General features: G+C 44.0%; 1 protein-coding gene across 6 annotated transcripts; it reads left to right on the top strand.

Moving 5' to 3' along the window:
- The first annotated feature begins 11,906 nt into the window (after nt 1–11,906).
- Nucleotides 11,907–115,147, top strand: KCNC2 (potassium voltage-gated channel subfamily C member 2). 6 transcript variants are annotated; one of them, XM_068164792.1, is made up of 6 exons: nt 11,907–12,095; nt 12,518–12,683; nt 13,524–14,284; nt 104,819–105,749; nt 108,119–108,286; nt 111,986–112,965. In XM_068164792.1, exons 2-6 carry the CDS (start codon nt 12,674–12,676, stop codon nt 112,120–112,122), a joined length of 2,007 nt encoding a protein of 668 aa, XP_068020893.1. In that variant the 5' UTR covers nt 11,907–12,095; nt 12,518–12,673; the 3' UTR covers nt 112,123–112,965. The 6 variants fall into 6 exon arrangements, with proteins under 6 accessions (XP_068020893.1, XP_068020900.1, XP_068020924.1 ...); XM_068164799.1 differs by lacking the exon at nt 11,907–12,095 and adding an exon at nt 114,037–114,122 and having other exon boundaries at nt 12,371–12,683; nt 112,880–112,974; XM_068164823.1 differs by lacking the exons at nt 11,907–12,095; nt 108,119–108,286 and adding an exon at nt 114,037–114,122 and having other exon boundaries at nt 12,371–12,683; nt 112,880–112,974.
- The last annotated feature ends 12,019 nt before the right edge of the window (nt 115,148–127,166 follow it).

Raw genomic sequence — 127,166 nt, 5'->3', positions numbered from 1 at the left:
AATGTAAATGAACCTGATAAGTAGGGCCATTTTTTCCCCCCAAAGATTAGTGTAATACCCACATTAATTATGATATGCTAGGGTTTAAGATAGAGCTTCCTTTTCTGGAGCAGGGGTATCCATCTTGCAGTGACAGCAGTGGGAGAAGCTCAAAGGTACAGTTTAAGATGGCAGCTCTGTTCTCAGCATCTCTTTTTTGGATTTTGATTTCCTCTCTGCTTCTCCTTTTGCTGGGACATATGTCAGTTACTGATTCATTAATATGTTTGCTAGCTTTGGAGCTTCCAAGAACTAGCTGAACTACAGGCTGAACTGGGCACTATCCAAGCAATTATTGTAGTTCCTGCCTCAAAGTGTAAAATCCGAGTTGGAAAAGGTATAAAAGAGGAAAGAGATGAGGATATGAGACAGGGAACAGTATATTAATGATGCAGGCAGATAACATTTAACATTGCCACAAACATCTCAGATTTTCACTTGCTTAACAAATACCAATGATAATGATTTGTAGAATTAAAAGATTATGGAAAAGTCAGAGCAAATCTTCATGTTAGTGTAGGTCAGCAGGAGTGCTAAGGGAGTGCTCTAGAGAGGTAAAGGTTTGAAATACTGTGAGGATTTTTCTTTATCCAGGTAAATCAAAAATAGGACATCTTTAGACTCCATTTTCTTTTAGAAATCTCCCATGTGGTACTTGGCTGCCTAAAGATCTTTAAAAAATAATTAGTACATGATAGGGAAATGCTGGTTCTATTTTGGTAGTCAATGTTTGCTAAAAATTATAATAGGGAGGATTTTGCTGTTGTTTTTCTCTGTCTATTGCCTTTGTTAACATCCATCTTGAGAAAAAGCAGATGAGAACCCAAGTGGAACAAAATGGCACTAAGGGACTCCCTCATTCATGCCTTACCAGTAGCTGTCTTTCATACTTGAATGGTGTTCCTCACTATGGCAGTGGCAGATTGCTGTCTCCCTGCCAGCCCTTCTGACTGCCAAATTGCAGGCTAAGTAGAAGGTTGAAGGGTATAAAACTGACACTCTGAGTTCCCACCAGAGGCTGCCAGGAAGCTTGTACCAACACTGTGACACAAGTCATGCTTTTGAAGTGAAAATAGCTTCTTAAGAGGGGAATAAAACTCAGGTAATTTTAACCTACATACTTTCAAGGTGCAGGAGGATGAAGAGCAACAGCAACCTAGTCTCAAGGTGCAGGAGGATGAAGAATGTGTTACAACAACCCAGTCTCAAGAAACAGAGCCTCAAGTGGTCGTGGCAAGGTCTTGGTTAGTGACTAGCAGGAATGTCCTGCTTAACTTTCAGCAGCTGCTTCAGGCACCTCTGTTGTGCTGCTCAGTCCTTAAGCTGCCTGTTTATTGTGCAGAGAAAGCAGGATCTTCAAGACCTTTAGGGGCATGTGTCTGTTTCTTGTTGAATACGTAAAAGAGTAGGGGAACTACTATAGCTAAGCTGATGAGCAACAGTTAGGAGGGTGTTCACTCTCCCTGCGGGGGAGAGCTGTTAAAAATCTGTCCCTGCTGGAGTTTCTGTAGTTTGGCAGATCAGGACCTAACAGCTGTCTCTGTTCTCTTCTGTTCTGGGTTCTCTGTTCTGTCTCTGTTCTCTACTGCAAGGGTTCTGCAAGGCCTTAGACAAAAATGTAGAGACTCCAAAGGCCTGCTTCCCTCTGGTCCAGACACATCTGCCACCACTCCAGTTCCACCCCATGTACACAGGACAGGTATATGCCTGGGGCTGGAGTCTGGCTGACTGACCTGCTTTCCCTGCCCCAGATGCTGTGCTTAGCAGGAGTGCCCCTTAGCGGCACCTGCAGCAGCCCCTGAGCCCACACCTTCCCTTCCTTGCTCCAGACTAGCCCATTCTTTTCCCTTAAGAAAGGCATTGAACCACTAGAGCACTGCATTTCAAAACAAATGGGGAAAGGACTCGAGACTAGCAGACACTGTTGAAGTGTTTATAAGAATAAGGTGGATGTGGCATGTTACTCTGCAGTACCTGAGCTGTCTTGTTCAAATGCTTGCAGAGAGTCAAGAGATCAATTTGCAGTTTTACAACCTTGTATTATTTTCCTTACAGAGAGATGGGTGACTACCTGAGAGTTAGTAGGCTGCTTCTGCCAAGACTTCTGTACCTCAGCATGACCTTGCACACCTTAAAGACTCCCTGGCAGCTTGCCTCTGAGGAGGGAATGCTGATGGTGCTCCTGTGGTGCATCTGGTGTTTCCCATCTAGCTGTCTCCTGCCAGGTAGGGTAATGGTTTGGTTTACAGGTTATAGCAGAATTCCTTGCCAGCACGTGTGTGCCCTATAGCACCTCTAACTTTTTGTGAGCAGGACTGAAGCACAAGCAGAGGAGATGCAGTGTTTATCTCATAAGAATACTGTTCTGTTTCCATGGCAGTAGACAGCTCAGTCCAGATTTGGGCAATCTTGTCTGCAAAGTAGCATGAAAAAAATTAGGAGAGAAAAACTTGTCTGCATCCAAATGGAGGCAGTCAAAATTAATCAAGCTTGCATACACTGAGGTTGTGTCTCCTGCTCATGCAGTGTATGCAAGCTTTTTTGACTGCAGACACCATGAAGAAACCTCTTTGCTTCCTGCACAGCTAAGGCATCTGATTTAAAATCTGCCTGCCTCACTCAGTGAGAGTCTGTGGGAGATTTCTGCCGCTTGCATTCTGGGTGTTTCCCTTCTGACAGGTTAAACTAGAACTGCACACAATAGGCAGACAAAACCATTGCACAGTATTATCAAACTGAATCAATAGCAGAGAACGAACTATTGCTACAATATTTCTTCTAGATACTGACAGAGTGATCAGGGATGCCTCAAAGACATCAGTGCAAACACCTTCAGAAAATAACCTATTATAAAGCAGATCCCTTGCCTTCTTAGAGTACACATATCACAGTCTCTTACTAAAATTAATTAAAATAATGGAGTTTGCTACTCACAGAAAGGACAAAAGTGACAGGTGAGGTAGTTTCCAGTTAAACTTCGGTGGAACGCAGAAAGTAGGTGGAACAATGCCAGTCATCTGAAACCCTTTCTAGCTCTTTTAGTGTGATTGATTTTGATGGCTTATAAATGTTGTGACTTCCTCAAATAAATCACCATCATATGTGGGTTATGTGTTAGATCTGAACTGCTTTTAGGTGAGTGTCAGTAAAAGCTGGCATGAAGTGAAATGTAAAGCTGCTTCCAAAAAAAGCTGTAGTAAGTGGACATGTTCTGTGAAAACTGCAGGGTAGCTGTTCAATAACAGTTTGAATATTGACTGAGGCACTAGGCTGTGTGCTGGATGACAGAAAATATGATTCAACAAAGTAAAAATGTAAAAATATTTTTTCTCCCTCCCTCAGGAGTCAAATTATGTCCATCTCAATTTGATCATTTCAGAGACTTGGAAACTAGAATTGCTTCAAGTTTTTCTTAAGGTTGTTCAGTGGTAATTGTACAGTACCCCTGTAAGTTGACAGTTTCTTAATACATTCTTTGTCAATAAAATGAAAATGACAGCTATTGCAGAGCAAACTGTTCTAGATCTGGATTTGGGTTTTTTGTTTGGCTTGTGGTTTGGGTTTTTTCCTTCTGTACTGCTAAAATAGATAGTAAGACATTTCATTTTAGACAGGTTTAACTCTTTCAGGGCACACTCTCCTCTAGCTGAAGAAAACTGTCCTGCATCTTGTAGGTGATTGTTAATTATTTATGTTATAGGTATGCTTAAGACTTGCTACAACATGAGGCTCTCATCACGCTAACACAAAGTTTTAGTACTGACGTGTTGCCCTAAGTCTTCAGTCAAAATGAGTGGAGTGGATAAAGAACTGGAAATTGCAGAAATGCTGGGAATAGCATTTCCCAGAACGGTAATGAGGGTTGTATTCCTGTGCCAGGGAGCAGGAGCAAGGGCAGTGGAGGCTAGCTCATTTCTGCGGGATCAGACAGCCATGCTAAAAGAGAAGATAGATGGATGAAGCATTCCCCTATCTTTCCATGTGTTTTCTGATTATAAATGGAAACATTGACCCCTTCCAAATGATGAAGACTCACAGTCGAGAGCTGTATCTAGTCTGGGGGCAGTGCGTTCCTTTCCCTGTGCCTCAGGACCTTGTATGCATGACTAGGTTATTCCAAGACCTTCTTTCTCACTCTGTGTAAGTGTACAGAGTGTCTGGAAGAAGCTCAGTCCATGTACTTACATCCTACTTGAACTAAAGAGTAAACACCTGTTGAGCAGCTCAGTAATGTTCTTACTGTTCGGTCTTTCTTACAAAGCCACTGTCTGGCTGGCAGGTGACAGCCTCAGAAGTATCATAGAATCATAGAATCAACCAGGTTGGAAAAGACCTCAGAGATCATCAAGTCCAACCTATTACCTAATAGCTAACACCTCATGACAACTAAACCCTGGCTCCAAGTCCAAATCCTTTTTTGAACACCTGCAGGGATGGTGACTCCACCACCTCCCTGGGCAGCACATTCCAATGGCCAATCTCTCTGTCTGGGAAGAATTTCTTCCTAACATCCAGCCTAAACCTCCCCTGGCACAGCTTGAGACTGTGTCCTCTTGTTCTGGTGCTGGTTGCCTGGAAGAAGAGACCAACCCCCACCTGGCTACAACCTTCCTTCAGGGAGTTGTAGAGGGCAATAAGGACTCTCCCTGAGCCTCCTCTTCTCCAGGCTAAGCAACCCCAGCTCCCTCAGCCTCTCCTCACAGGGCTTGTGGTCGAGACCTCTCCCCAGCCTCGTTGCCCTTCTCTGAATAGAATAGAATAGAATAGAATAGAATAGAATAGAATAGAATAGAATAGAATAGAATAGAATAGAATAGAATAGACCGTGTTGGAAGAGACCTTAAAGATCATCGTGTCCAACTTATCAACTAATCCAACACCACCTAATCAACTAAACTATGGCACCAAGCACCCTATCAAGTCTCCTCCTGAACACCTTCAGTGATGGTGACTCCACCATGTCCCCTCTGGACACGTTCAAGTGTCTCCATGTCCTTCTTAAATTGAGGAGCCCAGAACTGGACACAGTACTCAAGGTGTGGCCTAACCAGCGCTGAGCACAAGGCAGAATAACTTCCCTGCTCCTGCTGGCCACACTGTTCCTGATGCAGGCCAGGATGCCATTTGCCTTCTTGGCCACCTGGGCACACTGTTGGCTCATGTTCAGCCGCTGTCGACCAGTACCCCCAGGTCCCTTTCTGCCTGGCTGCTCTCTCTCATGTGCTGGCAAGTTAGGAATGAAAAAAGACACATCACTGAACCTTCACTGGGACTGAAGCAAATTTGCAGGGTACGCTAAAAGCTCACTTCAACTATTGCAGCATCAGACACTGAAAAAACTGTAAGTATGGGAAGAGCCTGAGGAAGCACCTCCTGATCAGCGGAATGTAATATCCTGTATCTCTTGAGCAGATGTGCATCCCACAAATGTGACTCAGCACTGACAAAGCTACCTGAATGACAGCAGGAACAGGGGAGTACTCCTCCTTTCCACCATCTTGCATTCTTACCTCTGGCACTAGAAATAGTGGAGAGCCAAAGACACCCTATAGTTATGAACTAAAAATGCAGCAGCTAGAAGAAAATTCTGGGGATGACTGGTGTTTGGACTGAGTTAGAAGAATGGTGGAACTGAAAGCAGAGGGTGACGATTGGTAAGGAATTACTTCTTGCGACAGCAGGTACCTTGGGTCAGAGTTTATGATGCTGGTTGGAGGAGGTGATGGATTGGAATGGTTCCACTTGCATTATATGCGTGTTCCTTTAGCATTGTGGGCAAAATAGTCCTGAGCCAGGGGATTGTTACTTACTTCACAGTATCACAGTACATTAGAGGTGGTAAGGGACCTCAAGAGATCATTATTTATTTTAACCACATGGGGGCAAGCGCCAGGGCTCCTAGCTAGTCAAGCTCTGGAGGACCTGGGGGTTACTCGCAGTAGGACAGAGCCAGCTGACAATGGATGAGAGGTCATAGCTACCTCCCTGCAGGCACCCTGCAGTGCTGCTGCACCCCGTACACATAGTCAGTAACATTACATTTTGAGGGAATGTGTTTTACTACAGAGGCAATGATAGCTGCTGAAGCTGCGCAGGCTACTGAAGCTGGATGTGTCAGTATGAAAGAGAGCTTTGGCAAACAGAGAAAGGTGGAAGGAATTTGGGAGACGAGCAGAAAAGAGATAAGGAAGTTGTGTCTGGAGGGATCTGAGAAGTGGAACAGGACAGGGTTGAGTTCCTCTGTGGGGGCAAATCTGAGAAGATATCCCATGGATGGAAAACAGCTCCACCGCAGCCCCAAAAGAGAATCAGTGGGTTCTGCTCTGGAACTGCCTGAACCTGGCAAAGTCAAAGAAATGGTGTAGACTGTGGCATCAGAAGCTCATGAAGAGGGTTGTTGCTTTGAAATCTGATTTCAAGCCCTGTGGGAGAAGCAAGAAGACAAGAAGAACATACTCCATGGGCTCAACGTACAGCAGAAGGAAACATGAGGACTTCTGTGGCAAAGTGCAACTGTTCAGCTCCCAGCCAAGACAGGAGAGCTACATGTGACACAGGGCTGCAGCTGGAATTAACGGGAGGTAAAACTGGCAAGCCTCATCTCCACAGCTTTGTCACTTCTCACACCCCTGTCCAACATCTCTTGCCTTTGAAAAAAAAAAAAAAGCCTATTTTAATGTATATAAAACTGTACACTTTACTATCCCCATGTCACCTCCAGGGAAAGCAAGGACTTAACCACGTAGGATAGGTTGTGCTGTGGCTTACTAATTAGGCATTGCAATTAGTGCTTAACTGTTTTTTTCTGCTGCGTTGTGTCTTCTCGTGAGACCCCAATCTTGGGCTCACAGAATGTTAGGGGTTGGAAAGGACCTCAAGAGATCATTGAGTCCAACCCCCCTGCCAATGCAGGCTCACCTAGACCAGGAATGCATCTAGGTGGGTTTTGAAAGTCCCCAGAGGAGACTCCACCACCTCTCTGGGCAGCCTGTTCTGGTGCTCCATTACCTTCACTGTACAGGTCTGCTCATTTTGAGGTGGGACCTCCTATGTTCTGGCTTGTACCTGGGCACCACTGGAAAGGACCTGGCACCTTCATCCTGACACTCACCCCTCAGATATTGATAGACATTGATCAGATCCCTCTCAGCCTTCTGTTCTCCAGACTAAACAGCCCCAGGGCTCTCAGTGTCTCTTCGCAGGGGAGATGCTCAAGTCCCACAGTCATTCTCGTAGCTCCCCATTGGACTCTCTCCAGCAGGTCTCTGTCTCTCTTGAACTGGGGAGCCCAGAACTGGACACAGGATTGCAGGTATGGTCTCAGCAGAGTAGAGGGGAAGAAGAACCTCCCTAGCCCTGCTGGCCACAGTTTTCTTGCTGCACCCTAGGATCCCATTGGCTTTCTTGGCCCCAGGGGCAGAACTTGCTGTCCACCAGCACTCCAAGGTCTTTCTCATGGAGCTGCTTTCCAGCAGGACAGCCCCTAGTTGGTACTGGTGCCTGGTGTTGTTTCTCCTCAGGTGCATGGCTCTGCACTTGTCCATATTCTTTCTTTCCTTCATAAATCAAATGTACAAGGAACACTTTCACTTTTTCATTTTTTGGATGAGAGATGCCACATTCCACACAGCATTGAAGATCCGGACTGGAGGAAGGCACGAGAAGCACACCTGTGTGTATGCAGGGCCTTGTACAGAGGACTCCTGCCTGCTGCTGATTTCACAGCAGCTTTCACGTTTTGTCCATTTTTGCTGTCTAATCTTAGTTTTATTTATTTTTCTGCAGTTAGACTTTTTGTTTGTTTGTCCATTTGTTTTTCACCATTATTGATCAAACCAAGTTTATGGATCAACTCCATTAACTGAAAACGCAGTTGTGCTCTGGAATTTAAAACCAACGACAACTTTCTGCTGGCTGTTTCCAGCCTTGTCCAGTTTCACTGCAGCATGGCTCCTCACAGTTGTATTTCACAGACATTTAGTTAAGGTATTATTTCAGTTGCTACAGTTACAGGGTAGGATTCCAGCCAGTCATTGATGTACCTTAGTATAATGTGGCTGTCATGTTCTGCAAGATCCATAATAAATTAGTACATGTAATTGTAAAGAGTAGCAATTATTCTAAATAATAAGACAGAATAGAAAGATACATAAAAGTGGAAACTAAATAAAATGTTAATGACAGTGGATATTTAAAATCATCCATTCATTTAATTAACAATCAACTAAGCTTATATAAATTGATTGTATTTTGGCTTTGTTGCATTGCTTTCCGTTATAATTTTTTATTATAAAATTGATTAATTTTTGGGTTTGTTTCCTAATTACAACATCATAGGAAAAATATGAGATGGTGACCTGCACTACATAAACTTGGTGGCTTCTGCTTCTCATGCTCTCCTTGGAGAGACAGATGGTAGCTGGCCAGGTTAACCTTTCCAGGGATCCCCTAGTTAACTGGGACAGAGCTCCTCCAGGATGTCATTCAGAGCATGACAGTAACTAGGGTATGCTGCATTGTCCTCAAGTCTGGTTTTGTGTAAGTCCTTTCTTCCATTTGCTCTTTCATTGCTAGGCAGCAGGTGACCTGATGATAGAACTCAAGCTTGCAAATGGAATAGAAAGACTAGACTAGACTAGAATAATGTGGTGGTGAGAGAAAGTTCAGTTCTCCCCCACATGCAAAGAACCCACGGCTAACTCAGTCGGAGAAGCAGAGATGAATTAAAGCTATATATACAAGCAGGGTGAAATGCAGATGGATATATATACACAATATACAGTATTTACAATATATATACAGAAATATACAGCAAAGAACATAATACAGAACAAAACTCCCTCCTCCAGCCAGGAGGGCCCCCCCCTCCCCATACTCCTTCTCTCCCCCTACATCCCTTTTTCCCAAAAAGGGTTAGAGAGAGAGAAAAGGTAATTATTAAGGAGGAGATTCTGTGAGCTCAAAGTGTATGCAAGAATTATTCTTATCTATTAGTTCAAGGTTAACTCCATCCAGCAGCTGTTGCTCAGAGAGAGACTGAAAACAGACAGGCTGAAAAGACAGAACAACTGAGACTGGGACTCAAACTAAACTAAAACTTAAAGTTGCATTCTACCAATCTACCAATGAAATTAATTTAGAATATCTTTGTTTTCAAAACATTCAGCCAGAGTCTTCCGGCAACTGTCCCTTTCTTAAAGGCACAGCCTAAAACAGTCACAAATAACCAGGTTGGAAAAGACCTTTGAGATCATCAAGTCCAACACTATCTAATCAACTAAACCATGGTATCAAGTGCCTCGTCCAGGCTCTTCTTAAACACTTCCAGTGATGGTGACTACACCACCTCCCTGGGCAGCACATTCCAATGGCCAATCTCTCTTTCTGGGAAGAACTTCTTCCTAACATCCAGCCTAAACCTCCCCTGGCACAGCTTGGGACTGTGTCCTCTTGTTCTGGTGCTGGGTGCCTGGGAGAAGAGACCAACCCCCACCTGGCTACAACCTCCATTCAGGTAGTTAGAATGGTTGCTAGTAAGTAAACCCTCATTTGCCTTGGGTTTCTGGTAGCAGTCTTCACATCTAATTTTATTGCTTTGCCGATTAAACCAACACAGGACCTTTTATTTCATCATACCTCTCCTGCAGGGAAAATTGGTTGTGCATTGTTCAGTGTCAGCCAGTTCCTCAAAGAAAGTTTCAAATCCTGAGCTACAGAAATGTTTCCACTTCACTTTTGCGTTCATGTTCTTGAGAATATGTATAAATAGGTTTTGGATTTTGTTCCATTTGCAGATATAGTTCATCGTGAGATTCACTCAGGAGGTGCAGTTCTCTCTCTTATGTATGTCTTATGCCTCCACTTTTACTGGAGGCACTAAGGAGTGCAAAAATTCAGGTCTATCTCCTGTAGAGGAGAAATTAATTAATAAAAGTTACTACAATTGACTATGTAGAATATTGTCACAGAATTACAGAACATTAGGGCTTGAAAGGGACCTGAAAAAATCATGTAGTACAAACCCCCTCTGCCAGAGCAGGATCACCTAGGGCAGATCACACAGGAACGCATCCAAGTGGGTTTTTAATGTCTCCAGAGAAGGAGACTCCACAATCCCTCTGGGCAGCATGTTCCAGTGCATTGTCACCCTCACAGTGAAGAAGTTTTTCCTTATGTTTGTTGGGAACTTCCCCTCCTCCAGCTCGCACTACTGTCCTAGTGATTGGGCATCACTGAGCAGAACCTGCCTCCATCATCTCAACCGCTGCCCTTCACATATTTATAAACATGAATGAGGTCACCTCTCAGTTTCCTAACTAAAGAGCCCCAGCTCCCTCAGCCTGTCCTCATAAAGGAGATGTTCCACTCCCCTAATCACCCTTGTGGCTCTGCTCTGGACTTTTTTTTATTTAAGAAAGTGTCAGCTCTGGAAAGTCAATGTCTAATATAATTCTGTCTTTTGTCAAGGAGTCTGCCACATGGTGAAAATACAGGGAAGAGTGACACGCTGGGAAATTAACACTATATTTAGAAACAGACACGTTGTAGAGTATGGACATTTTGACGTGACTGAAGGACTGTTGTATTCTGGAAGAGGCCATTCCTTTTCTTACCAGTTGGAAATATGTGGATCATTCTTCCCCAAGCAATAACAAATTGCATGTGCTTCCAAAGTCTGAGGTGTAAATGCCTTTTTTTGTGGCATTGGCATTGCAGGGAGTGACTGTAAAGTGTTTGCTTATGTGGTGCCGTCCTTGTTAGTCTGAGGTTTCTTGGGCTGTTGGGTGGGTTGTGGGGCTTTTTTTGGAGGGGCAGGGTTTTAGGTGGTGTCACCTTTAGTTCTTTTGATTTGGAATGGTTTTGTTTGGGGTGTTTTCGTGAAGAGGAGTGCATGCCTTGTAACTTGAGCACAGACGAGGGGGTTTGAGCAGACAGTCACAGTCTAGAGGGAAGCCCTGGTACTCTGTGATGATACAGTTTAGTGTTTTGGTAGCTGCTGCCACCCCACGGTTTTCCATAATGGATGAATGCTGCAGAGCTTTAATATTTTGCATTTCTCTAGAAACCTCTCGTAGGGCAGAGAAAAGAGAATGAATATTCATTTTGGCTTACTCCCTCCTTCTCTGTGTCCCCCTTTCAGAAAATTCCTCTCTGCAAAGAAAAGCAAGTATGACATGAGCAATGTTACTTTGGTTTAGGATGAGTGAGTCCTTTCCACTGGATTTGCATCTGTGTAATTGAATATTAATCTTGGCTCCTGGGAGTTTCTGCCTGCTGATTAGATCTACTTTGGCAGGATATATATTGCCTGATTTTTTTTATTTTTATTTTTTTTAAGGACCTTCAAAACATACATGTGGAGAAAGCTTTTGAAGCCTGCTGATTGAAGTTGCTGCTGCTTTGGAAGTCTGTGTTTGCATCATGGATGCTAGATGTAGACATATCTGGGTTAAAGCAATCTGGTCTAAGCATAGTGTCCCTCTGAGAATCGCTTGCAGGAGAGCTTTTCCTTCCCAACGCCAGCAAGTGCCCAGCCAAGGTCTCTGAGATGCAAGGAGGTGTTTCAGATAGCATTATTCCACTCATAATCCTACTTCATGTCAGTGAATGCTGTTGGTGTGGAGGAACTTTTCTTTTGAGGAAGTGGCAAGAGGGAAGATCTCTCACTTTGTGTATCTTCTCTCTGGGTCTGGAAGCCTTTTTTCTCATTGACCAACCCAGCTGAAATCCAGAATAAGAAAAATAGGATTTAGAAAATAACTTGGCTGGTTTGGAGGCAGGCTTTGGCACAGGCATTGGGCTCCATCTATTAGGAGTTCCTCACATTCCCCCACCGCTGTCCCCACCCTCCAACAGATGAAATCTCCAGCGTCCGAAGTGTACGTGCTGCTCTGTATCTGTTTTTCCCAGATGAGATGAAAGTTGCATCTCCTCTCCTTGAGATCATTCTCCCTGTTCGGTCCCCGGGCGAAGGGGCTCTACCGCCTTTTGGCCAGCGCTGGAGCAGGCTTCGGTGGATGCCGGGAGCCGGGGCGCGCCTCGCCGCTGCAGTCACGGTGCGCATCCCCCTCTCCTCACACCGAGCTTGTGGGAGCGGGGCGAGCCGGCGGCTGTAGGTACCGATCTGCCAGGGGCAGGACCCTCTCCTGAGGGGCTGAGCAGCTCCTCTCCGCAGTCACCTGTAGCTAGGCGCTGCTTTTCTTGCATTCCTCTGAAAAATAGCTATTTTCTAGCCTCGATCTCTTCCCGCGTGTTTTCCTTAATCGAACCAAATTTACATGGAGCGGGAGAGGAGGCGGTGCTGCGTTTTTTCAGAGGGCTGTGGTATTTGTTTTTGCTGTCGCCTCCCTGTGCCCCGCAGGCCTGGGAGTGGGGGACTGGAGGGGTACGGAATGACGGCTCCCCTGCCCGCCCCAGGGAGGAGCCTCAGCCTCAGATGAGATGCGTGTTCCACCTTCGGGCTCGTCTTCCCCAACAGGCGCTGGAAATACGGCAGCACCGGTCCCCGAGGTGTCCCGGCTTGCCGCCCATGACTCCGATCGCCGCCTGCGGTGCAGAAAGGCTGCGGCTGTGAAATGAGAGGAGGGGATCTGCGAGCGGGCGGTGGGAGCTTTTGAGCCTTTCGGAGTTGAGCATGGAGAGAGGTAAAACAGCTACCTGAACGCGAAAAAAAAACCCCAACCCACCAACAAGTAGCTCTCGCCTGGCAGGGAGGCACTGAGAGCAGCTGGAACGCGGCGTCTGCCGCCCCGCGCAGCCGAAACCCGCTGGAGAAGAAAAGCAGCTCGCTCTCCTCTGCAAAGGTATTTGGGGGGCGGCGAGGAGGAAGACGGGTTGACGGGGGGCAGCCGGGGGGAACCCGGGACAGCCCGGCGCTGGGACCACCGGCCTTTCCCCGCGATGCACGCTCGTGTTCGTGATTTGTCTGAGAAAGTAGCGAGCCGAGCTCCACTCCGACAGCCTTTCCAAGGGTGTGCCTGCTGTCGGTTTAATGAGGGGCTTGGTATTTCTTCCCCAAAAGCAATCCTCCCCTTCCACATTAGAGATGGGAGGAAAAGAGACAAACCTCTAAACCTTTTCCGCAACCCCTTCTCCCCTCCTCCAAGCTGTTACGATAATAAAAGATAGATGCCCATTAAATAATTAACCACAGACTTTCTATTCCATCCCCCTAGAGGGAGAGCGGGGTGGGAGAGGTGGCGGATCCTCACGCGGGAGAAGCGGCAGTGCTATTTCGGTAGCCTGTTCCCACGGGAAAGGCGGAGAGCGCCCGGAGCACTACCCAGGGCGGGCAGGCGGGAGAGCCCTGCCCGTAGCTGCTGCCCGGCGGTGGGTGGCCGCGGGGCCGAGAGGTGCGCGGCGGCAGGAGGTCTAGGAACGGAGAGCGCTGGGGTAGGCAGGGGCGGCGGGGAGTAGCTTTCCCCTCCGCTCGGCGATGCCTAGTGAGGCTTCTCCTCGATTTCTTGTTTCTGTTTGCTTTTAAGGCAGAAGAAGCTCGTCCACCGCGGACCTGCCGGCGACAGGCTGTGCCCCCGCTCAGCGACCGTTCCCCTATCCCCTCACCCCCTCTGCCGCCTCCCGAGCCTTTCCCAGTCATGTCCGACCCGGAGCGATGGGGAAGCTCGAGGACAACGAGAGGGTGATCCTCAACGTGGGGGGCACGCGGCACGAGACCTACCGCAGCACCCTGAAGACTCTGCCGGGGACCCGCCTGGCCCTGCTCGCCTGCGAGTGCCGGAGCGAGTCCCCGAGCGGCGAGGAGCCGCCGCCTCCCCCGAACCCGCCGCTACCACCGGCGGGCGGGTGCCCGGAGCCTGGCAGCGGCTGCAGTCCCCGGGGCAACGGCGGCGTCAGTGAGTTTTTCTTTGACCGGCACCCGGGGGTCTTTGCCTATGTGCTCAACTATTACCGCACCGGCAAGCTGCACTGCCCTGCCGACGTCTGCGGGCCGCTCTTCGAGGAGGAGCTGGCCTTCTGGGGCATCGACGAGACCGACGTGGAGCCTTGCTGCTGGATGACATACCGCCAGCACCGTGACGCCGAGGAGGCCCTGGACATCTTCGAGGCGCCTGACCTGCTGACGGGAGAGCCACCCCCTGATGGTGACGACGACGACCTGGCTGCCAAGAGGCTGGGCATCGAGGACGTGGGGGCAACCGCCGAGGGCAAGGGCGGGCGTTGGCGGCGGCTGCAGCCCCGCGTCTGGGCACTCTTCGAGGACCCCTACTCCTCACGGGCTGCCAGGGTAAGCGCCGACGGCTGGCGCTCCCTCCCGAGGCAGCTGGGGAGGTTGAGGGGCTGCCAGGGGTGTGCACATCATGGTTCCCTGCATGGGGAGGCAGATGTGTGGGGTGTCGAGGGGAAGCTTGCCTCAGCTGGCTTGGGCATGCAGAGGCTGTGCCTTGGTGGGCCACTGTGTGGGGGTGATGTTGGCCCCTGTGGGGTGGTTGTGTTTGTCCCCTCCACATCTGCCGGTGATGTCAGTCTGTGAGGGGATTCTGCTTTGCCAGTGCCCCCCCCCCAGGGGAGCATACATGAGGTGAGGTGGGATTTGTGCCCTGAGGATCCTCCGAGGGAGCCACACTCACCCTCCTGACCTGGGAGTGTGGAGGTGCATTCCCTGGGGGACCCATTTGTGTGTGTGTGCAGGCAGGAGCAGCCTAGCCCCAAGGTGCCCTTGTCCTTTCTGAGCACCTGCATAGAAGTATGTCTGGGACTGGGGCAGCTGGCCCCACCAGTAGGCTGTCATCTCTCTCCTAGCTGTTGGAGGTCTTGGGTTTGGGGTGACCTGGTGATGGTATTGCTGGAAAGTGACCTCAGCCCTTTCCCAGCTTTGCTCTGTCTGCACTGGGAGGTGATCTGAGTTAACAAAGTAAGTGTGGTTGGGTCACCCTGGCTCCTCCTCCATTGATTTCTCAGGATGACCCTCACTGAGGGCATAGGTAATGTCCATTGTTTGGGTAGGGATTTTAGATTTTGATGCTGACTACTTTCTGGATTTTAGTGCTGTCTTTTAGTTGCTGTTGTCAGTGGTCATGTGGGTTTGCTTTCTAACCTAGGGCTTTGGAACAAATGGTTGTAACTCCTCTGGGAGAAACATACAGCGTTGCCTCAAATTTACAAACAAGAGGAGTAACCACCAGCAAATTCTCCCTGCAATACAAGAAAAAGAACTTGTAATTGGAATTGTTTGATTACAAAATGGTAATAAGTGGTTTGCAGCATATTTACCAGGATTCCTGTGAAGTGTTCAGAGCTAAGCCTCATCCTGCAGAAACTGCAGCTCTGGTGGGTGTTGCCTGCTGATCATTTCAATGATTTCACTGCAAGTCTCACTGATATGACTATGAGTGTGTGGTTAAGTGAATTCCTGAGTAGTACTACGGCCTAGTGCAGTCTCTGTGAAAGCTTAGTGAGGTAAGTTGAACAGGAAGTTAAAATCCTTGTCGTTACTGCTGTCACTTGGCAAGTGAGAGTGGTGTTTATGTTTCTGAAGGTGCCCACCAATACATTTTCCCTTGACAGCTGGCTCCAGCTGATACTTGAAATACGTTTTTAATAAAAGATTGGTTCTGAAGAAAAAGTGCCAGAAGTGTCTATCTCTGCTCATCAATGACACGTTGCTTGCATTTTATAAGCTGTCTGACTCCTTAAGAAAATGTGGCTGTCAGTTACCCGACAAAACAGTGGTGTGCATGGTGCTTGTGCTGCAGGTTGTCTGTCCTTACAATGTTGTGGAGAGTGCCAGTTCTGCAGTTTTCATAGTAGGGAATCTCTCCGCTCAACTTTGCTGGAGAAATGAGGAGTACAGAGTAAAGATTAAATGGAAGGTATCAGGAGAAATAGGAAGGTAGGCATGCTGATTGTAGCTGCCCCCTGGAATTGTAGCTGTCACCGGGGGGTTCAGTTTGCTTCGGTCCACTCTTGGACAGAACCTGTGGGCACTTGCTTTCCAAATTTTCCATCTGTACCAAACCATTCTGAACCAGCAGAGGCTCAGGTAAAAATCTTCTGTGTTTCTAAAATGAATGCTGTAATTTAGACCATAATAGAAAACTGTGATGTGACAATATTAATTTCTTAAAAGATATTTACATTTCCATAACTTACAAGCTGGTTTTAAAGATTGTATTCTGCCTCCAACTCCAGGCATGCAGAACAAGGTGGTGTTAGAACTGCAATGACAATGTTTAAAGTCAGTGTTTTCATTTTCTTCAGGGCTGCTGCTCTGAACCTTGATCTTTCATGTAGGAAGACAACTTCGAGAATTGTCAAGTTTTAAAGCATTAAGTAAATGTGTATGTAAGGACTAAAGACTAAGTGCACTTAGTAAGCACTCTTGAACACAGTAATTGAAGGTTATGGTAACTTCAGTTTGGAACAGAGGTGTTACTTTCACTTCAAGGTTTTCCCACACCTGAAATGAAGACATTATTTTCTGATTATTCTGGCGAATACGCTTTTGTTTTGTATCAGCTGAAATGATGACTAACCCCACTATCACTTGAGTGAAATCCTGGGCTTTCTGAAACCAAGACAGAACTCCGTGAACATCAATCTTTGCCTCACAGCATGAGCTATTGACTCACACAGCACTTAGATTACGATAAGGCTGCTTAGGAGTAAACTTTCTTGATAACTGTGGTAATTTTTTTTCTTTTTAGCATTACTGCCTGATTTAACTTCAGCAATGTCTTTTCTGGGAAGTATGGTGATGATAAAAATGGGATATTTTCTATTAATGAAATTATACTTAATATTTGTGATTTTCTTTATCCTAAAAATGTGATCTCTAAACCCAGAAATTTATAGCAATTCAAATACAAGTTGCCATGGTAACCTATTGGGGGATAGTGCACACACAAGATTATTCTAGCAAGACCATCCAGTGATGTTATATAAACAGTGGAATACTTTGTTGACAAGAAGGTTTACTTCATCTGAGATTCTAAAGGAAAATTTCAGCTTTCAGTGTGTGCAGTTTGGTACTCATACAGTGACATCTCCTAAACATGGGGTTTTAAAGTATAAAACGTAAACCATGTACACACAACTGCTTGGAAATCTGCAACACCTCTCTTTGCTTCTCAAGTTCAGGAGCCGCATCTGAATATTTTGTCTGTTTTCATCTTATCATTTTGAATTTCATAGACTTTAAATTAGAGTACAGTAGTACTCTTTTTACTCCAGGCTTAACAGAGCAATCATTTGCAAACTGCTGTTGGGTGGAATGCTGTTATGTAGAGATGGAAATACTGTCACAGGAGGAGGAGAAGCACCAGGCAACAAAACCTTTCTGTGTGCTGATTTAAGCATCTCTGAAACAGACGCTTACCTGAGCCTTATCTGAATCAAACTTGCGTACTATGGGTTTTGCTGGGTAATACCTGTACAGGATTTTGGTATACTCTGATGGCTTATGAGTGCAAGTAGTCATTATGCTTTAGTTAATTGTAAAGCTATGTCTAAGTAGTTTAAAAGAAAGTGGAAGAAGCACAACTAAGCACTGAGTTTAAAAGTGTCTGGAGCTACCCAGCAGGATCTACAATGGCAGCACTAGTCTCAGCTATTGTATTTCACATTAACTAAGCTTTTAAGGCCTTTTACTTTTGAGTAATAGTTGAAACATGACTCTGCTTAAAAAAGTAATTAGTATTTGTCATTAATTTTACCCAAGGATTATGGATTACTGCTGCACTCAGTGCAGGAACTCAAAATGGCCCTGCGATTCACAAAGATTACAGCACTATATCCTTTATTTTCTGAGAAGGTTGTAAATCTGTTCAAAGGCAACAGGGGAAGTGTCTGCAAAGTTGGGAAGCTCAGCAGCATGGGAGTCAGTGTGGCCCAGGGCACTTGAGTAGACACTGCCTGCAGCACCTTTGCCTTTTTTTAGCAGCTGAAGGCACGTTGGCCAACCCTTTTGCTGTTCAGACTTCATTTGCAGGAAAGATTATAGTTACTTGGTTTACAGGGAAGGTGAAGGACTAATTCACAAGTACTTGCAAAGTTTGCTGTAAGTATTCACTGAACCCTGAATAAAATCACAAAAGCCTTGCAGCCTAAGGCATCAAGATACTTGATCCTTGCTAGTGTACTTACAAATACTGATCTCATGCTGCTTCCTCATGAGGGGAGCTGGATTGGAGTGGGGAGTGCAGTGTTGGGTAGAAATATGAAGTTCCCATCTACTGCTTTCACAGAATCATAGAATGGTATGGGTTGGGAGTGACCTCTTAGTGCAGCCCCCTTGATAAAGCAGGATCACCTAGAATAAATCACACAGGAACATGTCCAGGCAGGTTTTGGATGCCTCCAGAGACAGAAACGCCACAGCCTCTCTGAGCAGCCTGTTCCAGTGCTTTGCCGCCCTTCAAACAAAGAAGCTTTTCCCGTTGTTTACAGGGAACCTCCTGTGTTCCAGTTTGTGTCCATTGCCCCTTGTCCTGTCATTGTACAGCACTGAGAAGAAGTGAAGTTACATTTTTGGAGACTCCATTCTCTTCCCCATAACATCTGTGCCAGCTTTGAACATTTGGAAAGTCAGCTGAAGTGACGGAGATCAGAGAAGGAGAAAATACAGCCTTACATATCCCCTTGGGAGGGTAATTCTACATGAATTTTATTGGAGAAGATTCTTACCAAAGATGACTTCTGTCTTTCTTTTGTTCTTTCTTTGCATTTTCTCCAGATACCTAGATACCTGGTCGTGTGCTGTAGCGAATAACTGGAGTGGCTTAAACTTTTAGGGCTTTGGCTGTGTGATATGCAAGATGTTTTTCTGGTAGAAGAAATGCTGACAAGATGTTCTGAGATGCCATGAATGAAGTGAAGATGTGTTAATTTCAGACTACATGATCCTAGATTTATAGTGAATAGTTCATAAATGAAAATCCTTTCTCTCTCTTTTATTCAACAAAGAGAGCAAGTATTCTGGCATTTCATAATTTTTAAGTTATGCAGACATCCTCTATCTGAAAATGATAGGAAACAGTGAAGAGGGATAAAGAAATTGCAGAGAGGTTATTCCCTTTGCCATATTGCTTACCCTAATCCTGAATTTATTAAGTGGGAAAATAATCCATTAGATGAAACTGGTGAAAGCCAGTCACCCTCCTTGAAGCATTTAGCCTGTGAGGGCTGCTGTTGTTAAAGAAACAGTAAGATTTGTTCCTAATGACAAAAACAATGCATGAGTGTTACAGATATCCACATAACTGTAGCTTCATGCACACCTGGGCTGACTAACTTGCATTTTAAGTAATTGTTGCTAATCTACTTCTGATGTGCTGGCTTTTAAAAGTCCCAGTTGGAAACTGTAGGTTAATACATGAGGTATTCAACATAAATTATCTTGATCTACCTTAAATGTAGATGGCCTTTGATGGCAGTGACATATCAGTGAGGTGAAATCAGCACAATTTCTGCCTCCCGAACTTCTTCCTTTACAGCTGTTCTGCCTGATGCTGCTAAGTGTCTCCATAGAAACAAGCCATCTCTTGGCTTCCTCTTCCCATTGAAAACAGCCTTCTCACTGGCACTTATTCATCTGGGAAAAGCATTCTGTCGTGGCTCTGACATAAATGCTGCAGAGATGATCTGTCCTATCATTTCAGAAATAGATGCTGTTATGTGCACATGCATCAAGCCAGATTCATCTGCCAAAGGCTCTAAAACATTTTGGCTAATGGACTTAGGCTGAATTTGCTTTGGTGTAACCAGGAGTGGAAATTAGCTTAACATACAGAGACCAAGATGATAATGGTGTGAGAAGGACTTGTAGTTGAAAAATCTGGCAGACCACATTCCCTTCCTTTATGTAGTTAACTACCTGTCACATGTGTTTACAGTGGTAAAACTTTCTGAGAGGTTTACTTTGGGGACAAGAATTTATCTTCAAACTGATTAAGATGGTGGTAGAAGGAATAGCTCATGCCTTCTGCTGAATGTTGTTTAAGCTTCAATGCTACTATCAGCTGAGGTATCACAGTGCTACTATCAGATGAGGTATTCTGCATTGTCACAGGATGCAGTCATGATATGAAAAAAAGTGATGTCAGCAAATTGGTAGCTCCAAAGTCCCTGTATTCTTAAACTGCCTGCTACTTCATCCAAGGTAAATGTATCCATCTGTACTTTGTGAACATATTGGCTTTTTTTGGTGAACTTGTGTTAGCCCATCATCAAAGATGTTCAGAACTCAGACTGATCCCAAATCCTTGATTAGTTTCCTTTGCTGTAGGAAATTTAAGATATTTTAAAGGAAGTTTGTATAAAGCTTGATTGTCCTTTGCTCCCTCAGCATCCATTCCCTGATGCAGAAGGGTCAGATGAAAGGAAAGGCATCCCGATATAAATGTTTGCTAGTTGATAGTCTCTTATGGAGTATTATCCACTGATTTTAATACAGAAGAAACAAACTCTTCTTGTTAACAAGTGCTATTTCATCACTCTTCATTTCTCTGAGAGTCCTCCTGCTCATCCTGCTCTTCAGACTTGTGGCTCATCTTGGAGAAACGTAGTTTGCCTTAGCCACAACTGGAAAGAAAAGATTTGTGCTGTCTGCATTTAGCACCCGGTGGGCTTAGTATCTTCTCTTTTAAGTATCTTCTCTTTTAAGTATCTTTACTAAACTCTTCTTTAGGCCTCCTGGCAATGTGATTTACAAACAATTGTTGATTCAGTGGAGAAATTTGTGGGGATTTTCGCAGTTTGTTGGCTTGGGGCTTTGTTTTGATGATTTGTTTGTGTATTTGTTTTGTTGTGAGTAGGCAAATGAAATACAGATATGGTGATGTTGGGAAGATCAAGCTATAGGTTATTGTTCTGCTTAGTTCTTGGTTATTGTTCTGCTTGGGGTCAGAGTGGCTGGAGAGCTCCCAAACAGAGAGGGACCTGGGGGTACTGATTGACAGCTGCCTGAACATGAGCCAGCAGTGTGCCCAGGTGGCCAAGAAGGCCAATGGCATCCTGGCCTGCATTAGGAATAGTGTGGCCAGCAGGAGCAGGGAAGTCATTGTGCCCCTGTACTCTGCATTGGTTAGGCCACACCTTGAGTCCTGTGTCCAGTTCTGGGCCCCTCAGTTTAAGAAGGACATCAAAACACTTGAATGTGTCCAGAGAAGGGCAACAAGGCTGGGGAGAGGCCTTGAACACAAGCCCTATGAGGAGAGGTTGAGGGAGTTGGGATTGTTTAGCCTGGAGAAGAGGAGGCTCAGGGGTGACCTCATTGCCCTCTACCACTACCTGAAAGGTGGTTGTAGCAAGGAAGGGGTTGGTCTCTTCTCCCAGGCAACCAGCACCAGAACAAGGGGACACAGTCTCGAGCTGCTCCAGGGGAGGTTTAGACTTGAGGTGAGGAGAAAGCTCTTCACCGAGCGAGTTGTTCGTCATTGGAACGGGCTGCCCAGGGAGGTGGTTGAGTCACCGTCCCTGGAGGGGTTCAAGAGGAGATTGGATGTGGCACTTGGTGCCATGGTCTAGTCATGAGGTCTGTGTTGATAGGTTGGACTTGATGGTCCTCGAGGTCTCTTCCAACCTTAGTTATATTGTGATACTGTGATACTGTATATTTCTTGTGTTGATATAATTCCTGTACAGAGACTCATTCTTTCACAAGCACACACCCTTTCCAGTGTAAATTGGTAATTGCATAGGAACAAAAATCTGTTTTTAAAGGCAGTGCTGGCAAGGCTATTCAAGAATTGCACGTGGAGAGAAAACAGGGGAGCTACATCCGTTCTTACTTACATGTGCTGTTATTTCCAAAGAGCCTTTCTCCTGGTGCAAGGGCTAAAACATGGAGATATTTCACATGCCAGAAATAACACGAAGTGGTGAACACAATACACAGTTGTGCATGGACATACTAATCTAAACTTTGCGTTGCCACTGTTCATCAACGTGATGAAAGGTTAGGGTTGTAGCAAGGGCCTTTCTCGTCCCTCTCCTGCCATACGCAAGTATATGTTGCTATAACTAAATGGGGGTTTTGTTAGAGTGAGCTGCAGGAACTGCTGCAGCGAACAAACATGAAACCTCACAGTTTGGTTTGTTGCATTGTTGTTCTTTTAGTTATTTATTCTTTAAAACATCCTACAAATGCCCCCATGGCAGGGGGGTTGGAACTAGATGATCCTTGTGGTCCCTTCCAACCCTGAATGATACTATGATACTATGATAATTAACATCTCGGTTGGTAGCTCATGATGACTAAAGCACTTTTGAAGGAAAAAAATCCACTTCCACCTGTTAATCAGTACTGTTAAAAGTGGAGTGCCATCTAATCACATGAAATACAATTTCTTGTGATTTGTGATTTGCTTTACAGAACGTTTGACTGAAGTGTTGGCTTGAAGCTTGAAATCCAAATTATTGAATTTCCCTTTCTGTTCTTGCCTTTAAGCTGGAAATTCTGAGATGTTGCTGTGGTTTTGGGCTTCAGTCTTTTCTCATTACAGATAGCCTTTGGTAGTTTCTCAGGGAACCTTAGATATTAGGTCTTCGATATGCTCCTGCAAAATGTTGTAAATGGAGCAGAATCTCTTGCCCCAGTGCTGCATGGTGTGGTAGAGTTCATTAATATGCATTAAATATACCAGACTATTATTTCTGGAAAAAGTATAGCTACCCAAGTGTTTACCATTTTCATTAATGTATAGCTTACAAAATCACTCTCCTGAAAAAAACTGTGACTAGTCTTTGAAAAAAGGGGAAGTATCCCTTGAAGTTGTGGGTTGGGTTTTGATAATTTGTAGGGTACTACTGTCATAGAAGTAATCTTTGTAACTGTTTAGTCCTTATCCTAAAAGATGTGGGATTTTAGAGCCACAGATACCAAGTGCTGAAACTCAATTCATGCTGAGAAAACTTTTTTTTTCAGTGAATTGCACTGGAGAAGACGAAATTCCACAGAGGGCTGCAGAGCAGTGCTGTGAAATGTTGTGTACATGTTGCTGTAGCAATGAGGAGCACAGGCTGAGTTCCTGATGGCTTCACGAGGGGACATCACTCTGGCACTGCCGCAGCGCTGAGATTGTTCGATCGTCCTCAATGGCAGCCTGCTGGCAGGTGCTCCTCAGTAGAGGGGAGAGTGATGTCTTCTAATCATATTTCTGTTGGCCTGCTCAATTTCTCAGACCATAAATATTCATAAAATATATCAGTCTTTTATATGCTGTCTAATATAACATTGAGAGTAATTGAGTATGTAGTAATTAGTATTTTATATAAAGCTTGTGCAATAGCAGAATTATTTTTTTAAGAAGTAGTGGCAAAAATTATTACTTAATCACTTAATCATAGAATCAACCAGGTTGGAAAAGACCTCAGAGATCATCAAGTCACAGGACAATGTAAATGATATTTTAAAAGTATATGGAGATGTGGATGTAAGCATTCTTTAGTTCTTAGACAACACCAAAGGAAGTCACAGAATTACAAAATTGTAGGGGTTGGAAGGAACATCTGGAGATGCCCAGCCCCTCTGCTAAGACAGGTTTCCCCAGGTCAGGTTGCAAAGGAAAACTTCCAGGCAAGTTGTGAGTGTCCAGAGAAGGAGACTCCACAGCCTTTCTGGGCAGCCTGTTCTAGTGCTCTATTAACCTCAAAGTGAAGAAGTTTGTCCTTACGTTTCAGTGAAGTCTCCCGTGTTCCAGTTTACACTCATTGGCCCTTGTCCTATCACTGGGCACTGCTGAAAAGAGTCTGACCCCATACTCTTGACCTCCACCCTCATTAGGGTGCCCTAATTAGTCCTTATTTTTACATAGATATTCAATAATTTTCTATACCCTTCAAGTGAGCTATTTTATCTTCTGCATTGTCACTTGGTAATACTTTGCCCTTATGAATGGCAATCGTTTTTAATAATTGGTTTCAAGTGTGTCTTAATTTTCACAAGATGATAATTGTTAGGAGCTGAAAAAGAAAAGTTAGTTTTTGTTTTTGTTTTTGATTTTGTTTTTTTAAGTGTTGTGCAAGCTTTTTTCCCAGACAGGAATTCTGCAGTACTCTGAGTTTAATCCAGATGCGGTTTAGGGAAGGACCCTTATTTGTCTTCCTGGTTTCTGGTCATATTTGGGAAGGGAGTTTTCTTGAATTTTCACTTCTAAACCTGATATCTACCTTCAGTTTTCCATTTGAATTTTAGGCTACAGTTGATGTTGAAAAACATCTGCCCCGTATGGGGACAGGCTGCAGGAGCTGGGGGCTGTTCAGCCTTGGAGAAGAGAAAGCTCCATGGAGACCTTATAGCAGCCGTCCAGAATCTGAAGGAAGCTGGGAGCACTTCTTTTACATTTAAGCTGGAGGAGGGTAGAGTTAGACTGGATAATAGAAGTAAATTCTCTGCAGTGAGGGTGGTGAGACACTAGAACAGGTTGCCCTGAGAGGTTATGGATGCTCCCTCTTTGGAGGTATTCAGGGAAGGTGTCCCTGCCCGGGGAGTGGGAGGGTGGTGGGTGGTGGTGGTGGAATTAGGTGATCTCTAAGGTTCCTTTCAACACATATCATTCTGTTATTCTATGATTTGTGCATTAGTCTGGGAAATTATTTCAGCAAATTGTTAAAATACTTGGTGGCAATGGAGTTTTTGCCCTCTACAGCTTCTTGATCAGGGGAAGTGGAGAGGGAGGTACTGATCTCTTCTCTTTGCTATCCAGTGACAGCATACATGAGGATGGTTCAAAGCTGCATCAGCTGCTGCCAGCTGCTTCCTAGCATCCAGTGCAACTGGACATTGGAAGGGACCACCAAAGGTGAAAGCTGTGAATGGTGTAGGGTCTGTGTTGTGATGAACTTACTTGGTCAGGCTAGGAGGAACATGGAGAGTGTAGAGAGATTCAGGTTTATGTCTTTGCTAGACAATAATATCTGCGCTTCACCACACCACTGTGATTTGCCTTGCCTGCAAACTGGAAAGGTAGAAATGCTCTCTTACCTTAGAAAACAGAAAAAATAACTGAAACAAACCAAACCAAACACTATACTGTGCTGAAATACTGCAGGAAAAAAATAAAACAAAGGAGAATTGTATCCTAGTTGGTGACTGTCAAATACAGCAAAGGAGAGCTTAGGTACTTTTTAAAGGAAGTTGGGTATTGTTTTCTGGTTCCTGTGCCCAAAGATTTAGGCATGCATAATCACCCCATGGTCCTTTGTTGTTTGGGTTTTTTTCCATGCAGTGGATCCACGGTGGAGGTTAAACTGGGCCTGTGTAGTCATTTGGGTGTACGCAGTAATGAGAGGAAATCCTCATAATATATCGCTAATTTTGTTTGCAGAGCAGTTGGAAAGTGTATTCAGAGAGGGAAGCATACATCCCACACCTGACCTACATGGAAAGGAGAAAACTATGGAATCAGTAAGCAAATATTGTCCAGGCTGTGAACTGACTGAGGCAGGGTCTACACGGGAGAAGGCTCTTCAGTGATATTAGTAAAGGTTGCTTTGTATCAGGGGAACACAAGGAGATGAATGAAGGTGGGTTTGACACGGATAAGGTTGTCAGTGCTTCTCTGCTGAAACTTAGTAGTAACATTTCTGAAATAAAAGGGTTTCAGAATTTAAAACACCTGAAGCAATGTAATTCTCAGTCTTCCTCGCAGATTGCTGGCGGTTTTCAAAGGCGTTTGGCATTCCATCCCTGCAATTAAATTCTGGCACAATATAGTAGAGGATCTTAAAATAAGAAATATTGGTCAATCTCTACAGCTGACTTTGCTACCAATGAGATCTGCAGTTTGTTAAATATTTTCAGTGATTTCATATTGATTCTTGATTGTGTTCTGTGGCTGCTTTTGAGATGCAGCCAGGTGGTGAGCCTCGGGCACCAGCTATGGCAGGGGTTAAGCTTTCAGGCTGTACTTCTAGGGGGGACATTTTATCAGATTTTTTTAAAAAAGAAGAAGAAGAGGGAAAAAAAAAAAAGGTAGAAGATTCCAAACAAATGTCCAATGTGAATAATACTTATGATAGCACCTGTTTTATATATTTCAGGACTATTTGCATTGGTTAGTGAAGGCTAGTAGCTATTCTTTGCTGCTTTTTAATGTGTTCGTTATCTGTGCTCAGCTGTGTAGGTGATCAGTATTGGCTAAGCACATAGCAGTCTAATAGTTGAGTTCCTGTACATTTTGGCAAGAGATTTTCTCAAAGAAATGGATGATACCTCTTCCTTAATTCTGAAACAACACCCATCTTTGTGTCCTGCTGGAGCGTGTCCAGAGAAGGGCCACGAGGGTGAGCAGAGGGCTGGAGCACCTCTCCTATGAGGACAGACTGAAGGAGTTGGGGCTGTTCAGTCTGGAGAAGAGAAGGCTCTGAGGTGGCCTAATTGTGGCCTTCCAGTATCTGAAGGGGGCCTACAGGAAGGCTGGGGAGGGACTGCTCAGGATCTCAGGTAGTGCTAGGACTAGGGGGAATGGAATGAAGCTGGAGGTGGGGAGATTCAGGCTGGAGGTGAGGAGGAAGTTCTTCCCCATGAGAGTGGTGAAGCCCTGGAATGGGTTGTCCAGGGAGGTGGTTGGGGTGCCGTCCCTGGAGGTGTTTAAGCCCAGGCTGGCTGAGGCTCTGGCCAGCCTGATGTAGTGTGGGGTGTCCCTGCCCATGGCAGGGGGGTGGGAGTTAGATGATCCTTGTGCTCCCTTCCAACCCTGACTGATACTACTACTATGATACTTAAGTTCTTATGTGCAAGAACTTTAGCTGAGAGGTCTTCCTATACAGGCAAACACATTTTCATGAGCAAGATGTTTAACAGTTTGTTGTGAAATAAAGTCAAATATTTTGGACTGGATCAGAAACCTTAATGGTTCTGTAAGACGGAAGCCATGCAGAGCAAGTGCATTGCTGTCAATGTGGTTGGAATGTTTTGAAGATCTATCTTTACAGATGCCTGAGGGACCAGTGATGTTGGTTTGAATATTCTCTCTTCCTCCACAAACACCTGCTCCCAGTTTAGCATTACATTACCTTTACATGCCAGGGAACCTGCACTGAATTACTACAGAAAATTTTGTAAATAGTTTCACTTCTAGCTATGTCTGGCCAAGATTTGAGGATGCCCTTGAAGCATGTGGTTAATGTGACTGAATGACTTCCAAAAGATGGTAGCTGACAAGTGCTAAGTCTGCTGTGATCATGGACAGGCAAATGATCTCATCATTCACTGAATTGCTTTGGAACAGGATGCTCAGTGTCTTTTTCCATTAGGAATCAGCATTGCCTATAGACTTGACAGGAGAAAGCTGCCTTTTTGGCATTTCTTCTGAGATTTGTGAGGTGTTGTTAATAGATGCATGAGGCAGGGCTGAATTTCAGCAGCTTTTCCTTACACAGAGTAATGTCTGATCTTAGCATAAAAGATTTTATTTAGGATTGATGGGAAGTATTTTGTATTTAGCAAGAGAAAAAATATGGAATTATAACTTTGTAAGCCTGCTGCACATGCTTTCTGTCCTGCACATGCACCGTGTTGATGTGCAAGGTTTTGAATTTGACAGAGCTGGATTCTGAATCAGGAGTGTAGTAGGACAGATTGTGTTTCACATTCATTGTGTAGCCTTAAAAAGAAACCTTCTATTACAGGAATTTAGCATGAAAAAAGTAGTTCTATGTGTTCCTGTGATGGAGTGGGTTCAGAGGAGGGCCAGGAAAATGGTCAGAGATTGGAGCACCTCTGCTATGAGGACAGGCTGAGGAAGCTGGAGCTGTTCAGCCTGGGGAAGAGAAGAATCTGGGGAGACCTAAGTGCAGCTTTGCAGCACCTGAAGGGGGCTACAGGAAGGTTGGGGAGAGACTGTTTGCAAAGGCCTGCAAGGACGGGACCAAGGGCAATAGCTTCAAACTAGAGAAGAGCAGATTTAGATTGGATGTTAGGAAGAAGTTCTGCACCATGAGGGTGGTGGAACACTTCAACAAGTTGCCCAGGGAGGTGGTTGAGGCCCCGTCCCTGGACATATTCAAGGTGAGGCTGGACAGGGTTCTGGACAACCTGCTCTAGTGGAGATGTCCCTGCTGACTGCAGGGGATTGGACTGGATGAGCTTTGGAGGTCCCTTCCAGCCTGGACCATTCTCTTATTCTATGAAATCCTTTGCTTGTTATAAAGATGTTAACATGTTAACAGTTTTGTAGGTTGAAAATATTTGAAGTTTGCTGTTGTATTGGTTTGATCTGTGTCTGTGAATCTCTCTGAAGCTGCATCTGAGTGGCAAAAGCCCAGGACACCTCTATAAGCTTCAGTGTGTGATCATGTACTTGCTTTTGATTTTTATTTTGAGTCACTAGGTCACAATCTTGACACTGTGCTCTGAAAAGTGCTGCCTCTTCTGCAATATTTGACACTTTTTGGATAGGACATTTGGAAGTTAAATGCCTGGAGATAAAACACCTATGGCACTGAGGTGTGACTGTGTTAGAACACAGTTAGTTAAGTATGCAAACATATGTACCAATATCATACTGTGGGGATTTCCAAGAAAATTAAACACTGGGTTTTGGTGTTTTGGGTTTTTTTTTGTGTGTGTGGTTTAGTTTTTTTCCCAATTCATAGGAAAGTGAAAATGAGGCCTGTTAAAGTGAAGAGGCTAATAAGATAGATGCTTGATATCTGAGACTCAGGAAACCAACTAAGTAGCACTGAGATTTCTTTTTCTTTTATTTCTAGCTCATTAGATTTTTATGAAATAACCTTGGATAAAGTGATGCTAAGGGAGGCTGCACTGTACATTGTGGACTGGTGTACTCCAATCAAGGTTTTTTTCCCCATTTCAAACCCTTCTTTAGGGCTGCTGTTGTAAGAACACTGGTACTGCAGCAGTAAGAAAGTGTCCTAAAGAGGCTTTGAGGAATCTTAAATATCAGCTGATTCTGCTACTTTTGTAAATGATGATAACATTTTAAAGTGATTGGAGGCTGAGAAGAATAGGTGAGCTGTAGTCTATTGTGGAGTACCCTTCTGCAAAAGTTACACTCAACTTTTAAAGGATGATGTCAATTTTTTCTGCATATCCCAGTGCAGCAGATTCCCCCTTATTTAATAAAGGAAAATATTATTCAATTAGAAGCTTAACAGACAAGTTTCATAAGTCCTGATTCCTCCTTTGATCCAATATCATCTTTGGACAGAAGGCAAAGTCTAGAAGAAACTGATCAACAAAATCTTCATTAAAAATTTTTCCAGTCATTGTCTAGAATACAGGAATGTGATGATCTCTGTAGTCCTAGGCTTGAATTAATACTTGATTTTTAGTGTCTTAAAATCTATTGAAAACTTGGTAGCAGCCTACTGTTTATTAGATCTGTAATTTTATATATATATATATATATATATTTTTTTTTGGTGGTGGAGGGTAAATTTGTATTCTGACAATGAAAATGTGTTTGTGATGTCTAGTGTTATGGTTTACAATGTATTTTCAGGCTCATAACAATGATGTTGGCTTCCTCATTCCCTTAATGTGCCTTTCTGTAACCGATTCTGGATAAAGAAGTCATGCTTGTGAGCAGTCTGCAAGTGAAAATCCTTTGCTTGCCTGCAGCAGTCTGGTATTATTTTTTGGGGGGAAATTTCAGAGTGAAGTATTTCTTTTATGGGTCGATACCATTTAAAAAGCTAAATAATTTTCCTTAGCTGTGTGTCACAGGTTAAGGCTGGGCTGGCCACTAGATGAGTGACAGATGTACTTTATTAACCACTCCCCATCCGAGAAGGGGAAGATAAAGGGATTAAGAGAGAGAGACTTTTGGACTGGGAAAAAAACCCTAAAAAACAACAATAAACACACACACACAAAGACCAAAACAACCTATGAAAATATTTAAATATATGCAAATATACATAAACCCAGTAGCAAAGTCCCTCAGAGTCCAGGCTGAACTCTGTGGCAGGTGGGAACTGGATTCAGGAACTCATGGATTAGGACTGAAGACAGACGCATGAACAGAGTGCTGCTTGGATGCCAGCCACAGAGGAAGCAGGCTTGACTCTTGTTACCCCTCAGCTTTACGTGGAGGATGAGGTACTTGGGATGGAATACTTTGTTGGTTGGTCAGCTTTAGGTCACCTGTCCTGTCCACACCACCCCACAAGTGCAACTTCTTTGCTTATGACTCTCCCTTTGGACACTGCAGTGTCGTACACAGGATTTAGCAGTGACCTGGATCTCCATAGAAGCGAGGACAAGTGAGATCCTTTCTATATGGCAGTCCTTGGTAGTAATACTCAACATCACTTGCTGTCACTTCCAGAAGCAGACACTGCCTGAACAAAAAAAATCAAAGAAAATAATTAACTTCAGAAATTGCAGTCACTTAGATGAGACTGAGCTGAAAACTAAAATCCCTGAACAAACTATTAGCTCGACTCTAGTTCAGAGCAGGACACCAATCTTCTGTCTCCCTCAATGCTATCAGCTAATATTGGTTTGATATGAAGAATTAGAGACAAAAATGAGCAGAAGAATGAGTGACTTGAAGTGACATAAAGTACTTTGTGGTTTCACCTCTAGGATACAGTTTTGTTACTGGGTTTAGGAAACTTACTTTGTATCCATTCCAGTAAGGTGAAGACTCAGAAAGGCAGAAGAGAAGTAAATCTTGCAAATGAAGCCTGGAGATCTGCAGAGCACCTTTTCCTCTCTTATAGATGACAGACACTGAACTGTCAGTCTTGATAACTTGTTTTGCTTTGTCCACAATCAGAGAACTTTATGAAAATTGGAATTACTTTGGAACAAAAAGAAAGAAGCAGAACTACATGAAAATTGCTATGGGTGAACAATGATTTTATGGCAGCTTTCATCAGAGATTCACTTTGGATTCCCAGAATGTTAGTAAATGAATCATCATGCTTGTCTCACAAATTTATTAATCTGTGGAGCAAACTAATTTTCTCTTGGCCATTTCATTTCATTTCTAAGTCACTTGGCTTCCCCTCCCTCCCCCCACCTTTTTTTTATTATTATTATTATTATTATTATTATTATTATTATTATTATTATTATTATTATTATTATTATTATTATTATTATTATTATTATTATTATTATTATTTAATTATCACTTGAGAAATGTCTACATTTAAGTAGAACATTTCTCCTCTGTAGAAAGAAAAGATTCATCAGCAAGGCTCCATTCCATGAGGGTGGCTCTTTGCATCTGTAGAGCAAGTGGTACAACTCTTGAGGGTAGATGTCTGATCATGCAGAACAGCCATGGAATCATAGCATGCAGTGGGTTGGAAGGGACCTTCAGACATGGGCAGAATATGTAGGCAGAGACCATATCCTTTTCATTTTTTCCCCTTTTAGTGGATGATGTTAAAAACAACATTAAAACCCTCTGCAGACTCACAACTCAGCACTGTTAAATAGAATGAACAATATTATTTTCTTTTCAGGCATGGCTACTTAAAACTGCAGGGAGAGCCACCTCTGCTTTTTTTTTTGTACCATTTGCAGACCTATCCTCATTACAGAACCCTCTGCACAATTTCTGCTTGAAAAGTTCTCAAATGTTGTGGTATATATATTTTGGTTTTGTTTTTTTTTTCCCAGCTAGGTGGCCTGGAGGTGCAGTTCAGAGCTCCTGAAATACAGAATCTAATTTCCCCATCTTCTTAACAGTTCAAGGTACAGGCCTAGATGATTAAAAATAGCTTGAGAGATGCATGCATGTGGACAGAGTCAGTCCCCTTTTGAGCGTTCAAAATAGAATCCTGAGTTAGGTACTTGTGCTATTTTTTTGTTCCCATATAAGCTGCACTACTGAGAAATAAGCAACATGTAAAGTAGAAAAAGAGTGAATTGTATTTGTGGCCTAAATACAGAGCTGTCAGATTGTCACTAGCTTAAGTAAATCGTTTGCTGAAGCTGGTTTAGCTAAATCAGTGTAGCAAGCTTGTACGACCACGGTGCAATCAGATTAAGAACACCAAGTGCAGCTTTAGCTTAGTTTGGCTTCCAAACCAATTTTCCCACACTCAACGGAATGCACCAGAGGCAAAATCTGATGGAAATATGTCAATTTGCAAACCAGTTTACCTAAATTGGTGCAATTTCTCTACAGGCCACTTGTGTGTTAAGGTGTTCGAACTCTCATGAGATATTCTAGGAAGCCACCATTGTATGCCTAGAGCAGTTGGTTCTGCTCCTGAGGGCAGGTATGTCTGAATGCACTTGCTTCCAGTTTGCAATGCTTTTCTGGAAATCAAAGTCTGAGGGTGAAATCAGATTGAAGGAGGCTCAGCTATTCATGCACTTTCTTCCAAGCCACTCACTGCTCCCTCTGCTTTGTCTCTTTCCTCTGTAAATCCAATACAAGCAGAGACTGTTGTATCTATGTGTATGTGTGTATCTGACTTGGCATTTTGGACTTTTCTGCAGGAACACTGCTAACAATTAGGGTTTCCCTCATGCTACTCCGCTAGAGATAGGAATGAGTTCCCCACACAATTCTGTAGAGTTTGTGACCTCATGAAAGTCAAGTGTAGGTTTAGAAAGATTGAAAGGGTTGTTTTTTTTAGGAAGTCAGTCAAACCACATCATTTCTATTCTAGTATATCTTATTAATGTTAATGAGGAAGAACTGTGACAGCTGCCAGTATATCTACTGGAATTCATAAGATCACATAAACACCAACTGATTTTTTTTTTTTACCTTTTTTTTTTTTGCATTTATGATGAATTTCCTTCTTGTGTGACATGCCCCTCAAACACACAAGAGAGCTACTGCATGCTTTTGGAACATGCTGTGGCGGCATGAACCCTGCTGAGGGCAGATCTCCAGATCTGTTCCTTCATGGAATCATAGAATGTTAGGGTTTGGAAGAGATATCTAGAAATCATTGAGGCCAGAGCAGGATCACCCAGGGCAGGTCACACAGGAATGATTCCAGAAGGGGTTTGAAAGTCTCCGGAGAAGGACACTCCACAGTCTCTCTGGGCAGCTTGCTCCAGGGCTCCATCATCCTCACTGTAAAGACATTTGTCCTCATGTTGAGGTGGAACCTCCTGTGTTCCAGCTTGTACCCATTGTTCCTTGTCCTATCTCTGGGTGCCACCAAAAAGAGCCTGGCACCTTCATTTTGTCACCCACCCCTCAGGAATTTGTAGACATTGTTCAGATCCCCTCTCAGCCTTCTGAAGACTAAACAGCCCCAGGTCTCTGAGTCTTTCTTCCTAGAAGAGTTGTTCAAGTCCCACAGTCATACTTGTAGCTCTCTGCTGGACTCTCTTCAGCAGGTCCCTGTCTCTCTGGAACTGGGGAGCCTCAAACTGGACACAGTATTCCAGGTGTGGTCTCAGCAGGGCAGAATAGAGGGGGAGGAGAAGCATATCAGTATCAGTGATTGCTATTCCCCCCATAACACCTCAGACTGCCCTTCCAAGCTGGGAAGCATATGCTGAGGTGGCTGTGCTGCACAGGAGGATTGATGTGAGGCTGGGATGCATTCAGAATCCTGTAGTAAAGAGCAGGGTTGTGTTTTGCAGTGGGTCACATGCAGAAGCATCAAAGGGTGAGGTCTGTGTGTGGGGCAGTGAGAGCAGTACTGAAGGAGCAGGCATAGACAGCTTCTTGGATGGAGCTGTGGAGGTCCATGCAGGTGCAGTCTTCTGTTTATCCTTCAGGGCTTTTTTGGTGGTAGAGTAAATGACACACCAGAGCATCAGCAACCTGAAAAGCTGGCTTTCTACTTGAAACAACAGATGGCAATCACAATCAAAATGGAGGCCAGCACATTTGCATTTTGAGAGGAACGCAAATTGTCTCTGTTCAAAGGGAAAGTAAAGTAGAAGCTCTACAGGAAGCCTCAGACTAGTCTGGAGCAGGCACACAGCTGCTGAGCTGTGCTGAAGTGATGTTCAAGTGGTAGGCACTGTGTGCCTGAGCAGCATCGTGGTATCTCTGCTAATTTCTCTTTACTTCATGGAGCTGAACAAATTCGCTAACTGCATATTCTAGTTTCACTGTTCTAATTTTTGATAGAAGAAACTGTTGGGGCTGAATTTTGCCTGTTATTCTCTGCTCCATTGAATGTCTCCTTCCCACTGCTGCACACCCCTCTTCATTTTAAGGCAGTGAATGCATCTCTTTGGGTTGAATGTGGGGCAGGAGGCTGCACAGTAGAGCTTTTATATAGTTTACTCATCTTCTCAGGATCTTTTGGTCATTGTAGATGATATACCCATGCTTTCTTCTATGGGAAATGCTTCTATGCATGATATATATACATATACTTTAAATGCAGAAATTACAGTAAGAGGCATCTATTACAATCACAAAATTAGCACCCTGAATTAAAGAATACTAAAATTCAGTATTTAGCAGTAGCATCACCCCTAAGTGTATGTTTAAGATGCAAGACTGTAGTGCTGGATGATACTGTTCACCTAGTCAGTAAGGGCTGTTGCCACCTCCACAGTCTGCTCACCAAACTCTATTGCATGGCATAGCCTTGCTTGTAGGTAACTGTCAGTTTGTCATAGCCATATATTGTCTTGAAAATTTTCTAATGAATTCAGTCTCTGTAGACCAGGCAACCTGATATAATCAAAAGCAAGGACCCCATGGTGCACTCTGAATTGTTCCCATTCAGGATCACTGTGTTAGGTTTCCCTTTCTGTGGATTATATCTATTCTGTCTCTGTGTGAAGTGAAAATAGTCTTGTAACTTGGAAAGGAGAAGGATGTTCTTTTGATAGGCTGCATTTCAAAGAAACAGGCTGAGGGATTAAGTGAAGGATAACATGGTGGTGCTGTAGGGAACACTTTGGCTGCCCCACTACAGACTAAGACACCTTCTTAACATTGCTGTGGGCATCACTGCCATTTGTGTCCATCTAAGATGGCATTTTGTTCCGGATCATTGATTATACGCCAGGCTGGGCAGACAAGTTGCTGCAACGTGGTGGTGCTCAGCAGGGCCAAAGAGGATGTAGAACAAATACAGACAATCTCTCAAAAGCCATGGACTGCCTTCCAGATGTTGCCAGTATAAACAAAACACTATGGGAAAACTGCTTCTGAAGGGCAGCTGCCTGGTGCCATTTTGCTTGTCTCAACTGCATTTAATAGCCCCACCCATTCCAAAGAAACCATCTTGTAGTGGACTTGGAAGAGATTGACTAAATGTCATTGGAAATGTCACAAATAGGAAGAAAAATCTTGCTTTAAAGTTCAAAGCAGCAGGTCTTGTCTGCAGGACTCTAACTAGGTCATGCAATGTGTGGCTGCTTGGTATCACTCCATGTATTTTATTTCATACTTGTATTATGGTTTCCAGCAAATGAGAAAGGTTGTGAGAGCCACTTTTCCACTTTGGTGGCTGCTGGCTGCTGATGTGGTGCCTTACCTCATACTAAAGCATTTCTTTAATTAAATTGTTTCCTAGATGTAGTAGGATTTATTACATTTTGGAGTGTTTTTAAACCACTATAGGATCTGACTTAGAAGATAAATGAATATTTCATGATTTTGACCTCTAAGGACATACAGACTTTCGAGGAGATTGTAGATTTCTGGTCACAGAAGTTTGGGAAATGTGTATTTGCCAATGGATTGTGAAAATAGACTTGTAGAACAAGGAGGTCGTCTCGGGTAATAGGTTAAGATTTTGGGTCGTCCTGATAAATTTGTTTTTGCAGGCATTCTTACCCAATGTTGTTTGCAGCTGTTTAAAGCACCAAGTGACAGAAGTAGTTCCCTCTAACAGAAGTGTTGGGAGTTAAGAGGGGTAGGCCAGCATAGACTGAAGCTATTTTGCATTCATGTGTAAGATAAACAAAAGCAGTAGTCCACCAGGAGAGCTGGCTGGGAAGTTGCCCTACAGTCTCTGCTTGCTCATTATGAATTTCTGCTTCACAGCTCCTGGTCCTAAAGCAAGCTCTAATATGTTGGGTGGGTTTTTTGTTTGTTTTAATTCAAGTAGACTCTGAAAGATGATCAAGGATGTTGCAGTTCCTATAATTTTGGCCACATCAAATCCGGTGTAATAATCCAGAGTAATATTTACGAGAGACTGAGAGCCCTGGGGCTGTTGAGTCTGGAGAAGAGAAGGCTGAGAGGGATCTGATCAATGTCTATCAATAGCTGAGGTCTGGGGGCCAAGTGGAGGGGGCCAAGCTCTTTTGGGTGGTGCACAGCAATAAGCCAAGGAGCAATGGAGACAAACAGAGAAGGTTTCAGCTCAGCATGAGGAAAAACTTCCTTGCAGTGAGGGTGACAGAGCCCTGGAGCAGGCTGCCCAGAGAGGTTGTGGAGTCTCCTTCTCTGGAGACTTTCAAACTCTACCTGGATGCATTCCTGGATCCAGGATGCTACTTTGGCAGGGGTGTTGGACTGGATGATCTCTGGAGGTCCCTTCCAATCTCTAATGCTCTGTGATTCTGTGATTTCTGTCTCCCAGACCAAGATTTACAAGCCTACTCTACATAAAAGAAGGTGTCAGCCAATTTGCACCTCTGTGTCCAGACTCCATGCAAGAGACTTATACAACATTATAGATAATCCAGCGAGGTATCTAGATGAGCACAGGGAAAGTAAAGACATTTATGTGTGTTCTTGTGCCAAAAATACATCATATTTCTTGAGAGACCTATCTTGTCACAGAAAATTGTAGCAAGATTTTTACCTGAAACAAGATCTGAAAATAAGTTTTGAAGAACTTAATAATAAAACCCCTCCTGGAATACCCTCTAAAACTTGGAACTCAGGTGGATTTTATTATCCATGTACCTTAGTATCATTCAACTGAATAAATTCTTCTTCTGCATTTGTCATGCCTTCTGATGCTGTGCCTTTTCTTGCCTGTGCTTATGCAGAGAAATGCCTCTTTAATCTGCTTCCATACTTTTCTGAGTCAGGGTAATATTTTCTTGTAGTGCGTGTTTCATAGTACAGTATCATAGTATCATAGTATCGGTCAGGGATAGAATAGAATAGAATAGAGCAGACCAGACCAGACCAGACCAGGTTGAAAGAGACCTTCAAGATCATCGAGTCCAACCTATCATCCAACACCACCTAACCAACTAAACCATGGCACCTATCAAGTCTCCTCCTGAACACCTCCAGTGATGGTGACTCCACCACCTCCTCAGGCAGCCCATTCCAATGGGCAATCACTCTCTCTGTATAGAACTTCCTCCTAACCTCCAGCCTAAACCTCCCCTGGTGCAGCTTGAGACTGTGTCATCTTGTTCTGGTGCTGGTTGCCTGGGAGAAGAGACCAACCCCTTCCTGGCTACAGCCTCCCTTAAGGTAGTTGTAGAGAGCAATAAGGTCACCACTGAGTCTCCTCCTCTCCAAGCTAAGCAACCCCAGCTCCCCCAGTCTTTCCTCATGGGGCTTGTGTTCCAAACCCCTCACCAACTTCATTGCCCTTCTCTGGACTCGTTCCAGCAAGTCAACCTCCTTCCTAAACTGAGGGGCCCAGAACTGGACACGGGAGTCGAGGTGCGGCCTAACCAGTGCAGTGTACAGGGTTGGAAGGGACCACAAGGATCATCTAGTTTCAAACCCCCTGCCATGGGCATTAGAATAGCATGAAAAGGCAAAACACCCAAAGCAAACCTGACTGCTGAGGTCAGAGGAGAGGACAGCATCATGTGGCAGGCTGCTGGGTCATGTGCTGGTAGGTCCGAGCTGTGTGTGCTCTGACAGCAAGTGTCTGGAGAAAGCTCAACCTGATCATCCCTGATCTCTAGTTCCATGCCATCTAGAACCTTCCTGATGTACAGGGTCACCCCTCTACCCCTTCTCCCTTGCCTGTCTCTCCTGAAGAGCCTGTAGCCATGAATTGCAGTGCTCCTGTCATGTGAGTCATCCCACCACATCTCTGTGATAGCAACTACATCATAACTTTCCATTCCATGTTTTAAGTGCTTGCTTGGAATTTCTTATTATACGCTCCTGTAATTTGTGTTGTGATGCCATCTTCTTTACACTGCATGTGAATGTTTTTCAGCCATCACTGAGCTGTTGTACAAGTGTGTAGTCCTGCCCCTGGTTCTGTGGATGCCAACTCAGCCCACTCAATATGGCTATCTAGTGCCTGTGGTGTAAGGTTCCACTGTCAAATCCCAGCTGGCTGGTGTGATGCCAATTTGCAGATTTATCTGAGTCTTTTCCTCCAGAGAATACTATAGACCTAATCCTGTGTAGAGACTTTCCTTTCTCATGCATGGGAGGAGTAGGAACTATGTTCTACATGCTCTCTCTGTCTCTCTGTAATATAAAGTCTTTTGCAGAGAACTCAGTTTTCACTTGGCTCTATTGATAAAGCAGTCCCAATCCCATTTATAAGGCATAAATGTCTCTCCCACTTTCAAAGCTGCAGAAATGCTACCTCAATTGAAGGGTAATTGCTCACAATGATGAAAAAAAATTACAAAACAGTGAGGAATTTAGATCAGAACTGTTCCTTGTGAAAGTGGTTGCTGGTTACAGGAGAAGTTTTTGATGAGGAAAAGAGTTGATGTAATGTGCTGGCAGCCTTATGCAGGAGTAATGTGCTGCTGTTGTGCACAGTCCTTGCAGGTGGACAAGGAGCCCTTTTGCATCATTATGACAAAAAGGGTGTGCTGTGTGAAGAAAAAGCAACTAAAATCATCTTTAATTATATTACCATCTTGTCTTTGATATGCTCTGTCTGAAGTGTGATGCTTTATAAATGGTTTGTTCCTGCACTAATTGATCAGGTTGGAAGGTACATAGTATATAAGCTGTTCCTTTGGTTTAAATACAAGTTAAGGAGGTTTGGATTTGTTGGTTGGGGGGAATACAGCAACACAACTGTGAGTATCTCTCCTGAATTTTCTGAGTTTAGCTTTCATTTGCTTCCAACAGAGCTGGTCTGGCAAACTTACTGATGGGAGGAAATTCTTATTCTGATAGAAAACTGAACTTGAAAAGCATTTTATGCCCATCTCCACAGAAACTCCACTTGGCAGAGACTAGAAGAATGTTTAAATTTCTGATGTCTGTTGTATTTGGGACACATAGATTAAGGTGAAGAAAACACAAAATCATACAAAAATGCATTTTTTTTAAGTTCACACTTTGTTTATATTTCTTTGGCTTTCCCTCAATAAAATATGTATGAAGAACTAATTTCTTACCCAGATTTTCAGTGACCTCAGAATAAATTGTCTACTAATAATGCGAGTAGAATTTGGCCAATGACTACCTTACCTCAGCAAAAGCATTTGTTAAATCTGTGTTCTTTTCTTTTTGCTGTAACATGATCAGGCTAGTAATCTGAACATATTTTCTCTTCAATGGAGAGGGACAACTACTATGATTATTCACAGTATCACAGTATAACTATGGCTGGAAATGACCTCAAGGATCATCGAGTCCAACCTGTCACCACAGACCCCATGACTAGACCATGGCACCAAGTGCCACATCCAGTCTCCTCTTGAATGCCTCCAGGGACGATGACTCAACCACCTCCCTGGGCAGCACATTCCAATGACTAACGACTCACTTGGTGAAGAACTTCCTCCTCACCTCGAGTCTAAACCTCCCCTGGCACAGCTTGAGACTGTGTCCCCTTGTTCTGGTGCTGGTTGCCTGGGAGAAGAGACCAACCCCTTCCTGGCTACAACCACCTTTCAGGTAGTTGTAGAGAGCAATGAGGTCACCCCTGAGCCTCATCTTCAGGCTAAGCAACCCCAGCTCCCTCAGCCTCTCCTCATAGGGCTGTGCTCAAGGCCTCTCCACAGCCTTGTTGCCCTTCTCTGGACACGTTCAAGTCTTTCGATGTCCTTCTTAAACTGAGGGGCCCAGAACTGGACACAGGACTCAAGGTGCGGCCTAACCAATGCAGAGTACAGGGGCACAATGACCTCCCTGCTCCTGCTGGCCACACCATTCCTAATGTAGGCCAGGATGCCCTTGGCCCTCTTGGCCACCTGGGCACACTGCTGGCTCATATTCAGGTGGCTGTCAATCAGCACCCCCAGGTCCCTCTCTGTTTGGGAGCTCTCCAGCCACTCCGACCCCAGCCTGTAGCTCTGCATGGGATTGCTGTGGCCAAAGTGCAGCGCTCAGCACTTGGACTTGTTGAATGCCATCCCATTGGACTCTGCCCATCTGTCCAGTCTGTCGAGGTCCCTCTGCAGAGCCTTTCTACCCTCTAACTGACTAACATCTGCTCCTAACTTGGTGTCATCTGCAAACTTGCTGATGACTGACTCGACCCCCTCATCCACATCATCAATGAAGATGCTAAAGAGGGTGGGGCCCAGCACTGATCCCTGACCTCCTCCTGCCCTGCTGTTAAAAAATGAGGCAAAGAAGGTGTTCAGGACCTCAGCCTTTTCCTCATCTTCAGTCACCGTGTTCCCCTCCAGGTCCAATAGGGAGTGCAGGTTCTTCCTGCCCTTCTTCTTATGGTTAATATATTTATAAAAATGCTTTTTATTGTCTTTGACAGAGGTGGCCAGCTTCAGTTCCAGCTGGGCCTTTGCCTCCCTAATTTTATTCCTACATAATCTAACAACTTCCTTGAACATACCTTGAGAAGCTTTCCCCTCCTTCCCAAGGTGATGCAGCCTCTTTTTCCTCCTTAAATCCTCCAGGAGCTGCTTGCTCATCCTGGCTGGTCGCCTTCCCTGCCGGCTTGCCTTTCGGCACGTGGGAACTGCCAGTTCCTGTGCCTTCAAGAGCTCCTGTTTGAAGTAGGTCCAACCACCCTGAACCCCTTGGTTCATGAGGGCTGGTGCCCAGGGACTTTACAAACAAGTTTCTTAAACAGGCTGAAGTTCGCCCTTCAGAAGTCCAAGGTGAAGGTTCTGTTGGTGCTCCTCCCTATCTCCCTGCATATTGAAAACTTCACTATCTCGTGGTCACTGCACCCTAGGCAGCCTCCCACAATCAAGTCTCCCACCAGCCCTTCCCTAAATTATTAATGCAATGCCAGTCACTTAAGCATGTGGTGTTCAATGTGAGTAATAGTCTTTCTTTTAACACAATTTTCCCTCCTACAGTAATAATTTCGTTACTTACTCCATGTCATGTCATTATTAAATGGAGTATACCTAAATGTTCTTTAGAAAAGGTATTGCTGAGTCTCTCCAATGAGTTTTAGGTCTAATTAAACTTCTGCCATAACAGATCAGACGTTTGGGTATTTCCAAATGATTGTTATTTTTTTAAACTGACAGATGAGGTGCCACTGGAACAGGAAGGCAGAAATGGAAGCAGCTGCGACATGATGTATTTGATGAATCACATGGAGCTTTTATCCCGTGTGGAAATGTTAAATGCAGAGTGCCAAGCATCTCAGGACATCTTCTGTGTTCTGATTTGTGCCAGTTCTTCTCACTCGTCCCTGGGCACATCTGAGAAGAGTCTAACTTAGGCCTTCTTACATTTTCAGTGGCGCATGGCTGAGCTGTGTCAGCCTTGAGCTTGCCTTGCGCTGCTGTGCTGTACCTGCATCTGACTGTTTGTGTGGAGAGGCTTACAGCATTGAAATACAGATCTTCTACTTTTTCTCTAAGACCTCATGGGAAAACAGTATTCTTAATATTCCATTTGTTGGGATTTATTAGTGCTGCATTTCAGTCAGTTTTCAGTATTTAAAAGAAATCATCACTTGTTTGATTCAAAAAGAAGCAAACATTGAGTATCCTGGAAGAAAGGTAATGTCCTGTTTCAGGGGAGACAGTACCTTCTTATTGCACATACTCTCTTCTTCTGTCAGAAGAAATCTTTAGCCCAGTGAATAAAATTAATATGTATTTATAAAACAATGTACCTCTACAGTGTCACTTTTTGTTTGGCAGAAAAAATTGATAACATAGAATGGACCCTTGATAGTGAGGGTCTAAACGATTGCATTGTCATTTACACGTGGATTTACTGTTAAAAATCTACAAGACAAGCAGCTGTTTTTTCATTTTCACTTAGTGAGGAGTGGACTATTCTACTTTTCTGGAAGGAAAAATGCAGCACAGAAAAAAAATCCAGATGTCTGCCTCATAGCATGGGGAAGAATCTTACAAACCTCACCTGCATTCCAAAGGGTGAGATCATTTTTCTCTGTTGTGTAGCCTTCATGGGTTCCTAACTGCCTACTTTCTGACCACTCCATGTCAAACTTTCTGTGTTGGCATGGAGAAACATTTTAATAAACCCTCAGGAACTATGAGCATTTCCCTTTGCTTCTCCGGCTGGGCTAGCTGTGGTTTTTCATCCTCTTTGTGGGGGAGAGGAGGCTAGGCCTTCTCTCAACCCACCACATAGTATTAGACAACCAGCTTGGTTTAATAAGAAGTGTTGGTATCATGTTTTTTGAGTGCTCCCGGTTAGGAGGAAAATAGTAACAAATTGAAGCAGACCAAACTTGAAGACTGCAGTCTCCTGAGCTTGTCTTGTGTTTGCTGTCCTCTGTGACCTTCAGAAAATCATACTGTCCGGACAATTTTTCTTGTGGTCCATTGTTAACTCTACCACTGCTCTCCACCATTGCTCCTAAACTGCTGAAACAGTGCTTGAAAGCTCATTTAGCTGTCACAGTGCTAGTTGTGGCCCGAACCAACTCAGGATGTGTCAGTGCTTCCATCATAAGTCGTGGTTTTCAGGGTGCAACCATGTTAAATATATTCTTTCTTTCTGCTCTGAAATATGATCAACAAGATATATCAACAAGAAAATTCATTAGTTCATTTAAATGGAAAGCTCTTCAGAGTGAGAGAGAGATTGTGTTTGTGGTTCATAGCATGAACACTTCCCATGTATTGCTGCAGTGCTTGGCCCCAAACTTTCCAGCATCTTCTCTCCTCCGGGGAGGTCCTGCTGACTGGTTTTCAAGCTGGGGCAGGATGGGTTCCATGGATGGAGCATTCAGTGGATACAGAACTGGCTTGATAGCCACACCCAAAGGGTGGCTGTCAATGGTCCATGTCCAAGTGGAGGCCAGGGACAAGTGGAGTCCCTCAGGGATCAGCACTGGGACCAGGCTTGTTTAACAGCTTTGTCGGTGCCATGGAGAGTGGCACTGAGTGCACCCTCAGCAGGTTTGCTGATGATACCAAGCTGTGTGCTGCAGCAGACAGCTGGAGGGAAGGATCCATCCAGAGGGACCTGGACAGGCTGCAGAGCTGGGCCCACGACAACCTCATGAAGTTCAACAAGACCAAGTGCGAGGTCCTGCAGCTGGGTTGGGGCAATCCCAGATGTAGGCTGAGCAGGGACTGGCTTGAGAGCATCCCTGAAGAAAAGGACCAGGGGGTGCTGGTGGATGAGAAGCTCAACAGGAGCCAGCAGTGAGCACTTGCAGCCCAGAGAACCAAGCAGAGCCTGGGCTGCATCAAGAGAAGCATAGCCAGCAGGGCAAGGAGGTGATTCTCCCCTTTCTGCTTCACTCTGGTGAGACCCCACCTGGAGCAGTGTGTCCAGTTCTGAAGCCTCTATTCCAGGAAGGATCTGGAGGTGCTGGAAGGTGACCAGAGTAGTGCCACAAGGATAATCAGAGGGCTGGAGCACCTCTCCTGTGAGGACAGACTGAAGGAGTTGGGGCTGTTCAGTCTGGAGAAGAGAAGGCTCTGAGGTGACCTAACTGTGACCTTCCAGTATCTGAAGGAGGCTCCAAGAAAGCTGGGGAGGGACTTTTTAGGGTGTCAGGGAGTGATAGGCCTGGGGGGGATGCAGCAAAACTAGAAATGGGTAGATTGAGATAGGATGTTAGGAAGAAGTTTTTCCCCATGAGGGTGGTGAGAGACTGGCAGAGGTTGCCCAGGGAGGTGGCGGAAGCCTCATGCCTGGAGGTTTTTCAGGCCAGGCTGGATGTGGCTGTGAGCAACCTGCTGTAGTGTGAGGTGTCCCTGTCCATGGCAGGGGATTGGGACTGGCTGATCCTTGAGGTCCCTTCCAACCCTGACAATTCTATGATTCTATGAAAAGACAAACAGCTGCTCCGAGAGCAACAGCCTTAGTTTCATCCATACTAAATGCCAAATTTGAATCCCATTTTGTGGAAGATAAACACTCTTGTCATTTAGACATTTAAACCAAAGTTTTGCCAATTTGGCCAGCTCCTGTTCTCTGTTAAAATGAAAATATTTATTCATTAAATGTCTCTTCTGTAGTTCCAACAGCATTATGAGTAAGATTCATAGAGTTATTTTTCAGATAAGTGGAAATCATGGCTTGATTTAGTACGAGAAGAGGAAGAACAAGAATTAGGTAGCAGCTTAGTCTCCAAGATCATGGTCTGCTCATTCTAAGCCTGTGGACTTGTATGAGGCATGAGTCTTGATATAAAGAACTTTTTGTTACTTTGATGGGACATGGCTGCCTTGAGATGGTTACTCCTTAAGTACAGGTATGCTCAGAGTGCCCAAGAGTTAAGGCAACAGAATATTAGTTTCTGTAGTTGTTGTCCTGCAAGAAGTCTGCAGACCTTGCCTGTGGAGGATAGTTACTGTTCTTCAGCAGTGGCAGAATATATGATTAGGTATCATGGAGCATTGCCTTTGGTTATAACCAGTCTGCTGAGCCTGAAAATTTGGTCTTTAACACTGCCTGATGTTTTATTATGCCTCTCTGTCAAGATTTGGTGTTATGGCACATGGCTCCTGAGGGCAGAGGTACCAGAGGCAGATCAAAAGATGCCCCTACACTTCAAGATATACTCTGTGGCCAGTCAGGACTGGCCTACTTACATCTTGTCCTGGAAGCTATGCTCGAGGTAAATCCACCATCTACATTATAACACACATCCATGTGTCCATGTGCTGAGGGGAGACTGCAAAGGTTCTGCTTCTGAAGAAGAGTAAACAAAACTGGGTATTCCTTGAATATCTGGGAGTAGCTGGGGATCTTTCATGAGGAGAACAGCCATGGATGGGAGGAATGATGCTCAGGAAGGGCATCAGGATGCTCAGGAAGAGAGGGGAGGCAACCCACAGAATGTTTAAGGATGTTGCTAGGTCTTGTAGGAAGAGAATTAGGGAGGCAAAAGCACACTTGGAGCTTAAACTGGCCTCTACTGTGAAGGACAACAAAAAGTCCTTCTATAAATACATTAATAGTAAGAGGAAGGGAAAGGACAACCTCCACTCCTTGGTGGATACGGAGGGGAACATTGTAACCAAGGATAAGGAAAAGGCAGAGATACTTAACACCTTCTTTGCCTCAATTTTTACTAGAAGGGCAGAACGTCTTCCTGACAGCTGGCCTGCAGAGCTGGCAGAAGGAGCCAGCCTATGTTCCATGAGGAGGTGGTTGGAACTCTCCTTAGCAGCTTGGATCCCCACAAGTCCATGAGACCAGATGGGATTCATCCTAGGGTGCTGAGAGAGCTGGCAGATGAGCTGGCCAAGCCACTCTCCATAATTTTTCAGCAGTCCTGGCTCACTGGCGAGGTCCCAGAGGACTGGAAGCTGGCCAACGTGGTGCTCATCCATAAGAAGGGCCGGTTGGATGAGCCAGGGAATTATAGGCCTGTCAGCCTGAGCTCAGTGCCAGGCAAGATCATGGAACAGGTCATCCTGAGTGCAATAACACAGCACTTACAGGATGGCCAAGGGATCAGGCCTAGCCAGCATGGATTTAGGAAGGGCAGGTCCTGTCTGACCAACCTGATCTCCTTCTATGATCAGGTGACCCGCCTGGTGGATGTGGGGAGGCCTGTTGATGTAGTCTACCTGGACCTCAGCAAGGCCTTTGACACAGTCCCCCATAGCAAACTGCTGGCCAAGCTGTCAGCCCATGGCTTGGACAGGAGCACACTTCGATGGGTTAGGAACTGGCTGGATGGCCAAGCCCAGAGAGTGGTGGTGAATGGTGCCACATCCAGCTGGCAGCCAGTCACTAGTGGTGCGCCCCAAGGATCAGTGCTGGGCCCTGTGCTCTTTAACATCTTTATTGATGATCTGGATGAGGGCATTGAGTCCATCATCAGTAAATTTGCTGACGACACCAAGCTGGGGGCAAGAGTTGATCTGCTGGAGGGTAGAGAGGCTCTGCAGAGAGACCTCGACAGGCTGGACAGATGGGCAGAATCCAACGGCATGAGATTTAACGCATCCAAGTGCCGGGTTCTGCACATTGGCCACAGCAACCCCATGCAGTGCTACAGGCTGGGGTCAGAGTGGCTGGAGAGCAGCCAGGCAGAGAGGGACCTGGGGGTGCTGGTTGATGGTAGGCTGAACATGAGCCTGCAGTGTGCCAAGGCAGCTAGGAGGGCCAATGGCATCCTGGCCTGCATCAGGAACAGTGTGGCCAGCAGGAGCAGGGAGGTCATTCTGCCCCTGTATACTGCACTGGTTAGGCCACACCTCGAGTACAGTGTCCAGTTCTGGGCCCCTCAGTTTAGGAAGGATGTTGACTTGCTGGAACGAGTCCAGAGAAGAGCAACAAAGTTGGTGAGGGACTTGGAACACAAGCCCTATGAGGAGAGGCTGAAGGAGCTGGGGTTGCTCGGCCTGGAGAAGAGGAGACTCAGGGGTGACCTTATCACTCTCTACAACTCCCTGAAGGGAGGTTGTAGACAGGCGGATGATGGTCTCTTCTCCCAGGCACCCAGTACCAGAACAAGAGGACACAGTCTCAGGCTGCACCAGGGGAGGTTCAGGTTGGATGTTAGGAAGAAGTTCTATACAGAAAGAGTGATTGCCCATTGGAATGGGTTGCCCGGGGAGGTGGTGGAGTCGCCGTCATTGAAGGTGTTCAGGAGGAGACTTGATGGGGTGCTTGGTGCCATGAGTTAGCTGTTTGGGTGGGTTGGATTGGTTGATGGGTTGGATACAATGATCTTGAAGGTCTCTTCCAACCTGGTTTGGTTTATTCTAATAAAGGTTTACTCTAATCTTTATCTTCCTTTGTTTCACCACCGTTCTACATTTCAGCTTTCTCATGGACTCATGGGAAAATCGGTGTTGGTGTAAGCTAATGTAGGCTAGCAGAATGAAGCCTAGGCCACTTCCTTGGAGCTTTAGGTCTCTCCTATGACTGAATTGTAATTTTTTAATTTCCCGCCCCCCCCTGTGTTTTCTGTGAGGAATAAGACTCAACACTTGCGCTACGTTCTGTTCCTGGGAATGGAGGCTCAGCAAGTGAGCCTGGCATTTCCAGCTTCTGTTTGGTTTTTATGACCTTATTAGCACTTTTAATGTAATTCCTCACAAGTCAAGTATGCAATACAGAATACTGCTTTGCAAATGGGGTTTTGAAAAATACTGAATCAAACCCCACCTCATTCTTCTGAGTTATTGAAAAAAAAAAGGAACTTTCACATATAGGAAATACCTGCAAAGCTGATACAAAAGGTACTTTTTCCATCAGTGTGGAATACTTGTATTTTTCCTTTTGTATTTGACCTTTTTTGCATCAATGTATTTATCAAGCAGTACTAACATTGAAAGATGAGGCATCTACCTTAGGCCTTAAACATGAAGAAAGCAAAATGTAAAAGCAGTAGGTCTCTGCTCTAACAGCTTCTCCATTAGCTATATTCTAGTTATTCATGAAATGTATCACTCAAAACAATGTCTTTAGTCCTGAGGTGGATCTCTCTCAAAAAAAGGGTACATTTCAATAGATTAAATTGACTTAGTATTCAGTCCTTTCACAACATTTGTAACCCTACTTTGTGTCAAGGTAATGCACTGATATTGCACTTCCTCACTCCATAGGTCTTTTATTCAAACACATGAACAGATTTCTGTGTTTAAAGAGAAGTTTTGAACTTCTGCTGCCACTACCTAGGCGGCAGCTGTTATGAAGAGTTGACTACTGATGATTGCTCTTTCATGCACATCAGCAAAAGAACCATTTATCCAAATGCTGTTTATCAACTGTCTATGAGCTATGGGAGTGTTTACCACAGGAGCATGTTCTCTTTTCAAAAACCAGGAAAAACTGCTTTAAAAGCTTCTGACTGAAGCATTGGTTGAGGCTGTGTGCAGGAATAAAGCTGCTGCCTTCAGAAAGTTTGGAACTTTATCTAATTACCTGCCGCTCTGTTGAGCTTCCAGCTATGAGACTCCTGCAGGCTGACATCTTTCATGCTGCTAGAAGTTTAGGAAGCAGCATCACAGTAGCTCTTGGACTGAAAAAGAAGTGTGCTTTGATCTGGATCTGCATAGGTTGGACATACAAATGTCTTCAGAAGGGCCTTAAGGGTGGTCCTTCCTTGAAGCAGAATCTGGAGGTCGATTGGATAACCAGTTCATTGAAAGTATTCCTTATGAAATTTTTATGTACAGATGAAGTGCAGTGAAGTGGGAAGTACGTATTTGTGCCTGTTTTTTATTCAGTGGGAATTCTCATCAGAAGAAAGATGAAGATATTTAATTCTGTAAGTTTTGCAAGGGTTATTCAACTTTTCTTCTCAGCTTAAATGTCATCCAATTTTTGCTTTACATAATTTATTCTCTTTTAAAGAAATGCTTTCCTCAGTTGTATTTTGCTGTCTGAAATGAGTTCTTCCCTTTTTTAGCAGGGTTTCTGCCTGAGCTGAAACAAAAGAGAAAAATCTCCCAACTCCTTTGCCTCTTTTCTATGAGATATAATGATTTTCGTAAGAGGCATTGGCAAGGAACTGAGGTGAAGAAAACTCTGACATACATGAAAATCCTGAAAGCATCATATGAAAAATTGAATGTCTGAATGTATAAAGCTTACACAGTGTATCACCCTGCTACATATTTAACAGTTTTTCCTGAGCAGAAAGCAGCTACTGTTGGAAGCTTCATTCATGTTTTATTCTGGGAGATGAAAAGTAACCTTGCAGACAACGTACCAGACCTGCATTTTTAATTTTGTTTCTTTTTTGTGTGTGTGGTGGTGGTGTTGTGAAAAGGGTTTGTTTTTATATGGGTGAATCAGCTTTTCATCTCCCACAAACCTTCTAAAATTACTCCCATCAGCTGAGTAGTACTCCTTGATGAGGGCAGACCTCATGAGCTGGAGGCTGCCTTAGTGAAGAACTGAGCTAGGCAGCAGATCATGACTGCTTCTTTAGTCTTGGGGAAGTTTCTGAGAAAAAAAGAAAAGTAAAAGAAAGAAAAAAGAGTTCTGAAATTGTAGTGGTGAATGTCAAAATCAAACATTAATATTAAATGTGTTAAAATTAAGCTTGAACCTTTTCTTCTGCTGGGAACTGTGATGTTCTGTAACTTTCTGAACTGAGCACAGGTGTCCAAACCTGAGATACTGGCAAATGTACTTTCTCTGACATTGTAACTAGCTGAAGAGAAAATGGTCATTGTGTATGAAGGAGAACCTGGCGAAACTGAAGGCTCTGTAGAGGAGGAGCCTGAGAGGTGATCTCATTCACATTGATCAAGATGTGCAGGGTGAGTGCCCAGAGGCTGGAGCCAGGCTCTGCTGGGGGATGCCCAATGCCAGCACAAGGGGCAGTGGTGGAAGCTGAGGCAGAGGAAGTGCCATGGAAATACGAGGAAGTTTTTTCCCTGTGAGGGTGACAGAACACTGGAACAGGCTGCCCAGGGGGGTTGTGGAGTCTCCCTCTCTGGAGATATTCTAGACCTGCCTGGATGTGTTCCTCTGTGGCCTCCTCTAGGTGATGCTGCTCTGGCAGGGGGTTGCACTGGATGAGCTTTTGAGGTCCCTTCTAGCCCCATACATTCTGTGGTTCTGCTAAAGATGGGAGAGAAGTATGATTTACAGGTAGAAATAATACCTTTGCCTGGATCAGAAGGCATAGGTGGAAGAAATCCGTGAGCCTTTGGCTGTATAAGACCTTGCTCAGGTAAGAAACAGAAAGAAGAGAACACTACAGATTGAAGACAGTAGCTGTGAATTTAATTTAATCTGGACAACTCAGAGAAAAGGATTCTTCCTACCTGTGGTGCAAAGCATGTTGTGATGGATCACATTTTTCAGCTGGAGGAAGCAAGCCGTAGGCTGGCACAAACTGCTGATGTTCATATTTCCCTTCAAGCCTACAGGCGTACTAGGAGCAATGCCTCGTAGTTTTGCCACCTGGCCAATTATTTGGTCACCATGCTAGAATTTCTTCTACTGCTTGTTGACAAGCATCTGTTAAAATTTAAATATTGGTTTATTCCTTCTTTGTCCTCAAGGACTTTAGAGCTTCTGCTGCCCTTTGCTCTCATTTTTTAAAACTTCCTTCCTTTCCTTCCCTTCCTCTTTCCCTCCCTTCTTCCTCTTAGCTTACATCTCTCATTATTCTATGTTAATCAGAAAGTTCTCTTTTCTGTGGCAAAATGTCAGAAAAGTGAATAGAATAGAATAGAATAGAATAGAATAGAATAGACCACACCAGGTTGGAAGAGACCTTCAAGATCATCTCATCCAACCTATCATCTAACACCACCTAATAAACTAAACCATGGCACCAAGCACCCTATCAAGCCTCCTCCTAAACACTTCCAGAGATGGCGACTCCACCACCTCCCTGGACAGCCCATTCCGATGGGCAATCACTCTCTCTGTGTAGAACTTCTTCCTAACCTCCAGCCTAAACCTCCCCTGGTGCAGCTTGAGACTGTGTCCTCTTGTTCGGGTGCTGGTTGCCTGGGAGAAGAGACCAACCTCCACCTGTCTACAGCCTCCCTTAAGGTAGTTGTAGAGAGCAATAAGGTCTCCTCTGAGTCTCCTTTTCACCAGGCTAAGCAACCCCAGCTCCCTCAGCCTCTCCTCATAGGGCTTGTGTTCCAGACCCCTCACCAACTTTGTTGCCCTTCTCCGGACACCTTCCAGCAAGTCAACATCCTTCCTAAACTGAGGGGCCCAAACTGGACACAGTACTCAAGATGTGGCCTAACCAGTGCAGTGTACAGGGGCATGCTGAGACTCCTGGAGTCCTTCTTCAGTTCTTCAGATCCTGATAGCCTTTCTCTTTGCATGTGAACTTGAAACTATTGCAAATGTTTGAAAGCTTTAGTCTTTTCTCTCATCAGATCAATAGAGTACCACTGAGTGTTGTTTCATTACATTCATGGCCTCTAATCAACACTGCCTCTGAAGGGAAAACAGATGGAATTTGTTTGCTTGTGAATTGTGCAAAATTATAGTTTATTAGGTTGCTGAATTTTACAGACAAATGAGCTAATGACTAGGTGGGTGGGCTGGGTACTACACAGTGTGTAGCTGCATAGATGGGCTACCATTGCTGCAGTTTGCTAACTGTGCTTTCAAGCACACCTGTACTCCATTGTGGTTTTCAGCTGGAAAATCTGCCATCTGCAATAGACCAGGTTTTGAACAACTAAGAGGATGGCCAGAAATGTAGGTCAAAATGCTCTTGCCTCAGCAACAAAAGAGCGCACTTTGCCATGGAGCCTGATATGAGTTGAGAAATGTGAGGATAATTAGAAAGTAAGGGTTTCACATTGCACGTTAATGGATGATGAAAGCTGAAAATAAGGGAAATATGTGAAGGGTGTTTGCACCACTTTAAATTCTGCACATTGCATTTAATCAGAACCTGATCAGGCTTGAAGTGGCTTTTTGTTGGAAATCCATTTTTTTCCTGTGTTCTGAGCGACAGAATATGAATCTCCAGTGACTCTTTTTCGATTTGACGGGGCCAATCTGGAAAAGATAAGCAGCAGATCACAGGTGTGTTATTTGGCCATTGCCTAACCTCATATTATTCACAGACAGGAGACGAGATTCTCATCTTGCTTTTGTGTTTGTTTTTCTTTTATAGCTGGACAGAGTTTGATGGAAAATTCTTTTAAAAATCAACTTCCCTTTTGATTTTGAAAGATACTGCACTGACCTAGTTTCATAATGCCAGCTCCAAAACAAGAGAAACTGTGTTGCAAGGTAGCTGGTAGTGTAACAAAGCACAATAATTAAGGTGGGAGAATTAATCTTTGAAGTTAATTTGAGCTTTCTTGTAAGAATGAGGAGATTGTGGTCATGTAGGTGACTTACTACAAAGAGTATGTGAAGAGAAATGGGAATGCTTCACATTAGCAAATTAGTATTTAGTGGTTAATTAGTTTTATGGCTTCTCTTCTTGGTGTGGGAGAGCCAAAAACTAAAAGATGAGCCAAGGTTTGCCTCTGTATACAGTGGTGCTGGTGCATTAACCTCAGTGTTATTGCAGAGCTGTGACAAATGCTGACATATGGCTGTTAGCAGCCCGAATGGCCGTTTCCTACTCTGTTAAGGGCAAAAGCAGATCCCCTTTCCTGCAGAAACCCAAGGCAATGCTACAGCTACCCGTGTCGTATCACCAGGATGGAGGTCATTATGACCAAAGGATACTAGTCATAAGGAAGAATTATATATCCCTTTGTCATTCAGGTCTTCCAAAGTGCTTTAGGAAGCTACCTAGAGCTAAGATGAAAAGCTTTGTTATGAGATGGAATAAGCATGCTTACGTGTTTCTTTTTCCTGTGGGATGGTGAGCTGCAGGAGAAGACAAATAGCAAGCAGCTTGGGGAAGAGTGGTAACACTGAGCCACTCTGGTAGTCTCAAAAATAGTCAAGGATCTATCTTTCTTCCCTAGCTCTCTAGTCACTGCTCTGTGGTGATTACTGCTTCCTCTTGCTATTTTTATGCCAGGGAGAGTGATTTTATGTGTCGATTTTGGTGCTTTGAAAACATTTATTTTTTCCCCTCTTCAAAAGGGAAGCATTTGACTGTGGATGCTGCAGGATGAATAAGTGATGAGCACTCATGACAGCTGCTCACTCACATTTGTCATCATTATGTAAAACACCGTCTGTCAGGAACGGCACCGTCCGAATGACAAGCTGAAGAGCTCTGCTGAATGTGAGCCGCGAGGCTGGACTGAGCTATGCTGGGGCTGCAAACATTGCCTGTAGGCTCAGCTTCTTCCTTTCACATTTGTTGCAGCAACTGGCTCTCAGACAGAATTGGTGTGCTTTAGTTGGCTGGCCTGTGTGCCTTGGCTCTGGGACCCTGCTCCCAAATGAACATTCCTCAGTGACAAACTAAGGTAATGGATTCAAGCAATGGCACAGAATCACAGAGTTGTTAAGGTTGGAAAAGACCTCTAAGATCATCCAGTCCAACACCACCCTGCCCACTAAGCCTTGTCCTGAAGTGCCATGGCTACCCATTTCTGGAACACTTCCAGGGATGGTGGCTCCACCACTTCCCCGGGCAGCCTGTTCCAAAGCTTGACCATGACATGGAGGCTTTTCTGTCATTTTCACTCTGAACAGCAGTGCTGTGTTTGGGAGAGAAGCTGAACTACCTCGTGATTGCTTTTCCAGCAATACAGCAGGAAAATTTTGCAACCAACAGCCTCTGAAATAAGTAATTAAAGCCTCTTGTGACCAGGGTAAAGAGTAATAACTAATATAAACTGGGATGACAGAGCTGCTTTCTGCTTTACAGTACAGTGTGTTTGTGGACATTTCACAGTATCAAAATATCACAGTATAACTAAGGTTGGAAATGACCTTGAGGATCATCAAGTCCAACCCATCAACACAGACCCCATGACTAGACCATGGCACCAAGTGCCACATCCAATCCCCTCTTGAACGCTTCCAGGGATGGTGACTCCACCACCTTCCTGGGCAGCACATTCCAATGACGAATGACTCGCTTGGTGAAGAACTTCCTCCTCACCTCGAGTCTAAACCTCCCCTGGCGCAGCTTGAGACTGTGTCCCCTTGTTCTGGTGCTGGTTGCCTGGGAGAAGAGACCAACCCCTTCCTGGCTACAGCTACCTTCCAGGTAGTTGTAGAGGGCAATGAGGTCACCCCTGAGCCTCCTCTTCTCTGAAGATACAACTATTTTCATCAAACAGAATTACAGAATTTCAGGAGCTGGAGGGGACCCCAATGCCCCTGCCAGAGCAGGATCACCTACACCAGGTTACACAGGAATGCATCCAGGTGACTTCTGAATATTTCCGGAGAGGGAGACTCCACACCCCCCACAGGCAGCCTGCTCCAGGGCTCCATCACCCTCCCAGGGGAAAGTTTTTTCTTCATATCCACATGAAACTTCCTATACCTCAACTCCCACCACTGCCCCTTGTACTGTCATTGGGCATCACTGAGAAGTGCTTGGCTCCATCCTCTTGGGACTCACCCTTTACATCTTTATAAACATTGATGAAGTCACAATGATGAGGTCTGGTTAGTAAAAGATTGAAGAAATGACAGATATCTCTTATTAAACTATAATAATAGTTAGAAGTTGCTGAACAGTTCCTTTGCTGTTCAGCTGCTCTTTTGTCAGTTTATCTCCTTGTTTTCTATCACAGCTAAGTTAACACTAGCCTAGACCCAGCAGGGTAGTGTTCCGCCTTGACCAGTACGCACTCGTACTACGCTGAATTCCAGCTGCGACAGCTCCTGCAGCGAAAGGGATTTGTTTTGTTCACAGGCATTACAGTGCTGTAAGTTTCAAAATCTTCAGTCAGAATTGTTGGTAGACTGTGTTTTGATTAACAGAAAAACATTCTTGAAACTGCCACTTTTTGTAATTTTCTTTTTAATTTCATTGTATCCTGTAAACCGTCACAGAATGAGGATGCCTGCCCCAGTGCTGCTGCAGTTCAGTGCTTGAACAGGGCAGAAGAAAAGCAAAGGCTGAATTTTATGAACTTATAGTTTCATAGTTTCATAGTTTCATTCAGGGTTGGAAGGGACCACAAGGATCATCTAGTTCCAACCCCCCTGCCATGGGCAGGGACACCCCACACTAGATCAGGCTGCCCAGAGCCTCATCGAGCCTGGGCTTAAACACCCCCAGGGACGGGGCCTCGACCACCTCCCTGGACAACCCATTCCAGGGTTTCACCACTCTCATGGGGAAGAACCTCCTCCTCACATCCAGCCTGAACCTCCCCACCTCCAGCTTCATTCCATTCCCCCTAGTCCTAGCACTACCTGAGATCCTGAGAAGTCCCTCCCCAGCCTTCCTGTAGGCCCCCTTCAGATACTGGAAGGCCACAATTAGGTTACCTCAGAGCCTTCTCTTCTGCAGACTGAACAGCCCCAACTCCTTCAGTCTGTCCTCATAGGAGAGGTGCTCCAGCCCTCTGATCATCCTCATGGCCCTTCTCTGGACACGTTCCAGCACCTCCACATCCCTCTTGTAATAGGGGCTCCAGAACTGGACACAGTACTCCAGGTGGGGTCTCACCAGGGCTGAGTAGAGGGGGAGGATCACCTCCCTCGACCTGCTAGCCACACTTCTCCTGATGCAGCCCAGGATCTGATTGGCTTTGCGGGCTGCAAGTGCACATTGAGAGCTCATGTTGAGCTTTTTGTCCACCAGCACCCCCAAGTCTCTCTCCTCAGGGCTACAATCCAGCCAGTCACTGCCCAGCCTGGATTTGTGCCTGGGATTGCCTCGACCCAGATGCAGGACCCTGCACTTGCTCTTATTGAACTTCATGAGGTTGGCTTGTGCCCACCTCTCCAGCCTGTCAAGGTCCCTCTGGATGGCCTCCCTTCCCTCCAGCGTGTCTGCTGCACCACACAGCTTGGTGTCATCAGCAAACTTGCTGAGGGTGCACTCAATGCCACTGTCCATGTCACCCACAAAGATGTTGAATAAGACAGGTCCCAGGACTGATCCCTGAGGGACTCTGCTTGTCCCTGGCCTCCACTGGGACATGGAGCCATTGACAGCCACTCTTTGGGTGCGGCCATCAAGCCAGTTCCTTATCCATCTAGTGGTCCACCCATCAAACCCATGTGTCACCAGTTTGGAGACCAGGATGTGGTGCAGGACAGTGTCGAAGGCTTTGCTCAGGTCCAGGTAAATGACATCAGTTGCTCGCCCCTCATCTATTAATTTTGTCACCTGCTCATAGAAGGCCACCAGGTTGGTCAGGCAGGATTTGCCCTTGGCAAAGCCATGCTGACTGTTCCCAATCACCTCTTCACTATTCTTTTGAGGATCCAGGAGGATCTGCTCCATGATCTTTCCAGGCACAGAGGTGAGACTGACTGGCCTGTAGTTCCCTGTGGAGGTTTACCTCTCCATGTTGACACTGACACAATGGGAGACAGCTTGCTCTGGCCATTTACAATGCGATTAGTGCATTTAGTTGACATGTAAATATGAGTAGAAAATACCCATCCATATGCAAATATTTGTTGTGTGTGTGATTTTCCCCCTGGAATAATAAATTAGCCAGTAAGAAGATTCACAGAGTTTTGTGATGTTTATTAGCTACTGTGCACAATATACTTCAGAAAAAACATCAACTCTTCAATTTTATGAAGCAGTAGAGAAACCTTTATTTTAATAGTTTGTGGACAGATGTCCCAGATGTTTGGTGCAGGAAACAGTAGTTTTAATTTTTAATGTGTTTTTCAGCTTTACTTCACCAAATACTCAACAGACCAGAACCAGAAATGGTTTTCATTACAGTTTATGTTTGGTCTCAGCTACCTGGGACTGCAGGTTTTGCATTAAGGCATTTGGACGCGCAAGGAGAGGAGTGCAGAGCAGGTACAGCTGGCCTTCTGGAGCTGAATGAATTCATTTGCTATGGTGCACACAATCAGGTGGTTCCCAGTATCAACAGACAGCACTTCCAGTCGGTGCACTGCAGTCTTTCCTGTGCCACACACTAGCAAACAGCTACAGATTTTCCCCAAGCTTGGCCTCCTCCTGAACCTTCTCTCCATTATCAGCAGTGAGATGGTCTTCCCTTTTCACTCTTGAATTATTTATGTTTTGCTGCCAAGCCTGCTGGTTCTTCTTAATCTTAATAGACTCTTCTCATCCTTTGCTTTCTCCAGGAGGCAGAAGGCTATAAGTCAGCTATGTTTTCTTTAGTTACACCTTCTGCCAACTTCTTTTACTCATTTGCAAACTCAATAAATGAGCTTCAGGCATAAAGGCTACCTGCACCTTTGCCAGTTTGTCACTTTATGCTGACACTTAGCTGATCATGTTGGGTGTGATCTATGGCTACCATGTCCATACTGTTAAGCCCTCTTTAGCTGTGCTAACTTGGGGTTGAAGTTCATTCTCAGCCTCAAATTCTGTATTGTCTTTTCTTATTTGGTTTGTTTCAAGGGACTTAGGTCTCTTACCTTGATGTAGGAGGAGCAAGGTAGGTTTAGGTTGGACATGAAGAAGAAATTATTTACAATGAGAGGGGTAAAATATTTGAACAGGCTGCCCAGGGATGTGGCTGGGGCCCCTTCCCTGGAAACATTCAATGTCAGACTCGATGTGGCCCTGGGCAGCCTGATCTAGTTGGAGGTGTCCCTGCTCACTGCAAGGGGGTTGAACAAGATGACCTTTGGGGGTCCCTTCCAACCCCATGCAATCTGTGAATCTGTGAACTCCTAGTGCTTTTCACTGTTTGTCTGGTTCATAAGAAACCTTCAACCAAAACAGGAGGATGATGATTCAGACTTTGTGCAATCTTCCTAAAATGTCCAGATTATTTCTAGCCTGTTCAAAGCATTTATCACTTGCTGAGAAACAGTTGAGATAGATGTGTGAACCATTTGTGATCTGCTAACGTAGTTAGTTATCCTTGTGTGCCAAATATGCAAGTACCTTCCCTGCAAGTGATTTTGTCACATTTATAGTTAGGGAAAAAAAATAATCATATTTCCAGTACTTTTCCAGTAGTTGAAATAAACCAGTGGTGTTTTGTTCCAACGCTTAGAGTGGAGCCGCTTCTTCTCTTGTGTTGAGTTTATTTGTTTTCTTCTTGTTATTTTCCCTTTTAATTTTCACCTGTGAATGGATTTATAGCATTTGTTGAATCCTTCTGTAATACAGCACATTTGCTCTGGTTCTGGGAAATTTCTAACAATGCCTTTGCTGCTAAGATAAAGTAAGCAAGGGGGGAAATGGAAAACTGCTCTGTGGAAATGAACCCTCTTACAACCTTGGGGAAATGACACTGTAACTAAAGCTGAGACAGGCATTTTATTCAGATTCCTTCTCATCAACTCTGCATAACGTATTGAAAATGATGTTGTCATAATGTATCACATTTAACCCTTTAGCAGGCAGTTTGTGGAGGCAGTTCGTACTTAATTCTGAGGGAAAAATAGAGTTTCTGCTTCATAGACTCAGACTTCTGTAAACTTTTGCACATTTTTTGTGTCAAACCCCATTTATCCTATTTCCACAGATGTTACTGTATGGTAGCATTCTGTTCTTTGCTCTTAGAAGACAGACATTTGGAGTTTGGATTTTGACAGTTATACATATGTTGTTCTGTAATGATAAATGGATCCTTATTGCAGGAGCAGTGGGAAGTGGGAAGGGAGCAAACAGAAAGAAAGAAAGAAAGAAAAAAGATACTATTGACTAGGTTTCAAGTTCCTGTACTGCACCTATGACTCAAGCATCTCGAGACCTGGATTTGGGAAATTGGAGGGGGGAAAAGAGTAGAAAGAAAAGAAAAAACAATAGGTGTGAATATGAGCATATTTGCTCTCCTTTCCACCCATCTCAGATGTAATATTTACCACTGTAATGGAAATGTCATGAGATGAGACATTTCTGTTTAGTTTGCCAGCATGGGAATACTTGGGAAGAAGAATTACTGTTTTCCTTCTTTCCTTTGCGGTTCAGTTCCAGTAAGTCAATTACATGGGAGTTCTCATTCTCAGTTTCTCCAGCCCTCTCTTAGAGCTGCTATTATTGTTATTATTAATTATTATTTAATTAGGAAAATATAGAATACACAGACAAAATACAGAACAGAAGATTTGAAGATTGACCCAGCCATAGTCCATGGTTAGCTGTTCCCCCTTTTCTGGTCAAAAAATGCCTCACTTGTTTTTAAGGTGTGTTTGTTTGTTTGTTTGCTTGCTTTTTATTGATGCCTTTCTTGCTGCCTTCTTTTCATCTACAGCAAAGGTGTTAGTTTTTCTGAGCACAGTGAGAATCAGAGTAACCCAGACCTGTAATCTTCACTTTTGTCATCTGTTGTTTTTCGTGACAGTTGCTTATATTCTTGTCCTCTATACCAGTATGTACGACACTTACTCACAGTGTGCAGCAGGGGAAATTTATGAGGCAGATCCCTGTACCTAGCAAGGGAGAACTGTTTTGTAAAAGGTTTTTGCTTCAATAAGTAGAAACTGTTAAACAGGACAAATAATTTTCGTGTATGCACACAAAAAGTACACAATATTTACAAAGCTGAAAATACAAATCTTTGCAGAATCTGACATTTCAAAAAGAAGTATGAATTTTGTTATGGGGAGAAAAGAAGACCCAGGGGAGACCTAAGAGTGGCCTTCCAGTACCTACAAGCAAGCTGGAAAGGAAAGGGACTGTTTACAAAGTCCGGTAGTGACAGGATGAGGGGCAAAATGTTTTGAAATTAGAGAAGAGTAGGTTTAGGTTAGATGTTGCAAGGAAGTTCTTTACTGTGAGGGTAGTGGACCACTGGAATAGGCTGTCCAGGGAGGTGGTTGAGGCCCTTTCCCTGGAGATATTCATGGTGAGGCTCAACAGGGCTTTGGGCAACCTGATCTAGTTGGGGATGTCCCTGCTGACTGCAGGGGGGTTGGACTGGATGAGCTTTGGAGGTCCCTTCCAACCCAAACCACCCTATGGTAAGTCAGAGGTTTTTATTTTTGACAGGAAAATTAACAAATGCTGTTTTGTTGGTGTAGGGTCAGGATTCCCAACTATGAAAAGCCTAGAACTGACAGTATGAAACCCTATTCAAAGTGGCTGATAAAATCTGCCCAAGCAGGTAAGTGATATCTAAAGTTAAATTTCAAACCCTTTGGTGCAAGCCATGTAGGATGAAGTAAAGTCCTTTCAGATGAGGAGAATGCTGACTTTCTGTCCTGTCTCCTGAATCCATGCAGAGAGTTTAACCATGAGCTTTGGAGTGTGAGTATTTACAGTATGGGTAAAATAAGGAAACCATTTCCCCCCACACCCCACCCCGTGGCTACATTTAATGCATTTTTAAATGTATTTTTGTTAGCAGCAAGAAAAATGATAGCTAGCACAAAGTTCTACACACCTGAAATTGTAAGGCTTTAATTCATTCTTGCAAGAATATTTTTAGGGAGAGCTTCCCCAGAGTAAGTGCTGAGCTGGAGAGGAAGGCTGGTCACATACCTAGGCAGCAACTCTTAACAAGCTCAGATTAGCAATGGGTAAGCTCTTGTCATCAGTAGATAAGTTATTTTCACTTTTTGGTGTTGGAGGTGCACTGAGATGTCTAAGATTGCTCAGAGATGACTATTGATAGAACCATGCACAAAGAAGATCTGTGATGCTTCAAAGGGATGAACAATGCCTGGAGGGATCTTCAGACTTCCTGCTGTGTCTGACTGCAGAAGTATGTCATGAGACTTGCACACTTCAAAACCAGAGAATACAAAAGTTATAGCATCCCAGACAACTTTACCCTCTAATTGTTCATTGCAAAGCATTTAATTGTTTGGTTTCATAGAATCAATAAGGTTGGAAAATACCTCAGAGATCATCAAGTCCAACTTATCACCCAACACCTCATGACTACTAAACCATGGCATCAAGTGCCACATCCAATCCCGTCTTGAACACCTCCAGGGATGGTGACTCCACCACCTCCCTGGGCAGCACATTCCAACAGCTAACGGCTCTCTCTCTGTGAAGAACTTTCTCCTCACCTCCAGCCTAAACTTCCCCTGGCACAGCTTGAGGCTGTGTCCTCTCGTTCTGGTGATGGTTGCCTGGGAGAAGATACCAAACCCCTCCTGGCTACAACCACCCTTCAGGTAGTTGTAGAGAGCAATAAGTTCTCCCCTGAGTCTTCTCTTCTCCAGGCTAAACAATCCCAGCTCCCTCATAGGGCTTGTGCTCAAGACCCCTCCCCAGCCTCATTGCCCAACTCTGGACACATTCAAGTGTCTCAATGTCCTTCTTAAATTGAGGAGCCCAGAACTGGACACAGTACTCAAGGTGTGGCCTAAGCAGTGCTGAGTTGGAAGAGACCTTCAAGCTCATCGTGTCCAACCTATCATCCAACACCACCTAATCAACTAACCCATGGCACCAAGCACCCCATCAAGTCTCCTCCTGAACACCTCCAGTGATGGTGACTCCACCACCTCCCCAGGCAGTCCATTCCAATAGGCAATCACTCTCTCTGTGTAGAACTTCCTCCTAACCTCCAGCCTAAACCTCCCCTGTGCAGTTTGAGGCTGTGTCCTCTAAAAAAAAAAAAAAAAGCAAGCCAGGGACAGTCTTCATTTCCAGCTTTGGCAGAAGCTTTAGGAAATCATTTACATGGCTTTGTTTCCATGGCTGTAAAAGGGCATGATAAAGGTGTACAGTAAAGCTCAGCTAATTCAAGGCTGCAAAGGGTTTAGAGGCTTGTGGGTGTGTCAGATGGAAGCAAATGCTCCTTATTTCAATATGAGAATTTACTACTTGAGTGCCATGATACTTCAGTTTTTGCCTAGGACATAAAGCACAGTAATGAGTAGCTCATGTGTGTCTGAGTAATAACATTGTACGGAGGGAAGAAGGGCTAGAAATTAATCTCATTTTCATGTCATACCAGAGACACCACTCTGAGAGTCTCTGTTTAATTTATTCCAACTCTGAAATAATTCTGAATTTCTATTAGGACTATGCAACAACAGTAATTCCCAAACATTACCTAAGGAACCAGAGGTGATCAGAGCTTTTTCAAACTAAACAAAATCACAAGATCTTGACTACTTGAACGCAAAAAGCTTATTTGGAACCCTCTGAGTTCAACTAAGTTTGCATAGGTTTTTGGTGGGTAGTCTCTTTCCTTCCAGCTCATCCTACTTACTCGATTTTAGAAGTGCTTTGCAAGTTCTCCAGATGTTCTCTTTGGGGAAGTAGGAAATTGAAATCCTTTGGGGGTACTTTGGTTGAGATGGTTGAAAGAAGGTATGTTTGGCTTTGAAATCTCTGTCTAGTTTAGCTCTGCATTAGGGTGTGGGTTGGAAAGTAAATATTTTCCAATAGAACTGCCTTCAATTAAGTAATTTTTCTGTTGGAAAACAATTTATGTTTTAAAATATCCATCCCATTAAGACTGAGCATACTACTGTTTTTTGTTGACTCTGGATTAGAAATTTTAATGTCCTGTGGTGAAATATTTAGGAGCCAGTCTGTGCAAATGAAACAAGCAGTGAAAAACATGTGAATAATGAATTAATGAGATGCATCTTACTAACTGAAATGTTTCCAAGGATTCATTGCCTTAGTGAAAAGATAATTAAATGCTGAGTATATTTTCCTGGTGGAAAATCGTCCAGTAGGAAGATACTGCAATTGCCATGAGGAACCTCCCCGGGAACATACTCGACGGGGTAAGTCCAAAGCCAAATCTGTTCTACATCTGTGAAAAAATACTGAAAATATCAGGATTAACCTTCTAATTATGTGATAAGCTTTTGTCAGCTTGGCAAATACTGTGTGTTTGGAAGTGTTCTCCCTAACAGGTGGTTTTGTACAGCTACTCATTTTGGTATGATAAGACATACAGGTACAGAAAGCAGGTAAAAGGAGGATGTTCTTTGACATCCAGAAGGAAACTCCTTCAACATTTCTTTTCAGATCTGCAAGAATTGAAGGTGCTTGATTGCAAGGTAGAATAGAATAGAATAGAATAGAATAGAATAGAATAGAATAGAATAGAATAGAATAGAATAGGAGCAGGTTGGAAAATACCTTCGAGATCACCAAGTCAAACCTACCACCCACCACCATCTAATCAACTAAACCGTGGCACCAAGTGCCTCATCCAGTCTCTTCCTAAATGCCTTCAGTGATGGTGACTCCACCACCTCCCTGGGCAGCACATTCCAATGGCCAATCTCTCTTGCTGGGAAGAACTTCCAGCCTAAACCTCCCCTGGTGCAGCTTGAGAGTGTGTCCTCTTGTTCTGGTGCTGGTTGCCTGGGAGAAGAGACCAACCCCCACCTGGCTACAACCTCCCTTCAGGTAGCTGTAGAGAGCAAGAAGGTCTCCCCTGAGCCTCCTCTTCTCCAGGCTAAGCAACCCCAGCTCCCTCAACCTCTCCTCACAGGGCTGTGCTCTGGAAGTCCAGAGTGGAGGTTTTGTTGCTGCCCCTCTTAGCTTGGCTGCATATTGAACACTCAAAGCTTTATCTCTGGTAGGCTCATGCAGCACCTGGGATAAGAAGCTGTCTTCCACACACTCTAAGAACCTTCTAGACTGCCTCCTCTCTGTTGTGTTAAGTTCCCAGCAGATATCAGGCAGGTTAAAGTCCCCCATAAGAACAAGGTCTGGCAATCTTGACACAGTCTCTAGCTGCCTATAGAATAATTCATCAACTTCTTCATCCTGGTTGGGTGGTCTGTAACAGACTCCAACCAGGATGTCAGTTTTGTTGGCCTTCCCTCTAATTCTCACCCACAGGCACTCAACTTGATCATCCTTAATCTCTAGTTCCATGGCATCTAGTGCCTCCCTGATGTACAGGGCCACCCCTCCACCCCTCCTCCCTTGCCTGTCTCTCCTGAAGAGCCTGTAGCCATCAATTGCAGTGCTCCAGTCATGTGAGTCGTCCCACCACATCTCTGTGATGGCAACTACTTCCTAACTCTCCTGCTGCAACAAGGCTTCCAGCTCCTCTTGTTTGTTACCCATGCAAATCTAATTTGCACCTAAAGGTCTTTGTCTGATTATAACAGTTTCTCTTAGCCAGTAATATATGATTTCTTACACAGAATTAGTTTTTTAAACAATGACTTAAGTGGAAGAACTTAATTGGAAGAACATGCAAGTTAAAATACTTCATGGAGACCTTGTGCTTATAAATGGTAGTTATGAAGTGTAGGTGAAACTGCACTGATTTTCTATGTTGCTGTATAAAACTTTAGAAGACTATTCAGGGAAAAGGCTTGCAGCACCATATTCCCTACCTAGTATCAATATGCACAGAAAGTTAGCTGAATAATAATCTAAACTCATAGGCTGTTGCCTATAGACACCTTTTTTGAGGCATCTCTAGAAAAATTCAGAATAAATCCATCAGGGGAAGATTTTTTCAGCCTTCTCATAAAGGTTTTTACTTTTTGGCTTGGTTTGATGTTTTCTCCTCATATTTAAACAGAAAAATTAGGAGAGGCTGCAGTTGGAAATACAGTGGAGGATTTTTTTATGAGTGGGTGTCAGGGATTGAGTTTCTATTCCTACCATGGTACACGCATGCCAGCTTCAAAATGAAAGTGCTGGCTGGAGCAAAGTGTGATGGGGCTTGAAGTTCAGGTTGTAACATGAGAGGCTTCCTGTTCTGGTTGCTGCTTTTGGGTTCTGGGCATTGGGTGTTGGCTCTTTTCCTGCTGGGATGGTGGTGTGAGGGGGAGCTATGTTGGGGTTCAGCTTGCTGGCTTCTGCTTGCTGCTGCTTTCTTTTGCACATAGGCTAAGGTAATTGTGCATTATGTTCTCTCTTTTATAATAGATGCTTTTTCCCCTCACCCCAGAGGGATTTTTAAAGAGTGTGTTACTTTTCCCTCACTTTGGGGTTGGGGGAAAGCAGGCAGGTTAACCTGTTCCAGTGCCTTAACCTGTTACAATGGGAGTAGGATTAGTCGTAGCAAGTTTTGTCTGGCTTGTAAAGCATCTCTTGCCTACTCATCCAGAACTGGAGCAGATTCACACTGAGCTTGAGGGACACCTGGGCTTTCAGTTATGTTTTTTGCCTTTTTGTTGCTAGTGGATTGCACAACACCATGACCCTAGCTCAACAAACAGGGTGATTACTGGTGCTAGTGATTTCACCCTGTTTCTGTTCACTTCATGGGGAAACAGCATTTTTTTAAAGTTCCAGGAAGAAATTACCACCTCTCCTGCATTCTTCAAGGTGAAGATTCATCTTAAGAAATAATCTGAAACACATACTGAATTCTTTATGGTGCCTGTGAAACCCTGGAAACCTTTCAGAAAGAACTTCCCCAAGAAAATACTCTGCTCACATTGAGTAGGATCTTAATGGAGTCCCATCCAGGACCTGCTTCAGTTGTGCTTAACCAGTAGGCCAAGCGTGAGCAAGCTTAACATTAGAGTCTGTACTTGAGTGAAAAAGAACATATAATCATAGAAAGTCTGAAGATCCTTACTGATTTTAAACATTCCTCCCAGAAAACAAAATTAGCTGGTGCTTGTCCTTAGGACCTTCTGAGAGTTCATGTTCTGGCCTCATGGACACTTTCAGGGGCTGTAGCTCTGTGTTCATTTGGCAGAGGCAGGTGTGTTCATTGCAACACCACATGCATAAACCTCTTGTGAGTCTCTTTGTGACGGTGGTAATGTGTTCTAATGATGATGATGCACATCATCATTACAGGTTAGAAACAAAATAAAGAAAAACCGATTTTTAATCTTGAATTTATCATTTTGCATGACATGTGGTTGAGGACCATGAAAAAAAGTCTTCCTAGAGTGGTGTAAAGTGTCTAATGTTCTCTGTGTGGGTCACTGATTCCTTACTCTCTGTGCACAGCCTGATGAAATGCTGATCCCAGCCAGCAATATGCGACAGAATAGCACAGGTTGAGAACAACTTGTGAGGGACATCAGCAATGAGCATAACATTTTTACTGCCCGACCTAATCCATCTAAACTTTGTTTGCCTGCATTTAACTAGTGTCTGCACTCTCACATAATGAGTGAAAAGCTTTACTGTAAGGAGGATCATTCTCATGAGGTACTCAACTTTCTCTCAAGACTATAGTAGAGGAATTCTACTCTTGGTTCCTCACCCAGTGTATTGCTCTCCTGAAAGTGTTCCTGGTTAAAAATGATGTTTGGCAAAAGTATTTGTGTTTGTCCCAGCTTCTTGACCTTTTACCTGTACCATGTGCAGCCAGATCCATATTCCAACAGGCAAAGGGATCTATTAGCCTTAACAGAATTTATACTGAAAAATATGTCTGCTGTACTTAATTTTTAACTTTTGTTCTAATCTGACATTGGTTGTTGTGGCACTTAAGACTCTCTGACCCAGATCCATCCTGTCCCCCAGTGCACCCCTACCTGCAGAGCTACCCAGGTTAGAGTCAGTCACTCTGGTCCATGCATGACTTGTCATCTACAAGAACTCAACCAGCTTTCACCTGAGGTGCTGACCTTTATCTTTCAACATGAAGCCTATCCACAGCAAATAGGCTTTTTTTCCCCCAGCCACTTCTCATCTGCCTGTTCTCCACACAACTTACCTGCTAGCTTCTTAGTTATCTGCTAGTCATTCCAGCCTCTGCTAACTCCCTTCATCTTTGTTTAACACTATTTACTTGTTGTCTCTTCTCCTTTTGTGACCACATTGTTCACACAATGCGCAACTTCACAAACATTTTATAGATCATGGATGCTCCTAAGGTAACTGCCGTGCTACTGCACTTCTGAATACTGCATAGAGTGGCCAACCCCCTCGATTTTGCTTGTGTTTAGTGCCTTCTCTTGTAACAAGTCTTTCAGCAGTTTTGCTTGCTTGTTTTGGTGCTTTCTGTATGAGAACAAGAAACTCTTTCAAAAGATATGAACATTAGGGTACTGGAGAAGCTGAAATCACTTCTGCAAAGGAAAAAGGGAGGTTGGCCTGCTGAGAGTATCATAATGGGCAAGGTATAAATAATTCTCCCTGGTGAACTGGGTAGGTGTCTCAGACTATGCTGATGCTGAACAATTTTTACCTGAAGAGCCTAGATCTGCCAAATCCTCTCAGCACTTCCAGCTTTGCATGCCCGGCTTTCCTTCTTTGGGAAACCATCCAGAGGAGGGTGCAGAGGGAGCCACTGCATATCTGGGTCTTGACCACAGCAGAGTCTCAGGACAGTCACACTAAATTCCTGGACCTGTGAGCTCAGAAAATTCCCATCTCCAAGTTCAGCGACAACTTTAATGTGCAGGAGGCTTTTAATTAGATGGAGGATGCTGCTTCTTGAATACACTACTGACCTTACAAAGCAAACCAGATTTTTTTTTTCTTATGAAACAACAAAAAAACCCCATTTTAATTAGGATTTATTTTTATGAAACTTTTCTGAGGCCTGATATTGAGCTGAACTGAAGTCTACTGAAAAGGGGGACAACTGAGTGCTCTCTTGAAGCCCCTTAAGCAAACGTTAATTGTCTACACTTGATAAGGACAATAAGTGCTAAAGGGGAGATGTGCCTACAACCTTTGTGGTGGCAAACCTAAGATTGACTGGAACACAAGGAAGGTAACCCTTGGCTACAGTTGGACTCAAAGTGAGATGTTGTCTGTGAAAATATGAGCTTAAAGCAAAAACACATGATGGCTGGGAATCTCTGCTAGCTAGAAAATCTTTGCAATAAGAAAACAAGGACTGGCAGGACAGTGCTACTTTTAGCAGGAATTCAGCTCCGAGGCTTGGGCTTGAGCTATGTGTGGTAGCTGTGACTTTCACTCTATTCTGTAGTTTTCATTTTACTGAACTGTAAATATCGTGTGTGAATAACTTTTTAATGTTTCTGAGGCTCTCTACTATGCCAAATACTTAGTTCACCTTTGGATAAGCCTATAGGCTGTGTAAATTCCATGGCACAGGTTTACTGCATCTTAAATAGATAAGCATCAATGCTAAATTGAGAAGACCTGTTAATAATGTGTGCTCTTACACCACAATTTGCATTTCATCTGCTTTTATTCCAAAGAAAACACTTTACAGACTAATTTCTATAAATTACTTAATTGAGGATGTATTAGTATCTATGTGCTTCTCTCTGCAGGCTTGTTCAGTCTCAGGCCTTTTGAAACACAGCTGGCATGTGGTTGGAGCAGAGTGCTGGTGCAAACCCAAGCACCAGTCCAGTAGCCTGAGGAGATGTAGGGACTGAGGCAGCAGTAATGCTTACAACCAGTTTAGGGAAATAGTTAAATGATAGGTTTACTCACAGACCATGAAAATGGCTGCTTCAGTTTTGTGGATGCTCCTGGTAGGAGGCATTAGCAAAATGAGGTTTCCATGGGTCCAGCTGTTAGGTGGCCAGCGAGAAAAATCGCTACAAAAATGCACAGATGAGTTTGGTGACAGTGTTTCTACTCCCTAGGCAAAATCCTTCGCCTCTTCAGTGTGATGTAGTAAAAGAATCACTGAGCTTCAGTCATTTATTTGCAGACTAACAGAAGAGTGTGGAGACCGTTCCATGCTCACTTCCTGAGTTTGGAGCATTTCACCCTCAGCTGCAATGCAGAAGGCCTGTGTATGTTGATGCATCCACTTGTACAATCAGCAGTTCTTTCTAGTATGTGTATTGCCTGTTGGTTGTCAGTATTTGTATTGCATTTTCCTGCAAGGGAGACAGAAAAAAAACCTCTGCAGTGGATGAAGTTAAACTACTTTGGACCCAGAGTATGCTTTGCCCTTTTCAATGTTCCTTGGAGTGCCAGTTAATCTGTGAGTTTTTACCCTGGAGCCACTTCACTTTGTTCCCTCATGTCTGCTTCTTTTGGCACTTGTCTTTATGTAGCTTTCATGCACAGAAAAGGACATTTCCAACAAAGATTCCAGCTTCTCCTGGCTTTTCTCTGTAGAACTGAATACATTAAGCATTTTACATGTTACAGGTCCATTTTCTCAAGCCCATCTGGGCTGCAATAGCAGAGGAAGATCTTTATTTTGGGCTCAGATGCTGTGCCTTTTAAGAATGCTCATTTATCTCCACTATCTATGAAGGTAACCTGGATATAGATGTCTACAGTACAGGCATTTGCATTTGATTATTAATACCTACATGATGCTCTGTATGCCGGCTGTCTTTTCATATAAAACAGCCCAGTGATCCAGAGGAACTGGGAAATCAGTCATAAGAATAAAGGAGAGAGTATTTTTTTCCCATATTGACTATTCTATGTCATTTGAGGATAGTAAATTCTATGATTCTGTGATTGGTGAGTTCTAAAGATGAAAAGGAAGCAACTGGTTGTCAGGACCTGTTGGTTAAATGCTGTGTTAGAGCACTGTCCAAAGTGCCGCTTTATGTGACTGCAGAGAAAGCTGAGTTGTATGTAGCTGGGAGAAGGGCAGCTGTCCATAGTGTTGGCGTTCATGTAAATCACAGCAGCATGGAGTAACAGAATAGCAGGGGTTGGAAGGGACCTCGGCAAATCTCCTAGTGCAGCCTCCCTACTAAACCCAGGTGTGCCTAGATCAAGTTGCACAGAAATGCACCCAGGCAGGTTTTGGAAGTCTTTAGAGAAGGAGACTCCACAACCTCTCTGGGAAGCCTGTTCCATTGCTCTCTCACCCTTAAAGTGAATAAGTTTCTCCATAAATTCCAGTGAAACCACCTGTATTTTACTTTGTACCCCTTGTCCTATCACTAGCCACCATTGAAAAGAGCCTAGCCCCATTTTCATGATCTCCACACTTTAGATATTTATATGCATTTATAGGATCCTCTCTGAATCTTCTCTTTCCCAGGCTAAAGAGCCCCCAGTCTCTCAGCCTCTCCTCATAAGACAGATGATGCTCCAGTCCCCTAATCAACCTCATGGCCCTCTGTTGACTGTTTCCAGTAGTTCCCTGTCCCTGTTTCCTATGACAATGTCAAACTCTGAGTCACTTCTACACATTATTAAGTGTCCATTTTGGTTAAGCTGGTGATGGCTTCCAAACCAATTTCATACCCACCCTTCCCTTATTTTTAGTCTTTCTATCCTGGTAAAGGAGCACACAGATGACCACAGTATGGGCAAACATGTCTTTGTGTCTGCCTTTCACTTGGCTTTTCATATATCATTAGAATAAACCAAACCAGGTTGGAAGAGACCTTCAAGATCATTGTGTCCAACCCATCAACCAATCCAACCCACCCAAACAGCTAACCCATGGCACCAAGTACCCCATCAAGTCTCCTTCTGAACACCTTCAATGACGGCGACTCCACCACCTCCCCGGGCAACTGGGGAGCCCAGAGCTGGACATAATATTGCAGGTGCAACCTCAGCAGGGCAGAGAGAGGGGCAGGAGAGCCTCCCTTGACCTGCTGGTCACACTCTTGTAAATACATCCCAGAAGACCATCAGTCTTCTTGGCCATGAGTTTTAGGGATCTGTTTTCAGAATGAGCAGGGAGAAGCCAAATTCCTGGTTTTGTGTGTGTTAGCTGATTGAAACTTCAAGGAATGTTGTCCATATCAGTGACTGAATGCTTGTGTGTCTGCACACATGAATTCTATAGAATGGTTGTATTTGTATTTAGAGCACGTGAATCCCCGTGTGTGTGAGAGCTTAGCTATGTCTTTTTAACGTACATATCTATTTCTCTCTCTAGAAAGAGTCAGCTACTGTATAACTGTTTTATTTTCACATGAGCCACGCATTCTACTTCCATTCTGCATAAGTAATAAATGTTATGTACCTTTTAAGCAGACAGCTACAGGGCTTAGCAAATTAATTGCTGTAATGCAAAATGACTCCGCTCTCCCTGAAGATCCAGCTCTGTCAAAACTGCAACTCATTAGGATTCATTGGTTATCCAAGTTGAGGCAAGTAGAAACAACTATACACAAAGCTCTATTCTTATAATGAATTAACTAAACAGCATTGTCACCAGGCTTATTCAGACTTTTCTTCCCCGCTTTCATTAAATAGGAAGTTATAGTCTTCATCTAAAATTTGGAAACAATTAAGCCATTACTGATTTCGTGGATTGAAATTACATTAGAAACTCTGGGATACAGGGACGGGTTGTTCCAGTGTTTGCAAAATTCTACTCTCATAACACTTGAAGGTTTTAGTACTACCACAATTCAGTTAATAGCACAAGATAGGAATCTTTTAATTTGATGTGCTTAGGATGTGCATTAAATAATTTATGAGTGGTTCTACTCTGCTCCTTCTGAATAGGACAAAGGTTGTGAGATCTTTGTTAGGAATTGGCCATTCACTCTTTTCACCTCCACACGCACTTCCCTAGCATCAGACAATAATCTGCATGTCCCTGTGTAACACAAGGGGTTGTACGACTGTGAGGTTCACACGTTTGCCTGTTGCTGAACAAATGTAATGGAATCATAAAATTATTGCTTGGAAAAGACCTTTAAGATCATCAACACCAACTGTTACATTGTCACTTTCAGGTAGGCTTTTCTTCCTCATGTGAAATAGTTCATCTCAATCAGGAAAATAAAAAGTCCTTTTAAATGCAAGCACATGATATGTTAAAAAACAACCAACTGAAATGAATTAAACCCTAGAAATCATGTAGGTGATGATCTAACTCTACATGTCTTTGTATTTGAATGAGTTCTGGTAGTTATGGAAAGAAAAAAGATCATTTTTAAGTAGTTGAATTGTAGATTCTTCTGGATTGTTGGCAATTCATATTTGTGTTTAGAGGAATTGATAACTGCAGTATTTAAGAGTACTTACAAATCATTGCCTACTAAGCAGCAGTCAGATAACAAAACGAACAGATGTCTTTCCCATGCTTTTGAAAAGAGCTCTGTAAGAGGGAGAAATGACTTATTAAGCATCACTAATGCTGTGCTAAGTACCTCTCTCTGCAGCAAAGATTCACATTTGCATGGTGAGGTGATGTAGTTCTTGTTCTGAGTAAAGCAAACCTGTCCTGACTGCATCGTGACTGTGTCACATTTATAGTGCTAGCCCTTAGTCTCTGTGGTGGTTTGGAGAGCTGGGTGCATCTGGTGTATTTTCAGACTTTCAGGTAACCTTTTCAGGTTATCTGAGGGTATGGGGAAGAGAGGCAAAACTGACTCCAAAGTGATTGTTTTGGGGCTGCTGAGCACCAGGAACCTTGCAGAAATCCATTGCTGCTCCTCTCAGCCTCACATTTTTAAGGGTCTCAGAGAAGGTTTTCCCACCTTCTTCAGCTCAGCCTCTGCAGACCAGGAGAGAGGGTGACACCTGGGGACTGAGTCTCCTGACACATACCCCAGTCATTCTCTCCAGCTGGGTGGCTTTCCTTAGCTGCTGATGCTAGGGAAGGCACTAGCTCAAGATGTGCAGTTTGCTCCAGAGGTTTCTCTGATGCAATTTGTATAATGAGTAATTATCCTGGTCTCACTTATTTACAGCAAGTGGAAAATAACTCAGGTTATGAAATTTGCAAAGGGGCTGCTGGTCACAACGTTCTGAAAATAAAAATGCCTGATGATTGTTTATGCTCTTGTTCTGCTTTATGCCAAATGGTTGATGACAAATGAACGCAGTATTTTTTCTGCAGGCAAACTGAAAACACGAAAGACACTAAATCCTCTACCTTGTGTAACTCCAGCTCACGTGACTGCATGTCGGCCTCTGTGGTTTCTTTTCTACACTTTAGGGTGGAGAATGGCAGTAATTGTTACTGCTGGAATAAATATGTCACTACCTAGTCACACTCTGTCAAGTGCACTGTTAGTGTGAGGCTAGGAGCACTTCGGATGTGGGTGTTTGCGTAGAAACTCCCACCTTTACCTCTCACTGTGTATTACATCCAAGGAGCTCTGCTTCTCCTCTGTCTCTCTGAATAATGCCATGCCAGTGTCTTCCTTGCTTTGCTGGGTTACTTCTGCCTTTGTATTTGCTGTCACATCTCACCTCCTCCATTGCTGAATAAGCCTTTAAATTCTGTGCTGGGAATCAAGAAACTTTCAAGCTCCCACATGCCTAAACTATGCTACTGTGCTGGGTTACACCCATCCTGGATGGGGGCTGAAAGGACCTTGGACAAAAGAAACTTGTTCCAGGTGGGCAGAGAGCGATTTGTTTTTCCCCCTCCCAGGAGGAGGGGTCCCCTTGGTCAAAGGTGGTCTATTGCACTCCCCCTTCCTGTCCAGCAAGCCTATCAAAAGGGTCGACACCTTTTACTGCTCTCTCTTTCCCTGCCTCGCCTGCTTGAGACTGATCATCTGTTGCTGCTGCTTCCTGCACTGACTATGTGATGGGGCCTAATTTCCAAGCTGCATCCATGCTTTCTAAAGAATTGAATCCACTTACATCCAGGGAATACAAGGCCATCTGGGCTTGGTTTTGTATATCTCCCCATTTATTCTTATCCCTTACCTTTGTAAATCCTCCCTGTTACTGCTATACATATATATAGAGTTAAAAACTTGACTCTTCCAAATTGATTCCAGACTATTTATTTTGTGAATTTACCTCTCCTTTCCCCTACCTGATTTTGTTTTACCTTATCTTACCAGGAAAGGGAGGGGGGAGGAATCTCTGTTACCATTTGGGCTTTTAGACTCCGGGTAAACCTCAAACCAGCACAGCGGCCACTCACTGGATGGCACTTGGGCTGTATCCTAGATGTCCACCTGTCCCACTTCCTACAGGAGTAGTATTGCTGGTTCCCTTGGACTCCCACTAGGAGGACATATCCCAGGCTTACAGCCCTGGATTTCAGACATGCAGAGTGTGATGGTGTTAAGGACCTGCTGGCCAAAGTATCATGGGACAAAGCCCTAGAGGGAAAAGGGGATCAGGACCGCTGCTCAATGTTCAAGGATCACCTTCTCCATGCCCAGGAGCAAAGCACACCCACAAAAAGGAAAGCAGAAAAGAATGCTAGGAGACCTGCCTGGATGAGCAAGGAGCTCCTGGACACACTGGCACAAAGAGAAACTCTACAAGGAGTGGAAGAGAGGACAGCTGGAATGGGGATATATTGGGAAGCTGCCCAAGCAGCAAGTGACCTGGTTAGGAGAGCTAAAGCTCAGTTAGAATTAAATTTGGCCAGGGAGATCAGAGGAAACAGTAAACACTTCTATAGGTATGTTAATGGTAAAAAGAAGCCCAGGGAAGGTGTGGGCCCCCTCAGAAAGGAAAGAGGTGAGCTGGTGACAAGTGACATGGAGAAGGCTGAGGTTCTCAATGTCTTTACCTCAGTCTTCACTGGCAAGGGCTCCAGCCACACTCCCATAATGATGGAAGATAATGGCAGGAACTTGAAGAAGCAACTGCCCATGGTGAGTGAATATCAGGTTGTGACCATCTGAAGAACTGGAAATTGTTCAAGTCCATGGGACCTGATGGGAGACACCCACGGGTGCTGAGGAAGATGGAGATGAGTTTGCTATGTCACTCTGCATTATATTCCAAAAGTCCTGGCAGTCCAGGGAGGTCCTCACTGACCGGAAAAGGAGAAACATAACTCCCATGTTCAAGAAAAGAAGGGAGGATGACCCAGGGAACTATAGGTCAGGCAGTCTCACCTCTGTGCCTGGTAAGATCATAGAGCAGATCCTCCTGGAGGCACTGCTGAGGCAGAAGAATAGTGAAGAGGTGATTGGGCACAATTAGCACAGCTTCGCCAAAGGCAAATCCTGCCTGACAAACCTGCCTGGTGGCCTTCTGTGACAAAGTCACAATATCAATAGATGAAGGCCAAGCAACTGAAGTCATTTACCTGGACCTGAGCAAAGCCTTTGACACTGTCCTGAACCACATCCTGGTTTTCAAGCTGCTGAAGGATGGGTTCCATGGATGGAGCATTCAGTGGATACAGAGCTGGCTTGATAGTCACACCCGAAGGGTGGCTGTCAATGGTCCCTGTCCAAGTGGAGGCCAGGGACAAGTGGAGTCCCTCAGGGATCAGCACTGGGACCAGGCTTGTTTAACAGCTTTGTCGGTGCCATGGACAGTGGCACTGAGTGCACCCTCAGCAGATTTGCTGATGATACCAAGCTGTGTGCTGCAGCAGACAGCTGGAGGGAAGGATCCATCCAGAGGGACCTGGACAGGCTGCAGAGCTGGGCCACGACAGCCTCATGAAGTTCAACAAGACCAAGTGCGAGGTCCTGCAGCTGGGTTGGGGCAATCCCAGGCACTGATGTAGGCTGAGCAGGGACTGGCTTGAGAGCATCCCTGAAGAAAAGGACCAGGGGGTGCTGGTGGATGAGAAGCTCAACAGGAGCCAGCAGTGAGCACTTGCAGCCCAGAGAGCCAAGCAGAGCCTGGGCTGCAGCAAGAGAAGCATAGCCAGCAGGGCAAGGAGGTGATTCTCCCTTTCTGCTTCACTCTGGTGAGACCCCACCTGGAGCAGTGTGTCCAGTTCTGAAGCTTCTATTCCAGGAAGGATCTGGAGGTGCTGGAAGGTGACCAGAGAAGAGCCACAAGGATGATCAGAGGCCTGAAGCACCTCTCCTGAGAGGACAGACTGAGGGAGAAGGGGCTGTTCAGTCTGGAGAAGAGAAGGCTCTGAGGTGACCTAATTGTGGCCTTCCAGTATCCGAAGGGGGCTCCAAGAAAGCTGGGGAGGGACTTTTTAGGGTGTCAGGGAGTGATAGGACTGGGGGAAATGGAACAAAACTAGAAATGGGTAGATTGAGATAGGATGTTAGGAAGAAGTTGTTCCCCATGAGGGTGGTGAGAGACTGGCAGAGGTTGCCCAGGGAGGTGGTGGAAGCCTCATCCCTGGGTGAGGGAAAGGAAGCTGCAGCTGTTTTGTTCACCAAGGTTTTGGTGATTACATTGAAGAAATCAGGTGGTGACACATGGAAAAAGAGCCCTGTATGCAAATAAATCACTCTTGACATGTCCCTTGGGCAGCTGGCTTTCTGATGCTATGCAGTGCACTGGGATGCACTATAATTATTTCCCATGTGATTATATATGTGTGTATACTGTCACTTCCCATTGCTGGAATAAGCTTTTGGAGCTAGATTGTTTCTGGTCAAATAGCCCCTCTTTATTCATCAATGAAATGCTGTTTTGATGTAAATTAAGGCCTTACTGAATTTGATTGGTAAGAAAAAATAAAGTCTTTCTTTCCTTTGCCCCATCTCCAGCTGTACAGCATAGGGCAGTCAACAACCTCTGTCTTCATACCTTAGATGCTGGAAGTGGTGTGATCAAAATGCAAAAAAATGCAACTTTTGCTGTCCATTTCCAATCTGGAGACCTCAGCATTGAGTATGGTGATGGTCAGCAGGTAGCACTGAAACCCAAAGTAGATGTGTGTTCCCTGTCTCCTCATATCTAGACCTAAGAAAAGATGCCTTGTGTGAAGTATTGGGAAGTTAATTAATTTTAAAATCCCAAGGTGATGCCCTGTATGGTGTTCAGGGAGATCTTGTTTGTGACTTTCTCTCTTTCCATCTCTTCTGCTTAGCTTTCACTGTATTAAATCAGGACTAAGACCTCTGTGACTCCTGCTCACAATCATATCTGCTTTGTCCTCGAGGGAAGAAGAGTCTGGTTACATTTGTTTGCTCATAAACCCTCTTCTCTCATATTTCTTTTGACAATTATTACTTCTCACTGGCTGTAGGTGCTTGTTAGGGGCAAAGACACTCTTTAGCATCCCTGTCAGTGTAAAGAAGGTAACAGGCTCAATATTTTGCATGAGGAGTACTAATAATTCTGTGAGTGATTGATTCTTCTAGTAAATATTACTGAAATAGGTCTCCTCCGTTTTCTGTTGTTCACTGGATATTTCAGGATGAGTGTTGCTGTGGAAAGCCGTAGGCATTGCACAGCTTGGCTGCAGAGAAAGAGGGCCAGTTTCCTAATGCAGCAGCTCCTGTTTGTCCTGAGATTGCTCTGTTATTTGCCACTGCTAACTACCGTGATTGAGAGATGGAGACAAAGCTTGATGCAAGCAAAGTGTCTACTTTATTGTACAAAGTCTTTTCTTTATATAGGCTAACATAATCAGAAGCAACTCGTGATTGGTAATTAGATGTGTCCGTGCAACAGTTACAGACTCATGATTGGCTGCCGAGAAAATGCCGGGGAACAAACATCCCTGAGCAAGGCACAGACGGGTGTTAGACAATAGACAGACGATCAAGCATCTCTTATCTAAGTTCAGAGAGAAGACAAAAGACTCTCTTGCAATGTTTACCAGCTCTTATTCTCAGGTCGTTGTGTGGCTTCCCTGAGTCACAATGGCCGTTGGTAATCAGCTAAATGCGTTTTTCTCTCTACATAGCTGCAGTTTGTTCACAGGGTTTGTGGTCCATAAGAGCTAAAACATTTCCTTCTATCAGCTGAGCATTACTTGAGGTTCTACTCCCTAAATTCAGTGCATCAGCTAACCACTAAGGTTGAGGTGGGATAAGACAGATTTCATCACCCACATTCCAGTATTTCATTAGCCAGCCACAGCCAAGGCATTATCAGACATAACCACACATGTTATACTGGGCTGTGGTAGTCCTACTTTGTCATCAACTCACCGTTTCCACTCCGTGATGCTCTCTTGGCTGCTGTGCCACAGAGCTGTGTGTAGCTGGTCCGTGAATTGGACTTGGAAATGGAAGACTTTAAAAGTATGTGAGCTAGGAACAGCAGTGCTTCTCATAAGACCACAGCCAAACTCAGAGGATAGTCTGGTAAGGAACCTTACGTAGTAAATGGAGAGAGGGAGTGATTCCTTGAGAGTGTTCCTTTCTCTGCAGAAGGAAGAGGCTGGAAGATGACTGGTGTGAAAGTGCCTTATAAAAAGACATTTTCAGGGCAGCACTGAATCCAAATTGCCATTCTCTGTGGATTTAAATATGGCTTTGGTTTTAACAATCTTTTACATGCTAACAGAACAGGTAGAGTCATGCATTTTGTGCAGATGAAGCTGTTCTCAATGGCATGAGTACAACTGGATGCTTTTCTAGCTGTTACTCATTTTGCATTCACTGGTGCCTGCTCTCTATGTGCTTTATGAGAGGAAATAATGTGACTTAAATCTATTTTGTGTTTTGCATTCATCAGCTCCCAATGCCCGAGAATTCAGAGATTCTCCTCTCCTGTCAGCTGTATATGGCTTTTTTCTTACCACAATTAATAGTCACCATGATTTGGCTGCAGCTGCTTCAGAGCCTACTCGTTAAGCTTTGGCCAGAGGAGGAGTGGGAAACCACAGCCTGAAGGGTTGCCTTCAAACTACACCTAGAGCTTGGCTGGTGTACTTCAGTCAATCTTACATCAAAGGATCTATGACTGTTGCTAGCTGTGCAGGCAGTGTTAGTTATCATGCTGTCAGATGTGCACACTGGATCTGACCCCCTGAGACCCCAGAAGGTTATTTCAGCCTTCTATTATTGAAGTGTTTAAAAATAAACTGTGGCTTTGAGCCATTGTCCAAGGTGAGGGGTGGTGAATATGCCCTTCCCTGCTGGGAACACGGCAGAGAGCCCCTGGATTCTGCTCTCCCTACATTGTCAGAAGGAGGTGAAAAACACTTTGCAGCTTCCTGTCTCTTTTCTGTGCCATAATCAGACTTTTGGACATGATAGGATATCAAGTGCCAGGAAGGAAGACTGCTCTAGAATCTGTGTGTTGCAGAGGGTACATGGGAACTTGGTCTTCGTAACTTCGAATCAGCCAGCAGCTTTTCTTCTGTCTTTGCATTATCTTCTTTCAATCATGGGATCTGTCCTAATAGAGTAGAGGCAGAGAGAGAAAATTGTTTACACAGAAAATGAAGAATTTCTTCCTAACATCCAGTCTGAATCTCCCCTGGCACAGCTTGAGACTGTGTGCTGGGTGGCATAACAGTATCATACCCATGTCCTGTCTATGTTGCAGAGCATCCATTGTTGAGTATTAATCTGAATTATCTTATCCAACTATATTAATGTACTCCAAGGGCTAGCACTTCATAAGCATTTGTGTAGGCAGCTTTGGGCTGAAGCATGCCCCATATCCTTTGTGCTTATTTTGTGGGATGTACTTTTGGCTCCCCTTGCCTGCAGACTGCTTACAACATGGCATTTGTAAATGACAATCACTGATGGGCAGCAGTGACTATTAGCTACACCCTCCTGCTCCATGGCAGTGCCCCTTTTGCATCTCTCATGCTCATTCCTCACTTTGCTGACCTTCTTTCACTCTTCCCAGCTCCCTGACCTACCAACCATCCCTGTTTCGTTGAGGTCTGCAAGGACAGCATGGATTTGAAGGACAGTGTGAAAAACACAGATTTGTTGAATATCAGGAAATAGTTAGTGTTTCTCTCTCACCCTTTCACCCTCACTGCCTGGAGGTGAGGAGCAATAGCTTGTCTGACAACAAATACATTTTTAACTTGCAGGGGTGAAAAGGACTGAGAAGATTCAGTGAGGGATCTCTCTTGATAATCTCCTAACTTTGAACAGTGAAGCAGAGACCTCTCAATTGGGGCTGAACGTTTCTGATGTTCCTATTTTGTTAAGCATGCTCCAAAAGCCTTTTTGTTGTAGAGTGTCTCACCTTTCTGATGTAGAGTGTCTCACATGGCAAGGATGTGTTTTCCATATTTGGTGTTCTGCAGAAAGGAAGGCACCTGGCCCTCTAATGTCTGTTGAGTCTTGTCAAATACTTGTAAGGGTGTGGAGACAATCTGTACAAGGGAGGATGTTAGGAACAAATTCTTTATCATGAGGGTGGTGGAACACTGGAACAGGTTGCCCAGTGAGGTTGTTGAGGTCCCATCCCTGGAGATATTCAAGGTCAGGCTCTGAGCAACCTGATCTAGTGGAGCATGTCCCTGCTGACTGCAGGAGCCTTGGACTAGATGACCTTTGGAGGTCCCGTCCAACTCAAAATATTCTGTGATTCTAAGTAAATAAAAGCCTTCCTAGAAAGAGAAAGATATTTCATGGAATTACTCAAAATGTATGGGAAACTTACTTTAAAATTAATTTAAGTGCATTTAAGAACTTTTCAATGCCTGAAAGCAAATATAAAAACCAAAGCAATGCTGCACCACTACACTACAAAGGTAGGCCCCCAAGATGAAGTCACTTCCAGGTCTCTACAGCAAGCATTTTTACATTCCAAAATAAAAAGCACTGAACAGAAGCATTCTTGCTGTTATTGTCTGCCTGATTTTTTTTTTAAAGATATTATTTCTAAGCACATTTTAGCACCATTAGAGTTATACATAATTAATGCCCATTTTCCAGTTAAAGAGCAAGAAATAAAAGCCATAACAGTTTTGCTCACAGATAAACCTGCCTGTCAGCTCAGGCTGTTGTTTAGCCTTAATGCCATGATGTTCAGGAATGAAGGGTAAGGAGAGGAAAGCAACATAATACTTTCAGAATTCTGATAACTCCTGAGGCATTAGTTCATAAGGCAGCCATCCTTTGGGAGTCTCACTGACTAAATTATATGAGAAATCACAGAGCTGTCTTCCATGGTGTACTCCTACTTTCGAAGCAATAGGGAGAGGAGTTCATCAGGTACTGACTTTTCCTTTTATTTTCCTCTTCCATGTCCAGAAGTATTTGCTGTATTTTTGTTTGGTTTTGCTTTGCCTTACATTGATGGCTTCATAGAAAGTTGTAGTCTGTGTATGTGTTGACCGAGGTTGTAACAGGAGATGGCAAAATATCACAGATTCTTTTTAGCTATATGAAAACCATTAAAATATTAGAGAATGAAGTTCTATTTTCTGTTATTAGCAGTGTGCCCAGGTGGCCAAGAAGGCCAATGGCATCCTGGCATGCATCAAGAATAATGTGGCCAGCAGGAGCAGGGAAGTCATTGTGCTCTGTACCAAGCACTGGTTAGGCCGCACCTTGAGTCCTGTGTCCAGTTCTGGGCTCCTCAGTTTAGGAAAGATGTTGAGATGCTGGAAGGTGTCCAGAGAAGGGCAAGAAAGCTGGGGAGGGGTCTGGAGCACAGCCCTGTGAGGAGAGGCTGAGGGAGCTGGGGTTGCTTAGCCTGGAGAAGAGGAGGCTCAGGGGAGACCTTCTTGCTCTCTCCAACTCCCTGAAATGAGGTTGTAGGCAGGTGGGGGTTGGTCTCTTCTCTCAAAGGTGATGTGTGTGTGCACATTTTGGGTACAGTAATTGTATCAGCAGTTATAGGCACTGTATGTTTTTGAAGCATTTCCAAACACATTTCCGTGGTATTCTATATGTGGTTTCAGCTGCCCTATTTCAGCACTTAAGAAATATTCTTCAAAGAGTTTTAAATCCTGACAATCCTACCAGCTCTCTTTCCCCCCTCCTACATAATTAAGTTAATCTTTCAGGGCTAGTTGGCACATGTACTCAAATGGTTACAGGGATTTTTGGTATCACATTTTATACTCTTCTAACAGGCAACTAACTGCTGAAACCAGAGATGAACCACAGTAGGAAAGAGATGAACCAGAGTAACCAGGCTCTGCAGGCTCCCCCAGCAGAGGCTGGTTATCCAAAAAGCAGAGGGGAATGGACACAGGTTCCTCTCAAAAGACGCAAAGTAAAACCTCCTTGCCTCCCCTCACCTTCCCTGCTGGCCTTGGAAAACAAGTATGGGGCACTGGAGATCAAGGGTGAGGTGATTCTGATACCAGAGGACACATCATCTGGGGTTTTTCCTAAGGTAAAACAGCCTGAGGGGAACAGAGGGCCCCATATGTTGGCCAGACCCTTCTCACAGGGAAGTTTGCTGCCTCCCTGGAGTTTGAGATGTTACCAGAAGGCTGCCTAGTCTGGTGCAGCCCTCTGACTACTATCCTTTACTAGTTACGCAGTTAGGGAATGATGATGTTGCAACCAGAACTCCCAGGGCTATCAAAAATTACTTCAAGGCCCTGGGGGATCTGGTTGAGGGTTTTTCATCAATACCCTTAGTTGCAGGAGGGAATACCAGAAGGAACAGGTCAGCAGCTACAGTCAACAAGCGGCTTAGAGGCCACCTCAGTGCCAGCCAGGAGCTGGGGTTGCTTAGCCTGGGGAAGAGGAGACTCAGGGGTGACCTTATTGCTCTTTACAACTACCTGAAGAGAGGTTGTAGACAGGCAGAGGTTGGTCTCTTCTCCCAGGCAACCAGCACCAGAACAAGAGGACACAGTCTCAGGCTGTGCCAGGGGAGGTTTAGGTTGAATGTTAGGAAGAAGTTCTACACAGAGAGAGTGATTGCCCATTGGAATGGGCTGCCCAGGGAGGTGGTGGAGTCACCATCACTGGAGGTGTTCAGGAGGAGACTTAATGGGGTGCTTGGTGCCATGGTTTCGTTGATTAGGTGGTGTTGGATGATAGGTTGGACACGATGATCTTGAAGGTCTCTTCCAACCTGGTTTATTCTATTCTAAACCTAAGCCAGGAAATTTTCTACCTGCACTGACATCTTATTATCATTAAATTCAGAGTGCATATATGCTGACTGATTTCTGATTAAATCCTTGTCTTCTTGAATGCTCCAGATAATTTATCTAGACAGTTTCTTCTGTAGTCAGATATGATGAGGGAATAATTCAGTGTGTTATGTGCAATTATTTTCAATAATAGTGATTTGAATCAGTAATATTTCCAGGATTCCAGACACCAGCAACATAAACTGCAGTAAAAAGCTATTATCGTTCTGTTTGTTATAATTGTTCTCACTTTTAGCTGCTTTCATGCATGGTTAGTTGAGCTGTGAAATATACAGGCAGCTTGAATAACAAACAGCGACCCAGTGTGGAGCATGAAGCCTGCTTTTAGTGACCGCTGGCATGGTGAGTAATGTGTTATTGTGCTAAAAATGTGGTATGGGAAGAGTTCACTGATGAAGGAAGAATCTTTAATTGACAGTTTGGCTGAGGCCAGATAGATATTAAGGAGAAGGCCATGTGCAGAAAGCTGGTTTGCTGATAAAGGGAAGGATCATCTTCAGGATGAAATCAGAGGCTTTGCATGATTGATTGCCAAAGGGGAGAATGCTGCAAGATAAAAGGTTTAATATCATGACAGTGAGGTGGGGGTGGCTCAGCTATCAGTCCTGGCACACCACTGTGAATCTGGAGTAACTTCTGAAATTGCTGAGCTGGCTTGGATTTCTGGTTCCCCTGCTTTTCATGGTCACAGAGTTATTCCTCTCTGTGTTTATGGCCACTTGTTCCTGCATCCCTGTAAGAGAAGCATCCAAGAGAGATGAGCTGGGAGGTGGGAGGGATTGTGACTAGAATTGTTTGCTGACCCTTGGTTTGCAGAACCACCATGAGCAAGCCTTTCCAGCTGACACCAGGGCAACAGCTCCAGTGAAGGACAGATGTAGGAGTGTCACATTTAGTGGAATCAGTCCAGGCTTGCAGTAGCTCAAGTGGGCTGCTGTTGACAGCAGCTCGGCTGTTGTTGCTGTGAGAAGCCAACCGCACTTTGGCAAGAGGGAAAGAGTGAGGATTAAATATTTATGTCCTGTTTATTTACCTCTTCATTAGGAAAGCAAGCAAATTAATTGCCTATGGCATGGCCAGGCTAAAGATAAGATGATCTACTTTTTAATTGTTCCTAGTGAAAATATGGTATCTCTTTAGCTGCTCTCTTAAACATCCTCAATAGAAGGACTGGCATTCTGTGGAGGTTGCAGAGGAGCCAGCAGCAGTGGCATATTTTCAGCTATGTTTATTTGCCAGGAAGGGATTCTCTATTATAAACAGCATCTCTCTGTCCTGTGTGCTGACTGCAGGAGAGCAATTTCCAAAGCTGTTGTACTGACAGAAGGGAATACTTTGTTTTCCCAGCTATGGTAATTGTGATATGCTCTTTCCTTACAAGTCTGCAGTGTTAACTCTGAACTTGTCGACATGCTCTGATCTTGTCAAGTGATTAGTGGTCTGAGTCTAAATCACATGTGCCATCTTCTGTGGCAGATGGTAGATGTTTATGGAAAACTCCTGTTTGACTATGGCATGAGCGACTCCCAAGACATTTGGCTGTTGGGTTAAACAGGTTCTGATGATCAGAGGAAATGCCTCCTGGCTTGCAGTAGAAACACTGTGGCCATCAGGAACAGGAAGGTGATTGCCCCCCGGTGTTCAGCACTGGTGAAGTCACCCCTTGAGTAAAGTGTTCCATTCTGCCCCCCTCACTCCAGGAAGAACTTTGAGGTTCTGGGGCATGTCCAGAAAAGGGCAGTGAGGCTGGAGAAGGGCCTGGAGCACCTGGGACTATGAGGAGGGGCTGAGGAAGGTGGGGGTGTCCAGTCTGGAGAAGAGAAGGCTGAGGGGAGACCTCATTGCTCTCTACAGCTCCCTGAATGGAGGTTGGAGTGAGGAGGGGGCAGCCTCTGCTCCTTGGTGGCAAGGGATGGGACCAGAGGAAAGGCTTCCAAGCTGCACCAGGGGAGGTTCAGTCTGGATGTTAGGAAATATTTCTTCACAAAGGAGGTTCTCAGACATTGAAATGTTCTGCCCAGGGCAGCGCTGGAGTCACCATCCCTGGGGGTGTTCAAGCAGTGTGTGGAGCTGGTGCTTAGGGACATGCACATCCAGCTGGCGGCCAGTCACTAGTGGTGTCCCCCAGGGATCAGTGCTGGGCCCCGTCCTCTTCAACATATTCATCAATGATCTGGATGAAGGGGTAGAGTCAGTCATCAGCAAGTTTGCAGATGACACCAAGTTAGGAGCAGATGTTAGTCAGTTAGAGGGTAGAAAGGCTCTGCAGAGGGACCTCGACCGACTGGACAGATGGGCAGAGTCCAATGGGATGGCATTCATCAAATCCAAGTGCCGAGTGCTGCACTTTGGCTACGGCAATCCCATGCAGAGCTACAGGCTGGGGTCGGAGTGGCTGAGAGCTCCCAGAGAGGGACCTGGGGGTGCTGATCGACAGCCACCTGAATATGAGCCAGCAGTGTGCCCAGGTGGCCAGGAGGGCCAATGGCATCCTGGCCTGCATTAGGAATAGTGTGGCCAGCAGGAGCAGGGAGGTCATTGTGCCCTGTACTCTGCTTTGGTTAGGCCACACCTTGAGTCCTGTGTCCAGTTCTGGGCCCCTCAGTTTAAGAAGGACATTGAAACACTTGAACATGTCCAGAGAAGGGCAACGAGGCTGGGGAGAGGCCTTGAACACAAGCCCTATGAGGAGAGGCTGAGGGAGCTGGGATTGCTTAGCCTGGAGAAGAGGAGGCTCAGGGGTGACCTCATTGCCCTCTACAACTACCGGAAAGGTGGTTGTAGCCAGGAAGGGGTTGGCCTCTTCTCCCAGGCAACCAGCACCAGAACAAGGGGACACAGTCTCAAGCTGCGCCAGGGGAAGTTTAGACTCGAGGTGAGGAGGAAGTTCTTCACTGAGTGAGTCATTCGTCATTGGAATGGGTTGCCCAGGGAGGTGGTTGAGTCATCGTCCCTGGAGGCGTTCAAGGGGAGATTGGACGTGGCACTTGGTGCCATGGTCTAGTCATGGGGTCTGTGGTGACAGGTTGGACTCGATGATCCTCGAGGTCCTTTCCAACCTAAGTGATACTGTGATACTGTGATACTGTTGACCCTTCAGTGCTGGGCTGAGGGTTAGACTGACTGGGCTTGGAAGTCTATTCCACTGGGATGAATTCTGTGATTCCATGTTTGATTTTGTGATTCTGTGTGTCATTCTGCAATTCTGTGTGTGATTCTGCCTGTGCCCCATTTTCCCCAGTCAAGCTGAGGAGTCTTCCAATGACCTGATGTGCAGCTATCGTCCAGAGTTAGTTTAATAGACGTTTGTTATGCCAATATCTTGGTGTAGAATTCTACCATTTTGAACTTCATTTCAAGCTTATTTCTGGAGGAATTGTCTAAGAGAATATTAATTAGTGATTTGTAGACAGGCATTTTGCTGCACGTTGGCATGTCTTACAAGCTTGCCCTGAATACATTTGTTGGGGACTTCTAAATTCCATATTTGCTTAAAATAAAAGGAAGATCTTAAGGTCTGTGTCACAAGCTGCACTTTGGATCAGGTGGCAATGGGTTTCATTAGTATTATTTTTTTAATTACTTCTCTATAGATTTACCATACCTGATAGCTACAGAGCAATACAGCAGCAGCCCATTCACATTGAGTAAGCTTACACACACACAGGGGGGACAGAGTCAGCATCACTTCACCACAATAATGTCTTTGTTCCTTGGTCAGCATGTGGCCCATTGAAACCTCTGTGTTATCACAATGGCTTCAAGAGAGTTACATAGCCACATTCTTGGATGGTCCGACATTGCCTGACTAAGACACTTTGTTTTGGATTTCCTTCTCCTTTGCTCAGTTGCATGATGCTGGGCCTGTTTCTGGTCTTGGTTCTCCCAGTGTGAAGCTGCACTACATCAGCTGCTGAGTTGTTCTGGTGTTACATTACTGTGGCTGCATTCATCAGCAGATCCCATATGGTGATGGTCAGGCACTGCCGGGGTGGCAGCCTGGGTTATCTTGTCTTGTTGGAGCAGTGTCAGTGACAACAGCTAGTGTGCAGGCAGCCTGGGCTGGACAAAATGAGAGAAAGCTGTCCCTGCTTGTACAGGCTGCTGCTGCTCTGGGTGATCATATGTGTGCCACACCAGGCCAGATGCAGTGGCCAGCTGCTTCCCTGCTGCACCTTGTAAATGCACAGTCAGCTGCTCAATATTTTTCTTTTACCCTTCTATGTAGATTGCCTTACTGCCTTCTATTGCTCTTTAAATGTGCTGCTTCTGATCTCCTGTGCATCTGTCGGTATATATATGTAAATCTTATATAATCATAACTTGCATGCGCCAATTTAATGCATTGTCATTTCTGTAGCCAAAAAAGAACCCAAATGCTTTAATATCTGTTTGCACAGAATTTTGGCTCATTTTGCTTTCATAAAGTAAGTTTTTCAACTGTTCTATATTCTTTTCTTGGAAGATGCAAGAAGCTCATGTGCCAAACCAGTTATGGCACTGTCATAGCGTAGCCTTTTTAGCCTCTTGCAATGTGCGTATTTCAGTAACACAGAGCTGAACAAGCATAGTCATATTTTCACACAGTACTATCACCAGATAAGGAAAATAAAACAAGGAAAGTCTTTTTTGCTCAACCAATGCAGGTAGCCAGTTTCTGTTTTCCTATTCTAGTTATCTGATGTGGTCATGGATTTGTGGCAATGAGCAGTCAGTCCTTGCAGGGCAGGCACAAGTCGGTCTACAAGTACACATAAACCTTCCCAGCTTTCTTCATCCTCAGTTTCTGAGTATTTGGATCGTTAGCCAATGATAGATGAGAAGGGATTTAATAGTAGACAATTGAGTACTTTTTCTGGTCACATCAAGCATAATTTTTCATGCTTTGGAATAAACTGTTAATGAAGATGAAGCCGGGAAACCTGAATTTTCACACTAACACTCATCACCTCACGTTTGAAGCATGCTAGTAGTTGAAAGGTTTAATGAAATCCCTACAGACTAGGTGGGGAATAACTCTATCTTTTAAACATGAACCCATACTCAGCGAGCAAAACTCCTTTTCAGCTGTCCTGGTGCATACATTTCACGGGAGCATAAGTGTTCATAACCCTGTTTTGTACAGAAGGACTCTCAAAACCTCTTCCATATTGAAGGCCTTCTAAGTGAAGCAATATTTCTTGCTTCCTAACTTCTTGCTATCTGTAATTTCAGAACTTAGCTTTTAGTTCTGAAATAGCTGTCCCCAGGCTATGATGTGTATCTGTTCCCAAGATGCCTGTTGAGAGTCACCTGAAATTTCATGCCTGAAATCTGAAAAGAAGAAGAAGAAGAAGTGAACAACACATAAATAGCTGTTTTTTATTGCAGACAACCTCCTATCTTGGCACTGCAATTATCTGTACCTGAATGGTTATCTGCTTCCTACTCCTTCCTTATTAATAAACTACAATGTACCTGTGAAAAAGAAAGGCTATAGAATAAGGAGACTTGTTTAATGGCAGCTGGTCAATAAGGCCTCATAATCTTGGTAGTGATTTAACTTCATATAATACAGAAAATATTCTGAGTTCCAGAAAATTTTAAAATATGGGTAAAAAAAAGATAAAGCTGTCAGTGTGAGTGAGAGCTGCACTAGGAGATTATGTAATGAAGGAAACTGTAGATGGAGCTAATCAAGTGAGAACATTTCCAGAAAGCTATGCCAGTAAGGCACGAGCTCTGGAAGGGCTAGCATCAAGTTTGCTATAAATACAAACAAAAACAGAGATGGAAGCCCAAGAATGGCAGGTGAAACAGTGTGTACAAACTGAGATTCCTAATGTTATTTATTTTTTTTCCTCCCCCTTCATTTGCCCTAAAGCTAAGGAGCTTTGTCAGTTTCTCACGTTTCCTTCAGGGAGCCTGGGCAAACAGCCCTCCCTGGACCAGGCCTTTCTTCTGCTTAGCTCTCCCTCTACCAAGGATCCTCACTTCCCACGCAGGAGATACTCAGTATTTCACAGAACTGAGCCTGAAAAGCTCCAGGTTGAGCTGCAGCTATTCCTTTTTTTGTTTTGTTTTTTGGTAGCAATAATATTGGCACCAGCTGTGCAAAATGCAAAACCTCCACCCTTGCTTTGTCTCATTCTTTGTGTATTTTCTTCAGGAGAGAAGGTCTTGTATGCAGTGAGTGTGTGTGGCCAGGCCGTTTGTCTGAAGGGTAGTTTTTGTTCTGGGCTGGCTGTATAGTACTATTGTGAGCTTCCCCCCAGCTATTGCTGCAGCTGCACCTGGCAGGAGGAAGCACTCCACAATCTACAAAGCTCATCTGAACGGCTTATCTCCCGACAGGTTAATTAATTGCTTGCCATTACATTTTGTGTGTGGTTTTGGATGGTTTTAATACTTTTCTTTCAACTGTGTTTCCCAGTGGGAGGCTGATGTCTGCCTGTCTGCCACTTCAGATAGTGCTTGGTGCAGAAAGAAGGGATGGAGAGGAAAAGAAAGAGAGAATGTTGGAATGCTGTAGTTAGAATACCTTACCTACTAGGAGCTGAAGTAAAACCATGGTTGTGGCTGACTGGAAACAAAAATTTAGTTTCATGAAATTGTGGGAGCTTGAAGTCTGTTGCATAGCACTTTGGAAAGCAAGGAAAGATGGACTCCACATCATTACAAGGCTGTAGTTTGGGGCATGCAATGACTCCTTAAAGATGTTAAAATGGTTCTTCACTTCCCCTGTGATCATCCTAACCCCTGGCTACCGGTGGTTTTGGTGGTAAATCTCAATTGTGGGAGGGAAACAGGGCAGAGCAGGAATTATATTCTCTCCAGGAGGGATCAGAATTCCCATAGAAAATGGAACAAACCATTTTTCTGTGCATAACATCATCTCCTGGATTGCATTATTTTAGAAAAGCAAGTGCTAGAATGACCAGGCATCATGATTTTTCAAACTGGAATACTTCCAGAGGTTGTATAACACCTCTTTATGTCCTCCCACCCAAAAATATATTGAGACTTATGGGAGGAAGAAATTTGACAGTTTTCCATGTTCTTGGAAGATCACTGCCACAGAAATTTTCAAAAGATTTGAAGTTCCTTATGCATGTATTGAGACTGTCTTGGTTAAACAAGGTCCTTAACATATCAATGCCTGCATTTAGCATGAAGGAAGATGTTGTCAGAAATGTGTTATTCATGTACAAATGTGTGGAGGTCATCTATAGAACTGACAACAGTGTTACTAAGGTTGGAAGAGACCTCAAAATCATCAAGTCTGACCTGTCACCACAGACCTCATGACTAGAGTAGGGAGGATGCTACTGCCCACTGCAGGCTTTGAACTCATGCCCTTTCCATTAAGGGTCTTATGCACTATCAACTGAGCCACAGCACCTCAGCAGTTTGCCCCTGGAAGACCCTGCATGCACTGTGTCCCTCCAAATGCACTGAGCAATGCACACTCGAGCTGGAGCTGCTTGTGGTTGTTACCAGGCACAGCTTTTGTCTACTGCTCTATGTGGTATCAGTGCAGAAAGTGTGCCCTGGCACTGAGGACTCAGCATCACAGGAATAAAGCAGGCATAAGTGGGCACATTTGGACCAAGCCAAAGTAAACACCCCAGCTTATGACTGGGTGTCGTCCACTGTATAGGGATTTTTCACTTCATCTGGCAATGACAGAGGAGGTAAGGGAAGCAATCAGATGCCCTGGGACATGTGAGACACAGGTTATTTCTGTCTGAACTTCAAAGATTTTCATCTCTGCTGTATATAGGAGAGCTACAAATAGTACTTTTCTTGGTACCGAGAGATCTGGAGTGGTGTTGTGGCCTGGGAGCAGTCTGCCCTTACTATGGTGAGATGGGGTTGAGCTCAGGAAGCAATAGAGGCACCAGGGATCCAAAATCCTAGCTCACACAGTGCAGATGGTATCATGGATAATTCTGAAATACTTGAGATGACTGGATGAAAAATACTCTGTACAGGCAAATTTGTGTTATTCATTTCAATTTAGCGAGTTACATCTCTTCTCATTGTTCTCCTCTGTCGAAGAGGGAGACTGGGTTTGCAAACATAGTTGCTACCACTACTGTGAAATAAGATGTCTGCAGGTTCTTGCAGTTCTAACATCCCTTTTGTAGCAACATTCTTCCCTTTGTTGAGTGGACACCCTGCTCTCAGCCTTGGTATCTTCAGTGAGTCCTGCACTGATGCTCACCTGATACCTGTCACTCCCTGGCTCTCCCCAGAGACCAAAATCATAATTGTATGGAGAGCCTTTCACCAGAGGCATCCATTATCATCCTGCAGGTCAAAGATGAAGACGTATAAGCCACCTGTATCTGAGCTGTAAAGGGCATCAGTTATAAACATATTCATAAACACAGCATTCATGGGGAACCCTGACCATGAGTGACTTTTTGTTATTTTATTTTTTGTATCTTGAGGGCAGGGGAAATGCCTGACTGATTGGGGTAACATTTACAGTATAGCAAATCCTTTATTAAAGGAAGAAGCAGCCTAAAATGAAAGAAGACCTCTGTTACGTGCAGCAAAGCAGAAAGAAAGCCCTTGTGCATTAAAGATTGCTTCTGTTGCCCCCAGTCTCCCAGGTTTGTCACTTAGAGTCTCTTAATAAGTCTCTGCTCTTGCTTGGCAAAGTAATCCTGATCACTGCAAGTGATAGCTTCACATTAGATTATTCTAGTGATTGCCATTTCTCCTAGCAGCTTCTTCAAGAACCTTCATCCTCCAGAAAAGACCACACCACTAACCCTTATCTGAATAAAGATTGATGTTTAAATGCAGTTATTATAACTCTGAGCATCATAAGGGGCAGAGAGCCTGAACAGTTAAGAATTGTTTGTGAGTCACAGCACTTTTGTTAGAAATGAGTACAGGGCTGCCGCTAGTGTCCTGCTAACTGTGGGGTTTGGTTTTCAGTTTTCCCAAGAGTCACCAGGGCAAATGTCATTAGACATATGGCAGTGGGCTTTCAGTCAAACCATCTGGAAATCCTGTGATAAAATGGCTCCATATTTTACATCTGAGAGTGCAGAATAGTAAGAGTATGTGAACCGGTGAAAAAGAGCTGAAGAAACAAGGTGCAAATGAAGGCTGAGCCTGCCACTAGACTTCTCTGCTTGTAAGCTGTTAAATAGAGTTGTTTTTTCTTGGCATGCATCACTTTGTCAAGATGTTGTATGACTGTCAGTGACGTGTAAACAAAGACAATTTATTACCCTTCAAATCAGGACTGCAAAGCTCTAGATAAAAACAAAACACTTTGAATTCCATCTGCAAGTAACCTGCTCCTGATTGAACAGAGGCACGAAGGCAGATGGGACCAGTCTTGGAAGCAATGTGCCAGCCGTAAACGTCCCATGTAGACTGGAAGTGAAACCTGCGAAGTGTGGCTCTCTGCAGCTTTGTGTGCCTCTCCTTTTGCAGAGTCTGGTCACCATCAGACCCTAGTGAGCACAGTCTGCTTGGCAGTGACAGCACTGGCAATTCTTTCCCCCAGAGCTCCCCTTCTGTGTAAGTAACAGCAAGATCCCAAGTCAGTCATGCCCAAGACCCCCTTTACTGTTTGATTTTCTGACTCTGGGCTTCACCACAGAGACACTCTGCAGAAAACTGCATTCCCTTAATGCAAAGCTTTCACTGCATCCTACAAACGTTGCCTCTCATTGCCATGAGGACGGTTGTAAGGACACCAGCCTAAACTATAACTGATGCAGAAGTATTTTTCCTCAGATAGCCCCACACCCTTTGTATGGATAGTGTAATCAAAAAGGGCCTGGAATGATTCTAACATGTATACTCTACTCTTGGTTTTTCATAATTAATCTATAAAATAAAAATATATATAGATGTAGTTTAGAATCACAAAGGAAAAGATATCTATGTTCTGAATAACTGTCATGCCTCTGAAAGAGTCAAGGGCTGTCATCAAACCAAAAGTGCAGAAGATGGACAGTAGCTTTCCCTGGCAAGCTGGGAAGGCTGCTTCTGAAGCCTGGCAGGTTGAGATGAATACTCTTGTCCATCTCAGCACTTGGTTCTGAAGAAATGCATGCTGCAGAGAATTGGCAGGTTTGGCACAGGGACTCTTTCTTCTCTTTTCCTGAGGTCACAAGCCAAGTACTGTATGTTTCCCCTCTACTGCTAACCAACTTCCTCTCATCAATATCAAGCTCTTGAATAAAGAAATCTTCATAAGGACGATGGTCTGTGCATAGCATTACTAATATTTGTCATTGTGCTAATTGGTCCATTCCTGAGTATAAGGATTAGTGCCAGTCCCTAATGCAAAATGGTGACAAAACTCTAAGAGAATATTTAAGGTAAATAATTTTGGCAATGCAGATACTATTAAATAATAGGGATGCATCTGAAATAGTGCTGTATGTGACTTCAGTGCTGATGCTTGCAATGGCAATAGCTTAGAACATTATGTATGAAATAGATGCACACATTGGATTTGGAAACAGACATGGTGACAGGGGGCTGGAAGAGCCAATTCTCCATTGTCATGTAATCCCTCTCATAAATGTGTGTAATCTTTTACATATGCTTAAGCAAGCTTCTCCCAAGATCTAGAGGAGAGACTTGAAATATCTTTTAGCTTAGTTCAAGTGTTTATTTTGAACAGGGCAGGAATGAAATATGAATGTCAATTGTCTGAATATCCAATAACTGCTGTACTTCTGGTGGCTTTTCTCTTTCTTATGTTCCCTTTCTGGTTCAAGGGAACTGTCACTTCTGCATCACTGGAAACAGAAGTAAATGGAATTTTACTGTATTAAAAAACTGCAAGCAAGACACCTATGGCTTCTTAACCTATTTTTAGGAAACCCTTTGACAAGATTCTGGGCAATTGGCTTACCAATGGAACGTTTTGGCACCATGGAGCCCAAAGATAGCTCTGAAGAAGCAATTGTGTATGTATAAACTGGAGATGTCTGTGCTGATGTGCTCAGCTCCTGAGAGTCTGAACAAGCCTAGCTGACTATTGCTGCAATGAATAATTTACTGTCTCTAAATTTAGCTTTGATCTATGTGATTGTGTTATGAGCTTGAAACATACTCACACATATCATGCACAGGAGCTCTAACAACCTTACCCTTCCCCCTCTCATAAAAATACCCTTCTGACCTCAAACTGTTCTGCAAGTGCATCACTCTTTCAGCTTCACCAGTGTGATAGGGTGCAGAGTTCATCAATTTAGGTGTCTGAAAGATTCTTTTTTTACATCTTAAAAGACTTTTCAGAGGCTTCTGTGAGATCATGGAGGGATTCCAAGGACACTGTCTTGTCTGGCCTAGGTAAAGGTTAAAGCTGAGATACTGCTTTTATTTATAGACCACCCAATGATTTGACTACAGAAAGGTATAAATCTTTCTCTGCAGAGGAACTGGCTTAATTTTATTAGATGGTAGATTTGTTTAATTAAGGTCAGTATTTACCCTGTGTTCTCTTCTGCTTTCCAGCATCTACCTGATGTGGGGAAGGAAGCTTTTCTCCTCAAAGTGAGGCCCAGATTTGGAGAAAGAAATTATATATTTTATTGTATCAGTAGGTGAGTTTGCAGCATGTATTCCCACACAGGGAAGTATGCTGTCATAAAAGTCCTTATGAGGTTGTGAGTAGAAGCAGAAAAATACCTGAGAGTGAAGAGAGAAAGCAGAAAATATGCTTGAGCACCAGGAGACCATGGAATGGTATTAGTACTGGAGCTGAAGGAAGTTAAAGTTGCTTCTGGAGATGAGAAATGAGAAAGTGCTTGTGATTTATGTCAGAGAAGAAGGGCTTGAAGAGCTTCCTGAAATATGAAGGGAAATAGATACACAGAGAGAGACTAGGAGGAAGACAAGGTTGAGAAAACAGCCTAGGACAAAGAGTCAGGGTAGCAAATGCAGTAAAGGCTGAGGCTGGAGGAAGACCCTGGAAGAGGAGAAGTGCATATTTTCTAGAGAGCCATCTGCATATGAAAATAGAGAGTGGATGGAGATACAAGGCATCAAAATACAAATATGATAAGAACAAATTGGCTTGGACAGCAGCACTCTGAGCTGGGTTAGGAACTGGCTGGAGGGCCAAGCCCAGAGAGTGGTGGTGAATGGTGCCACATCCAACTGGCAGCCAGGCACCAGTGGCGTCCCCCAGGGATCACTGCTGGGCCCCACCTTGTTCAATATCTTTATTGATGATCTGGATGAGGGGATTGAGTCCATCATCAGTTTGCAGATGACACCAAGCTGGGGGCAGGAGCTGATATGTTAGAGGGTAGGAGAGCTCTGCAGAGGGGAGAGCTCTGGCAGACTGGGCAGACGGGCAGAGTCCAAGGGTGTGAAATTTAACACATCTAAGTGCCAGGTTCTACACACTGGCCACAACAACCCCATGCAATGCAACAGGCTGGGGTCAGAGTGGCTGAGAGCAGCCAGACAGAAATGGACCTGGAGGTACCGGTTGACAGTAGGCTGAGCATGAGCCTGCAGTGCGCCCAGGTGGCCAAGAAGGCCAATGGCATCCTGGCCTGCATCAGGAAGAGTGTGGCCAGCAGGAGCAGGGAAGTCATTCTGCCCTGTACTCAACACTGGTTAGGCCATACCTTGAGTCCTGTGTCCAGTTCAGGGCTCTTCAGTTTAGGAAAGATGTTGAGATGCTGGAAGGTGTCCAGAGAAGGGCAAGAAAGCTGGGGAGGGGTTTGGAGTACAAGCCCTATGAGGAGAGGCTGAGGGAGCTGGGGTTGCTTTGCCTGGAGAAGAGGAGGCTCAGAGGAGATCTTCTTGCTCTTTACAACTACCTGAAGGGAGGTTGTAGGCAGGTGGGGGTTGGTCTCTTCCCCTGGGTAGCCAGCACCAGAACAAGAGGACACAGTCTCAAGCTGTGCCAGGGGAGGTTTAGGCTGGATGTTAGGAAGAAGTTCTTCCCAGAAAGAGAGATTGGCCATTGGAATGTGCTGCCCAGGGAGGTGGTGTAGTCATCATCACTGGAGGTATTTAGGAAGAGGCTGGATGAGTCACTTGGTGTCATGGTTTAGTTGACCAGGTAGTGCTGGATGATGGGTTGGACTCAGTGATCTCAAAGGTCTTTTCCAACCTGGTTATTTCTATTCTATTCTATTCTATTCTATTCTATTCTATTCTATTCTATTCTATTCTATTCTATTCTATTCTATTCTATTCTATTCTATTCTATTCTACTCCTGTTCTGTTCTGTTGTGTTCTGATGAGAGGCAGAAAATCCAGGATCCAACTGTAAACTTGAGCTAGGTCTGAGAAAGAGAACAAAGGACAGCGAAGGGACAGTACCAGGGCAGGGCCACATTGGAATCTGGAATGTTGAAAGGAGAGAACTGTGGGCACATGGGGAAGAAAACAAATCCATACTCCCTAGAGGCTTTTCATGTCAGAAACAGAGAGCTTGAGGCTGCTGAGCCTCGGCACTGTGATCTACTACCTTACTAGTGCACATGGCAGAGTAGGTTTGTCTGCTTTGTTGTGACAATCCCCATTATAAGCCACAGGATGAAGTTTCTGAGTTTAGCTTTGGCTTTTATTAAATCTTAGATTACTGCACAAAACCTGCTGCATTGGAGGGTCATCAATAAGACTACCATACTAAAAATCTAAGATTAGGGTGATGCCACAATCTAGGTAGACAATTAATTATGGTTTTGCCGTCCCTTAGCTAATTAATTAAACAGTCATGAAGGAAGGATCCAATTAATATCAACTCTATTTAATTAATGTAGGTATGAAAAATTAAACCAATGCTGCCTAATTAGTGTAAGCAAGAAAGAGCTTCCAGTGAAAGGAGGACCTGGTAATCAGCTGTTTGAAGGCTCCATATACACTTGTTTGACTCTTAGAAATGGCTCTGTCCTTTCAACTTTTAAGACATACTTTTGAAATGTCTATTTTAGCACTTGCAATGGAAGTCTTACTATGTTGTATGGAAAGACAGGCCTGGCAAACGTGTAAATAATTCCACTATGCTTTCTTTAGATTTGGGATGGCAATAGAAAAGGTTATACAGCTTGGTTATAGGAAGCCAATTTACTGGAAGCCAAAATTGTGAAGAAGACAAATTCATAACAATTCTATTATAATATAGTTTGCATGGTAGAGAAATCTCATGGCCATTAAAATTGCAGAAACATTTTCAGCTTAGGAAGAAGTTCTTCCCAGAAAGAGAGATTGGCCATTGGAATGTGCTGCCCAGGGAGGTGGTGGAGTCACCATCCCTGGAGGTGTCTAGGAAGAGCCTGGATGGGGCACTTGGTGCCATGGTTTAGTTGATTAGATGGTGTTGGGTTATAGGTTGGACTCAATCTCAAAGGTCTTTTCAAACCTGGTTAATTCTATTCTATTCTATTCTATTCTATTCTATTCTATTCTATTCTATTCTATTCTATTCTATTCTATTCTATTCTATTCTATTCTATTCTATTCTATTCTATTCTATTCTATTCTATTCCATTCCATTCCATTCCATTCCATTCCATTCTAAAATGGGCTCTGTTACACACAAAAAAACTTAACATTTTCCAAATTTGCCTGTGTTATTTTAAATTAGGCCATCAGACCTATTTTGAATGAGAGGGAAAAGTAGACACCAATGAACCTGAGTGCTTCAGAGAGATGGAGATGATAGGGCTGAAAACGTTTCTGCAATTTTAATGGCCATGAGATTTCTCTACTATGCAAACTACATTATAACAGAATTGTTATGAATTTGTCTTCTTCAGAATGTCTTTTCTCTGATAGTCTGCATGGGTGTGAGAGTCTATTAATAACAAAGAGTGTATACTGAACATATTTTATTCCACTTTTGACCCACTGAACCAAATTAAACCTTTTCATGATAAAGTGCAGCAAGAACAATACTGCCTGGGTAGTATTTCAGGTTGCCAAGTCCAGTAGCCTAACCTCTACTGTAATGTCTGTGGCCAGCAGGTGGGCTAGGAAAGGGCAACAAAGCATTCAGAAAGGCTAATTTGACTCAGCAGTTAAGTTTGGGATTGGCTGAAGTAGGTCCTTCTAAATCTGTCTTCCACACCCCCTCAGAGAATTTTAGCTTCTTTCTGGGAGGTGTTTTTCAGTAACCAGGAGCCTCGGTGTGTCTGGTACCAGACCCAGAATATAGTCTGAGAATTCCTACTTTTCTCACTCTTGCCTTGGCTCCAGGGAGAACATCCCCTGCATTTTTGCAGCCATTGGAAATATTTTGCCTGTTTGATTTACAGCAATGTTTAATGAATGAGTGGCAGCAGTTTTTTAATCAGGCCACATAACCATGCGAGGTCAAACTGAGCCTTTTAAATAAATCCTTGCTAGAATATAAATGCCTAGCTGAAAAAATCAGCCCAGCTGGGTGTAACACCTAGAACATTGCTGCAATAGTCACGGCTCAGAGACATCACAAGTGAAATGAGCTTGATCAACCCAAGTAGGTGGGAAAAGGAATCTTCTGGAGGCAGCATCATTGCTTTTCAATCAGTTCTGCTGAGTCCTCAGAAGGGACAAACAGGCAGTGGGATACAAGTTTTGTGTCAGTATGGTGTGTTTGACTTAGCTGCCCAGTAGGACAACAGTCAGATCATTCTGATTTGTCTATTTAGGAATGGCACCTCAGAAAATCAGTAATTTTCTTGGCTGTGAGGCAGCCAGGGATCAAGTACAAGGAATGTCCTGGAGAACAGATAGTTCTGTCCTGGGGACTTCCACTGTATGAGGTGTGCCCCCCCCACCCCGAATTGCATTGTCAGCTTCTTTCCAGTTGCTTAACAGACAATGTTTTTCATACTGAGGAGCAGAGGATGTGTCTCTGTTAGGGCAGTTTTGAATCCTTTGGGAAGATACAGATGTCACTTCAATGCAGCTAAAACACGGTGTAATTCACACCTCTGGTTTTCTTTGTGATCTGCTTCAAAATGCAGGTGTGTCAGATCTGTTGAGTCAGATAGGTGTCTGGGTCAGCCTGGTGTCAGACTGCAGGTTTACCTGGCAGCTGATTTGCAGTGACTTCATCATAGACCTGGATTTCTGAATATGGAAAGAAGGATTCACAACCTTTTCATTTGTGCTTCAACTGCTAATGAACAACAACTGCTTTATAATAAGATAACAAAGGGGGAAACAATGAGCAAGCAAGAGAACCTTTGTGTTCCCACTACTACATGCAGATGGTATCCATTCTGAGCTGTAAATACTCCTGCACTAGCAACCTATGCATAGAGTATTACATATGGGTTGTTCTTGAAGAGAATATGTCAATAAAACTGTAGTGATAGGGGGTTTTATTTCATTAAAATATGACTGTGTGTAGAAATACAGCAGCAGATAGATTGTTAACTATTAAACTGAATGCCAAATAATATTAGCAGGAGAGTACAAATGAGGAAGAGCTGTACTGGGGATTTGAAAAGAGTTGACTTATCTTTTACAGGATAAAAATGAAAACATTGGCAAGGACTTTACCAAGTGTGACTTCATGTTGTCTGAGAAATTATTTACCCCAGAGCCACCATATCTTAGGGGTTGGAAGGGACCTCCAGAGATCATTGAGTCCGACCCCCCTGCCAAAACAGGATCACCTGGGGTAGTCTGCACAGGAATACATCCAGGTGGGTTTTGAAAGTCTCCAGCAAAGGAAATTCCACAATCTCTGTGGGCAGCCTGCTCCAGAACTCTGTACCTCTCACAGTAAAGAAATGTCTGCTCGTGTGGAGGTGGAACCTCCTGTGTCCTAGCTTGCACCTTGTTGTTCCTTGTCCTGTCACTGGGTGTCGTAGTTTGGGCTGGGTGCCCTCTGCTACAGGCGTGTTTCCTGTGTCCAGAAGTCCAGCCCAGTGGGTGGACACAGGAAATTAGGTTATTTCCTACCATGATCCCTTGTACCATTATTTCTGCGCGTGGTGGGGAGGGGGTCTGCCCCAACCCATTACACTGGGGCACCACCCAGAAGAGACTGAACAGAGTTTCCTAATTAGGTTCCTAAGGCTAGGCTGTAAATCTTTGCATAGCCATTTGTAAAACAGCTTAATGCTGATGTTCTACCTTGTCTCCCTGGAGGAGGATATGGCAAATTCTTAGAGACATTAAATTGATCTCGGTGCCTGATACTTCACATGTCATGTTCTTGTTTTCATAGTTTCATAGTTTCATAGTTTCATTCAGGGTTGGAAGGGACCACAAGGATCATCTAGTTCCAACCCCCCTGCCATGGGCAGGGACACCCCACACTAGATCAGGCTGGACAGAGCCTCATCCAGCCTGCTCTTAAACACCCCCAGGGACGGGGCCTCGACCACCTCCCTGGACAACACATTCCAGGGTTTCACCACTCTCATGGTGAAGAACCTCCTCCTCACATCCAGCCTGAATCTCCCCACCTCCAGCTTCATTCCATTCCCCCTAGTCCTATCACTACCTGAGATCCTGAGAAGTCCCTCCCCAGCCTTCCTGTAGGCCCCCTTCAGATACTGGAAGGCCACAATTAGGTCACCTGGGAGCCTTCTCTTCTGCAGACTGAACAGCCCCAACTCCTTCAGTCTGTCCTCATAGGAGAGGTGCTCCAGCCCTCTAATCATCCTCGTGGCCCTTCTCTGGACACCTTCCAGCACCTCCACATCCCTCTTGTAATAGGGGCTCCAGAACTGGACACAGTACTCCAGGTGGGGTCTCACCAGGGCTGAGTAGAGGGGGAGGATCACCTCCCTTGACCTGCTGGCCACACTTCTCCTGATGCAGCCCAGGATCTGATTGGCTTTGTGGGCTGCAAGTGCACATTGAGAGCTCATGTTGAGCTTTTTGTCCACCAGCACCCCCAAGTCTCTCTCCTCAGGGCTACTTTCCAGCCAGTCCCGTGAAGATTTGTTTTAAGTGCTGTGTCTACATGTATCCCTTAATCTTGGAGAGTGCCACTGTGAGAGATTCTGATGTATGAGAGATGAAGCAAACCAATTGTATATTTGCCAGGAGTTTTTATTTTAAATGCCAGTGATTTGCTTAGTAGCTACTGGTGGTACTCGGTCTCTTACTCAGTACACTACACTGGAAACACATCACACCATAAAAACATGTGTGTTCTCTCCCTTTTGTGTATGTGAAATGATAATTTGCCAGGGGGAGCTTGCTGCAGTGTTGAGAGATGGAGTCGTGAGGAGATGTGTTAGGTGAGATCTTTGGGTCTGTGTAGAATGAATGCTGATATTTAGATTTCATCCCACAGAACACTAAACCATGCAGAGAGGTAAGGTCATTGGAAGAGCTCATTCCTGAATCACAGTGTGGTTACAGAAGTCTCCTGATAGCCAGATGAAATGAAATGGAGGGAAAAAGATCTACCATGTTAAAATGAGAAATGAGGGTTAGGAGGAGGAAAAAAACATGTCATTTATTTTTTTTCAGACAATTTGCATCATATTCTGAACTGTGAAAAGATGAGACAAACTAACAGATCTGAAGAGGAGTCACTGAAAAGAAGTTTTAAATCTCTGTAGTAGGGAAGTTTATTTTTTATTTTTAAAGATGAATATGATATTAAAAAGAAAAAAGAAAACGTGTTTTAAGTGTTCTATTATCCAACAGAAAACTTACTCTGTTTTGAGGGTTCTGTTTAGCATGAATGGTCTGGGTGGAGAGCAAAGATCTCCTGACCCTCGGTCTTGTTGTGGTCAGTTAAGCTGCTCAGTAAACCCTCCTGTAATGAAAGCAGGATTTAGGTAGGTAGATATAGGTAGATATATGGAGGGGTTTTTGCATTCAGTCTCCCATGAGTCTGAACGTAATCAGTCTGCCAGACTTGCATTAAAGATTGCTCAACAGGGAGCAAGCTCTCAAGGCTGGTTTCTGTAAGAGACAAAACACAGTAGCTCTTCTCTGAAGGTCTCCCTAGAGTTCTATTTCTAGTCTGCTAATTGCAGTGGCAAAGATCATTGGTTTCATTGTTTGTTTGTTTTTAAAATGTTTTAAACTCCAGTGACATGCATGTACCAAGTCCTATAATGTGCCTGTGAAGATATTTACTTAAAGTAGCATTGCCATCCATTTTCTATAAAGTCAATTCTGTACCTGCATTAGAGAATATAAAATGTTGCATTTCCAAGGGCTTATTAAATATTCAGTAGGTTTCTTTTTCTGTAGTCTAATGTGTCAAGGGCAAGCCTCCTAACTCCTGGAATGACACTTAAATGAACTAACTGAACCTTAAAAGCTGCTACTTGATACTCACGTTAAAAAACATACATTACGGAGCTGAAAGAGGAGGTGGTGAGATCCAGCCTCAGAACAAATTGTGTCCAGGCAGGATACAGACTCCTTTTGGGAAAATACTGGAATATTGTGACAGGTCACAATGACAGAGAGTTATTCGTCATTGGAATGTGCTGCCCAGGGAGGTGGTGGAGTCACCATCCCTGGAGGTGTTCAAGAGGGGACTGGATGTGGCACTTGGTGCCATGGTCTAGTCATGAGGTCTGTGGTGACAGGTTGGACTTGATGATCTTTGAGGTCTCTTCCAACCTTGGTGATACTGTGATACTGTATTATTCAAAACTTAACTATGAAGCAATAAGTAAAGGAGACTGTGACTACCAACAATTAACTGTGCATTAACCTCTTCGCTGCCTGTGACATGTCCACCTCGGAATACTAAATAATGTGTAGCAATAGCCTGTCTTGATCAGTGCACTGTTGAGTGTATAGATAATCCTTAATATATCCAAGTTGGTAAGCTTGATTTGGCTGAAAGTAATTTTCTGGTCTTTTCAGTCCAAAGTTGTTCACAGTTGTCCAAAACCACCAAAGTGTTGCTGTTAGAGAGGTTGCCCAATATTTTACCTGTTAAAATTTTCCCCAGATTACAAACTACAGTGCTGGTTTAGCTTCCTTCATCCTCAACCTCCACAGATTTGTTTTTACCCCTTGACTGTGTAGAAAGGTGCTGGAGGATGCTCCATGAGCCTCTCTGGTGTCATTCAGCCCACTGGTGGCTCAGTGTCTGATAAATTCCCTGTCTGTGTTATGGAGAGGTTTCATTAAGATCTGCTGAGATTAATTCTCTTAGGTTATATAAATCTCTTTATATTTGCTGACTCTAGTTGTCTAACACAAGACCAAGGCTGTTTTGTGAATGTTGGTGCCATGTGCCAGGAATAAATTAGGTATCAGTGTGCAGTAATGCTTTGATTAAGGCCAAGACAGAAAAGCCTGTTGGGTAAACATCAGCTAGACAATTTGAAGATTGTTTGCTTAGATAGCGACTAGAAGTTCAGGCTGGATGATAAGTGATCAGTCCCTGAGTCAGTCTCTTCTGAAAGATATCAGATTTAGAGCATTTGTAATTGAAGGGCTTGGTGTAATAACTTTGTTTCATTGTCTCAGGAAAGGAGGCCATAAATAAGATGCAGTTCTCTCATATATGGAGCGGGTTTTACATCCAGTCTCCTATGAGTCTGAGTATAATCAATCTGCCAGACTTGCATTACAGATGTAAATGTTTCTCAGATTAAAAGTGATTCTCTCTATTGGTTGTAGAGACAATATTTTGTTGTCTAACTAATGTTCTGTGTTAGAAAAATGCAGCCATTCAGTATTATACCAGCCTCAATGAACTCCTGTGGCACACGTACTAAATCTGAGTGCTAACACTGAATTGAATGACTGATACCCAGCGTATACAGAATCAGCTTTGCTGCAGTGTTGCAGCCTGCATTAAAGTGGCAGAACAGACATTCTGGCTTGCGGCTGCCCTCTTGTCACCCTACTTATCTCGATTGTTTCAACGAGATTTAAGGCTTTGGGGTGGTAAAGTACCAGCATCCTACTGCCTCATTTTCTGTCAGTACCACTGGAACCCAGCCTGTAATCACCTGATCCAGCGCAGTGTTAGCAGAGAGTATGACAGTTTTTTCTGTTGCTGGTCTTCTTTGAAGTACTTGGTTTCAGCTTGGGAATCAGCAGATTAAAAGAGTGATACTCTGAGCAATTTGTAAGTAGTAGTAAGGGAGACAGAAAGTACATTAGATTTATTTACTAAATTAAATCATATTAAAATGAGTGAAGAGCCTGCATCAAACTCTAAGATCCCTGTCATACTTTTCCCCATTTTACTAACAAGTAGCAGTTTCAAATGATGAAAATCCCAAGCCAAAAGAGTTAGTCATTTGCTGCTATTTTGAAAGAAATGTGTTTCTTTCTTGATCTTATGCAATGGTGAAATTTCAAGCTGCTAAATATGCGAGGAGGCACCGAGGCTCCAGATCTTTTCAAAAACCTCTTCAGGCATCTCTTTGTCTATTTGTGTCTGTAACACCTTTGAAAAGCTTCAAGTCTTGGGAGATATTTTCTGTGATGATGCTGGCTATAAGATGTCTATCAAGCTGAAAATTTAGCATGGCAAACACACTGATGACATGTTATAAATCCTGGCACAGGGAGGAATTTAAAGACATCAGCTGTTCATGTACTGTACTGTTGCTGTTGGAGTACTGACATGGTGGCAAGGTATTGACACTTAAAAGAAGTTAACCAGTTTAGTAAATTAAGAGCTGCCCTCAAAACACCTTTTCATTTGATACATTTTACTGGAGGTAAGAAAGTTTTATCTCCCCCTCCAGCTCTTTGGCTCAGTAATGATTTTTATGAAATCCTGTCCTGAATGTTCCCTTTCCTTCAGTGCTTGACTGTGGTGACTGAGTTAAAGATCAGGCAGTAAAACGTTCTTTAAACCTTTAACAGTCCTCTGCGTGGGCTCCCTCCATATTATTTGCATTTTATCTATTCATGTACCTCTGCTAGAGCTGAATTTGCCTTTTCCTATTTGTGAAATTGTCCTGGAGTTGTAACTTTGATTGCAAGATTGTGGATGTTGTGGATCCTCACACAGCAAAGTTCTGCTGCTGCAGTGAGAAGACATGGATGGAAACTACAGCACAGGAGGTTCCACCCCAGCATCAGGAGGAACTTCACTGTGAGGATCACAGAACACTGGAACAGGCCCCACACTGAGGCTGTGGAGCCTCCTTCTCTGGAGCCTTTCCAGCCCTGTCTGGATGTGTTCCTGTGTGACCTGTGCTGGATTCTGTGGTCCTGTCCTGGCAGGGGGGGTTGGACTCGAAGATCTCCGGAGTGCCCTTCCAACCCCTAACATCCTGGGATCCAGTGACTTCTGCTAGGTTAATTCTCACTCTTAAGAGTATGAGTGATGGATGATTTTGAACATAACAGGATGTACCTGCAACACAAAAGGCACTTTCTATCAGTAAATATCCTGTTCTTGTGAATCACTGAAAATCCAAACAAAACCCAGTGTTTGGATCTGGTCTTAGATGAGATGCCTCTCAGGCCAGCTCTAAATTCCTGAACCATAATCTCAATACCATCAAGGTCAGATCTATTTTCCACTATGTGAGAGGTAGACAGCCCTAAATCTTCCTGTGGCTGGTGTGTTGTTTGTGGACTGTTTGTAAGGTGACTTGACAGCCCAATGGAATTCGGATGATTTAGGACAGATTGAAGAATTTGCTGTCCCTTTCTGAATGAGTTACTGCCTGTCGTGTTATATTAGACTAGACTAGACTAGAATAAACCAGATTGGAAGAGACCTTCAAGATCATTGCGTCCAACCTATTACCCAACCCACCAGCTCCCAGACCCCTAGCCTGCAAGTGAGAGTTGTCTGCTGCTCTCCTCTGGCCTAGAGACAAAGTTTTCTGCGTACAAATGTGTGAATTGTTTGGAGCTGAATCAGTAGAAGACTGATTGTGAGCACTGACATTGTTAGAATTAATGTGAGGAGCTGTGTGTTTCTGATGTCCCTTCTCCTTCTTTTTGTTTCAGTTCATCGCCTTTGCCTCTTTATTCTTCATCCTAGTGTCCATCACAACCTTTTGCCTGGAAACACATGAGGCTTTCAATACTATTATAAACAAAACTGAGCAGATCATCAATGGGACAGAAGCTGTGCTGCAGTATGAGATAGAGACAGATCCTGCCCTGACGTATGTGGAAGGAGTCTGTGTGGTGTGGTTTACATTTGAATTTTTAGTACGTGTTGTTTTTTCCCCAAACAAACTTGAATTCATCAAAAACCTCTTGAATATCATTGACTTTGTGGCCATCCTGCCCTTTTATCTAGAAGTGGGCTTGAGCGGGCTCTCCTCCAAAGCTGCTAAGGATGTGCTTGGTTTCCTTAGGGTGGTAAGGTTTGTGAGAATCCTGCGAATCTTCAAGCTCACCCGGCACTTTGTGGGTCTCAGGGTGCTGGGCCACACTCTGCGAGCCAGCACCAATGAATTTCTGCTGCTGATAATATTCCTGGCACTCGGCGTTCTGATATTTGCTACCATGATCTACTACGCAGAGCGAGTGGGAGCCCAGCCTAACGACCCCTCAGCAAGCGAGCACACACAGTTCAAAAACATCCCCATTGGCTTCTGGTGGGCTGTAGTCACCATGACCACCCTGGGGTATGGGGATATGTACCCACGGACCTGGTCAGGCATGCTGGTGGGTGCCCTGTGTGCGCTGGCCGGAGTGCTCACCATAGCCATGCCGGTGCCTGTGATAGTTAACAACTTTGGGATGTACTACTCCCTGGCCATGGCAAAGCAGAAGCTACCGAGGAAGCGGAAGAAGCACATCCCTCCAGCTCCTCAAGCCAGCTCACCCACCTTCTGCAAGACTGATTTGAACATGGCCTGCAATAGCACGCAGGGGGACATCTGCTTGGGCAAGGACAGCCAGCTGATGGAACACAACAGAGCATCAGGTAGGAGCCCACTGGAAATGCATGCTTCTGAAAACACTTTATAGACCAGTGTGTTTGGCAGGGCTCAGAAAGCAGCCAGTCTTTCTGTCAGGAGAAGACGTAGCTCTCAGCCTTCTCCCCTCAGCATTTGCCTGTGTCAGTCTCATAGAGGACAAAGTAGGTGTAGTGACCTTCCAAACCTCTATGGAGCTGGTCTATACAGTTTTGCTTGCTCTGGTGAGAATGCTTTCCTGCTGATGATATCAACCTTTTCTTTTGCCTGTTGTTTGTTGCTTTGTATGGATGTTTCCTGTTTTCCTGCATGACTATTTGAGCAGCCACCGTGTCCCACCCTGTTGGACTCCATGGTGTTTTGCCTCAGTGTCTGTCTCTCGTGTCAGCTTTGCCCGTGCCACACCGTGGCCTGTTAAGCAAGATCCTACAACGAAGCAGTCACTTAAAGGGAGCAGGTGCTTTACAACAGAAGCCCAGCACTCATAGGAAATAAAAAGGAATTCTCTTTCTAGCCTTCTTTCCATTTGCATTCTGCTTCCCTGGCTAGAAGAACTTTCTTTGTCTGTGCTAGATGAGACACTGCATGATATTTACTATAACTGAATGACAATAGCATAGCTGATATGAAATTTGCAAGAAAAATGAAAATGACAGCCCCTAGCTCCATCATCACTGTTAGTGTGGATTTTTATGACTTACATCATTGTATTCATTAGAGTTCTGAGGTGTGGATAAGGAATATTTTGTGCTAATCACTGTGAAAATGCATAGCAAATGACAGCCTCTGCCCCTCCCAGCCACTGCCCCCTCTTACACCTTTTAGAAATAAAGAGGAAGTTCTATTTCTCAGTACAATTAAAACAATTTTTTTTAGCAGCAAGGATATTTTTGTTTGTTTGTTTGTTGAATGTATTTATTATTAAACCAAGCCCAATCTGATTACTAAGCTCACATACCAGCTATTAGACTCCTCTTGGAAAGCTGCTAAAGAGTAATAGGAGCAAAATCACCCATGGCTTGAGCCAGCCAGTAACTGGCATTTGTCTTCTAGAAACAATAAGCTGGAAAATTGATCTTTGAACAATATCCATCTTGGGTCTGTTGTGCTGTTACTGAATAATATTGCTGTTCAAAGAAACTCCGTTCCAGCCTCTGAATGAATGTTCGCAAAGCTAACACAGCTTTTTGAACACCCTAAATCTCTTTAAGTGAATAGAAACCCTGAAAGAACTCACACTGAAGGTGGAGTATGGTTAGTTTTATTAACTATACCCACCGCTATCCACTTGCAGAAAACACCTTTCAACTGGCAGTGGTAACAGCTTTTTCATGCCATCAAGTCCTACAAGAAGTATTCTGGAATGAAGAAGGCTCTGCGTGATCAGAGCAAAGAGACACTTCTGTGTCTGCAGCCTTGTTCACAAGGTGTTGCAATCCTGGAAGTTCAGGGGAAAGCAGATATGCAAAGAGGAGCCATTCAAAAGTGTCAACTTCCTCTTCAGTAGTGCCACCACTCACATGATGCACCATAGCTTGTTCTTTTTTTCTGATAGTGAATGACATTGGAGTCACTAATTCTGCCCAAAGCTTCAAGGCTGAACATAGCTTTGAACATAGCTTTACAGTTCAGAACAACAAAGTGCTTAGGTTTAAGTGCAAGGGTGAGGCTGAAATAAAGAACATGCTATTACCTGCTATATGCTGTACTGAGCAGAGATTTATTTTTTTTCTGGAAGTGTGGCCTGAATCTGAAATAGCAGAAAATTGTAAAAGATAATCCCTTGGGAGCAGCAAATCAGGAAAGATAAGGCTTAGACAAAATAAACTAGAGACAGCATTTAATGTTGAGTATTTACACTGACAAGCAGTGCAAGTGTGCTAAGTATGAAGTGAAAGCGAAGCGTGTTGTTAAACAGGTTTTAGTAGCACATCTCGAACGTGTAACCCTCCTGGAGCAAGAGTTACCTTTAGAATATGCTAAATAACATACTCTAAGCAAAACAGACATGACCTCTTGTTCAGCAAGAAGGATAGACAGAATCATAATTACTTGTCTGGAATGGCCAAGGCTGACTGTACTCCAAAAAGGTACAGTTCACAAACGGCAACTAACTGAGCCTTGATTTATTATTTCCTTTTTCCATGTTAGCTTAGGATAACTTTGTATGAGATTTAGGAGAGTCAAAAGATCATTTTTCTTTTCTTTTGCCATTTTGTACTGATGAATGGTGAATTGCTATCTTGTTTTCTTCTGATGATTTACCTTGTAACTACTTTTTGAGTGACGGGAATATCCAGCATTCAGCATAAGCTCTTTGTGATGTCTCATTTCCTCATTCATTCTTGTCTGTAAATGGGCATGGTGCTTTAACCAGTGTTATCAGGTGAAGACAGTGCAGGAAGTGAGCAGCCACTCTCACCTGGGGAAAGGCTCCCTCCCATCAGACGCTCTAGCACAAGAGACAAAAACAGAAGAGGGGGAACATGTTTCCTACTGACAACAGGGGATTACACGTGTGCTACTGATGGAGGGATCAGGAAAGGTATGGAATTCTTTCATTAGATCATAAAAGGTTACTCAGTAGTGTGCTTGTGAAAAGCAATCTTGGAGTGAAATGATGTGCACAATGCTCTTAGAGGCAAGACTGTACTCACAATGTATACTTTTTTTTTCTTTACTCCTAGTTATTCTTTTCCTGCTTTCCTTTTAGAAACACTCATCTTCTTCAGTCTTCACAAAGTGTGCTTGATGTTGGAGCTCATTTCACTCGTGTCTTCATGTATCTGTTCCCTTTAATGGAAAATCCTGCAGTTCAGACCTTGATCATCCAACCACTCATCACTCAGTACCATTTGTCATTCTAAAAGATTAATAATTTAATAACTTTGGCCTGTACTTAATCACTTAGTAAAAAGTACCACTGAATCAATTACACTTGGAAGGTTGAAATGTCAGAAGTAAGCAACGGTTTTATTCTGAGCACACCAAAACATATCACACAAGACACTATTTAGATTGCTTTCAAATAAAAGTTTGAGTTTATTAACGCCACAAAACATTTACTCTGTAATGTACCACTGATGCTAAAAGGTGACTGCCTACCCCAACCAGAATTCAACTACAGTAAATAATGTGTGACCTAGCACAGTGCTAAAGATTATTTCCTAGGAGTTCAGCTTCTTGGAATCCGGTTATTCACTGCTCAGTAGGATTTGGTTCCCCAAGCAGAGTTTGCAAAACCACCTGTCACTGCATGTCTTACCCTTGTGACTGGTGGTGTGGCTTCCACATCAGGCCACACCTGGCTATGTCTATGGCTAAAAACTTAACTTCAGGGCGTAGCCCCCAGCTCATCAATGCCAGCTTTGGTTTCGTGGCAAATTGTACCATTCCAACAGGTTTCTCAATCCCCAGTGCCAATGTGCAGTTTTTCACCACAGACTCAGTCTGCAGTGGGCGTGAGGCACCACACCTTTGTGCAGCAAACTTGGCTGTCCCAGCCAGGCACAGACCCTGAGAGGACCCTCCTAGGTTATTTTTCACATGCTCTTCCAGGTGAAAAAGCATGGGTTCAGTAGGTTAGAGCTGTGAAGGCAGCTGTGCAGCCAGGGCTCAAAGTGTGCGGTGTTTGCAGGAGCGTGATTGCCTCTATGCTCCTGCACATTGCATATTCCTGTATGGAAGGTTTGGATTGAAAGGGATTTCACTGCAGACACACTTTCACAAAGATTCAGGGTGCTTTCCGCTCCGCATGTATTTCACACTGTCTTCTCAACTACTGGGATTATTTAAATATATCTAAAGGTAAGAGTCCAGGGATGCTTGAATAAGGCAAATTGCTGTGGCATCTTGCAAGACAAGGATCTTAACTCTTAGGAATTTTAGCATGAGCATCCGGGTGCTGTTCATTGGCAATAACCATCATTAGAGCAGACCAGAAACAACAACAAAGTTACCCACCAGCTACTAGAGGCTTATTCAGGTATCAATAGAATTTATTTCATATTGGGACCATTTTAATTTAAAAATCTAAATTTCAGAGAAAATTGTTTCATAGTTTTTACTAGAAAAATGGAGCCTAAGTTCAGAAGTGGCAGTTTCTTAATGAGAGATGTGCTCTTTTACTGGTTCTGATCACAACCTTAATCTAGACTGAAATGTTTTAGCCACTAGCTTGCAAGTTTATTTCGTACATAGTAGGGATGTGAGCTCATAAGCAAAAAACTTTTTGAGTAGCTTCCAAATGGTTTTACATACTTGAATTTAATTCACACATCGAGTCAGCTGTTTTTTTATTTTATTTCCCCCCCTTTCTTTCTCTTGGTACATCCTTCTTGTTTGCTTACTTCCTTCTTTGGTTCCTGGTTGTATTCCGAGTTTTTTTACACCAACATCTTATCTCCATCTCTAAGATGGTGCTGATTCAGAGCTGATCCAAACCCTGCTAACACACCAGGAAAGTATGAATTTTGTATTACGCCTCCCATCCATTCCTGCTGTGTATCTGGGTTTCACTTTTCAGGAGTTCCTGCTTTCTTTATCATCTTTATCATCTCCACACATCGGTTATTTGCTTTCATCATTAGAAAAGCAGCAGGGAGAATATTTGGAAAAAGAAAACAACGCAACTCTCCCAGTTTCTGTATAAAAAGGCTACCTGATTATTTTGATCTATTTTTTCCAGTAATTGTTATGATTGCAGAGGAGATTAAATGCATACCCTAGCATTGTGCTTCCCCTTGATACCCCTTGCAAACATGATCCTTTCTGATCCGTGTAAATACTGACAGACACCTATAAACTGGGGGCTGTTTTCGAGCTGTATCAGAAGCCTGTGAAGCTTTACAGTCTAACCTGCCCTTGCAATCTGGAGATAACATTGCAGAATGATTGAGCAGACTTGAGCTTACACATTTGCTTTTAGTTTTGCAGTATGCAGTTCTCAGTGGGTAAGAAATTTCTTGCTTGTCACAAGGGGAGAATGTAAGATACAACTTTTCCTGATGATGTTAACAGCTGTCTGTTATCTGGAGATCAGGAATTTGAGTCAGTAACTATTCTAATAGTTTTAAGAAGTGTCTGACGACCTCCCACATAATATTTAGTTGTACTGTCATTGATGTTTGATAGTTTCTGTGGGAACAGCTGTAGTGTTTCACTGTAAGCAAGTGCTTAGGCACACACTTGCCTTCAAAGAAGCAGACAGCGAAGCTGAGATCGGTAGGAATCCTCATGCTTGCCGTGAGGCAATCTGCTTGAGGAGAGAGGTCTTGTCTGGCTTCACATTCTTTGTATTGCTTCACTGGTATTTCTCTCCAGATAGGTGAGTTGATCCTTCCTAAGTGAGCTTTATCAGATACTATTGAAAGTACTTGGTTATGCAGATAATGATGGAGTGAATGGCAGTGATTTGTTTCTTTACAGCAGAGCCTGTACAAGGTGAAAACAATTGATAGCAAAATGTAGGTATCTAGAGCTCACAGTACCTGTGAACAAAAATGTCTGCAACTGCAATGTTCCCTCCAAATTGTGAAGCATTCTGATTGCCTCATCTAATATTTGATTATTTACTACTTGCTGATGTGGATTAATGCTGTTCATTTCATTTGAGTTGGCTAGAGAAGGAGCTCAAGTCTGTCGTTTTAAATTTGCCACTCAGGAGGCACTTGCAAATATGTCAAACTGCAATCTCGGTACACTTCAATATCAGACACAAAGCCTTAGGGCTGATTCTCTCTGAGGATGGGGCTTCTTTTCCATGTAAAACCAGTCCTCTGCGGAAGGGATGTACACGCATTGTCTGCAATTTATCTGATTTGTGATCTAGTTATTATTAAAGAGAAATCATCCTTTATTACCAACTGGATTATAGAGTTCTGACAGATTTTATAGTCTGTCTGAATGGGGCTTTGATTACAGTTAGCCAGGTGGCTCACCCAGTAACCTTTTGCTCTGTGCAACCCTGCTGAAGCCAAAAGAGTGGTGTTGAGTGGAAGGTGAGATGCCAAAGAGCAGGTCAGATGGCCTCTTGAATTTTCTGGGATAGAACAGCTGCTTTAATCAGTTAATAATTTTATTTATTAATATCTTTTGGTGGTAATGTGTCTCAGCATTGAGTTCTTTTCCAGGCAGGTTCCATCCAAGTCCCAGCTAGCTCCTTGGATTGCATTACATTGTACTGTTTGTCTGTGTCTCTTGTTTGGCTGAATCCAACTGATGTCTGTGCATTTTCTCACACAAGGCTATGAAAAGTCTCGAAGCTTAAACAACATAGCTGGCTTGGCAGGCAATGCTCTGCGGCTCTCTCCAGTAACATCACCCTACAGCTCGCCTTGTCCTCTAAGGCGCTCTCGGTCACCTATCCCTTCCATCTTGTAACCCAGATGGCACCAGTCGGCTGCACAGTGCTGTTACACAGTGCTGCTACACAGTGCTGCTACTACACAGTGCTACTCCAAATGCTGGTTACTACATATTGGAAATAAATGTAGCAGTTTCCATAGGCTCCACAAATCTGGTATAACTCTTGCACGATACAACTGTGTCAGTAGTAAAAAATGCCACTTGGGTAGCTGAAGAGTTTAATCTTGGCTTTTAAAGATGATCTAAGGTAGAGCTTCTCCTTTTATATACTATATTGTCCTCCTTTCCTGTGGCAATAAAAGGACAGTTAGTGGATGCCGTTGGCTAGTATATTCAATAAATAAGCATATGTTCAGGGAGATTTACTTAAAATAACGTGCTTCCAACTAATGATCAGTCACTCCATTGAGCCTCCATTTCTTGTGACTCTAATCCATTCTGAAGATATCTGGAATTGTGTCTTGGTTGCACACACTGTGACTTGGGTCTGCTCATTTGCATGGACCATCCTGTCTCCATCACCTGACAAGCAGTGTTGCCGATTGTGGAGACCACAGAGGGCTCTGGATGTGTGTTCTCACATTGTACCATCCTGCTGAAATGAAAGCACTGATGAACTGGTCTGCATGTGGGATTGGTTTTCTTTGTGTAACCTTTTCCTTTATTTTTTAACAATCTATTTGTTTATAAATGGCTTTATTTTGTGATTAACTTACTTTGGTGCTGGATTGTTGTATCAGAGTTCTGAATGTCTCCGGTTGTTTGCACACAGATAACTGCAAAGAGGTTGTCATTACTGGTTACACGCAAGCAGAAGCCAGATCTCTTTCTTAATGGCTTGGGGAAGGCACAAAACATGCAAGAAAGGTAAACGCCATCCAGACTTGCAATTTTGAGCTAGCAAGTGCTGCTTGGTACTGTAGTCATTTCTCTGCTCCAGGGGTCTTCAACATTTTCACAGGCCTCATGAGTACCAAGTAAAATGGAGAAGATTACTGGGGGCTTTTTTTGTACCACTGTGAGAGGGTAGTGGTTCTCAAGTCTGGTTTTTGACCACACTTATACTTTCGACTCATGAGCTTCAAAAATTTCTTCAGTCAGTGTTTTTTTGAGGTGCTTTGTCCTATATGTTGTTTGTCTGTCTGTTTTGCAGCTTGTCTACTGTATTCTCCATCTGTCTCCATAAAGCACAGAGATGCTGTTAAAATGCTCCCCTCTTTTAAGATTAACTAAGGACATTTTTCTCCTTTTCCTTTTTTTTTCCCCCCTATGGCCTATACTTATGTGTACAGATACAAAGCTATATATTTTTCAAGTGCAAGTTAGTATCTTGTAGACTAAATCATGTGAGAACTCTGAAGATTCTTTTGAGTGGGATGTAGTAGTGACTTTACCATACTGATTGGTTGCCCATTGCATCAGTCTTCCTCCTTACAACCGGTATTCCTTACAGTTTTGAAACCATGTGTCCTTTAGTGGCTTTTTCATTCAATACTCTGCTTAAGCAATGGGACAAATGCAATGGCAGATTTAATGTTCTGGGCTGGTGAGGAAAAATTACCCTTAATGATAGGCTTTTAGAACAACATGGGGAAGACTGTAATAACCCAAATCTTAAGAGAACCTTGAGACTGTTGAACAATCCCTCATTGTCATGCTTTATTTATTTATTCATTTTGGTTAGGGAAAGGAATATAAATTATTGTTGACCATGTACTATGCTATGATGTATATAGCCTAGCCCAACAGCATGATCTGCATGTCAGAATCCTTGTACAATAATGTATTTATCAGAGGATACATTTATGATACTTAGAGATGTACATTGATTTAGTTTTGGTAAAATATTGTCAATAGAGAGATAACTGCAAACAGCTTTTAGCAAAAGAATTAATATACTATCTGGTGCTGCTGTTATATTAACTACAGTGTTGTACAGAATTTATCATGGATTTTTGACTGCTGAAAAAGGGACAATGGAATTTAGCCATACCAAGGACTGTACTGGAAAGAAACTGCTGCTGCTGAATGGACCCTGAAAAACAACTCACGCCTCGAGGAGGTCACAGACTTTCCATGTGAAGTAGAGCTTGTTGACGAAGATTAAAGACTGCTCATAATTGCTGCTGCCAGGGGAAGGGGTGAAGTTAGTCACTGTTGATGAGTCAGCTGTAAATAGAACCTGTGTGCATGGAGTATCAGCTCGTGTCTATCCAGGAAAGCTGAATTCAAGTCATCATTGCTAAGGCTCCATGCACAGACCAATGCCCTGTGTATATTCCTCCTGGTTCCTGCAGTAAGTTGTGCTGTAGATCATGCATAGACAAACACTTAATAACAATAGTGATGTAAACTCCATCTGTCTTGGCTTCTGTCATAGTAATGGTAGATTGTACAGAGCCCACAATCCTGGACAGAGTAGGTCTGCATTATGACCTTGCTTTCTCAGTTTGCCATAATCTCTATCTGTATGAACTCTAGTGTACATGCCAAGTCTTCAGTTTTCACTTTGGTAGCAGAAATGTGACAACAGACAAACATCACTGACTCTGTTCACAGCACACAGTCTTCTTTCATTGTTACCTCAAATTAGAAGTATTATGAGAAATAAAATTCTGGCAGCAAGACTCTTTTGGTATTTTATTTCCCTTTTAATTCCAAGTGTTGCAAACCCAACATCAGTAAGACTAAGAGATGTATTCAAATTATATTCTACAAATGTATATTTTACATAAAAGAGATATTCTTTGATGAGTTACTTGCTGTGATTTTTGTGGCAAATGAATCTATTCCATGTTTATGAGGAGTTGTAGTGCTGCAGTGTGTTAATTATGTTCACTCCCCCCCAATCAGTGGGAAACTCTCCAGAATCTGTTTTGTCACCCTGATGTCCTGATTGTAGGGACCTGTCCCAGTTGTGAAACTCTGTATTGTGGAACTCCTGTGAACATGTCGAGGTGCATGCACAATCCTGGTGGAAACCAGTGGAAATGTAATACCTGAACTGGAGAATAAAAGGCAAAAGACCTGGGGAGGCAATTGGAACATATCTTCTGAAGTGGCTCATGCGCATTCTTTAGCTGTACAGATCCCCTGCCTGCCACTGGCAATCCTGATTCTCAAACCAGTTTTGTGAGGTCATTAAAAACCAAGCATGAGCTGCCTTCCAAAGCAATTTAAAATCTTCCTTCTTTATGACCCCAGGGCTCACACAGAAGTTGTGACTGGGCTAGATATTATCAAAGTCAAGGCAGTTTTACTGCATCCTGATATGAAGTAAACTTTGAAAGGACATGATAAATGGCTGCTTAAACCAACTCATCTAATCCTGTATCTGGAGCAATCAGTGATATCCCCAAATGTATGAGCAGACTGTCTGAGAGTGGAGAGGGAGCTAGTGCAGCTCTACACATGATCTGAGAGGTCCTTACTGCAGTGTTTTGGGAAAAGCTCTAGAATGGAAGAAAGATTCCAGAAAGCAGCATCAAGAGGCGTTCAAGTTTTGGAAAATGTTTTATACTGACATAGAGTGAAAGCTCCATGTGCTGGGATTGCCCAAAGGCTAAAGCTGTCTGTACTGTGACCTCATAGCAATATCCACACAAAGAGGAGCAGTGGTTAGCCAGGACAAGGGTCAGAGCCAGCTTCAGTCCTGCAGGTCTGGTGTCTGTGCCCAAGTACCCAGAAAGAGACATCTGGATTTTGTCAGTGCCACACAGGGGTAGTGAGATGCCACAGATGGGATGCAGACAAGGTGGTGCATGTTGTTGAGCAAGACTTTAGAAAACACTGCCTGATGGTGTCTGATGTCTTTTGCTGTCTCTAGATGGTAAGAAGCTTAAGCCTGGATGGACCTTTACTGTCACAGGACCTCCTTGATTCCGTGACCTTGAGCCCCAAATATCCTGCCTGTATCTACTTATTATTCCTCTTGAGAACCGAGGGCAAGTTTGAAAGCTTTCTTTTACAATACATGTGGAGGACAAGCTCATTAAATACTCCTGTGTCTTGGGACTACAACCCAAACCTGACTATTGTAACAAAAAGAGTTGGCTTACAGACTAGTGGCATCCTGTTCTTCCCCTGCTTTTGGCCCCAAGAATAGGTGAAAACTCAGTTTCATGGAAAGAAAGACACTAAGGTTTAACTTTCTCAGACTGAGGAAGGCTTTGAATTTGGACTTCACTCTTCAGGGTAATGCAGTTCTGTCTTGGATGCTATATGAAGGATGGGCAGCACATTTACATGCACTTTATCTTTGGGATATGCTTTAAAAGCCAGCAGATACCCTGATCTTTTGTAAGAAGGATCCTCACTGTGAAATGCCTTTAAGCAAAGCCAATCTAGCCAAGCCCTTAAAGGTCTGCTGCCCCACCAAAGCAAAACTGTGCCTGAAGAAAGGAGTTTGTGTGGTTATCTCAGGGACAAAATACTTACCTGAGGGCTCCTTAAGATTCATAGAGCTTATTTAATTGTTTTCTAGGTAAGACAAGGATTAGAAGTCAGCTAGATAGTTAAACAAGTAATGAGTTTAGAAGCAATGCATCCCTTAAGACAAATTACCAAAACCTGTTTCTTGCTCATCTTTTAAAGTTCTCAACCCCAAATGTCAAAATGGAGCACCCTTTGAAAGATAAAGCAGTGCAACAGCAGTGCTGGGGCAGAGACCAGAACTGTGACATGTTGTGGGGATGAATAGGTTGAACTTTGAATACAGTTCTTGTTCTTATGGGAACTCACAGTCTAAAACGGTCACAGGGTTGCTTAGCCTGGAGAAGAGGAGGCTCAGGGGAGACCTTATTGCGCTCTACAACTACCTGAAGGAGGTTGTAGCCAGGTGGGGGTTGGTCTCTTCTCCCAGGCAACCAGCACCAGAACAAGAGGACACAGTCTCAAGCTGTGCCAGGGGAGGTTTAGGCTGGAGGTTAGGAAGAAGTTCTTCATAAAAAGAGTGATTGGCCATTGGAATGGGCTGCCCAGGGAGGTGGTGGAGTCACCATCACTGGAGGTGTTTAAGAGAAGACTGGATCAGGCGCTTTGTGCCATGGTTTAGTTGATTAGATGGTGCTGGGTGATAGGTTGGACTTGATGATCTTGAAGGTCTTTTCCAACCTGGTTAATTCTATTCTATTCTATTCCTATTCTATTCTATTCTATTCTATTCTATTCTATTCTATTCTATTCTATTCTATTCTATTCTATTCTATTCTATTCTATTCTATTCTATTCCATTCACTCAGCACTGAGGAGATGCTGATATTCCAGCAAGAGATGCTGTGCTCTGGGTGTGTGCTGTAAAATTGCACCAGAACTTATAGAAAGCCTGCAGCTTAATTTAATTGTGATTGTCAGGGATCTTTTTCATGTGTGAAACAATTCCTGTTCTAAGATGCTCTCTTACAAAAAGTCTAGATTTAATTAGAAGTGTCAGAAGAGAAGGACAGGTAAGGAAAGCTCTGTTCAGATGGATTACTGGATACCAGAGGGTGAAGGGACCAGTCTGATGTGAGCCAGCTTGCCAGCATCTTCAGAGAGAAGACAGGAATTTTACAAGTCATGAATGAATTAACTGTATGAAAGAGGAGGGCATTTTAGAATCAGAATAAATCATGCAGAAGACAAATAAAGGAAATTAGAATGGAAAACTGCTGCACGAAAGAGAAAATTGATATACAATACTCTGTAGTACAAGCAGTGGCTTTAACAGTTCCATAGTAGAGCCTTTGAATACTGAGTGAGCAGAAATCACCAAAAAAAAACCCAACCCACCCAAAAAAAAAAGGGGGTGGTGGTGGTGGGGAGATTCTATCATGTTAAAATGATCAAAAAGATGAATATTCTTATAATACACTAATTTCCCCTTAGAAACACTTTTAACTCAATTTCTAAAGAGACAGTTTAATTTCATTTCTTTAATGGTACATTTTGAAATGCAGATTTGGCTGGTGAGCCAATCCTGAGATGTTAGTGCTGCAGGTTGGGTGTGTGCCATTACCAGCATTTCTCTCTGAATAGCCCTGGGACAAGTGGAATCACCGAAGTGTCTGGTTCCTGGACCCAGAGCTGGGAATCTGTTGCAGATCAACTCTCTGTGAATGCTGAAGTGCACTCCAGGCAGAGGTGAGGAGTGCGGAGCTGGCTTCAGGACACAGTCCATGAAAGACCTCACGCCGTGGTCTGCAGGTGGCTTGTCACTGCCCTCTGGCAAAGGGTTTTGCTTCCCCCAGCCTCTGCAACCTCCTGAAGCCTTCTGTCCCTTGCATGTCTTTCTCGTGAGCATGTTGATGAACAGCTGACAGATTTCAGACTCATGCTCTCACAGCTTTCCATTCCCAGCTGGCAACATTCTAGTGTGTTTCAAAGAACAAAAAGGGAGGTGGACAGTTTTGAAAAGCTGGCAAAAAATGTTAGCATTTCATTGAACATCTCCTGTAAGATTTGCGGGTGGAAGACTGAAGATCAGTTTAAAACCAATGCCACAGTTAGGCTATATTGGAGCTTTCAGGATGCATTCATTTGCCATTCTGCACCTAGTTAGAGCATTGCTGTATTTTGCTATCACATGAAGCTCTCAGTTTTCTCCCCAAATGGAATCTGAAGATTCTAGGACAAGTCATGGAGTGCTATTTTAAGTTAAATGTTTTCTCTGTGGAAGGGCTGTGAGTCCTATAGGTCTGTAAACATGACTTGTAATATGAAGAAAAAGAGACATCTGGAGAAACACTGAGGCTGCAATAAACAGCTGTAATCCATGGTTGTCTTGCAGAGTGGTACAGCCACCCTTTTTTTAAAGCACAGAAAACCTCCTTAGAATAGCATTAGACCTGCACAAAATGATGAATTATCAAAAGTAGAAAGTGGAAGTTGTTCCCCTTGACCTTAAGACAGCTTATTTGCAAAAGCAGCCTATTTAAGAGGCTTGGGCTTTGCACTGAAACAAAGCCAAACTCCATCCATCTGAAGAACACCAGACCGTAGCCACATTATCCTATTAAGCTGATACTAAATATAGAATGGATTTGCAATTTCTTTTAGGGCTTTCCTTGCTTTGTGGCTAAATGCATCACCAGGGGGTTATGGAAATCTTATTTTCTTCATGCTCGTGGATGCTGTTGGTACAATGCAGTGTTTGGCAATCTGAAAGTCTTAACGTGTGGTGGGTTGAAAATTCCCCCCCAACATTAAATCTGCCAGACCAGCTCAGCTGGAAGCAAAGGAAAGCTGTATTTACAAGCAAAACTGCAATTTACAATGAAATGCAGTGAATATGTACAAACCACACAGTATTTACAGGTATTTGCAATTAATAAACACAAGAACCCCCTTGGCCAAAGACCAGGGGAGCTGCAGCAGCTTCTCCCTTCCCTGCCTCCTTCCCTATCCCTCTGTACACTAAAGGGACAAGAGTCAGAGCAGAGAAGTTGTTCCTAATACCAATCTCAACAAAGCAGTGCAGCCAAGGTCAGTAAAGCCAGCAGAAACATCAGCCAGAGTCGAATAAGTGAAAAGAGAGAGAGACTGTTTTGCAAACTGAACTTATAGAAGATACCTCTCCAATGGGAATGCTTAGAACTATCATTATTTTCCTTTTTACACCCACTAGTCATTTATTTACATTCTACCAGTTTTCTGTTCAAGCTCTGTCGAAAAACTTTAAAGGCATTCCCTAAAACTACCACAGTATGCTGTCGCTGTTTAATAGCACTTTTTATGTTTGCTGGCGTGGAGAGTCAAGCTGCTTCTGAACTAGAACAGTGGGGAGCAGGATGCAGGGAACACTGAAGGGCATCGGTTCCTAGAGGGGTGTTTTAACCTGACACATGTTCTGCAACCACACAAAAATAAAACATGCAGTTTTCCCTATGGCAGTGCCTTGGTACTGACAGCAACTTTTCCAGTCCTGAAACTTCCTCTCAGTTTTGGTTGGAAATCATGGCAACAAAATATATTTACTTACTTTGCTTATAACCTCTACTTAAACCTTGACAAGTTTGCTTTAAATCCGTGAATAATTGACCAATTATAGAACTTTGCAGTACTAAAAGCTCAGAGAAGAACTTAGGCATGAACTTAACAGGCCCATGGGTATTTATTGAAGAGTTTTCCTAGCACAGGACATTATCTGAACGTGTTCCCAGAGTGAAGTGGCCTCATTGAAATGATTGGCAAGACTGTCCTTGGCTTGCTGAAGAAAGACTAAACCTTGAGAAGGAACTGGCTTGTGTCATGGACACTTCCAGGACATCTATCACCATCTTCTTATGTGGTAGTTTTAGGCTATGCCTTTAAAATTTTTTTCACAGATCTTGAGCAGAAAAGTAGTAAAATGTTAATAAATTGTTATTGGGTATAAAAAGGAAAATAAAGCATTCAAATAGATCTCAAATGAAGTGCCACTACTACTACTAATGTGATTTATCATAGCAGTCACCAATTGTGGTTTGAGTACAAGTAGTCACAAGGATATGTAGCTGTAGCTTTTAGCTCTATCCCATTTCTTGTTCTCATTCTGCACTCATCTGTATGAGTACCTGGGGCTTCATGCTGCAGCTGCGAGGTACATCCTCCTGGTACAAGGGTGAGGCAGAGAAGACAATCGTTACCCCTGTACCAAACTCACCCACAGAGTGTATGTGAACACGTCTGTGCACGCCTGATGCCTGCTCCAAGCAAGCTGTTTGAGTTTCTCCAGAGTGAAAGGAGATGGATCAAGCATGTCCCCAAAGTGATCTGACCCATATTTTAGGACCCTCTTTCAGTATGGGTCATACTGGTCTCTGTGACTGCCTGTTGACAGCAAGCGTGGCCAGATCTGCTCCCCTCCTGGTATGGGACAGGGGGTCAATGTAGAGGCAATGTGCCTCTCCTCCAGTGCCTGCCCCTCCTGGTACTTTGCCCACTCCCACAGATGTGTGATGCCAAAGCTACTTCATGAACATTTCTCCTCCACTGCCCCAGAAATGGTTCATTTTTCAGCACTTGCATTCTTCTCAGAAGAGGAAGGAGCTGGGCAATCAGAGCCTCTTGGAAGGTGTCTCTAGGGCCTGCCATGGCTCTGCTCTGACTCCCAAGGTTCTCTTCTTATTTTTTGCAAGAAGTGCATCTCTGATTGAAGCTATCCTATCAAGTGAGCTCCAGCTATACCTCAAAAACATTTCTTGGAAGAGCATTTGGCTATCTGAGAAGCTCTGATCAGAGTTCATGCTATATGTTTGCTTTATTCATTTCTGCAGTCCCCTGAACCCGCTATGCAGGATTGTTCCTGTCCCTTTGCATGTGCCTTCACTGCTCTCTGCCTTCTGCAGCTTCTCTAGCCCTGCCTGTCCTGGATTCAGGACTTACCCACGTGCCTCCTTTGCCTGTCTCCTCATTACATTAAGGGAAGAGGTAATTGAATTTGGATCTTACTCAGAAGGGTACAGGACTGAGTCTCCTTGTGAGGCTGGCTGAAACTTGTTGGAAATGTCACCTTACACAGTGGAGTCCAGCCTAGCATGGAAGGCATTTGCAGTTCTCTGCAGTTGCTTTTGTGTGGCCATCCAGTTGGGAACATTAAATTTTGGAACCACAAAGCACTGTCTAAAACCAGCACAGCTGTCAATGGAAAGCAGTTTGCAAATGAAATATGGCCACTGGCAGGGACACTGCAGAGGAACATGCCAAGAAACAAATAGAGATGATTGCTTTAAAGACCAAATTCAGAAACAAGGCTTTCCAACCACATATTCACTGAACTATTGATTTGCTAATGAATAGAGCAGTACTGAGCAGAATGATTGAAGGGCTGAATATATTATGATTTATCAAAGATAATGACAAATACTAACATGATCTTTTCTGCCTTTTTTTTTAATGCTTACTGTAATGTCAAATTTCCTTCATACTTCAAGATAAGGGCAACAAGGCTTCATACTTCCAGAGAAGGGCAACAAGGCTGGTGAGAGACCTTGAGCACAAGCCCTATGAGGAGAGGCTGAGGGAGCTGGGATTGTTTAGCCTGGAGAAGAGGAGGCTCAGGGGAGACCTCATTGCCCTCTACAACTACCTGAAGGGAGGTTGTAGGCAGGAAGGGGTTGGTCTCTTCTCCCAGGCAACCAGCACCAGAACAAGAGGACACAGTCTCAAGCTGTGCCAGGGGAAGTTTAGGCTGGAGGTGAGGAGAAAGTTCTTCACCGAGAGAGTCATTTGTCATTGGAATGTGCTGCCCAGGGAGGTGGTGGAGTCACCATCCCTGGAGGTGTTCAAGAGGGGATTGGATGTGGCACTTGGTGCCATGGTCTAGTCATGGGTCTGTGGTGACAGGTTGGACTCGATGATCTTCGAGGTCCCTTCCAACCTTAGCGATACTGTGATGCTGTGATAAATACAATGCAAATAGCTACACTAGCCAAATTATTGTCAGGGAATAAACATCCCTCAAGGTTAACTGTAAGTATTTACTTTAAGAAAAGGTTTTATATTGTTGTCTTCTGATCATTAATTTTTTATTTGTAGTCAGTCCTCAGTACCCTTCAGACAGGACATAATTTCTAGAGTTCTGTTGCCCTTGCTAGCAGGAAGCTTGTTTCAGTTCTTTGCACTTTGAGACAGTAGCTGGTAAGTTTTTGATTCAGTCATTGCTGGGTTGCCTGCGTCTGTTTAAATACACAGACAAATTGTGTTACGTGCTTCCACAAGTGTCCAGGTGAGAGCTTTTATAATGAGTGGCAGGGCAGGCAGATGTGCTTGGCAATGGAGATCCACAGATAAATGATCACAGCAGCTCTTTGGGGTAATCTGTAGGGCTGGCTTTGCCTTGGTGGGGCTGATGCTGCCATGTCTAGGCTAAAGGAAGCAGCTGGGACTGCTGACTCCTCATAAAGGTTTCACAATGCTTAGAGGTGCCAGCATCTCTTTATGGTTGCCACTGGAATTTAATTCCCTCTCTTCCTAAAAGTCCCACTTCAGTCCACTGAGCAGTGTGGACATCCTCTGCAGGGCACAGCTTTGTGTTACAGCAGAATTGCCAACTCTCTCTCAGATCCCAAATCTACTTTCAGCCCCGCAGCCAGCCGGCTTGTTTGGGACCCGGCAAGGATGCACGGGGTCAATATAACAGCACTCAAACTTTCACACAGAGCAGTGCAAGCCCTGACAAGTTTCAGCCAGTCGGCTGGAACGTGCTGTCTGCCTGCCCGAGGAGCAAGGCTGTGTGACAGCCACCAACGTTGCTGCAGCACAGATCTGCTTCTCGTGCTGAGGATTTAACCAGGGCGTTTTCTCCTGTGTGGTGACCTTTGCTTGCAGAGCTGCCAGCAGGGAGGCAGAGTTGTGCTTTGAGCACTGGTCCTGTCGTGGCCCTCTCCCCCTGCCTCTTTGCCTCCACTGCTTTGCAGAAGTCACACAGCTTGGTGGATTATGATATCATGTGCCTGGGAGAAGCTGGAAATTGTGCTGCATGGCACAGGGAGGTGGGAGGCAGGGAACGGTCTCCAAATCTCTCTGCAAGAGTGAGCTTTCTGGAGCTCAGCTGGAAGTGATGTCATACATATTTTTTTAAAAAAATGTCTCTATATATTATTTTGTAAGGGATGAAAGAGTTTGGGTTTTGCTCATTGGGTAGGTGGGTGTACATGGAAAGTTGTGCATGTCCAGGTGGACCTGAAGTATGGACAGAGGTGCGCTGGGTGGTCCTTGTGTTCCTGGCTTGCCTGAGCCAAGATCCAGAGATCTGGACCACATGTGGACCACACTGTGTGGGTTAGAGACAGTTTATCCCAAATCAGTCAGTGAACAAATTCTGCTGGTTGTCATGCACCAGGGCTCTGCATATGAGCAGGAGGTGAGTGAGCTGCACTGTCCAAGGATGTAGGCAGCTGCAGAGGCTGCAGGTCAGTGGGGGTGAGCTGCTACTGGGGCCTGTGCACAGGTAAAGAGCAGTCCATCAGGCTGCAGTACCACTGCCCTCTGCACATCTCCTTCTGTGCACAGCCCAAAGGGCTGGGCCCTGTGCCCCAAAGTTGTGGTGCCTCTGCTTTTTCTCTGTTAAGGCTTGGTAGGGCTCCCACAGACCATGGGAAAGCAGAGAGCATCCCCAATGATGGCAGCACTGAGAAACACAAACTCTTGGATGCCCCGAGTATGGGAACATCCTCCTCTCCTTACTGTCACCTTTTGTCCCCCACACATCCCCACGAGCTTGAAAATGGGGAATCACTGTGGGTTTCAGGCCCTAATGAGAAGCTTTCCTCCTTCTCCAATGCTCTGTGTAACACAGTGTCACCATGAAAGAGACACCGAGAACGTCGGTTGCCTCTCCTGGCGCAAGGCTGGGTTTGGTCAAGGCAGCCAGGGGCTGAGGGGGTAGTGCTGGCCAATACCTGTGAGCTGCAGTTGTGCTGCTCATTTTGCACAAGGGCTTGGACTGGTGCTGGCTGCCATTGGGCTACTGTTTTTCACAGCATCTCATATGAGATGCTTTTTGAATTGCAAACAGAACCATACATGAACTACTGACGAATGGTGGTTACACTGGGCCGAAGGCCTTTGCTGCTCCTCAGACTGCCCTGCAGCCAGGCTCAGGGCACACAAGAATCTGTGAGGTGACAGAAGAGGGACAGCTGATGGAAGGTGTGTCCAAGATCGCCATATGCTCGACAGTGAAGGTTTGTAGCAGATGAGGAAGCAGGAGGGAGAAGCTGGCCATGGCTGGTGTTGCTCGGGGACTGGCTCAGCACCCATCGGCTGGTGGTAAGTAAGTTTGGGGGGGGGTTGCACCACTTGTTTCTCTTCTATATGTTTTTTTATATGTTATTTTATTTTACTTATTTAACTGATTTATCTCAAGCCAGGAGATTTGCCACTTACATATTATTTCAGAACCTGATTTTTGTTTAAAGTGATAATAGGGCTTGTTTGTTTGCCTGGATGACTTTCTCTCCAATTATTCCTACTTCTAAATAGGAAATTATTTTTTCCCACTCAAAACAAATGTGGCAATTTCAAGGTAACATTAACAGCACAGAAGCTGGTGTTGAAAGGTGAGTGCCAGCTCACAGTTTTACAGTCTTTAGCCCATCAGGATCACAAAGCCACCAGTATTTCTAGATTAATGTTGCATGGTTTCAAATGGCTTTTTGTTAAAAAGCATATTAAAACAATACAAGTGACCACCTCTTCTCTCAGATGATTCAAAAAATAATCAAGGGAGAAATTCTGCCCTTTCTGGACCTCTGGTAATGAGTTTTATGGAGACATTGTCAAGCACACAAGGAAGGATCCCAGGAACTCTCCTTCATGTGCTTCTGCAGAAGTTCTGGCTCACCAGAGACAGGTGAGCATTGTGAAGATGGCTGCTCTGGTCCTTCAAGCTTCTGCCTTGCTGCTGGTCCACACAAGCTTGCTCAGATGAAAACATCAGGATGCTAGGTTCTGTAGACAAGGATCCTGACAAGTTGGGATCCTGACAATGGGAGTACTGTGTCCAGTACTGGGCCCCTCAGTTTAGGAAGGAGGTTGACTTGCTGGAACGTGTCCAGAGAAGGGCAACAAAGCTGGTGAGGGGTTTGGAACACAGACCCTATGAAGAGAAGCTGGGGTTGCTTAGCCTGGAGAAGAGGAGGCTCAAGGGAGACCTTATTTCTCTCTACAACTACCTGAAGAGAGGCTGTAGACAGGCAGAGGTTGGTCTCTTCTCCCAGTCAGCAAGTATCAGAACAAGAGGACACAGTCTCAAGCTGCACCAGGGGAGGTTTAGGCTGGATGTTAGGAAGAGATTCTACGCAGAGAGAGTGATTGCCCATTGGAATGGGCTGCCGGGGGAGGTGGTGGAGTCACCATCATTGGAAGTGTTCAGGAGGAGACTTGATGGGGTGCTCGGTGGGGTTTAGTTGATTAGGTGATGTTGGATGCTAGGTTGGACACAATGACCTTGAAGGTCTCTTCCAACCCGGTCTGGTCTGGTCTGGTCTGGTCTGGTCTGGTCTATTCTATTCTATTCTATTCTATTCTATTCTATTCTATTCTATTCACCTGCATCAGTGTAAGCTCCTGAATGCTTCTGGGTATGGCAAATGGAGTGGATCTGCTCCAGATGTGGGAACCAAAGCCCTCTTGGAAAAAGCCCTTCCTTGTATGTACATCAAACCATAACATAACCTCTCTGACATTACCACACACCAAGCTTCAGATGACACAAAGCTGCAGCAAGGCCGTGAGTGATGAGGCTCTGCCAGGGACTGGAAGATCCAGATGCTACCAATTCCTCTGTCATACTGGTCTGGCACATAGTAGAATAAAATTCTATTCCCCCAAAAGAGAATATTTTATCCCCTCTCACCAGATAATACCATGAGAAGCACTTGTCAGTGTGAGTGCAGTGAGTGCAACTGACCTGCACATTCCAGACCTTAGCATTGGATTTTGGCTTTTGCCAGACCTTTCCCTTTCATCAGCTGCCTGGAAAGCACAGGGAAGCCACAGCCATGTCAAGCAGCTGGCAACACTGAGTTAGGCTGCTTGGTGCCACAAGCCAGTGAAGCCACGGCAGGAGACACCTCCTCCCTCTGCCAGAAGTTGTTTGCAGTTCAGGTCAGTCTCACTCAGGACAAGCTGGCTTTTGGGCAGCATCCCCACAGATGGCATTCCTTCAGCACAGGAGGACTTCACAGCCTGCCCCTGGCTTCAGTTCTGATGAAAGGACTCCACCTCTGGGAGCCTTACTCTGGGGATCTGCATTACAAAGAAACTGACCAGCTTTTCATTTTTATCCTGTAGAAAAATGGAAGAAGAGTGAAGAAAAGCTCTACTTGCAAAGCAGTACTTGCAAAGCAGCTTTGGAACACTGCTTAATATAATGATTATCCAAAAATCATGTTGACAAGGAAATCCCAGAAAAGAAATAACCCAAGGATGCAAAATTAATGTAATCTAATGGGTGTCTGTTAGTGCACTTCATTAGTTGTCACCTCCTGAGTCCTTCCTCAGAAAGATTTCTGTTTGCTGTTCATAAACAATCCAAGTACTACAATAACAAAAGTAGCTCATCACTAATCAGCCCAAATAACTTCCTGGGGGTTTGT

Source organism: Melanerpes formicivorus, unplaced genomic scaffold (genome assembly GCF_026170545.1).
Source record: "Melanerpes formicivorus ecotype bairdi unplaced genomic scaffold, bMelFor1.0.p_v2 SCAF_3, whole genome shotgun sequence".
Classification (NCBI taxonomy): domain Eukaryota; kingdom Metazoa; phylum Chordata; class Aves; order Piciformes; family Picidae; genus Melanerpes; species Melanerpes formicivorus.
Note: the sequence above shows the minus strand (reverse complement) of the source record. Positions and strands in the feature narration are given on the sequence as shown.

What these genes read in the sequence shown, in the direction of transcription:
- KCNC2 (XM_068164792.1), top strand. An exon ending in ACTCCTCACGGGCTGCCAGG is followed by an intron (nt 14,285 to 104,818) that starts GTAAGCGCCGAC and finishes TTTTTGTTTCAG; the next exon opens with TTCATCGCCTTTGCCTCTTT. An exon ending in TGATGGAGGGATCAGGAAAG is followed by an intron (nt 108,287 to 111,985) that starts GTATGGAATTCT and finishes TTCTCACACAAG; the next exon opens with GCTATGAAAAGTCTCGAAGC.